The sequence below is a fragment of the Papio anubis genome, chromosome 1, assembly GCF_008728515.1.
Source record: "Papio anubis isolate 15944 chromosome 1, Panubis1.0, whole genome shotgun sequence".
Lineage (NCBI taxonomy): Eukaryota > Metazoa > Chordata > Mammalia > Primates > Cercopithecidae > Papio > Papio anubis.
In genome coordinates, this window is record NC_044976.1 from 84,815,506 (window position 1) to 84,923,304 (window position 107,799).

At 38.4% G+C, this 107,799-nt stretch overlaps 1 protein-coding gene, 3 long non-coding RNA genes and 2 pseudogenes across 6 annotated transcripts; 3 read left to right on the forward strand and 3 right to left on the reverse strand.

Moving 5' to 3' along the window:
* The first annotated feature begins 40,781 nt into the window (after nt 1-40,781).
* Nucleotides 40,782-75,518, forward strand: LOC101007719 (calcium-activated chloride channel regulator 4). Its single transcript, XM_031650465.1, has 14 exons — nt 40,782-41,040; nt 54,054-54,194; nt 54,333-54,480; nt 58,299-58,407; nt 59,901-60,078; nt 60,432-60,650; nt 62,059-62,286; nt 65,689-65,866; nt 67,225-67,331; nt 69,141-69,356; nt 69,942-70,209; nt 72,518-72,688; nt 73,983-74,222; nt 74,578-75,518. The coding sequence occupies exons 1-14, from the start codon at nt 40,882-40,884 to the stop codon at nt 75,105-75,107; spliced, it is 2,892 nt and encodes a 963-aa protein (XP_031506325.1). The 5' UTR covers nt 40,782-40,881; the 3' UTR covers nt 75,108-75,518.
* Nucleotides 45,457-47,091, reverse strand: LOC108580442 (annotated as a pseudogene).
* Nucleotides 65,861-104,777, reverse strand: LOC108580444. Of its 2 annotated transcripts, XR_004176066.1 has the most exons (4): nt 104,735-104,777; nt 80,998-81,164; nt 80,052-80,114; nt 65,861-66,020 (listed from the first exon to the last, which is right to left on the reverse strand). It is a non-coding gene; the product is annotated as an uncharacterized LOC108580444 (long non-coding RNA). The 2 variants fall into 2 exon arrangements; XR_001891507.3 differs by lacking the exon at nt 104,735-104,777 and having other exon boundaries at nt 80,998-81,612.
* On the reverse strand, nt 67,242-70,001 carry LOC108580446. Its single transcript, XR_001891511.2, has 2 exons — nt 69,919-70,001; nt 67,242-67,366 (listed from the first exon to the last, which is right to left on the reverse strand). It is a non-coding gene; the product is annotated as an uncharacterized LOC108580446 (long non-coding RNA).
* Nucleotides 85,178-88,757, forward strand: LOC103886455. The gene is made up of 4 exons (XR_650059.4): nt 85,178-85,762; nt 86,655-86,728; nt 86,823-86,987; nt 88,543-88,757. It is a non-coding gene; the product is annotated as an uncharacterized LOC103886455 (long non-coding RNA).
* A 261-nt stretch (nt 104,778-105,038) lies between the features above and the next one.
* LOC101008069 lies at nt 105,039-106,582 on the forward strand (annotated as a pseudogene). Its single transcript, XR_004176067.1, has 2 exons — nt 105,039-105,644; nt 105,957-106,582. The product of XR_004176067.1 is annotated as a transcription initiation factor TFIID subunit 9-like (transcript).
* Nucleotides 106,583-107,799: the final 1,217 nt, after the last annotated feature.

Below are 107,799 nucleotides of genomic sequence, written 5' to 3' on the forward strand. Positions count from 1 at the left end.
TGGACCAGCATCACCAGGAACATGTCTTATTTTCTCTAAATTTGAGCAATGATGGTGCATTTAAGGAAGTGATGGCATTGAAGAAAGAAAGAACAGCATAATGAAAGTTCTCTAGGCACAAAAATGAATGTTATGTGCATGAAATTACAAGAGTTAGCGATGCTTTAAGCCATGGCAGTGGGGATAAGGTGGGAAAGGTAGCTTCAGGCCAGGTGTGAAGGGAAAGTGATTGAGAGAAACAATATTTATTGTGTACTTTGTCCAAGGGCCCAACTAATGCCTTATATACATTACTTTATTTAATGTAATTCAGTTCTTTCAACAAATGTACACCAGCTGTTTATTATTTTCTGGGCCAATGCTAGGTTCTAAGGATAGAAAGATAAGTAAGCATTGGCCTTTTTTCTGTACACTAAAGAGAGCATTTGAGGATTTATTTTTGAAGTCAGGAGGCAGAAATGCTCAGAGAGATGCTTGAGAAGGGGGTCTTGGAGAACCACATGAAGGCCCTAATAAGCGTGAGAAAGGCCGGTAGCATGACAGATGAAAGGGGAAGGAGAAGAGGAAAAAGGGCTGCAAGTGTAGGCCTAGCAGTATGGCAGTCCTCGTGAAGGACTAGTCACAGATTCCAGTGCCTGCAGGAGTAGATATTCCTGTGAAAATTGTTTCGAGTTCTCAGTTATTAGCACAATGAGTTCAAGAAGTAGGTGGCTTTCTTTATGATTGAAAACAAAATATCTAGCATATCGTTTTTGTGTCACCCCAAATTCTTTATGTGTAGACCTTTCTTATTTCAAAACCAGATTTGAGGCATCTTAGTGATACATGCAATAAACATAAAAATAAAGAAATAAAATATATAATAAAAACTAGAAGAAGTGGTCAGCTATAAACCTATAAAGAATGCATGGGGGAAAAAAAATAAAGGAAAAATCACCACATCAAATGCCTAATACAATGTTCTGTACAATTGCTATAGCCAAATCACATATTTCACTTTGTGGCAAGTAGGTAGGACAAATGAGGAGTATATAGTAACAAGATTAACAGAGTCTATAGTGAAAAGCAAGCCAGAAGCAGCTCAGGAGAAGCATGGCTTTTCCTAGTCATGAGACCCAGGAGAAGTTTTATCTATGGATCCTCAGTTTATTAGGGCACTGTGATGTTAAGGGGCTGCAGCAGCATCCTTACAGTAATCATAACAACAAGTTTAATATAGTGCTAATTACATCCTTCACAGTAAGCCAAAGGAGCAACACCACAGCATCGTTCAGGAAAGGCAATTATACAGGGACCCCAAAAATGCGGGCCTAGCAATTAGCTCTTGAGCTTGCCCCAGAGGTAAAATTTGGAGTGAATGGGTTGCGTGTCCTTCAGGCTGTTTCCTAGGACCCATGTCTCTTACATACAAATTTGTTATAAAAACTGAACAGTAGAGAGTTCCAAGACTATGAAGAACCTGATGTTCCCAAAGTCAGTACTGTTTATTGAGGGCACAACCAGTTGCTTTGCCAGCCAAATGGTCACAGGGTTGTTGGAGGTGCATTGCAATATATTCAAGCTTGTGTACAAGGCATTTGAGGTTGGGGGCATGGAAAAATACTGAGGCACTGTGTGTATGATATTTGTGCATGGGAATGTAACTCCTTGACCCTCAAAACAGGACAAGGAATGGAGTGTGTCATAAGAAACGCTGAAAACAGCCTCCCGAGAATGCAGTTGGGGAGCTTTTACAAGGCCATAGATGCCTCACGACCCAACCTCAAAAGGCCATCTAGTGGATGTTTGTAGTTTAACAAGCCCTTTCAATAAATACTTGGCAGATAGATTCTGGGGTGACACTCTCTCTCAGAAGAGTGGTCCCCGCTCCGCTCAGCTGGAATCGTCTGATAACTCATTCTTGGTGTTCACTGCAAGCTATAGGCTCTGCAAGGGTCAGTTTGGAGTCCTCTTCTGAATGTTACAAAACCAAACCAAGCACATACCTGATGAGAAGGCCACTTACCTGCCCCATGTGACAAATGAGTCTGAGGCCCCACTTCATAGAACATGGTTGCCATGGGTTTCGCCTGGAAAATTTCCAATAAGTCACTCACTGAGATTTTAATTTCCCATTTAGGTTAACTTAGAGAAATGTAGCATGGGATATGGTAGTAACCTGCAGAGAGGCCTACCATGTGACTTCGGAGAAGAGATAAATGTCATCATGTAGATAAGATAGAAAATAGAGAACAACAAAGAAAAAGCATTCTTATGTACTCTGGGTTATAGGAAAGTTTATTGCAAAATGGATCTGCATTGTCAAAGGAGATAAAATAAGCCAAATTTTTGCCTTATGCCATCATTGACTCACAATGGCCTTAGTTTCTTTAGTTTCTGATAAGCCAATTGAGTGAGTGAGTAAATCTGGTAAATCTGTCCCAGACATTGGTACTTCGCTTGATATCCAAGTATCCAGCATCAAAAGAGGGTAGGGAGAAATATTCTCCAAGCTCCCCTTTGCAACTTCCAAGCTAGGCTGTTACCCCTATGATCTAATGTGGTTTGTTTAAAGCCTCCATCCTATGTCATTGATCTATGCTGTTTTTTATCCCTTCTCTTCACTGTTATCTACCATCCTCACCCAAGCTAGACACAACACTCTTCTCCCTTCACCTCTTAAAATCACTCTGAGTGGGATCAGAATCTATATGAATGAGTCAATTAATATCTCAGCCTCAAAAGTCCTTGATTGTCACCCCACCTCCACTAAAATTTTTGAATAATAAAACTGTCTCTTTATAAGTGAAAAATTCGAATATTGGCAATTCCATGTGGTTTGACCAAGTACAGCTAAGGCCACATTTTGACCTAGTAATGACCTGAAACAACTCCACCTGTGAAATCTTAAAATCCAGTATCCTATTCTGGCTACAACCTCCTAACCCTCCATGCTGTTCACTTCCTACTCCACTGAACTGATATTGTAATTTCATGATGACTGTCATCACTTGATTGCTTCTTTCCACCTGGTCCATTATCTTTTTCTTTATATGGCCCCTATATGCCTTAGGGTGTCACTTCAAGTCCTCCTTTGACAATTCCTTCAACTCCCACATCTACTTACCCTCTTAACACACCTGCCCTGAAATCCTCTAGCTTTGCATTTAGCATATTGTCTGTGTGCTTGAGACATTCATTTATCTGTTCAGCAAATATTTTTAAAGTACCCACATTGTATTCCAAGTTCCATGTTAGACATTAAGATTACAATGGGTAATAAGCTATATGGTTTCTGCCAACTAAAGTACAATGAAGACAACAGACACTTAACAATGCTCAGATCTATAAGGAACTTAAATTTACAAGAGAAAAACAAACAACCCCTTTAAAAAGTGGGCAAAGAACATAAACAGACACTTCTCAAAAGAAGACATACATGCAGCCAACAAGCATATGAAAAAATGCCCAACATCACTAATTATTAGAGAAACATAAATCAAAACCACAATGAGATACCACCTCACACCAATCAGAATGGCTATTTTTAAAAAGTCAAAAAATAACAGATGCTGGCAAGGTTGCAGAGAAAAGGGGGACACTTATACACTGTTGGTGGGAGTGTAAATTAGTTCAACCATTGTGGAAAGCAGTATGGTGATTCCTCAAAGAGCTGAAAGCAGAACTACATTTGACCCAGCAAACCCATTACTGGGTATATACCCAGAGAAACATAAATCATTCTACCATAAAGACACACACATGTGAATGTTAACTCCACCACTATTCATAATAGCAAAGACATGGAATCCATCTAAATTCCCATCAATGATAGACTGGATAAAGAAAATGTGGTGCATATACACCATGGAATACTATGGAGCCATTAAAAAAAGAACAATATCTTGTCTTTTGTGGGAACATGGAGGGAGCTGGAGGCTATTATCCTTAGCAAACTAATGCAGGAACAGAAAACCAAATACCACATGTTCTCAATCATAAGTGGGAGCTAAATGATGAGAACTCGTGAACATAAAGAAGAGAACTACAGACACTGGGGTCTACTTGAGGATGGAGGGTGAGAGGAGGGAGAGGAGAAGAAAAAATAACTATTGTCCTCTGGTCTTTATACCTGGGTGATGAAATAATCTGTACAACAAACCCTCATGACACAAGTTTACCTATGTAACAAACCTTGACATGTACCCCCAAACCTAAAATAAAAGTTAAAAACAAACAAACAAAGCAATGCACAGTATGTAGGGTCTATTTCAGGGGAAGCACATATTATAGGAACTCATGCTATATATACCTAATCCACATGTGGTATCTGCCAGAGAAAGTGATCCTTTTACTTTAATGGTGTCTGGGTATATGTATAAAATAAGAAGAGAAAAGCAAGAGAAAGAAATGAAGCAAAATAACCCTAATCAAACCTCTGTTTCTCCAAATATTACTACATCTTGGAATTAGTCATACGGGGCAAAATCTACTTCCAGGTATACTCTGGAATTCCTCTAGGGATCAAATTCTTTTCTAATTAACTTTTTGTTGGATATTGGCAAGTTATAATTATATATATTTTATGAGGTACAAAATGATTCTGATACACACACACACACACACACACAAAAAAAATATGGAATGATGGAACCCAATTAATTAAGAAATCCATCACCTTAAGAAATCCATCACCTTAAATTCTTATCATTTATTCCTTCTGTCTGGCTGAAACATTATATACTTTGACCAACATCTCCCCATTCCCCTAACTCTCCAGCCTCTGTTAATCCCCATTCTACTCTCTGTTTCTATGTGTTCAACTTTTTTGGCTTCCACATATAGATGAGAACATAAGGCATTTGTCTTTTGTGCCTGGCTTATTTCACTTAGAATAATGGCCTTCTGGTTCATCCATGTTGTCACAACATAACCTCTTTTTTTGAGGCTGAATAGTATTCCACTGTGTGAATATATAGATATGTGGTGTACATATATATATGTATATATATATATACAGCTGTACATGTATGCATATACAGATACACATACATTCATCCAAACAGATGAATGGATAAAGAAAATGTTCTATATATGGGCCGGGCGCGGTGGCTCAAGCTTGCAATCCCAGCACTTTGGGAGGCCGAGACGGGCGGATCACGAGGTCGGGAGATCGAGACCATCCTGGCTAACACGGTGAAACCCCGTCTCTACTAAAAAATACAAAAAACTAGCCGGGCGAGGTGGCGGGGGCCTGTAGTCCCAGCTACTCCGGAGGCTGAGGCAGGAGAATGGCGTAAACCCGGGAGGCGGAGCTTGCAGTGAGCTGAGATCCGGCCACAGCACTCCAACCTGGGCAACAGAGCCAGACTCCGTCTCAAAAAAAAAAAAAAAAAAAAAAAAGAAAATGTTCTATATATGGATGGACACTTAGATTGATTCCACAACTTGGCTATTGTGACTGATGCTGTAATGAACATGGAAGTACAAATATTTCTTCAACATAGTGATTTTAAAACTTTTGAATATGTACCCAGAAGAGGAATTGGTGGGTTATATGGCAATTTAGTCTTTTAAGAGACTTCGATACTGTTTTCCATAATTGCTGTCTTAGCTTACATTTCCATCAACGGTATACTAGGTTCCCCATTTTCTACATCCTTGCCAACAACTGGTTTTTGTCTTTATTATAATTGCCATTCTGATAGGTATTAAGTGATATCTCATTGTGGTTTTAATTTGCATTTCCCCAGTGATGTTGACCAGTTTTTTCACGTATTATTGACTATTTGTATGTCCTCTGCGTTACTTCTGCCCATTTATTGAGTGACCCGAAAGACTGCCAGTTTTTAGTGGGGTCCAGAACAGAAGGCTTTGCAACAGGTCCAGGCTGCTGTGCAAGCTGCTCTGCCACTTGGGCCATATGACCAGCAAATTCAATGGTGCTTGAGGTGTCAGTGGCAGATAGGGATGCTGTTTGGAGCCTTTTGCAGGCCCCCATAGGTGAATCACAGCAGAGGCTTCTAGGATTTTGGAGCAAGGCCCTGCCATCTTCTGCAGATAACTACTCCTACTCTCCTTTTGAGAGACAGCTCTTGGCCTGTTACTGGGCTTTGGTGGAAACTGAATATTTGACTATGGGTCATGAAGTCACCATGCTCTCTGAACTGCCTATCATGAACTGGGTGCTTTCTGATCCATCTAGTTATAAAGTGGATCATGCACAGCAGCATTCCATCATCAAATGGAAGTGGTATATAATGTGATCTGGCTTGAGTAGGTCCTGAAGGCACAGGTAAGTTACATGAGGAAGTGGTTCAAATGCCCATGGTCTCCACTTCTGCCACCTTGTCTTCTCTCCTCCAGTCTGCACCAACGGCCTCATGGGGAGTTCCCTATGGTCAACTGACAGAGGAAGAGAAGACTAGGGCCTGGTTCACAGATGATTCTGCACAATATGCAGGCACTACCTGAAAGTGGACAGCTGCAGCATTACAGCCCCTTTCTAGGACATCCCTGAAAGATGGTGAAGGAAAATCTTCCCAGTAGGCAGAACTTCCAGCAGTTCACCTGGTTGTGCACTTTGCTTGAAATTAGAGATGGCCAGATGTGCAATTATATACTGATTCATGGGCTGGAGCCAATGGTTTGGCTGGATGGTCAGGGACTTGGAAGAAGCATGATTGGAAAATTGATGACAAAGAAATCTGGGGAAGAGGTTTGTGGATAGACCTCTCTGAGTGGTCAAAAACTGAAGATATTTGTATCCCATGTGAGTGCTCACCAATGGGTGACCTCAGCAGAGGAGGATTTTAATAATCAAGTGGACCAGGTGACCCATTCTGTAGACACCACTCAGCCTCTTTCCCCAGTCACCCCTGTCATCATCCAGTGGACCCATGAACAAAGTGGCCATGGTGGCAAGGATGGAGGTTACTCATGGGCTCAGTAACATGGACTTCCATTCACCAAGAGTGACCTGCTATGGTCATTACTGAGTGCCCAATTTGCCAGCAGAAGACACCCACACTAAGCCCTCCATGTGTGAATGGCACCATTCTTTGGGGTGATCAGCCAGTTATCTGGTGGCAGATTGATTATATTGGACCTCTTCCATCATGGAAGGGGCAGAGGTTTGTCCTCACTGGATAGAATAAGTGTCTATCTGGAATAGACACTTACCCTGGATATGGGTTTGCCTATCCTACATGAACTGCTTCTGCCAAGACTACATCCATGGACTCACAGAATGCCTTATCCACCGTTGTTATATTCCACACAGCATTGCCTCTGACCAAGGTACTCATTTTATGGTCAAAGAAGTGTGGCAGTGGGCTCATGCTTATGGAATTCACTGGTCTTACCATGTTTCCCAACGTTCTGAAGCAGCTGGATTGAAAAAATGGTGGAAAGGCCTTTTGAAGTCAAAATTACAAAGCCAACTAGGTGATAATACTTTACAGGGCTGAGGCAAAGGTCTCCAGAAGGCCGTGTATGCTCTGAATCAGCGTCCAACATGTGGTACTGTTTCTCCCATAGCCAGGATTCACGGGTCCAGGAATCAAGGGGTGGAAGTGGAAGTCGCACCGCTCACCATCACCCCTAGTGATTTACTAGCAAAATTTTTGTTTCCTGTTCTCATGACATTACATTCTGCTGGCCTGGAGGTCTTAGTTCCAGAGGGAGGAATGCTGCCACCAGGAGACACAATGATTCAATTAAACTGGAAGTTAAGATTGCCACCTGGACACTTTGGGCTCCTCTACCTTTAAGTCAACAGGCTAAGAAGGGAGTTACAGTGTTGGCTGGGGTGATTGACCCAGACTATCAAGATGAAATCAGTCCACCACTCCACAACAGAGGTAAGGAAGAGTATGTATGGAATACAGGAGATCCATTAGGGCTTCTCTTAGTATTACCGTGCCCTGAGATTAAGGTCAATGGGAAAGTACAACAGCCCAATCCAGGCAGGACTACAAATGGCCCAGGCCCTTCAGGAATGAAGAGTTGGGTCACTCCACTAGGGAAAAAACCATGCCTGCTGAGGTGCTTGCTGAAAGCAAATGGGATACAAAATGGGTAGTAGAACAAGGTAGTCATCGATATCAGCTACCACAACAGGACCAGCTGTAGAAACAAGGACTGTAATTGTCATGAGTATTTCCTCCTTCTTTTGTTAAAAACATGTTTGTACATGTATACACTTACACCAAGAAAATATCTTCATTTTACTTCCTTTCTCCTTTATCATGTGACATAAGATTTATTGACTTCACATCAGCATTTAAGTATCATTAACTTTGTGTAACAGTATTTGGGTTGGGGATTGGTGCATTCCGGTTGTACGAAGGACAGTTGCATTATGTTAGGCATAATCATGACCTTATTATTATCTCTATTTGAAGATTATGTGTGATCTTAGGAGATGTGTATGGGTTCAAGTGGACAAGGGATGGTTAATACTGAGTGTCAACTTGATTCAATTGGAGGATACAAAGTATTGATCCTGGGTGTGTCCTTGAGGGTGTTGCCAAAGGAGATTAACATTTGAGTCAGTGGGCTGGGAAAGGCAGACCCACCCTCAGTCTGGGTGGGCACAATCTAATCAGCTGCCAGTGCAGCTAGAATACAAGCAGGCAGAAAAATGTGAAAAGTAAGACTGGCCTAGCCTCCCAGCCTATATCTTTCTCCCGTGCTGGATGCTTCCTGTCCTTGAACATCAAACTCAAAGTTCTTCAGTTTTGGAACTTGGACTGGCTCTCCTTGCTATTCAGCCTGGAGATGGCCTATTGTGGGACCTTGTGATTGTGTGAGTTAATACTTAATGAAATCCCCTTTATATATTCCATTAGCTCTGTCCCTCTAGAGAAACCTGACTAATACATCCTCTTTTGAGAAATGTCTATTTAGGCCCTTTGCTTGTCTTTTAATCAGGTCGTTTTCTTGTTATTGAGTTGTTTGAGTTCCTTCTACATTTTAGATATTCTCTCTTTATTAGATGTATGGCCTTGCAAATACTTCCTCCCATTTCACAGGTTGCCTATTCACTCTGTTATTTGTTTCCTTTGCTGTGCAGGAGCTTTTTCGTTTGATGTAATCCCATTTGTCTACTTTTGTTTTGTTGCCTGAGCTTTTGGAGTCGAATCCAAAAAAATCATTGCCCAGAACATAACAAATAAAAAGAAAATATAAGCACTATAATCTTTAAATTATACTTTAAAAATACACCTGACATATGGCCTCAATAGATTTTCATTGCCTCCAAGTAATTCTACACAGTTTCAGACTTTTAAAGAAATGCCAAAATCTTTCCCAAAAAAATGTGTTAGAGTAATTCATTAAACTAAGAAAGAGAAGACAAATCAACAAAGCAGTGTTCAAGGAGGCTTACAGTAAAATTTCACATAGACAGTAACATTTAACAACCCAGGTAAGAACTAAATAATGAGGACAAGAAAGTTATTCAATTAAAAAGCCCAAGCAATGCATAGTTATTGTATTTGAGAAAAATCTATTTAACTGAGTTCCTGAGCGCACATGCCAAAAGGAAAACATGTTAAATGGGTCTTCCTAACCTATTTTAGCTGTTTCTAGAGATAAACCTTTTCCTAAATTTCAAAGAAGTTCAGAATTCTTAAGGGGGAGGGGAGACTAAAAAAGAGTGATGACCTGTACAATGGACAGCACAATTCAAACTCCAGAAGGCACATTCAGTTCATGTGTGATTCAGGCAGGCACAGGAATTCACTACTCCTACTCATGGGGCATGGAAGTGGGACCCCAGGCAGCACTTTAACAATCCAGGCAACCAGTCTGTGAAGAGAAAGGTATCCCTCCTCAGATACAATCTGAGGGTTGGAAAGCAAAATACTACCACCATCATCACACCAACTGGAGGGGGGAAGTGCAGGGGGAGGGAGAGGTGAACAAAACTCAGAGCCTTGACTGAGAAGAAAATGGTGTGATATTATTATCATTATCATTAATTATTGTATCTGATAATGATAACAGCTACCATTTCCTGGTTTTTGTTTTGCTTTGTTTTGTTTTACTGAGTGCCAGACACTAAGTGCTTCCCATATTCACATCTAGGCCTTCCACTAATATTTGAGTGTCCTGAGGCAAGAGGACAAATGTAGATCCAAATACCATGTGTCTAAATATGCAAACATTATAAATCAGGCCTACAAGGTGTTACAATGTGTTATCTCCTATCTTGACAAATATACCTTCATAATGATTTGGAAGGCGAGGTTCAAATTTAAAATTCTTGGAAACCTCTTAGTGTGATGGTGGGACATGACAACTCAGGAACAGATGGGCCATGGTTCGCCCTCTTCCTATCTTTCTCCACCCCACAGTCCAAACCCCAACGGGCCTCATGCATATGGGTGTGGCCTCATCAGCTGATACACCACATCAATAGCCACCTTTTTCCATCTTTCCAACCTGAAAGTATACATACCTTTGTCACAATCTTCCCTAGGAAGAACCAGCCCTGGCACCCAAGTCAGTTGTGGCACACACAGACCATGGAAGGAGGATGAGTCATTTGTCAGGGAATTTCAGGTTGGGTATGTTATGCATGTTCCAGAAATGTGGGGCTCTGGGAGGACACACACTGGGTGTCACAACCCCTTGGTCCTGTGGACTCTCCACTCCATCGGAAGAGGACAGGACATATTACATAATTTTGGGGAGCCAGTACAAAATGAAAATGCAGGACCAAGGCCTTATTCAAACATCAGGAAAAAAAGTGTTATTAAAGTTAGTAAAATATAAAGCTTTTTTCTTTCTTCCACAGTGCATCTCAGCTTGTCATGGTATTTTTTTTTTTTTTTGTCATTTAATGTTCTACATAAAGAAAAATTATAACTCTAAAGTATTCATATGAATTTCACCATGCATCTACATTATGTGGTTCCAGTTTTAAACACAAATGTAAGAACTTTTAACTTGTATATCGAATACACAATTTGTATTTTGTAGCTTGTACATGCATACTTACTTTGTTTTGTCAAAACAATGAAAATACTGCATAAAACTGGCTCAAGTGTTTTTATTTCACTTAATATGTTCACATTCTACCAACACACTCTACCTTCAGCTGACTGATGAATAAGAAAAGACTGAAAGGAAAAGGAAATATGGGCTGCTTCATCTTCTTCCTTCTATGTCATCATTTTCAGCACAAGTAATTGGCAAATACAGGGAAGTAACACAAATAAGAAAGGATAGGTAGAATCGCATGGTCATTTATGTTTCTTAGAATGTCATTGCTTTCTTTCTGTGTTTGAAGAAAGTTCTGATTTGAACTGAAAGTGTGGTCTCAAGATGTCAGGGCACCCGCTTACTCAGTCCTAGAAATGGCATGCTTATCTGGTACTTTGAGTCTCACTGACTTTCCATGCATTCTAGGTCTACCCGAATTCTCTGTACATTAGCCATCAGGAACCTGTATGCAAATGGCACAGTACAGAATGGCAAATACGCATATTACACCTATCTCCACTAGTTACACACGTCCTCTATTGTCCCATCAGAGTTCCCTTATAAAACACAAATTCAAAGATAAAATTATTAAGAATTTTAAGACATCTGAAGCAGAGGAATAAACCAAGCACAGGACCCCTTGAGTGCAGGGCCATAAGTGACTACACAGGACTCTCATGCCCTTGAAACTGGCCCTGGGCCCACTAAGGGGAAGAAATGTCTTATCAAAAGGCTGTGTAGATGGACAACTAAGACTGAAAGTTAAATGATCTGCCTGCAAACTCATTTGGTAAGTGACTTAAGCAGTATGTAAATCAGAGTTAGTCTGACTCTGGAAGCCAATCTCTTTCACCAGTTTATTATATTTCCTCTTGAAGGAAGCTTAGTTGCATGAACTGAGCCAACACTGTACAAGCCTCAGATGTTCAACAGCTTTAGTCCCTATAGCCAAGAAGCATTTTCAGGTTAATTCATTGGCAGGCTCACTCCAGAAACACAGTCGCAATTATATGAATGCTATTCACAAGACATTATTTGCTGGATGAAGAAAGAAGTGGAAAACTACTTTCCTTATAGCAGTAACAGAATACTTAGAATAATAACAAAATACTTATTATTACTTAGTAATAATACTAAGAATTGCTACTATTTACTAAGCACTTTCCATGTGTCAAGCACTACTCTAAGAGCTTCCCCTGTATTATCTCATTTTTCTTCACAGAAACCCTAGGTCAATTATATTATTATCTGTATTTACAAATCAGGAAGCTGAGGCAAAGAGTGGTTCAACAAGTTGAGTAAGGTCATACGGCCAGTTAGTGACAAAGCACTGGGTTAGTTGAACCCAGACAGCTTTGCTACTTTGAACCGTCTCTATGCATGGATCCATCTCTGTGTTAGTGAACTCTATCTGTAGGCAGATAGAACTAAAGCAATTGACCCAGACAAGATAATCTGTAAATATTTCTAGAGCAATAGTACAAGTAACTTCAGGAACATTTTAGTTTATCTGATGAACATCTAACATTATTCATTTTTTTTCTTGCATTTTACTTTTCAGAAAATAATTTTTAATGCTTTCATTAAAGATCTAACATTTTGTTGTGTAGCCAAAGTCCCACATGCAGGAAATATTTTGTATTTAATTCAATGTCCTGTGTACCTTCCTTACCTATATTTCCAGGAACCAGGAAATCAGGGGAAATTTCTATGGATTCAGGGAGGAACTGTTTCAAGGGACTATTCTCAACATAACTATTGACTTTGGAATTTTTATGACTGTGCGTCCATCAAATTTACTAACTTAAAGTATGTAGTTAATGGCCTAGCTTGCTTGCCTGTTTTGTTTTTCTGTTTTAACACCAGATAAGGCGTGTCAATCAAATTTGCTAATTTAACATAGTTGACATAGTTGTCTAGTGAGTTGGAGTTTTTTGTTTTGTTGTTCTGTTTTACTGCTGAATAGATTCTTAAATCAGGAGAACTGGCATCTTACTAATCTTTGTCACTGTGGGTTAGACAGTTTGAGAATCTAGTGAGACTTTGAATCAGAATCCCAAAAGTGGTTTTAGATGCTTTAAATTCTTACCACTTTTCTATCTTTTTTTTTTTTTTTTTAAATAATAGAGACAGGGATCTTGCTATGTTGCCCCAGGCTGGTCTCGAACTCCTGGCCTCAAGTGATCCTCCCACCTCAGCTTCCCAAAATGCTGAGACTACAAGTGTAAGCCACCTTACCCAGCCCATTCTCTTAAAAGAAAAAAAAAATCACCACTTGAAATGATTTAAACCATTCACCAAAAAAAAACTACTATAGAAAAAACATCTATCATATTATAATTTAATTCATCAACAATAAGTGACATAAACAATTCTGTGTAAAAAGTCAATATTCTTTGGAACTGTCCTTTAATCCTTTGGGAATCTGTTGTAATCAACCTTCGTTTTGACTAATAGCAAAGACACAATCTGATTTTTTAAAGCTCTGATATGCAGAGAAGATAAAGAGAATAGTTGATTCTTAAAAATGTTTTTGCTCCGCTCAACCAAAGAACAAATTCTTTACCGTCAAAAAGCATTTTCTGGCCAGGCGCGGTGGCTCAAGCCTGTAATCCCAGCACTTTGGGAGGCCAAGACGGGCAGATGACGAGGTCAGGAGATCGAGACCATCCTGGCTAACATGGTGAAACCCCGTCTCTACTAAAAAAATACAAAAAAACTAGCCGGGCTTGGTGGCGGGTGCCTGTAGTCCCAGCTACTCAGGAGGCTGAGGCAGGAGAATGGCGTAAACCCGGGAGGTGGAGCTTGCAGTGAGCTGAGATCCGGCCACTGCACTCCAGCCTGGGCGACAGAGCAAGACTCCGTCTCAAAAAAAAAAAAAGCATTTTCTAGACTTTACCTGGAATAAGCTAGAAAAAAGGATTGGTAAATTTAAGAAACTCCTTCCCTCCCTCCCTCCCTCCCTCCCTCCCTCCCTTCCTCCCTTCCTCCCTCCCTTCCTCCCTCCCTTCCTCCCTTCCTTCCTTCCTCCCTTCCTCCCTGAGACGGAGTCTCAATATCATGTAGAGAAAACATAATTAGTGTGAGGCCCAAAGAGGAAATAAGTCACTGCTATAGAAATAGGTATTTCCAGGTGCCAGTATCTAGTCTCTGGGGTGAATTTGTTTAAAAAAAAAAATAGGTAATTTATTATAGAAATGATGAGAGAGTAAAGTAAGTCTGAATGTCTATTTCTTTGCATATATGGCAAACTATTCCAGAGAAAAATAGCGAATATTTCTCTGTAAAATTTCCTCCAAAAGAAAATTCCAAAACTTTTCAAGATACTGTTGTATTCTATGTTTTAAACACAAGATAATCTTACAAACATTTCCTTGCAATACCTCTTGCTACAATTTAAAATCAGTACTAATTTTCCCAGTCTCAGAAAAAATAGAGAACTGTTGTTCCTGGTTAATGTGTTCTATGCCTCTTAAACTTGAGTGTGTACATGAAACACTTGGGAGCTAGTTAAAATGTAGATTTTGGTTCAGTAAGTTCAGGACCCCAAGATTCTTTATGTCTAATAAGCTCCAGATGATGCTGGAGGACATCATTTTGCGTGAGACTGCCCCACTTCTCATACCTTTGGCTATCTGCCCCTTCCCTCCTTGCTATCACTGATTCACCCTAGGTGGGCACCTGACTCAGAAGGCTTATCAGAGCTCTTCTCCAGGACTTATTCAACAGGAGCCAGTGAAGGAGATCAATGTCTCTGACAGAAAAAGTACGTGTTGTAAGGCTCGAGGCTCCTCTCTGTCCATTTTTCCTGCTGAAAGAGGGAAGCTGGTATAAGAGGTGAGGCCAATAGACCAAGAGATGGTCAGAACGCTGGCTACATTCATATCCCCAGTTTTCCTGGTTCCCTTTGAACCTGAGCTCTAGGGGCAGCCTCACCTTTATGATGCTATTTGAGACATGCCCAATACTTTTTACATATACCGTACATTTAACTAACTTATTTGAGTTGGTTTTCTGTCACATGCAACCATCAGAGTGCTGCCTAAGTATAATACTCATACAGTACAATAAAATTTCAGAAAATAACTTGTTTATGTTAATTTCCTTTTTGAGCTAACTAAATCATTTAGTGTAACCTTTGTACACAGAACCTATTTCCTAAATTTTTGTTTCTTATCTCTTGGTCTGAGTCTAACACTGTCTAGCACCTGAGACATAGTATTTGTTGTCTGGGATACATCTACTCATGGAGAACAATCTGTACCACATGTCAGGCACTGTGCTGGAGGTGGGATCATGTGGTCCCTGTTTTCCAGTAGTTAACAATTTAGTAGGGGATATGGATAAAGCAACAAAGTAATGTAATGTGATGTAATATAATGTCATATAAATATAGGAGCATAAAGGAGACAGTATCATGGAGAGGGTGGTACCTCCTCAAAGTCTTGATGGATAAAGAAGGAAGAAAGAAATTCCAGCCAGAAAGATTCAAATAGGCAAAGGTACATAAATGAGAATTACAATGCTTTATGTAGAAAAGTGCAAATGTTTCATCCCAAAGCATGAAAAGGAGAGAATAAGAGGGTCAAAGGTACAGAGGCAATAGGGAAGTAGCCAACACAAATCAGGAAAGGCTTTGAATAACATGACAGCGATCTTGGACTTTTATCCTGTAGGCAATGGATAACGATTGTGAAAAGCAGCAACAGGTGTGGATCATATTTTTACTTAGACTGTGTTGCAGGACATATTGAGAGCAATCAAGTTAGAGACAAAGAGTTCTGTAAAACAGAGTTGGCAGTCTTTGAGCTAGTGAGCTATAGAGCAAAGTTATAATGAGGCAGAATAAAATATTTTAGAGTCAACTGTTTTTTTCTTTTTCATTACCTGTTACAAATATCCTAACTTTCATACATTTTCTTTTACACATAGGTAATTTTGGAATTGTTACATTATCGTTTAAAATATTTGTCTATGAACCTTATACTATTGCATCATTTAAAAATCTATACTGAGAGTCTCTGCCTTACTAGAAGTGAGTTTAACTAATTCACAAAGGTTTATTATTATTTATTTATTTCTTGCATTTATTTCTTCATTTTACATATTTCCTTTGTGTTTCTTCTGTTTCCCTCCTTTCCTAACATCTATTGGATAGGTTGAGTTTTACTCTGCTGGTTTGAAAATTACACATTATGATTTTTAGTCTTCTGGTATTTTTCTCAACTTAAGATGTGTTCTTATCTTTAGTATTCATTGATTTATTTCCTACAGTAATAGAATTCTAAAGCTTGTCAGTAGCTCTATTTTTCTTATCCCCTTCATTTTCAACAGATATGCCCTAGTAAGCTCTTTTGTCTCTCTGGACTCCAACACCAACCTGACTCATGTTGGTGTTTTCTAAAGTTTAAACACTGATATACTTTTGTTGTTGTTATTCTTTACTTTAGACAAGAAATTTTACTAAATTATTTACTGATATTTATTTCCTGTATCTTATTTGCTTCTAACTGGATTATTTCCTCCAACAGTGCTTTTAACATGTGTGTTACAATAGCAAAGACTTGGAATCAACCCAAATGTCCATCAGTGACAGACTGGATTAAGAAAATGTGGCACATATACACCATGGAATACTATGCAGCCATAAAAAAGGATGAGTTTGTGTCCTTTGTAGGGACATGGATGCAGCTGGAAACCATCATTCTTAGCAAACTATCACAAGAACAGAAAACCAAACACTGCATGTTCTCACTCATAGGTGGGAACTGAACAATGAGATCACTTGGACTCAGGAAGGGGAACATCACACACCGGGGCCTATCATGGGGAGGGGGGAGGGGGGAGGGATTGCATTGGGAGTTATACCTGATGTAAATGACGAGTTGATGGGTGCAGCACACCAACATGGCACAAGTATACATATGTAACAAACCTGCACGTTATGCACATGTACCCTACAACTTAAAGTATAATAATAATAAATAAATTTAAAAAAAAAAAAAAACATGTGTGTTAGGTGGTCTGAGTCTTAGTATCCACTTCATGCAAATATGTAAGTGATAATTAAAAATACTAGGTTTAATTTGTTTCTTTAAACACTTTGAAAATATATTCTACCACTTCTTGCACCTAGGGCTGCTGTTCAGAAGTCTGAGCTGGATGTGTAGTTGGTCATCATCAACATACAGAGGATAACTGAAGCCATGTGTGGGAGGGAGATCATCAACTGGAACACAAATGGGAGAATAGAAGGGAGCCAAGAATGAACTCTGAGAAAAGCTAACATTTAAGGAGGGGATACAAGAAGAGGCATTGTGAGCTAGACTGAGAAGGAATGGCCAGAGTTTTGCGAATGTAATCAGAAGTGCGTCATGAAAACCAAGAAAGGGGGCAGTTTCAACAAAGAGGGATGATCAGCAACAACCTCAAATATTACAGAAAGATCTAGCAATATAAGTATTTCAAATTGTTTTTCGCATGTAACGATATGTCCAAGTTACTGCATTTTCTTTAAGATGAGAAAGGTTTGTATCATTTTTCTATGTTGGTGGGGGTGGGCAGGGGGAGGAGTAGGAAACCAGTAGAGAAGAGGACATAAAAAAGAGAGGAGACAAATAGTACATCAAGAAAGTACTGAAAGAGAATGGAGGATAAAGAGCACAAGTGCACAGAGATTACCCTTTACAAAGGTAATGATCAGTGTTCTCTGATGATTAAGGAAAGAAATAGTCATGAAGGCAAGCATTTGAGGGAGTTCATGTCTAGGAGCTTCTATATTCTTTGTGAAGTAGGAATCAAGGCCTTTTGCTGATAGATAGGGAGTGAGGTGAGTTAATAGTGCCAGTAGTATTGGAACTACTAATGATACCAGTAAATAGCACCAGTAGCACTGGTCTACTCGTACTTGTCGTATGAGATATCGCTTCTAATTAGACCAAAGAACAAAAACATTTGCCTAGAGTAAATAATTAGATTTCCCCCATTGATTCTCCAGAATCAAAAACCAAAAATAAACCTAAGAGAAAGTGTTGCTTCTACGTCCTTAAAAAGTTGTGAAAAGGAACCATAGTGCTTTAATTGCATGTTTAAGAATCTATTACATTTTCCTTTTAATGTTATGAGGTGGAAGTTGTCTGACGAGTCTCTGGTTCTTTGGGGAAAATTTTGGTTCCAACCAAGATTTTTGTAATTCTAAGCTCTATAATTAAGGCAAAGACTCAGTTAACAAAATTTTACAAAGTTAAAGAATGATCAGGGAGCAAAATTTTGGTCTCTGTATAGTTTCCTACGGTTGCTATAACGAAGGCCACAAACATGGCAGAATTTTATTGTCTCATAGTTCTGGAAACTAGGAGTTCAAGATTAAGGTGTTGGCAGGTTGAATCCTTCTGAGTTTTTGAGGGCTGTGAGACAGAATTCGTTCCATTCCTTTCTCCCCCTAGCTTCTGGTAGTTTGCTGGCAATCTGTGGCATTCTTTGACTTATAGACACATCACCTGATCCCTTGCCTTCATGTCTACATGGTGTTGTCCCTATTTGAGGGTCTGTGTCTAAATTTCTCCATTTTATAAGTACACTAGTTATATTGAAATAGGAGCTTCACCAGTATAATCTCTTAATTAATTACATCCTTAATGGCCTTATTTTCAAATAAAGTTATATTCTGAAGTACTAGGGGTCCAGACTTCAACATAGGAATTTTTGGGGTAACAAGATTTAACCCATAATAGCCCTTTTCCAAACTTCCAAAACTCTTTCCAAAGAGCCCCTTTCAAAACTTTTCAGGTCATGAAAGTGACTCAGGGTATTTCAAACTCTCAGTCTATGATTATTACTTTTGTTTCTGTTTTTATTTTTATTTTTTCCCAGGTTTTCTGCTTATGAGAAGAAAAGCAAAAGTGAAAAGGAGGAAGCCATTTATGTAACAACCTAGGAGGAAGGTGCTGGCGCCTAAAGAAACAGATGTGAGAGGAATTCTGGTCTATATAAGAAGTCTGACTGCCATTTAAAAATTCAGGATTTTAAAAAATAATTTTGTTTAAACAAGAGTGTTAAAAATACCAGCTAATCAATAATTGAAAAGAATTAAGAATTAGTGAATGCCATAAACTATGCATCTGACAAAGGTCTAATACCCAGAATTTATAAGGAACTTAAACAATTCAACAAGCAAAAAACAACCCCATTAAAAAGTGGGCAATCACGCCTGTAATCCCAGCACTTTGGGAGGACAAGGCAAGTAGATCACGAGGTCAGGAGTTCAAGACCAGCTGACCAACATGGTGAAACCCATCTCTAGTAGAAATACAAAAATCAGTTGGGCATGGTGGCACACACCTGGAATCCCAGCTACTCAGGAGACTGAGGCAAGAGAATCGCTTGAACCCGGGAGGCAGAGGTTGCAGTGAGCCGAGATCGTGCCACTGCACTCCAGCCTGGAGTCAACAGAATGAGACACCATCTCAAAAAAAAGAAAAAAAAAAGTGGGCAAAAGACATGAACAGATGCTTCTCAAAAGAAAACATATAAGTAGCCAACAAACATATGAAAAAAATGCTCAGCATCACCAGTAGTCAGAAAAACGCAAATCAAAACCACAATGAGATACCATCACACACCAGTCTGAATGACTATTATTAAAAAGTCAAAAAACAATAGATGTTGGCAAGGCTGCAGAGAAAACGGAACACTTATATATTGTCAGTAGAAAAGTAGATTTGTTCAGCCACTGCAGAAAGCAATTTGGAAATTCCTCAAGGAACTAAAAATAGAATTATCATTCAATCCAGCAACCCCATTAGTGGGTATATACCAAAAGGAAAGAAATGGTTCTACCAAAAGGACACATGCACTCGTAAGTTCATCATCACGCTATTCACAATAGCAAAGACATGGAATCAACCCAGGTGACCATCAATGGTAGATCAAATAAAGAAAATTTGGAATAGCCATAAAAAGGAACAAAATCACGTCCTTTGCAGAAATATGGATGGGTCTGGAGGCCATAATCGTAAGCAAATTAATGCAGGAACAGAAAACCAAACACCATATATTCTCCCTTGTAAGTGTGAGCTGAACATTGAGCACACATGGATATAAACATGGGAACAACAGACACTAGGGAGGAAGAGAGGGGTGCATGAGTTTAAAACTACCTATTGTGTACTATGCCCACGACCTGGGTGATGGGATCATTCCTACCCCAAAACTCAGCATCATGCAATATACCCATGTAGCAAATGTGCACATGTATCCCTGAATCTAAAGTAAAAGTCAAAATTATTTTTTTAAAATTAGTGAATGTAATCCTGATAAAATTAATAGAATTTTAGAGTTGAAAAGAATCTTAGGAATTACCTATTCTAATATCTTAATTTGCTACATCATATTATAGAAAGTCAGAGAGATGGCAAAGTTAGACCCAGAAACCATTTCTCCAGATTTCTAATACAGTGGTTCTTCCTCTGTCTCTTATGATACCCAGTGTGTTCTACATGACAATAAATCAATCAGTAAATACCTGCTAAAAATCCTTAATTATGAAAGAAGGCAAAATATAAGGCATGATTGGTACTTCAAAGAAGCTTACAATTTTGTTAGAGAAATAAGACATATACACTATATAAAGATGATAGTAGGTAATTTTAGGTTATTGTCTTTCTGGATGAGAACTGCCTCCTGCATCCAGATCTCTATGACTTTAGAACTTTTTCGCCATAAGACCCCCATATTCTGGCCACAGGTGATTGGTTTAGAGACTGGTATGTGACCCATGATGGGCCAATTATAGTATCTCATCCCCCTCCCACTCTGGTAATTGACCAAGGGATGGGTACCTAATCCAAGTCAGGCCAATCAAAGTATTCGCCTAAGAAACTGAATGAATCCATTCTTTTCCAGTGAGAGAAGCTTTAACGCATAAAACTCAGTTTCTGTTCTTGGCTCTGTTTCTTGTCATATGGACAAGGTCAGCCTTCATAAGAGAGAATGGAAGTGACTAAAGAAAGTAGAAACAAAGGAGAGAGAGAAATGGGTAAGTTCCTGGTTTCAACTGCTCTTGAAATTAGCTGTACCTTGACCTTCCCACACTTCCTTGTTCAATCTTTACTGGGATCTAATAAGTATTTACCACATGTTAAGCACTATTCTAAGCATTTCACAATAAGAATCCATTTAATCCTCACAACAATCCTATGAGCTAAGAATCATTACTACCCCCATTTTACAGAAACTAAAGCACAGATTTAGTAACTTGCTTAAGATCACACTTCTGGTAAAAGTAATCAAGCCAGGATTCAAATTCAGGCAATGTGTTCCAGAAACTGCTTTTTCAACCAGAATTTCATATATATTTCTGTTATACATTGCATTACACTAAGTTGCAGTCATTTGTCTCCATGTCTGTCTTCTGTGACCTCATTTGTCTCCATGCTAATCTGTGACCTCACTAAAGTCAAGGGCTATATTTAACTTCTTTTTGTATCTTTAAGGCCTGCTACAGTGCCTGGTTAATAGTCAGCAGGGCACTGAGCAAATGCTTGTTGGACTATTGGTAACCCTGGAAAACTGAGGTTACCAATACCTGACACCAACCTACCTAATAAAGCTACCTAATAAAGACAATAACACGGTGGTAAGTGTTTAACTCATTAACTTAAATGTGAGATAATAGAAAATGTTAAACCTTCATCCTCTTAAGTTTCTAAATTTTTCCTTATGGCAAAATATATGTAAAATAAAATTTACCTTTTTAACCATTTTAAGTACACAACTTAGTGGCACTAAATACATTCACGCTTTTGTGCAACCATCACTCTCATCCATCTGTAGAACATTTTCATCTTCCCAAACTGAAACTCTACCCATTAAAAATAATTTCCCATTCCTGCCTCTCCCCAGTTCCTGGCAACCACCATTCTACTTTGTGTCTCTATGAATCTGACTCCTATGGGTTCCTCATAAAAATTGACTCATACAGTATTTGTGTCCTTTTGTGACTGGCTTGTTCCACATAGCATAATGTCTTCAGGGTTCATCCATGTTGTAGCATGTGTGAAAATTTCCTTCCTTTTTAAGGCTGAATAATATTCAATTGTGTCGAGACCAGCTCAGTCAGGGAAACCCTAACCCAGTGGTGCCAGAGGAATTAAAGACACACACACAGAAATACAGAGGTGTGAAGTGGGAAATCAGGGGTCTCAGCCTTCAGAGCTGAGAGCCCCGAACAGAGATTTACCCACATACTTATTAACAGCAAGTCAGTCATTAGCATTGTTTCTATAGACATTAAATTAACTAAAAGTATCCCTTATGGGAAACGAAGGGATGGGCCAAATTACAGGAATAGGTTGGGCTAGCTAACTGTAGCAGGAGCATGTCCTTAAGGCCCCGATCGCTCATGCTCTTTTTGTGGCTTAAGAATGCCTTTAAGCGGTTTTCCGCCCTGGGTGGGCCAGGTGTTCCTTGCCTTCACTGCGGTAAACCCACAACCTTCCAGCGTGGGCGTTATGGCCATCATGAACATGTCACAGTGCTGCAGAGATTTTGTTTATGGCCGGTTTTGGGGCCAGCTTATGGTCACATTTTGGGGAGTTTGTTCCCAACACAATTGCACATGGATATCACATTTTTTTTAGTTCATTCACCCATCAATGAACAATTTGGTTGTCAACTGTAAATAATGCTGCTATGAACATGGGTGTACAAATATATGTTCAAGTTCCTGTTTTCAATTCTTTTGGGTATACACCCAGAAGTGAAATCGCTGAATTATATGGTTATTCTGTGTTTAAATTTTTGAAGAATCACCATACTATTTTTCAAGATTGCTGCATCATTTTACATTCCCACCAGCAATGCAAGAGGGTCCCAATTTCTCCACATCCTTGCCAACACTCGTTATTTTATGTTTTTTGTTTTGTTGGTTTGATGATGATAGCTTCCTAGCAAGTGTGAAGCAGTGTCTCATTGTGAAGTTTCTCGCATTTTTGACCAGTGTTTATCTTTCTGGCAACTCTGAATATTCTAAATTTCATACTACTCTTGAATCTTACACTGAAAGAAAACTTATTTGAAATCATAGAAATAAAGAACACTTCCCAAAGGATAGTATTCTTTCTATTTTATGCATACTGGTATGGAGGTGCTGAAATATTCTACGTTTTGTGCTTAATATACAAAATTCACACTTTTTTCCTAGTTAACCCTATGTTAGTCTTTGTCCTGTCTTTAATTGAGCAGTTCATTTAGACCCTATTTATCTTTATTCTGTTTAGATCAGCTTTACAATTTTTCAGTCATTCAAACTTTTTATCTAGTTATTCAGGTAAGAGTCATCAACAAGTGAATGAAGAAGCGCGTTATTTATCAACTGCATTTTCTAAAATCTAGGGGCAAATTTTAAAACATTTTATGCTCTTTATATTATATATTATTTATCTAAACATTATATATTATTACTTTATATTATTTATATTATTTTATATTATTACTTTATGAAGTATATTATTACTTTATGAAGTTTTCTCCCTTAAAAACATATTGTCTTAAATAACCGTCAAAAGAATTTACTTACAAAAAAAAACCACAGCAAACTTTTTATTGACAGGCACTTTGTCTAAAAGAAAATTAAAATTGATTTGCTCTGTGACAATCTTCTGAATAAAATATCTCAAAGTATACAGAAACATTAAATTTCTATCTAGAGGGAAAACCCATTACATAAACACTGTATTTCACTAAATAAGGAGTTCAATAATAATTTTCAACTTGCTTACTTTGAAGCACACATATGTAGAAAGAAGAAAAACAAGTAGCCCAACCAATAATTAGTTGGGCAAGTATTCAACTGAAAGAGGGACCTTTCCTTCCTATCATCCCTCCCCCAAGTGGCAAGAGAATTGTCTGAGCAGGTTTTACAAGAATAATTCAAAAGCTAAAATAGGATATGAATGGCACAGCTAACTGTACCAAGAATGAAGGGCATGCCTGGTAAAGAAATGCAAAGATGTGAATGCCTAGCAAAGAAAGTAGATCAGGCATGAAGGATTATGTGGGTGGCAGTGCTGCCACCATAAGCCTGTTTGACTGCAGCAGATAAATGATTTATAATAATGCATTTATATCCAAGTCAAACAAACAAAGGCATAGTCTGGCCATTACAGTCAATATGGTGAACATCAGTGCTTCTCAAAATTTATGGTGCATATGAATCATTGGAGAACCTGTTAAAATGCAGATTCTGATTCAGTAGGTCTGGGATAATGCCTGAAACTGCATTTCTAACAAGCTCCCAGCTGATGACAATGTAGCAAGTGCAGCTGGTGCAATATCTTGGCTCATTGCAACCTATTTCTCCCAGGCTTAAGCTATTCTCTTGCCTTAGCCTCCCAAGTAGCCTGGGATTACAGGCATGAGCAACTGTGCCCAGACCATAGACCACACTTTTAATAGCATGACATACAGAATCAGGAGATACAGTGAATCAGATGGAAATTGAAATTTTCTGAGGCTCTTGGTGGTGTGTGCCTGTAATCCCAGCTATTCAGGAGCCTGAGGCAGGAGAATCGCTTGAACCTGGGAGGCAGAGGTTGCAGTGAGCCGAGATCGTGCCACTGCAATCCAGCCTGGGCAACAGAGCAAGACTCCTCTCAAAAAAAAAAAAAAAATGCATTCTGATAAAAGAGCAGGCATTGTTGGGGCCACCACAGTCCTCTATAGCTGCAGCAGCCATCTTATGATGAGTAAAAAGCCACCAATCCAAGGCTGGTGAAGAAATATAAAAGGAACCTGTGTCCTTATTGCCATCATTAAGCTACTATACTAACCCTAGGCTGCCTTATAAAGAAAATCAATCCATATTTGGTTCAGCCACTATTAATCAGGTGTTACAACTGAAAACACTCCTAATAAATAGATATAGGCTAGAAGTACTAATGTGTCAAGTGTGGACAAACAAGCTAGCAGTACAGGGAGAGAAAGAAGCAGTGAAAGACCTGGGTAATCTGGCTGGGCGCGGAGGCTCACGCCTGTAATCCCAGCATTTTGGGAAGCCAAGGCAGGTAGATCATGAGGTCAAGAGATCAAGACCATCCTGGCCAACGTGGTGAAACTCCGCCTCTACTAAAAATACAAAAATTATTCAGGTGTGGTGGACAGGCCTGTAGTGCCAGCTACTCATGAGCCTGAGGCAGGGGAATTGCTTGAACCCGGGAGGCAGAGGTGGCAGTGAGCTGAGATCGTGCCACTGCACTCCAGCCTGGGCAACACAGCAAGACTCCGTCTCAAAAAAAAAAAAAAAAGACCTGGGTAATCCAAACTGAGATAAGCTACTGTGAATAAGCAAGAATCCACCATGGACTAGAAATCCCCAGCTTTTTATAGACTTCATTTTTTTTTTTGAAGCAATTTTAGGTTCACAGCAAAATTGAGAAAAAGGTACAGAGATTTCCCATATATCCCAGTTTCCTACACATGCATAGCCTCCCCTGTTATCAACATCCCTACCAAATATAGTGATATATTTGTTATAATTGATAAACCTATATTGACACTACATATAGTTTACATTAGGGTTCACTCTTGGTGTTGTACATTCTATGTGTTTTCACAAATGTATAATGACGTGTCCACCATTATAGTATCATACAAAGTATAAATCTGTGCTTTGACTTTTTATCCTCACCCTCCCCCATTCAATCTCTAGCAATCACTCACCTTTTTACTATCTCCAAATTTTTGCCTCCAAATTATGCCAGGATGTCAAATAGTTGGAATTCTACAGTATGCAGCCTTTTCAAATTGGTTTCTTTCATTTAGTAATATTTATTTAAGATTCCTCCATGTCTTTTCATGGCTTTGTAACTCATTTCTTTTCAGTGGTAAATAATATTTCATTGTCTGGATGTACCACAGTTTAATTATCCACTCATCTACTGAAGGATATCTTGACTGCTTCCAAGTTTTGGCAATTATGAATAAAGCTGCTATAATAATCCATGTGCAGGTTTTTGTGTAGACATGTCTTCAACTTTTTGGATAGATACCAAGGAATAGAATTGCTGAATCATATAGTAAGAGTATGTTTAGCTTTGTAAGAAACTGTCTCCCAAAGTGGCTACGCCATTTTGTATTCCTGCCAATGAGAGTTCTTGTCGCTCCGGTATTGCTATCATTTGATCTTGTCGGTATTCAGAATTTTGGCCATTCAAATTGGTGAGCAGTGGTATTTCATTGTGGTTTTAATTTGCATTTCCCTGATGACCTATGATGTGGAGCATGTTTTCATATGCTTATTTTCCATCTGCATATCTTCTTTGGTGAGGAGTCTGTTAAGGTCCTTGGCCCATTTTTTAATTAGGTTGGTTTTCTTATTGTTGAATTTTCAGAATCCTTTGTATGTTTTGAGTAACTGTCCTTTCTCAGATGTGTCTTCTGCAAATATTTTCTCCCAATCTCTGGCTTATCCTCTTATTCACTTGACATTGTATTTTGCAGAGCAGAAGTATTAAATGTTGATAAAATCCAGCCTATCAATGATTTCCTTCATGAATTGTGCCTTTGTACTGTATTTAATAAGTCATCACCACATACAGGTCATTTAAGTTTTCTCCTATGTTATCTTCAAGGACTTTTATAGTTTTGCATTTCACATTTAGGTCTATGATCCATTTTGGGTTAACTTTTTGTGAAGGGTGTAAGGTTTGTGACTAAATTCTTTTTTGTTTTGCATGTGGATGTCCAGTTGTTCTACCACCAAACTATCTTTACTTCATTGTATTTCCTTTGCTCCCTTGTTGTAAGTTATGATCAGTTGAGCATATTTGTTGGTCTATTTCTGGGCTGTCTATTCTGTGTCCTTGATCTATTTACCTATTCTTTTGCCAGTACCACACTGTCTGAATTACTATAGCTTTGTAGTAAGTCCTGAAGTTAGGTAGTGTCAATCATCCAATTCTGTTCTTCTCCTTCAATATTATATTAACTATTCTGGGTATTGGCTCTCCATATAAACATGAAAATTAGTTTGTTGATATCCACAGAATAACTTGCTTGGATTTAGATTGGGGTTGTATTGAATCTATAGATCAAGTTGGGAAGAACTGACATCTTGACAATATTGAATCTTCTTATCCATGAACATGAAATATCTTTCCATTGTAGTTCTTTGATATCTTTCATCAGAGTTTTGTAGCTTTCCATATACAGATCATAAAAATATTTTGTTAGACTATATTTCTTCTTTTCAGTTCTAATGTAAATGATATTGTGTTTTTCATTTCAAATTCTTTTTGATCATTTGGTGTATAGGAAAGTGACTAACCTTTGTATATTAACTTTGGATCCTGCAACTTTACTATAATTATTTATTAGTTCCAGGACTTTTTTTGTCAACTTTTGCAAATTTTCTACATAGACACTCAAGTCATCTGTGAACAATGGCAATTTTATTTCTTGGTTCCCAATCTGTATATCTTTTATTTCTCCCTCCCGCACCCTTCCCCCACCCCCACATTTTTTTCTTATTGCATTAACTAGAATTATCAGTATGTTGTTGAGGAGTGGTGGGAGGGACACTTTTGCCTTGGTCTGATCTTGGAGGAAAAGCTCTGATTTCTCACTATTAAGGAAAATGTTAGCTGTAGGTTTTTTTGTAGATATTCTTCGTCAAGTTTAGGAAATGCTTCTCTATCCCTGGTTTACTGAGAATTTTTATCATGAATGGGTGTTTGGTTTGTCAAATGCTTTTTTTGAATCTATCGATATGATCATATGATTTTCCCATTTTACCCTATTGATGTGATGAATTAGATTAATTCATTTTCCAAAGTTGAATCAACCTTGAATAAAGGGATAAAAACCTAGGGTATATCCTATTTGGTCATGGTAGTAATTCTTTTTATACATTTTTTGATCCACTTTACTAATATTTTATTGAGGACTTTTGCATGAGAGATATTGGTCTGTAGTTGTCTTATAATGTCTTTGTCTGGTATTGGTTTTAGAATAACATTTGCCTTATAGAATGAGTTGGAAAATAACCCCTCTGCTTCTAGCCTCTGAAAGAGATTGTCAAGAATTGGTTTAATTTATTTCTTAAATGTTGGGTATAAATCACCAGTGAACCCATTTGGACTTGTTGCTTTCTGTAGGAAGTTATTATTATTGAGTCAATGTCTTTAACAGATACAGGCCTATTCCAATGGTCTATTTGTGCCTGTGTGAGTCTTGGCCGATTGTGACTTTCAAGGTCCATTTCATCTAGTTATCAAATTGTGGGCATAAAGCTCTTCCTAGTATTTCCTTATTAACCTTCTAATGTCCATGGGATTTGTAGTAATATCCTTTATTTCATTTCTTCTATCAACAATTTATGTCCTCTCTCTTTTTTCTTAGCCTGGCTAGAGACTTATCAGTTTTACTGTTCTTTTCAAAGAACCGGATTTTGGTTTCATTGATTTTCTCTATTAATGTCCTGTTTTAAATGTTATTGTTTTTTGTTCACTTATTTCTTTTCTTCTGCACAGTTTAAATTTTCCCTTTTTTATTTTATTTTATTTTTTTTTAGTTTCCTAAGGTTTTTTCTATCCTTTTACTTTTAATCTTATGTGTCTTTATATTTAGAGTGAGTTTCTTATAAACAAGAAGATGGATCTTGTTTTTGTAGATGGATCTTGTTTTTTGATTCACTCTGACAATCTGTGACTTTTAATTGGTTCATTTAGACTATTGATGTTCAAAGTGATTATTGATGAGTTGGATTACTGTCTACCATATTTGTTACTATTTTTCCATTTGTTTTCCTTGCTATTTTTTTATTTGTTTTCCTTTGTTACTATTTTTGTCTTCCTCTCTTTTCCTGCCTTTGGTGGTTTTAACTGAGGATTTTATATCATCTATTTTCTCTTCTTTCTTAGCATTATTCATTATTATTCTTTTTACTTTTTTTAGTGGTTGCCCTAGAATTTGCAATATACACTTACAACTAACCCAACTCCATTTTCAAATAACACTACATCACTTCACAGGTAGTGTGAGTACCTTATAATACGAAATAATTCTAATTCATCTGCCCCATTTTTTGTATCATTGCTGTCATTCATTTCACCAAAATATAAGCACATATATATAAAAGAAAGACAGATGTTATATCTACATATGTAGATATATATAGCATACATCTATCTATAAATGAGATATATAATATATACCCATAGGCATACATAATCTAATATATTGTTACTATTACTTTTGAACAATTGAAAATAAGATAAATAGAAGCTTTTATCTGCACTTATTCCTCCTTCAGTGCTTTTCTTTTCTTTATGAAGATCTGAGTTTCTGACCTATATTATTTTCCTCTTCTCTAAAGAACTTTTTAAAACATATTTTGCAAGGCAGGACTGCTGGCAATAAATTTCCTTAATTTTTGTTTGAGAAACTCTTTATTACTCCCTCAATTTTGGGAGGTACAGAACTCTGGGTTGATGGTTTTCTTTTTTTTCCTCTCAACACTTTAAATATTTTATTTCACTCTCTTCTTGATTACGTGGCTTCTGAGGAAAATCAAATGTAATTCATTGTTTCTCTACAGGTGAAATCCTCGTTGAGAATTTTTTTTAATCTTTAATTTTTTGTAGTTTAAAAATGATAAGCCTAAGTGTAATTTTTTGGCATTCATCCCACTTGGTGTTCTCTGAGCTTCCTGGATCGGTACATTAATTTGGTAAAATTCTCAGTCTTTATTATGTTAAATATGACTTCTATTCCTTTCTCTCTTTCTTTTCCTTCTGGTATTCCCATCATGCCCATATTACACCTATTGCAGTTGTCCTACAATTCTTGGACATTCTTTTCTATTTTTTTTTTCAGTGTTTGTTCTCTTTGCTTTTCAGTTTTGGAGGTTGGTGTTGATATACCCACAACCTTAGAGATTGCTTCGTAAGTTGTGTCCAGTCTACTAGTAGGCACACCAAAGTATTCTTCATTTCTATTACAATATTTTTTTATCTCTAGCATTTTTTTTCATTCTTTCTTAGGATTTCCATCTCTCTGCTTACATTGCCCATCTGGTTTTGCATGCTAGTTCCTTTATCCATTAGTATATTAATCACTCTTGTTTAAAATTTCTGGTCTGATTCCAATATCCTTGCCACGTCTGGTGATTCCAATATCCCTGCCATGTCTGGTTCTGATCTCTCCTGTCTCTCTTCACATTGTTGTTATTTTGCTTTTTAGTATGCCTTGTATTTTTTTCTTGGTAGTTGAACATGATGTACTGAGTGAAAGGAACTGCCACAAGTAGACCTGTAAAAATGTGGTGGTAAGGTTGGGGGTGGAGGAAGAGGGAAAATGTCCTATCATCCTATGATTAGTCTTTCAGTGAGCCTATATACCTCTGGACTGGAAAGTGTTACAAATGTGTCTCAGGTTTTTCTCCCTCCTTAGATGGAACAGGATGGCTACAGTTGGCTGGAGCTGGGTAGTTCCCTTCCTTCAAGTCAGTTAGGCTCTGAAGAAACCCCAGCAGGTTAGGCTCTGGTTAAATAGTTTTTCCTGAGAGCAGGCCTTGTTAAGAACAGAGTGCTCTGACATATCTTTAAATAGTTTTTCCCTCTCCTGCTACTGGAACCATCAAGTTTTTGTTTGTTTTGTTTTTTTTCTAGTATTTACTATGAGAATCTGGTCAGGCTTCTGGAGGTAAAACTTACATAAATGTTGCACCTGATCTGCCCTGCACCTGTGGCTGGCTCACCCTGGAGTTTTTAACTCTCAGACTTGTCCACACTGAGCTTCCAGCAAGTAGTCAATTACAGTTCAGATTTCCTACCTTGGCACTGGTTCTCATGGTGGTTTCCACTCCTAAGTCTATACACCAGTAAGCTAAGACTTCCTGTATTTACCTGTGTGCTCCTATTTTGGGGGCAGCAGTTTGCCCTGTGTCTTCACCTCTCTTAGATATCCAAGAAGAGTTGTTGATTTTTTAGTGTGTTCAACATTTTACTTGTTAGAATGGAGTAGAAACTTCAAAGCTCCTTACCTGTGAAATGGGAAATAAGAAGTTGATCCCCAGCTTTTTCATAAATAATGTAGTATTTTTTTAATGTCAAAAGAATGTCAGGAATCTACTTCCCCAATTCACATATATAATAATAACAGCCTCTATTTGTTGAGCACTTACTATGTGTCACGCAGTGTTCTAAGTGTCATATGTATATATGTATATGTATATATCTATATAAAAATACATATTTTTAAATTCTTCGTGTTAGAATTTTAATTAGAAGTAGAAATATAGGCCACTTTCTATCTCTGTGATTTTGACCTCTCTTTCAAACACAATTCTGGTATGTGTTCTTTCTTAATAAAATATAGAATAGAATAGTAAAATAAAATAAAAATAATAGAGTAAAATAAAATATTAAAATTCTACCAATTCTTTAAGACCTAGTTGAAATATCATTTTCTAACTCCATCACTAGCCCTGACTCACCCAGGGAATCTCCAGGGTCATGATTCCTTGTTCTTTCCTCCTACTATCATATAATTTTATTATGGCACTTATGAGATTGTATCATAGGTCTTCACTGGGACATTGCCTTCACGAGATTATGGATTCCTTAAGGGCAACAACTTTTTATTTTCTCAGCTTATAACAAAGGAAATATACCATAAACATTTAAGGAATTAGTCTCATCACTATATGACCTGCTAAATTTGTTTCTCCCAGACAAGATTTCTATTGCTTCCCAGTAACAAAAATTAAAGGCTTCTGCATTAGAAAAAAGAAAATTGTAAAATTTGTCAGAATCTGGTTTTTGCACTGGCATTTTAATCATTTGCTTTTAATATTCTTCCTCAAATAGAGGGGTTGACTGACCATAAGTTGGTCTCCTTACCAGGGAAAATGGTGTATCTTCAAGGAATGCGGCATAAGGATTATGAGTGTGACTTGGAGATGGACCAGAGTTTCGGTTTAGTTCTAACACCCATTGGCTGTGTGACTTTCAGCAAGTTATAAAAGCTGAGTTTTCTCATTTGTAAAATGAGAAATAGTGTCTGCTCGTGGGGTTGTTGTGAGGATTAAATAAGTTAATACATATAAACAATGTAACATAGTGCTTAGCATACATACAATAAGTGCTTAATAAATATTATTTGTTAAGACATGACACCCTATCTTAGGCTGGTTTTCCTGAAGCAGGTCCTGGGACAAGGATTTATGTACAAGTAATTCATCAAATAAGTTCTCAAGAAAGAAAGAAAAAAAAGTTACGGGAGGAAGGTGGACAACAGAAGAATCTAAGCAGGGATATGAGTACAGGCAAAGTCCCATGGGCAGCATCAAGTTGGTCCACAGGGGTCTCCAGTGTGTACATTACACCTCAGAACTGGTCCCAACCCAAAGTGAAGGAATTCAAATTTCATATTGCTGCACTGTCAGTCATCGGCTATGTACCACTTCAGAGGATGTAAAGTACCTTCTGGCTCTCTGTGTAAGTGGGTAAAATAGCTCTAGTAGTCTGAAGACTGTCCTCCAAAGAAAAGTTGCAGGTATGGGCCTTTGCAAGCAAAGGCACGTTATACAGAAAGAAGGAATACACAGGAACACTCAAAGAGATATGAGGGGATTTGGGCAGTGCACCATACTCCAAGGTATAATCAACCAGGCAAAACATAACTACCCATTGCATGGCATAATGACAAATACACACAGGTTCAAATCCCATCTCCTCCCTTTTCCTAGCTATACAAACTTTGACAATTTACTTAATATCTCTGGGTATCTATTTCACCTTTTGTAGAAAGGGGATAATAATACCTATCTCAAAGAGTGATTATGAAAATTAAATAAGTTCATGTAAAGTAACTATCAAAATATCTGAGAGTTATCAGGCAACTCTCAGAATATAGTTATCAGAATATCAGACATAGTTATATAGTTATCAGAATATTAGACATACTCAAATATGCTCTGTAAATATTAATTCCCTCCAATCTTTATAGGATTTCTTATATATAAAAAAGAATGGATTGTAGACTACGAATTGAGGAATCTGTAAGTACTTTCTCCTGGCATAACATTATTTGGACAAACTCTCTTCAAAGCAATTTTGTTCAAAGGCTATTTCTCCTTGTGACTTTTTCAATTCTTCTGATTATACAAAGATAAATATTTAAATTTAAGAACCATATGTTAGAATATTTCTGAGGCATCCGCTAAACTTACAGCTTCTAAGAAGAAAGAGGTGCCTTAAGCTCAGGGTATAGCTGGTGTACAAATAGCAGCAACAGAAGCAGCGGCTAGAGAGAGTAAGGAGAGGTTGGTGCAGTGCTGGTGAGCAGAAAGCCATGAGAAGAGATCACATGAGGCTAAAAGTCAAATGTCTCCAGTTTAAGTTTTGCCAGTAAGTCAGTTACCTTCCTTGGACATCAGTATTCTCATCTGTAACATCAGTGGTTGAATTAGATGGTCTCTAAGGTATTTTCCAGCATGAAAATTCTCTCATATGGATATTCGAAATCTCAGCTCTTAAATCCTGGATCTAGAAGATTTCCTGTTATGGTAAAAAGGGTATAAAAGTTCAGAGACGGGAAACAACAAGCTAGATTGCTCAGGGGAGTCTTCATAAAGAAGTAGAATGTAAGCTGGATAGAATTAGAAAAATGAGTATGGTCAAGGGGACAGTAGTGGAAAGTAAAAGTAATTTTCCACAAATTTTGACTAGAGAAAAAGATTTATCATAGGTAATATTGGGAGATAAAACTGGAAATGATAATTTGGAACTACATTATGATGAATTCTGAATAGCAAGTAAAGGATTGTGCCAACCTAAAGGTAATGATGAACTCTTGAAGAACTTGAGAAAGAAAAGTTAGTATTATACATTAGGTAATTTGATGTTGTGCAAGACTGGACTGGAAGATAGTGCTAAGAAATCTTTAAGAAGGCTGCCAAATTGTCCAGTTATGAGATGAAATGAGGGTTTTTACCATTTTGTTAATCTGTAGAGAGGTTAAACAGAGCACAGTCCTCTGTGGACTGGAATAATCTCCAACAGTTTATCTATACATAGAGAATCTGTAAATTTCCCTTTGTTCATGTAAGACTGTATTGCCCTTTATACATATCATCACCTTCCCCTGATAGGTTTGAATGTGCAAATTTAGGAGTAGGAGCAGGAAAGAGCTGAAGCACTACTTTGTAGAACAGACAGAAAGTACTTGGAGTTCCAGAAATTTAATAATCCTAGAAGGAAGGGGTAAAAAGCAGAGAATGAGGAAAGGTGAGAGGAAAACTGGACACTAAGTAGGAAGAAAGGCAAGCCAGTGAGAAATTCTTAATGGTGGGATTCCCAAGAATGTACAAAAATAGGTGACTTCACATTGTTTCCTGTTTAGTGTACTTAGTATATTAAAATGGCAAAAACAGGGCCAGGCATAGTCGCTCATCCCTGTAATCCCGGCACTTTGGAAGGCCGAGGCAGGTGGATCACTTGAGGTCAGGAGTTTGAGATCAGCCAGGCCAACATGGTGAAATCATATCTTTACTAAAAATACAAAAATTAGCCAGGTGTGGTGGCACACTCTTGTAATTCCAGCTACTTGGGAGGCTGGGGTAGGAGGATCGCTTGAACCCAGGAGGCAGAGGTTGCTGTGAGCTGAGATCTTGCCAGTGCACTACAGCCTAGACAACAGAGCAAGACTCTGTCTCTAAATAAATAAATAAATGAATAAATAAAATGGCAAAAACAAAACTGAAACACATCAAACCCTGCCATTTTCCTTTTCAGAGTTTGGAACTGATTTGGAAATAGACATAGGAGTCAGACAGATTATAAAAATATTCAGCACCATATATGCTGAAGCTAAATTAATAAGTATGGCTTGACCTCAAGTCACAAATGGGATTTCTAATGCTTCTTACCAAGTGTAGAGCTCATAGAGACACTCCCTGTTTCACAGATACCTGCATCTCACTAGGTACAAAGGGAATCCCAGCCTCACATAAGTTGGCACTAGGAATAGGGAAGAGAGACTGGTTTCTGGATCTGCCTCTAGAAGGCAAGACATGATCCTGAACCACATGTGCTTAGCACAAGGAATCCAGAGCACAAGGAATACACACACTACAGATAGAGAGATCCGAAAGGAAAGAGGAAGAAACTAAGCCTCACATAATAAATTCCAACTTATTTATATCTCAGGTTCTGTGTTAACAGTGAATAGTTTATAATAATTAAAATCCAATGTTGCCTTCCGAAAATTGTATAAGGATAAGTAACTCAGTTTTTGAGTTCAAAAAGAGGCTGTTTTCATTTTTTTAAATAAAACGTTTACAAATATTATTTATTCTGGAAATAAAAAATGAAATCATAGACCACATGTCTACCTCAGTAAGAATTCAAATTTTCTCATAAAGAAAATGACTATTACTCTCTTAGCATGTAACTGACTCATGATTTAAAAGTCCAGTGACAGGAGACCTCTCTGTTACCATGGCAATCAGAAGTCCTGACTCTCTTGGGAGAATTCAGTGTTAATGGAGCTAGAGAGTAGAATGATGATTACCAGAGGGTGGGAACATGGGAGGATGAAGAGAGGTTGGTTAATGGGTACAAACACACAGTTAGGTAGAAGGAATAAGTTCTAATGTTCAGTAGCAGCATAGTAGGATTACTACAGTTAACAGTAATTTATTGTATATTTCAAAAGAGCTAGAGGCCGGGCACAATGGCTCACACTTGTAATCCCAGCACTGTGGGAAGCCAAGGCAGATGGATCATCTGAGGTCAGGAGTTCGAACCAGCATGGCCAACACAGTGAAACCCTGTCTTTACTAAATACAAAATTAGCTGGCATGGTGCATACCTGTAATCCCAGCTACTTGGGAGGCTGAGGCTACAAAAAAAAAAAAAAAAAAGATTTAAAATGTTTCCAACACACACACAAAAAAAATGATAAATATTTGAGGTGATGGATATTCTAATTACCCTGATGTGATCATCGTTATGCATGTACCAGAATATCACATGAAGCTCATAAATATGTACAATTACTATTTCACAATAAAAAAGAGAGAAAAACAAATATGGTGTTATTCTGACAGTAGTATCGTGCAAACACAAGTTTGTTATGTTGGATACATTTTTCTATTACACACTAAACAAATACGTAACAACTGATTTTTTTATAGTTCTTTTTTGACCCGGTAACAGACAAGGAAACTCATTCCTTTTGAGTGACTCAAGTGAGCCTGTTTGCCTGAGTTGAATTAAATCTAGGTTTGACTCACTTAGCACAGTCTTTTCTGATTTGTGACAAGCCTGCTTCTGCTGGAATGTCTACCTGAGGTTGATGGAGGCAGTGGCCCTTGTAGCTGGACCAGCTGACCTGGAAACTGTAATATGTAGACTAGTTATGGAAGGGGGTGTCTTTGAGGCCACCAGAGCAGCTTCTCACTTTCCTCTTTTAGAAGAGTATTAGAAACTCAACCAGGGGGATAGATGGAAAACAAGACAAGGATATACATTTATCTCCAATTTTGAGGTTCCTGCGACACCAGGAAAAATTAGGGAGAGACCGTTATAAATATTCACCTTTTTTCACCAGGCCACATGTGCCCATTGCCTGAAGGGAGTTTTTTCTAACTGCTTTGGCAAAGAGGAATTCTCTCCCTTCCAAATGTATAACTGAGAGTTTCCTGAGTTTTTTAAGGTTATAATAGCACCTCCTCAAAATAAACACTTCCCCAAACAATACAGGGGATCTAAGTCCACCAGGCTTCTTCAACATTTCAAAGGCCTTGGACAAGCTTCTGTTTAGGCATTGTGAAAAGCTGTTATTTTGGTTAAAATGATAATCATTCTCTATTCGTTTAGTCAACCAGTCAAAAACAATTTCCTGAGCCCAAGTTCTGTGGGATGGGAGCATACTTGGTTTTCTTGGAGCCACCAAAGCTGGAGTTCAGGGAGAAGCAGGGAGCAAGAGGAAGGGAGGGTCAGTGAGGGCAAGACTGCATAGGATGTATTTGTTAATACCCAGTCTATTCACTCCAGATAATCACAGCTTCCCAGAGCTGCCAGTGTGTAAGAGCTCCTTTCCTAATTCTATCAATGTACAATTATCCTGTAATATTCCTGAGAAAATGGAAGGAAGGTGTGGTGCGCTGTCCAAGAGAACAGTGTCTGAGCACATATGATAAAGCCTCTATCTTGAGGATGTTGCCAAGAATTCAACATCATATCCTTTTGTCTGAACTCTTAAAGACATTTTCTGCTATTGTTCAGTCCTTTTTGAGGGTTTCTGATGAGTCCTGGCATCTTTTGCTTTAAGATAAGACATTCTTAATTCAATAACATCTCCTAACCTAATCTTCTTTCTCCTTTTTATAGAAACTTATTACATTACTTGCCTAGTAAAACAGCATTGCCTTGTGATGGAGTGATTACATCCATGGGCTCTGGGATAAGAATGCTGGGTTCAGATCCTGACTTTACCAGTTACTAGCCGTGTGATATTCGCAAGTTACTTAAATCTGTGTGCCTCAGTTCCTCCACACATAAAATGAAGGTAATATGCATACTGGCCTTACAGAGTTGCAGTGAGGGTTAAGTGAGCCAATCTGTGCTCTGGTAAGAACTGAATAAATGCAAACTATTAACGTGATTCACTCTGCCTCAATAATAACCAGCAAACTACCAGATAAAGTTTTTGATATGCTTGTATGGAAAGAAATTTTATTATTTCTTTACTGGACAGTATTTTTTTAGGTAAATAATTTGATTTCTAAATTTATCAAAGTCTTTAAAATCTTTTATTTGGACCTCCAACCTATCTTAACTAATTTGCTGTTATTTACATTTAACTATCTTATCATCTCTTGCATTATTTATACCATTGTAATGATGATACATTGCTTTGTAAAAATAAAAGACATTAGTATTACTGTATCTGTTCATTTTATTATGGATTTTTATTAATTTTCACATTCTACTCTACAGAAAATATAAAGTATATGTCTATGTTTAGGAAATTCATCAAAATTAGAAAGTATAGAAAATGTGTCCCCAACATACTTAAGGTAATAAAAGCCATCTGTGACAAACCCACAGCCAACATTATACTGAACAGGGAAATGTTGAAAGCATTCCCCTTGAGAATTAGAACAAGACAAGGATGCCCACTTTCACCACTTCTATTCAACACAATACTGGAAGTCCTAGCCAGAGCAACAAGACGAGAAAAATAAAGGGCATCCAAATTGGTAAAGAGGAAGTCAAACTGTTACTGTTTGCTGATGACATGATCGTATATCTAGAAAACCCTAAAGACTCATCTAAAAAGCTAGAACTGGTCAAAGAATTCATCAGAGTTTTGGGACACAAAATTAATGTACACAAATCAGTAGCTCTCCCATATAACGACAGTGACCAAGCTGAGAATCAAATCAAGAACTCAACCCATTTTACAATAGTGCAAAAAAATTAAAATAGTTAGGAATATACTTAACCAAGGAGGTGACAGACTTCTGCAAGGAAAACTACAAAACACTGCTGAATAAATCATACATGACACAAACAAATGAAAACACATCCTATGCTCATGGATGGGTAGAATCAATATTATGAAAATGATCATACTGCCAAACACAATCTACAAATCCAATGCAATTCCCATCAAAATACTACCATCAGTCTTCACAGAACTAGGAAAGCAATCCTAAAATTCATATGGAACCCAAAAGAAGCCTGCATAGCCAAAGCAAGACTAGGCAAAAAGAAAAAACCGAGAGGCATTACATTACCTGACTTCAAACTATACTATAAGGCCATAGTTACCACCACAGCATGGTACTAGTATAAAAGCAGGCATATAGACCAATGGAACAGAATATAGAACTTAGAAATAAACCAAAATACTTAAAGTCAACTGATGATCAACAAAGCAAACAAAAAAAGTGGAGAAAGGACACCCTATTCAACAAATGGTGCTGGCATAATTGGCAAGCCACATGTTGAAGAATGAAACTGGGTTCTCATCTTTTACCTTATACAAAAATCAATTCAAGATAGATCAAAGACTTAAATCTTTGAACCTGAAACCATAAAAATTCTAGAAGATAACTGCAGAAGAACCCTTCTAGACATTGACTTAGGCAAAGACTTCATGACCAAAAACCCAAAAGCAAATGCAACAAATACAAAAATAAATTGTTGGGACTTAATTAAACTAAAAAGCTTCTGTGCAGCAAAGAAATAATCAGCAGAGTAAACAGACAACCCACAGAGTGGGAGAAAATCTTTGCAATCTATACATCTGACAACGGACTAATATCCAGAATCTACAACAAACTCAAACAAATCAGCAAGAAAAAAAACAGTCCCATCAAAAAGTGGGCTAAGGAAATGAACAGACAATTCTCAAAAGAAGATATGCAAATGGCCAACAAACATATGAAAAAATGCTCAACATCACTAATGATCAGAAAAATGCACATCAAAACTACAATGCAATACCTCCCTACTCTTGCAAGAATGGCCATAATCAAAAAAAAAAAAAAATAGATGTTGGCATGGATGTGGTGAAAAGGGAACACTTTTACACTGCTGCTGGGAATGTAAACTAGTACAACCACTATGGAAAACAGTGTGGAGATTTCTTAAAGAACTAAAAGTGGGCCGGGTGCGGTGGCTCACACCTGTAATCCCAGCACTTTGGGAGGCTGAGGTTGGCAGATCACGAGGTTGGAGTTCAAGACCAGCCTGATCAACATGGTGAAACCCTATCTCTACTAAAAAACAAAAAAAAAAAATACAAAAATTAGCCGGGCATGGTGGCATGCACCTGTAATCCCGGCTGCTCAGGAGGCTGAGGCAGAAGAATTGCTTGAACCCTAGAGGCAGAGGTTGCAGTGAGCTGAGATCGCACCACTGCACTCCAGTCTGAACGACAGAGTGAGACTCCATCTTAAAAAAAAAAAAAAAAAAAAAAAAAAGAACTAAAAGTGGAGCTACCATTTGACCCAGCAATCCCAGCAATACCACTCCTGGATATCTATCCAGAGGAAAATAAGTCATTATATGAAAAAGATACTTACACATACATGTTTATAGCAGCACAATTTGCAATTGCAAAATATGAAACTAGCCCAAATGCCCATCAATCAACCAGTGGATAAAGAAAATGTGAGATATATATATATATACACACACACACACATACCTACGTACATACACACACACCATGGAATACTACTTAGCCATAAAAAGAAATGAAATAATGACATTTGCAGCAGCCTGGATGGAATTGGAGACCACTATTCTAAGTGAAGTAACTCATGAATGGAAAACCAAACATCGTATGTTCTCACTCATGAATGGGAGCTAAGCTATGAGGATGTAAAGGCATAAGAATGACACAATGGACTTTGGGGGCTTGGGGTAAAGAGTGGGGGCTGAGGGATAAAAGACTACACATTGGGTACAGTGTACACTGCTCAGGTGGTTGGGTGCGCTAAAATCTCAGAAATTATAATTAAAGAACTTATTCAGGTAAACAAACCCCACCTGTTACCCAAAAACCTATTGAAAAAAAAAAAAATCCCTGCTGTCAAGGAGCCCGTAGAATATCAACAATGACAGCAACAAAGACAATGTGTTCCAAGAGGAAAACGTGCAATGCATTTTATAAAATGATCTGATTTGACTCTTAGTCACTTTTATGATAACATATAATTAAACAATTATGTGAATTAGTCATGTATTTCCTCACGTAATATACCTTTATACAGTCAACATCCCATAGTCAGCCAATATTGATAAGTTTTAGAAACATATATAAAGAGAAAGAGAAGAAAAGCCTCTTGAACAAACCAACATTTGGGCCGGGAATAACTAAAGAAGAACAATGTGGTTATTCAGAAGTTTTGTTTTCCTCTTAGTTCTGTGCCTGCTGCACCAGTCAAATAGTTCCTTCATTAGGCTGAATAATAATGGTTTTGAAGATATTATCATTGTAATAGATCCTAGTGTGCCAGAAGATGAAAAAATAATTGAACAAATACAGGTAAGAACAAAATGGAATATCTTTCATTAATTTTTAGGTTTTTACTATTATTTTTAATTGACATATACTTGTACATATTTATGGCACAAAGTAATATTTCCATACATGTATACAATTTGTAAAGATCAAATCAGGGTAATCAGCATATTCAGCAACTCAAACATTTATCTTTGCATTGTGTTGGGAACATTATAATATTTCTCTTCCAGCTATTTTGAAATACGCAACAGATTATCAGTAACTTTAATTTTCCTATTCTACTATCAAATACTAGAACTTATTCCGTCTATATAACTGTGCTTTTGTACACATTAACCAACTTCCCTTTATTTCCCCTCCCTCCCCTATCCTTTGCAGCCTCTGATAAGTATCATTCTACTCTCTATCTCTGGAAGATACCCTGGTTTAGTTCCTACATATGCATAAGAACATGTGGTATTTACCTCTCTGTGCCTGGCTTATTTCACTTAACATAATGTCCTTCATACTCATCCATGCTACCACAAATGAAGCAATTTCATTTTTTTTCAGTGACTAAATAGTATTCATTTGTGTTTATATACCACACTTTATCCATTCATCTGTTGATGGACACTTGAGTTGACTTCACATCTTGGCCATCATGAATAGTGCTACAATAAACATGGAAGTGCAGATTGATGTCTTTTCCCTTGGATATATACCCACTAGTGGAATTGCTGAATCATGTGGTCATTCTATTTTTAGATTTTTGAAGAACCTCCATACTGTTTTCCATAATGACTGTATTAATTTACATTTCCACCAACGGTATATGATAGGTCTCTTTCTCCACATCCTTGCCAGCACTTTTTTTTGTCTTTTTGATAATAATCATTCCAACTGGGCTGAGATGGTGTCTCATTCTGGTTTTGATTCGCATTTCCCTGACGATTAGTAATGCTGAGCACTTTTTCATATACTTGTTGAACATTTGTTTGTCTTCTTTTGAGAAATGCCTATTCAGATCATTTGCCCATTTTAAAATATTATTATTATCACTTTGTCTTTGAGGTTTTTGAGTTTCTTGTGTATTCTGGATAATAATCCATTGTTGGATGAATAATTAGCAAATATTTTTCCCAAGAATTGGAATGTCGGCCAGGCACGGTGGCTCTCACACCTATAATCCTAACACTTTGGGAGACCGAGGCAGGCAGATCATGAGGATAGGATTTTGAGACCAGGCTGGCCAACATGGTGAAACTCCATCTTTACTAAAAATACAAAAAATTAGCTGGATATGGTGGCACATGCCTGTAATCCCAGCTACTCGGGAGGCTGAGGCAGGAGAATTGCTTGAACCCGGGAGGCAGAGTTTGCAGTGAGCTGAGATCACACCATTGCACTCCAGCCTGGGCAACAGAGCAAGACTCAGTCTCTGGAAGAAAAAAAAAAAAAAAAGAATTGGGATGTCTTCTGTTTGAATTATGGAGAAGAAAACAAAGTTAATAGTTAATAATTACTATGGAAACTTCTGAGTCCTTCAGGAAGTTAAAAGCAGTGTGGTGCAGTGAGGACAATACGGTAATGGGCAGAGGGAGGTGAAGGTTTTAGACAGGGTTCTACACTGTCTCACCCCACAAGACAGAAGACAAAGCACAGGGCTCCCTGACGCTGAGTTTCTTGATCTGTAAGTTCGCAGGTGGACTCATTTGTTCTTTAAAATACTCTTTATTGAATGTTTATGACATGCTGAAGAGCACTAAAATTTTTTAAAAGCCTCTGGAACCATGCAGTGTATCTTCTTTTCAGAGACATAGTTCATAAGTAAATGGATCACAGGTCAGAAGGTAGTAGGTTGCTGTGGAGCAAAACAAATCGGGAAGTGGGATATGGAGTGTTAGGTGGGGCTGGGTTGGGGAAGAATGTGGGTTGCTGTTTCATGTAGGGAAGTCAGGGAAGGCCTCACTGATGATGTGTCAGCAGAGACCTGAGATGAGTGAGAGAAGAGCCCATTGAGAACTAGGGGAGAAAAACAGCATGGAGGTGAGAATTCGTTTGATATAACCAAGGAAACAGCTATGAATGAGCAGGAGGAAGCATAGGGTGAGCTGAAGTTAGAGAGGTGGCAGGGCCTAGACCACTGGAAAGACTTTGACTTTGACTCTGTGATGAAAATCCATAGGAGGATGCTGAGCAGAGAAGGGTGTATTCTCATGCATATTCTAGAATCACTCTGACTGCAATATTGAGGAATGTAAAGAATTTCCACTTGTCACCTATCCTCTATAAACTCTGTGGCATCTTACTGGTATAGAAGGACCCCAGGTAGGAAACTCTTGCAGGTGGGCAGTGATGGTGACTAGGAATAGGCAGGTTGTGGTAAAGATTGTTAAAGTGATATGATGGTTAAGATGTATAGGGGATAGGTGAGGGTAGGAAGGAAATATAATAAGAGTCAAGGAAGAATTCAAGAGTTTTACTTGAACACTTGGAAGGATGAAATTGTCATCAGTTGAGAAGGGGAAGACTGCAAGTGGAGAAAATTTGGCATTTGGAAAATCAAGAGTTAATTGGTTGGGGCTTTTGGAATTTATATTACTTCTGAAACATCCATGTAGATCTGAATTCATGATGAAGGAATGAAAATTTGGGTGTAGATAACCAGGTTATCTACAGATGGAGAAGAGAAAGTCTCCAGGACTAAACCAAGGACACTGATTTCTGTTTCTTTCAAATATAACATTCTATGTAATAAAGAGTTTGGTGGTGCAGCCACGTAAATTATTTTTCCCTGTCCCTGATATCAGCATATATTAATTCCTTATATTTAATTTCTCCACTATTGTGTTCTGCTGCTCGTGGTTGGATCCTTCTGCATGTTTTAATTACCCAGCAGAAGGTGATAGGCATGACCTAAGTTTTAATCAAGTGATTTTGTGGCTGTCATTTGTCACTCACTCTCTATAAACTCTGTTACATCACGGAGATATTTGCTTAAAGGTACCTTTTAAATTTCATGAGAAGATAAAAATTCATTTTACTAAAGATGTTTCAAGAGTAATTAATGCAGCTGATTCTGAATGATAGGTTTTCAGTGTCCAGAGGACAGTAAATCAGTATCAAACTTTTCTTTACTCAGAAATCACTATTTGAAAGAATTACTTGGATGGGCAAAAATTTTGTACACATGGTCCTCTATAAGTACAAGCAGAAATTCAGTTGTTTACAGACGTGCCCAGAGTTTACAATGTTTCCTGACATTTCTCCCAGCCCTCCACAAAATCTTCGCATTTAATATCTTGAAGAAACGCTGTGAAATACTATAATCCACATTTTACAGAAAAGAAAACCAGGGATCCGAAAAAATAAATGATTTTTCTAAGATCATATTAAGTATCACAGTCAGGAGTAAGAATCGCTTCAACCCAGGAGGCAGAAGTTGCAGTGAGCCGAGATTACACAACTGTATTCCAGCCTGGGTGACAGAGCAAGACTCTGTCTCAAAAAAAAAAAAAAAAAAAGTGCCTTTCATCTTTGTACTTCCTCATGAGATAATAAGGTCTAGGGAGGGACTATTTCTTTTTCTTTTTTTCTTTAGAGACAGAGTCTCGCTCTCTTCCCCAGGCTGGAGTGCAGTGGTGCGATCTTGGCTCACTGCAACCTCTGCCTCCTGGGTTCATGCCATTCTCCTGCCTCAGCCTCCTGAGTAGCTGGGATTACAGGCGCCCGCCACCACGCCCGGCTAATTTTTTGTATTTTTAGTAGAGACGGGGTTTCACCGTGTGAGCCAGGACGGTCTTGATCTCCTGACCTCATGATCCACCCGCCTCAGCCTCCGGAAGTGCTTAGATTACAGGTGTGAGCCACCGCACCCAGCCTCTTTTATTAATGTTTAAGAAAATTCAGTTTTTATCCAAAATGAGTTCGTGTACCAAATATTAATAGTTTAGCTAATCATTGTTATATTCATTCATTATGTTATTTTTATTTCAATTCTTGCTTTTGAAAAACCCAAAACTTTAAAAATCCTTATGCCTTGTCTCTTTTCTTTACCTTTTGTTTTGTTTTGTTTTGCTGGATAATTTTTTAATAAAGTGAGGTTTACATCACTGATATTTAAGAATGGCTATATCCACAAAAGAAAACAAACCTTTTTGGCTAAGGGGTGAGGAAGTTAGAAAAAGCATGAGAAAGTGGAAACACAAGTGGGGTGAGGTGGGGCAGGAGAGGAAGTTTGCAGGCACCCCCAGCTCACTCCCTGCGGCAGCACCTATGACCCTACAGATCAAAGGGCCATGAATGACAGGGATTCAGATTTCTTTCCTTCTAGACTTCAGCCTAACCTTGACCTTTTGTTCCAGCACCAAACTAACAGAGCAGCACAGGCATTTCTAATCCAGTAGCAGTGTTATTTCCTCACCCAGGGCAGGTGTCTGGGCTGATGGGAGACCTTCAGGAATACCGCCTATCAGAAGGCACCACCGAGGGTCTCTGAGGTCCCTGAAGACCAACTGGTGCCCGTGATCTCCAGACAGACAGATATTTGACCTTTGTCTTCAATGACATTTGCATGTAAATAGACGTAAATAAAATCTCCATAATTTATGCTCAAGTCTAGGAAGGTGTGGCTCTCACCGTAGATTTTCTAATGACAAAAAAAGTGTAGTAGCTGTGTGTGGTTCTTGATTTTCACCCGGGTCTCACGGTAGTACAGAACATAATGGAGAAGTATTGCACACACGTTTAAAGTAAAACATGATACATTCACACTGTTTACAAGTACCGTAGTGATGCTCACTGCAAAAAAAAATCTCTTATTTAAACCTGAAAAAAATGAAACACATCAACTACAATTATTTAGGCTATAAAAGTTCTAATGTCGCAGCAAAGGATATCTATAGAAAAAATAAACTAAGAAAATAGCTGAAACAATCTAAAGACATAAGGTGTGAAACGTTTAAAAATATATATCTTAAAACAAAATATTGCTCCAAACACTTGAAACTGAATTGTAAAAAACTCACCTGTCTAAATATAAAGGAGGTTGATGCAGCTGTGGCTCGCCGTCCTCTACAGTGGGGGATACAAAGAGAGACGAGGGGCCCAGGGCTGTAAGGACGTCAGGACCAGCCCAGAGATGAGAAGTCTTTCAGCAGAACTGCTGTCTCCGCCTGGCCCTCCGCAGCGGGGAAAGTGAGTGGGACGGGCCTGGGGTTGCAGACCCCGCTGATGATGGTCTGTTCTGGGATTTCTCAGAATCAGCAGACAAGGCATTAAGGCTGGGCCGCTGGCTGCAGGCGCACCCTCTGCAGGAGCCAGTGCTCACCTGTCCACGCGTCAGACACAGCTGCGAGCGCTTAGGGCTCCGGCTCAGGTTCTCCACCAGGATCTCCACCACGTGGTCCAGCTCGCCCAGATCGGACTTGCAGCTGGAGCTGGGGCCCGGGGTGGCCAGAGCCAAACCCTCGAGCCCTTCACAGGGGCCCGGCCCGGCCCGGCGCCCCGCAACATGCCTGTCAGTAACGTGTCCAGGTCGTAGTAGGGGCTGTCCACGCCTGAAAACAGCTCTTCCATGCAGCCGGGGTTTTTAGTCTCCAGTGTTTCAAATACCTGATCCGAGTGATTTGTGAAAGCTTCCTCTGTTTTCTTGAGGGCCATCCATCTCCCAGACGCTCCTCTACGGGGGCCTCAGCATCTGTGCTGAGCTGACTGGGCAAAGGTCAGAAACTGGGCCCTGTGCGTGCCGTCTCCCAAGCTAGAGGCAGGACGTGCCCCCTCCTGCTCCCACGCCGCGCGGCACAGGACCTCCATGAAGCCCAAGCGGTCGAGCGGCGCCCGCCCTGCAGCCTGGGGTGCCACTGAGCGCCACGTCCCATCTCCTCTTGGATCTGCCGGACCATGCTGGCAGTGAAGATTGAGCGGCACAGGTTGGGCTCCATGTGGCAAAGCTGCAGCTTCACCAGGGACATGTCCAGGAGGGACTGCCGCTGCAGGCTGTATTGAGGACACTGTCTTCAAGCCGGCCAGGGCTCCCTCCACGTCTTCCTCGTGGCCAACACATTTCCCCTTCAGTCCTCGTGCAAACATTGTGTCTTTGAGAGAACGGTTATCTGGGTCCTGCCGTCTCGTGCAGCCCACAAGAAAGCCACAGAAGAGGAGAGGCAGCAGAGATCCTCTATTCCAGCAAGCTGTCGAAGCCTTTGTCACGACGATCCTGTCTGACCCGCGAGGCCGCTCTCTGGGTTCTCTGCTCAGCCACCGCCGCTGCCGCCCACTTCCCGCCGCGGAGGGAGGAGCGCCCGCCAGCGCGGGGCCTTCTTTACCCTTTTAAAACAATCAACTCTGCTTAGGAAACTCGCCATAGTTTTACTTCCCATAAAAAGTTGGTGTGTCGGCCGGGCGTGGTGACTCATGTCTGTAATCCCAGCACTTTGGGAGGCTAAGGCGGGTGGATCACCTGAGGTCAGGAGTTCGAGACCAGCCTGGCTAATATGGCGAAACCCTGTCTTCACTAAAAAATACAAAAATTAGCTGGGCCCAGTGGCGGGCGCCTGTAATTCCAGATACTCGAGAGGCTGAGGCAGGAGAATCGCTTGAACCCGGAAGGCGGGGGTTGCAGTAAGCCTAGATTGAGCCATTGAACTCCAGCCTGGGAAACAGAGCAAGACTCCGTCAAAAAAAAAAAAAAAAAAAAAAAAAAGAAGTTTGTGTGTCTATATATGACCCACAGTGTCTTCTTTTGTTTTCTTTTTTTAATTTTTATTTTGGGTTCAGGGTCACATGTGAAGGTTTGCTGCATAGGTAAACTCGTGTCATGGGGGTTTGTTGTACAGATTACTTCATCTGTACAACAATACCCAGGTATTAAGCCTAGCACCCAATATTATCTTTCTGTTCCTCTCTTTCCTCCCAACCTCCACCCCAACTCTCAAGTAGACTCCAGTGTCTGTTGTTCTCTTCTTTGTGTTCATGAGTTCCCATCATTTACCTCCCATTTATAAGTGAGAACATGTGGTATTTGGGTTTCTATTCCTGTGTTAGTTCGCTAAGGATAATAGCCTGCAGCTCCACCCGTGTTCTGGCAAAATACATGATCTCATTCTTTTTTATGACTGTGTAGTATTCCATGGTGTATATGTACCACAGTTTTTTGTTGTTGTTGTTTGGTTTTTGTTTTTGTTTGTTTGTTTTTGAGACAGAGTCTCCATCTGTCACCATGCCCAGCTAATTTTTGTATTTTTAGTAGAGATGGGGTTTCACCATGTTGCACAGGCTGGTCTCAAACTCCTGACCCAAAGTGATCTGCCCACCTCGGCTTCCCTAGGTGCTGGAATTACAGGTATGAGCCACCATGCCTGGCCCTGGACCACACTTTTTAATCCAATCTGTTATTGATGGGCATTTAGGTTGATTCCATGTCTTTGCTATTGTGAATAGTGCTGCAACAAACATTCACATGCATGTGTGTCTTTCTGGTAGAATGATTTACATTCCTCTGAGTATATATCCAGCAATGGAATTGCTGGGTTGAATGGCAGTTCTGCTTTTAGCTCTTTGAGGAATCACCATACTGCTTTCCACAGTGGTTGAACTAATTTACACTCCCACCAACAATGTGTAAGTGTTCCCTTTTCTCCTCAACCTCGCAAGCATCTTTTTTTTTTTTTTTTTTTTTTTTACCTTTTTAATAATACCCATTCTAACAGGTATGATATGATATCTCATGGTGGGTTTTTTTGGCGTTTCTTTAATGATCATTGATACTGAGCTTTTCTTCACATGCTTGTTGGCCACATGTCTATCTTCTTTTGAAATGCATCTGTTCCTGTTCTTTGCCCACTTTTTAATACATTGTTTTTCTCTTGAAAATTTGTTTACATTCCTTATAAATGCTGGATATTAGACCTGTGTCAGATGCATTATTTGCAAATATTTTCTTCTATTCTGTAGGTTGTCTGTTTACTCTGTTGATAGTTTCTTTTGCTGTGCACAAGCTCTTAAGTTTAATTAGATTCCACTTGTCAATTTTTGCTTTTGTTGCAATTGTTTTAGGCATCTTTGTCATAAAATCTTTGCCTATGTCTAGGATGGTATTGCCTAGGCTGTCTTCTAGGGTTTTTATAGTTTTCAGTTTTACATTTAAGTCTTTAAATCTATCTTGAGTTGATTTTTCTATATAGTGTAAGGAAGGGATCCAGCTTCAATCTTCTGCATATGGCTAGCCAGTTATCCCAGCACCATTGATTTAATAGGGAATCTTTTCCCCGTTGCTTGTTTTTGTCAGTTTTGTTGAAGATTAGATGGTAGTGGATGTGCAGCCTTATTTCTGGGTTCTCTATTCTGTTCTGTTGGTCTAGGCCTGTTTTTATACCAGTACCATGCTCTTTGGGTTACTGCATCCCTGTGGTATAGTTTGAAGTCAGATAACATGATGCCTCCAGTTTTGTCCTTTTTGCTTAAGATTGCCTTAGCTGTTCAGGCTCTTTTTTGTTCCATGTGAATTTTAAAATAGTTTTTTTCTAGTGCTGTGAAAGATGTTGTTGGTAGTTTGATAGGAATAGCATTGAATCTATAAATTGCTTTGGGCAATAGGACCATTTTAGTGATATTGATTCTTCCTATCCATGAGCATGGGATGTTTTCCATTAGTTTGTGTCTTCTCTGACACAATTTGAGCAGTGTTTTGTAATTCTCATTGTAGAAAAGTTTCACCACCCTGGTTAGCTGTATTCCTAGGTATTTTATTCTTTTTGTGGCAATTGTGAATGGCATTTGATTGCCTATTTGATTCAGCTCTGGATTTGGCTGTTGTTGGTGTATAGGAAGACTAGTGATTTTTGTACATTGAGGTTGTAGCCTGAAACTTTGCTGAAGCTATTTATCAGCTGAGGGAGCTTTTGAGCCAAGACTATGGGGTTTTCTAGATACAGAATTATGTCATAATCAAACCGGCATACTTTGACTCCCTCTCTTCCTATTTGGATGCCCTTTATGTATTTCTCTTGCCTGATTGCTCTGGTCAGGACTTCCAACATTAAGTTGAATAGGAATGGTAAGAGACAGTATCCTTGTCTTGTGCCAGTTTTCAAAGAGAATGCTTCCAGCTTTTGCCCATTCAGTATAATGTTGGCTGTGGGTTTGTCATAGATGGCTCTCATTATTTTGAGGTATTTTCCTTCAATACCTACTTTATTGTGGTGTTGAATTATGTTGAAAAGCTTTTCTCCATCTCCTGAGATAATCATGTAGTTTTTGTCTTTAGTCCTGTTTATGTGATAAATCACATTTATTGATTTGTGTATGTTGAACCAATCTTGCGTCCTGGGGATGATGCTTACTTGATCACAGTGGATTTGCTTTTTGATGTGCTGCTGGATTTGGTTTACCAGTATTTTGTTGAGAATTTTTGCATCAATGTTCATAAAGGATATTTGCCTGAAATTTTTTTGTTGTTGTTGAGTTTCTGTCAGGTTTTCATATCAGGATGATGCTGGCCTCAGAATGAGTTGGAGAAGATCCCTTCTCCTCAAATTTTTGGAATAGTTTCAGTAGGAATGGTACCAGCAATTCTTTGTACATCTGGTAGAATTTGGTTGTGAATCCATAAGATCCTGGGCTTTGTTTGTTTGTTGTCCGTAGGCTGTTTATTACTAATTCAATTTAGAAACTTGTTATTGGTCTGTTCAGGAAATCAATTTCTTTCTCATTCAGTCTTGGGAGATGTATGTGTCCAGTAATTTATCCATCTCTTCTAGGTTTTATAGTTTGTGTGCATAGAGATGTTCATAGTAGTTTCTGATGGTTATTTTTATTTCTGAGGGGTTAGCATTAACATTCCCTTCTTTATTTCCAATTCTGTTTATCTGGACCTTCTCTCTTATTTATTAGTTTAGCTGGTAGCTGGTGGCATATATAGCTTATAAATTTTTTCAAAAAATTAGATCCTGGATCTGTTGATCTTTTGAATGGTTTCTTGTGTCTCAATTTCCTTCAGTTCAGCTCTAATTTTGATTATTTCTTTTCTTCTGCTAGCTTTGGGGTTGATTTGTTCTTGCTCCTCTAATTCCTTCAGTTGTGATGTTAGGTTGTTAATTTCAGATCTTTCTAACTTTTTGATTTGGGTATTTAATGCTATAAATTTCCCTCTTAAACCTGCCTTAGCTGTGTCCCAGGGATTCTGGTATGTTGTATGTTTGTTCTCATTAGTTTTGAAGAACATCTTGATTTCTGCTTTAATTTTATTATTATGATTATTATTATTATTATTATTATTATTTTTTGAGACAGAGTCTCGCTCTGTCGCCCAGGCTGGAGTGCAGTGGCCGGATCTCAGCTCACTGCAAGCTCCGCCTCCCGGGTTTACGCCATTCTCCTGCCTCAGCCTCCTGAGTAGCTGGGACTACAGGAGCCCGCCACCTTGCCCGGCTAGTTTTTTGTATTTTTTAGTAGAGACGGGGTTTCACCGTGTTAGCCAGGATGGTCTCGATCTCCTGACCTCGTGATCCGCCCGTCTCGGCCTCCCAAAGTGCTGGGATTACAGGCTTGAGCCATTATTTACCAAAAAAAAAAAAAAAAAAGTCATTCGGGAGCATGTTGTTTAATTTCCATGTAATTGCATGGTTTTTAGTGATGTTCTTACTCTTGAATTCTATTTTTATTGTGCTGTGGTTTGTGAATGTGTTTAGTATGATTTTGGTTCTTTTGCATTTGCTGAGGATTGTTTTATGTCCAATTACGTGGTTGAGTTTAGAGTATGTGCCATGTGGTGATGAGAAGAATGTATATTCTGTTGTTATGGGGTGGGGAGTTCTGTATAGGTCTATCGGATCCATTTGATCCAATGTTGAGTTCAGGTCCTGAATATCTTTGTTAATTTTCTGCCTCAATGAAGTTTCCCACTATTATTGAGTGGGAGTCTATGTCTCTTTGTAGGTCTCTAAGAACTTGCTTTATGAATTTGGGTGTTCCTGTGTTGGGCATACATAATATGTAGAATAGTTAGATCTTCTTGTTAAAATGAACCCATTACCATTGTGCAATGCCCTTCTTTGTCTTTTTTTATCTTTGTTGGTTTGAAATCTGTTTTGTCTGAAATTAGGATTACAACCTCTGCTTTTTTCTGTTTTGCATTTGCTTGGTAGGTTTTCTCCATTTTTTAATTTTGAGCCTATGGGTGTCATTATGCCTTTATGAGATGATTCTCTTGAAGATAACATATCATTGGGTCTTGCTTTTTTATTCAGCTTGCCACTCTGTGCCTTTTAAGTGGGGCATTTATCCCATTTACATTGAAAGTTAGTATTGATATGTGTGGATTTGATTTTATCATTGTTTTGTTGGCTAGTTATTATGTTGACTTGTTTGAGTGACACTGGTCTGTGTGTCTGGCTTTATAGTGACACTGGTCTGTGTGTCTAAGTCTGTTTTTGTATTAGCTGGTAACAGTCTTTCATTTCTATATTTAGTGCTTCTTTCAAGATCTCTTGTAAGGCAGGTCTGGTGGTAATGAATTCCTTTGACATTTGCTTATCTGAAAAGGAACTTAATTCTCCTTCACTTAGGAAACTTAGTTTGACTGGATATGAAATTCTTGGTTGAAGATTATTTTACTTAAGAATGCTGAATGAAGGCCCCAGTATTAGTCCATTCTTATGCTGCTAATAAAGACATGCCTGAGACTGGGTAATTTATAAAGGAAAAGATTTAATTAACAGTTCAGTATGGTGAGGAGGCCTCAGGAAACTTACAATCATGGTAGAAGAGGAAGCAAACATGTCCTTCTTCACATGGCAGCAGGAAGGAGATGTATAAGAGCTGAGGGAAGGGGGAAGCCCCTTATGAAACCATCAGATTGCGTGAGAACTTACATCACAAGAACAGGATGGGGAAAACCACCCTACGATTCAATTATCTTCACCTGGTCCCTTCCACAACACGTGGGGATTATGGGAACTACAATTCAAGATGAGATCTGGATGGGGACACAGCAAAACCATATCAGCTCCCAATCTCTTCTGGCTTGTAGGGTTTCAGCTGAGAGGTCCACTGTTAGCCTGATGGAGTTCCCTTTGTAGGTGATCTGCCCTTTCCTCTCTAGCTGCCTTTTAACACTCTTTTTTTCATTTCAACCTTGGAAAATCTGATGATTGTGTCTTGGGGATGATCTTCTTGTGTAAAGTCTTGCAGGAGTTCTCTGTATTTTCTAAATTTGACTGTTGGCCTCCTAGCAAGGTTGGGGAAGTTTTCACAGATGATATGCTGAAATATGTTTTCCAAGTAGTTTGCTTTCTCCTGTGAGGGACTATTTTTCTTATTTGTCCTTGTATGTGAGTTCATAGTTCTGAATATAAGATGATATTATTTTCAGATTGGTGGTAGAGCAACAGTTCTGTAATCAAAGTTTTGCCTCTACTATGGGTTTTTCTTTTTCATCACACCTCCCACCCACACAGGCTCCCAACCCAGCTGCTTCTCCTAAGGTTGGGATGGGAAACCTCTTCAATGACCCATTTTTATAGAGTGTCCTCCTCAGTTTGCATCAACCAAGGCTGTTTTCTACTAAGATTTCTTATAAATAGTAATGATATCAAACAGTTTTAAGTTTGCCTATTTGTAGAGTTCCATTTCTATGCCAACCATACTGATAGATAGTAATAGTCCATTGAAGGATGAGGAAACTGAGATTCGGAGTATTGCATAAATCAACCAAGATCTGTCACCCAGAAGATACTAATATTAGTATTGGAATCACATAAATGACTCCAAAGTTCATGTACATATTCATATTAATCAATTTCTCTTAATGCCAAATACAAGCATTTGCCTTTTAAGGCAGGATTACAGAAGACTGAGGAGGCTTTCAATGTGCAGGATTAAGTGATGGTTTTTGGTTGACAGGTGGCAGAGTTAGAATAATGAAGCAGAGACCCTGCTCATCAGTCTGTTGCTTTTCTGTCCACTCTTAAGTTCGGAAATGCCTGTCACAAAACCCTGCTAATTTAGTTCACTCTAACTTCACCATCCTCACATGTTTTTTCCTCTAATGACAGGATATGGTCACTACAGCTTCTACTTACCTGTTTGAAGCCACAGAAAGAAGATTTTTTTTCAAAAATGTATCTATATTAATTCCTGAGAATTGGAAGGAAAATCATCGGTACAAAAGGCCAAAACATGAAAACTATGAACACGTAAGTGTCAAAATCTTCTCTTAAAAAATTATATTTTCTGATATTACCCATTTTTGCCACAAATTATTTAAGAGTCTTTCTAACTGAATATTATCTTTTTTATTGTTCATGTTTAACAATCTTTTTCAACACTCTCAGGCTGATGTTATAGTTGCACCACCTACGCTCCCAGGTAGAGATGAACCATACACCAAGCAGTTCACAGAATGTGGAGAGAAAGGCGAACACATTCACTTCACCCCTGACTTTCTACTTGGAAAAAACCAGAATGAATACGGACCACCAGGTAGAAATTTTGGTTAAAAAATAATTTTGCAATGATTGCAGCATACAACTTTCTATGCAGGTTAAGTGTGCAGGCCATGGGGCCAAAGTCCATAGAATCAAATCCTGGCTCCCCTACTTACTAGCTGTGTGTGACCTTAAACAAGTGACCTACTGTCTCTGTGCTTATTCCCTATAAAATGGCAAAGAGAGGAGTTTCTACCTTGTAAAATATTTGTTCTACATTAAACTAAAGAATCCAGATAAATGTACTCAGTACAGTGTCTACAAAAATATAAACAGAGAAAAGCAATAATAAATGTTTTTCCTAAGGCATGCTTTTTACATTTTAATTTTTCCAGTTCTCTCATAGCTGGTTATTAACAAATCACAGGTAAGCTACATGAAAGCCAGATGTATAGTAAGCTGGAAAGAGTCATGTTGCCAGTTACTGGTCAAGAGAAAACACTCCTAGGCTATCAGTTGCTGATAATATCAATCTATTTCATTGAAACAGATGACATTGTCTGTAATTGATCATTTTGACCTATAAAAATGGCTATGTCATCTAGTTCAATCTAAATGTTAAAATAATTTGTCAAAACAACAAAAGTGCATTTTACAGACAAAAATGCAAATCATTATTAAAGGAGGGCTCTACACATGTATCACTATTAAATGGGAACCTTCCTGAATCCCCATACCCCAGAATTACCCTCTTCTATTCCTGTTCATTGAACACTCATTAAGTCTCTGGTCTCTGCCAAACATTCAGCTAGATCTGGTCCTATTCATTACCTGGACCAGTTCCCCTCTCCAGTCTTGAAAGTTTCATCATCTCCTTATGTCCCAATCTTACCTCTTCCCTATACATTATCCTGACCATGTTTGTTTTCCTTGACATCTCTAATCCTTTGTGCCCTTTTAGTTATACTTTCTTACCACCTGGCATGTACAGCAAAGTCAGTCATTTTGACTACAAGTATAAATAGCTCAATTCTCTCACCACTCTTATCCTTATGTTTCATTCAATTTACTAAATCTTCTGAATTATCCATCTACTTTATTCTTGGATCCTGTCATGTTTTCAAGAATGTTGAAGAAAACTATAAAACTATGACATGATTATAAAAATGCACTTTCCAAGCTCAGTGAAGCACTCAAAACTACTCAACAATATTTTTATGCAGCTCTTCTCAATTCTCTTTCTCAATTCTTATAGCAGCTGTTCTAAAACTTCTACCATTTTTCTCAAGATCTCTAGGTACTCTTCTCAATCCCAACAATTAATGTCCTGATTGATAAAACAGAGGTCTCTACATTCTTCCTCTCTATTTCCAAACTTATTACCACCTACATCTTCTCTACCTGCACCTTTCTTAGAACAGAAAGGCTCCTCCAATTTGTAAGTTCAGTGTCCCCATATCAGTTATTGATTTTTCCCATATCCCACACCTAAACCCTATTCTATTACTGACGGGTCTACCCTTCTTCTTAGACAGATCTTTCTTCCTTTTCACAAATGCATACTATGATATGTGCATTTATGTGAAAAACTCACATTCCTTAATGTCCTAAAAAGCAATAAGGTTTTTGGACAAATAAGATTAGTAAGAGAGCTCTCAAAATCTATGCAATTTTGTAATAAATATGATAACAACACCAACAATCACAATAGATCATTTAGATCACCCAGGCAAGCAATGCAGTATGGCTAAAGGCTGCCCTAGCGCATATTAAAAGTACACACACACACACACACACACACACACACACACACACACGCGCGCGCGTGACACACACACACACACACACAGTGTGAGGAGGGGGAGAGAGAAATGTTACCAGAAACAGGAACAGAGATAGCTGGAAATGAGACAATGATGTAGACAGGAATGGAATTCTAAGTCAAAAGGGTTGCTTTTAAGGTGGGCATGGGAGGCAGGGAAACCTGAGAAGGAATCGCGTCTGAGTGAACTCTCTGAGAAGACAGCCAGGTATAGGGAGTTTTAAATTTTTCTTAACATGCACCAGATTCCTATTACAGTAGCTGATATGAGGGCTTTTTCCTTTCCTACTGAAAGTTCTAATTCTGCTCCCACGAACCTGGTTCCACTTGCCTAGGAAACCTGAAACCAGTGTTTTTAAAGTGCATTATGTAGAAGAGTAACTTAGGGACCTTGTTAATATGCAGCTTCTGATTCTGTAAGCAAAGGGTGGGCTGAAGATTCTGCATTTCTAAAAAGCTCCCAGGTGATGCTGATGGATGTGGTCCAGAACCACAGTTTGAATAGTAAAGACTTAAAAAAGAAACATGACGGCTGGGCACGGTGACTCACGCCTGTAATCCCAGCACTTGCGGGAGACCGAAGTGGGTGGATCACGAGGTCAGGAGTTCAAGACCAGCCTGGCCAATGTGGTGAAACCCCATCTCTACTAAAAATACAAAAAATCAGCTGAGCGTGGTGGCGGGTGCTTGTAATCTCAGCTACTCGGGAGGCTGAGGCAAGAGAATCACTTGAACCCAGGAGGCAGAGGTTGCAGTGAGCCGAGATGGCACCATTGCACTCCAGTCCAGGCGACAGTGCAAGACTCCATCTCATAAAAAGAAGAGAGAGAGAGAGAGAGAGAGAGAGAGAGAGAGAGAGAGAGAGAAAGAGAAAGAAAGAAGAGAAAGAAAGAAAGGAAGAAAGAAGAAAAAGAAAGAAGGAAGGGAGGGAGGGAGAGAGGGAGGGAGGAAGGAAAGAAAGAAAGAAAGAGAGAGAAAGAAAGAAAGAGAAAGAGAAAGGAAAGAAAGGAAGAAGGAAGAAAGAAAGAAAAGAAAGAAAGAGAAAGAAAGAAGAAAGAAAGAAAGAAAGAAAGAAAGAAAGAAAGAAAGAAAGAAAGAAAGAAAGAAAGAAAGAAAGAAAGAAAGAGAAAGAAAGAAAGAAAGAAAGAAAATCCCCTTCATAATTATGAATTATATTTCCCATTTTAGATTCATATGAGAGCCTGTTTGACCACAGAAACACACATTGTAGCAGAAGAGACTTTACTTCCAATCTCTCCTTCTCCATCTCTGTTTCCTCTGAAGTTTTTTTCTCAACATTGCTAAAATGAAAGTTTCACTTTCCTTCTTTCAGCATCTCAAGCTGTGAATTTACTTTTATTCCTTCATTTATTGCAAATTTCTTATTTAAAAAATTTTTATTTGAACTCCCTCTCTCAAAACTTCCCCAAGTGAAGGACTAAATCTCACACATCTTTATTTTTTTTAATACCTAGTATTGCATTGAATGTATATATAATTGGTAATTGTTTCATATAATTAATGCTAACATGTCTTAAGTACCATAAGTGAATTCCTTCATTTTAACATCCCCAGAATTGTATTTGGCCCATAATAGTGTTTCCCAATTTTTTTTTTTTAAATCATGATAGGGAGCATTTTTAGACTTTTTTTTCTCATTGTATTCACATGGTATTCTGGTGCAAGAGATGTACTGTATATCTGATTATGTTGGTTATAATTTGGAGAACCATAAACCATTGTACTAAGACTTTTTACCCCCAAGAACCAAAACACAAATCCCAGTCCACTCGGTCCATAGCATATCCTCCCTTATTGTTTCATTGATTTAACATGTTGTGGAATAAGAACATAATATATTACATAATATAGCATAATATAATGTGATTTAATGCAATAGGCTTTTTTATACACTGAAATATAAATGTTGATAGTGGTTGAAAACTGAAATCTAAATATATTTTATAATTGAAACAGAAGTTTCTTAAAATATTTTGATACAAAATGTGTCACTTGAATTATGATCATGTATTTGAAATGCTTTCCCACAGGCAGACTGTTTGTCCATGAGTGGGCTCACCTCCGGTGGGGAGTGTTTGATGAGTACAATGAAGATCAGCCTTTCTACCGTGCTAAGTCAAAAAAAATCGAAGCAACAAGGCATGGATACTTAAATTTTCTAAACTGACTTCAGACTTTTATCCGTTCTTATTTTCCTCACTTTGATATCTTTCAAAATCATTCTTAATGCCGACAAGATGTCACGAAACAATGCTTTTGTTTTGTTTTTTTAGAAAGTGTATCTTTAAGTAGTCAATTGCTATTTAAAACATACATAATTTCAATGGCAAGCATTCGGTTGACAATTTGACATATTTTATACTTCTCTACCATAGCTTCCAGAACTCACTTGCATTGAAGTTGGGCATGTAAATGGATTTACAATATGCTGGGATAAGATCAAAGTTATTCACATTACACGAGAATGCACAAACATGGTTAAGTAGTGCTAAATGTGGACTGAGTAAGAAATGAGGCAGCTTCAAGGAGCCAAGCAGGAACTTCTTGGAGATTTATAAAGGTTATTTTATAATACCATCTAGCATCACAGTTAATAATAGAATCTCCTTTTGATTCTATGATCAAATGGTTGGGAAGAATCGGTTTAAAATTAAAATTGGTGCTATGGCCTCATCAGTGTAGATGTCCTGCTGGGGCTCGGGACTTGACACTAATGTGAGAACTGAAAGGTATATGAGTTCAGTCAAGATCCTTCCTCTGCCCCATTGCACCAATTTTCAGGCACACCTTTTAGAGAGTATTACATTTATTGTATTTTTTTATGTCATATTCCCCTTAGATGTATAACAGCTGCTGCAGAATATTCATCATGATTTTCCACATAGATAGTTTCATCATGTTGACCTAGTTTGGGAGTAATAGAAGCATTGACATATTTATGAGACTCCCTAAATAACAGAATAAAAACTATTCATCATTTCCTGAATTTGAACTGAAAGCCTATTGAAAAGGCAAAATATGTTCACATCTCAGCGTATTTGTTGTAATCACTGCCACCTGTGGTCAATTACATGCCACAAAACATATGTCTAAAATGTCTCCAACATTTTTTATTCTATCATGGGATTCTTGGCAGTACCTCATCTTTGCTTCCAATCACATTTCCCTTTGGATAAAAATGCTCTTTGAGTAATAAGACTTGTGTCTATCCCATGTACCTTTCTTTTGGGAATATCTTCTTTGGGAAGAAATCTACAAAGAACTTCAAGCTAAAGTGGTACTCAGAGTAAATTGTCTCAAAAGTTCTCTTATCCAGGTCCCTATAGCATATTTACCACCAAAAGACCAGCAGGAGAGATGTCTGAGCAAGAGATCAGCAGCTTTAATACAAGGAGAGAACTCAACCATTATGTTTATCTGGAGGCCCCACTTAAAATTTCCCTCTAGAATTTCTTAAAAAATAGATAATTACTTTGATTGGAACCCTTAAACTCTACAGCCAGGATAGGAAGTACATGGTACACATAGAATAAACATCTTGATATAAAGGTCATCATGAATACAACCACTTAAGATTTCTGTAAGTGTTAATGATTCGGTTGCCTCAGAGATTAACTGTCATGTATTTTCAGGTGTTCCACAGGTATCTCTGGTATAAATAGAGTTTATAAGTGTCAAGGAGGCAGCTGTATTACTAGAACATGCAGAATTGATTCTAAAACAAAACTGTATGAAAAAGATTGTCAATTCTTTCCTGATAAGGTGCAAACAGAGAAAGCATCCATAATGTTTACGCAAAGTATTGATTCTGTAAGTATGCTGATAATTGCTTCCAGAATTTATAATCAAATGACATATTGTCACGTTTTTAAAGTATCTGTTCAGGTGACCTGAGGATTACATATATTGATATAGAGTTCTTTGAACATTGGCCGACACATAGTATGTGCTGAACTAGTGCTATCTAGTGTTATCTATTATTACTGTTACCATTATTCTTATTATGGTAAATCTACCTTATTGTAATATTGATGCTCAGTAAATGATATTTCATTCAACAAACAACATATCTGCAGAAGGCATTTAAAATTTTTTCAGGTTTGTAGTTTGATTTTTAAATGCACGGTATATTAAAATTATTTTTTATTTTATTAACCGTTTAGGTTGTTGAATTCTGTAATGAAAAAACCCATAATCAAGAAGCTCCAAGCCTACAAAACAAAAAGTGCAATTTTAGAAGTACATGGGAGGTGATTAGCAGTTCTGAGGATTTTAATAACACCATACCCATGGTGACACCACCTCCTCCACCTGTCTTCTCATTGCTGAAGATCAATCAAAGAATTGTGTGCTTAGTTCTTGATAAGTCTGAAAGCATGGCGGTAGGTTCACTCTTTCTGGATATAGGGATGTGGGATATTTGAAGATCTGAGAACACACTGAACTCTGTCTGCACCTAGATTGTTCTAAATTGCATGGTGGCATAAAGTACCATCATTGCCCATGATCATGACTTCAAGATACTGCAGCAAAATACCATAGTAAAAGAAAGATGCAAATATAATTAAAAATACCTAATCCAAGGGTCACTTCCTCCTTGGATTCCTCCAGAAAATGGGCTGGACTTCTAGGCTGGTTAAAGCCCTTTTACTGTTTCCCAACAATGCTCTGTGCATACCTCTATTACTGCATATTATATTTACGTTACACATTTCTCTTCCACTAGCCTAGGAGATCCTCTAGGACTTAGAACCATGTCGTATTCATCTTTATCCCCATTTCCTAGAATAAAGTTAATCACATAGGGGTAATCAATAAATAATTGTTGAAATGAATGGACAGCAAACAAGTGGGTGCAATGTGATAAGAAACCAGAAGAATGGCACATTTAAGGCAGAGCAAAGCCTGCTGAAGAACAGGAATAAGGTCTTCAGCAAATGAGGGAGGTATTAAAAAGGGCAGATAATGATAGAGTGGAAGGAACTGAGCCACAACAATGCAGGTAGTGGAGAGAGCACATAAAATGAAGATGTAGAAGTTTCTCATTGTGATTTGGTTCAGGGAGTTCAGAAGGAAATTTGGGCATAAGTTGACGGGGAGTAATACAGATCAGTATAGTGATAAGGACTGGAGAAGACAAATGCATGAAGAAGCTTATATCCTAGACAATCACCTCGGAAAAATGGCCAGGTCCTGAGGGTTACCAAAGAGCCAATTCAATTAACCCATTGGTGGAAAGGCGGCAGCGAGAGGTTAGGAACAGAAGGAGAAAATGGGAAGATAGGGCCTTGGCCTCTCCAAACTTAAAATGAAGCTTGAGTAAGTATTACCTTTTGGGCAGTCTAGTTTCCAGTGGATGGAGTGATTCCAGTCTCTGGTTGGAGTCTACAATAGTCTGGTTTGATTTATAGGCTTGGGGGTATGGTTTTATCTGAAGACAACAAGCACAGGAGCTCCCAAGAGTAATTAGACAGTCTCTCAGATGTGTATCCTCACCCCAATTTCAACTCAATCCCCACCCTACCTTCCACCCCTCACTTGGATACTTAGCAGTCAAGAATCAACTGAAAATAAAAACCTGTGCTCCTTACTACACAATATGTGTTCCATAATACATACTACCATTTTTTAAATTTTATCAATTAAAAATTTGATAATTGCTTCTTTTAACAACATTGATTACTATTCATAGAAAGTGTTACCAATAAATTCTGTCCATTCATTTTATGTGATTGTCTATTATTTTCCAGTCAAAATCACTTGTTTGTTTTTCTTGTCTTTTTGATCTAGAGTTATGACCGCCTAAATCAAATGAATCAAGCAGCAAAATATTTCCTGCTGCAGATTGTTGAAAATGGATCCTGGGTGGGGATGGTTCACTTTGATAGTACTGCCACTATTGTAAATAAGCCAATCCAAATAATAAGCAGTGATGAAAGAAACACACTCTTGGCAACGTTACCTACATACGCTTGGGGAGGAACTTCCATCTGCTCTGGAATTAAATCCGCATTTCAGGTGAAAATTGTACTGCAAATATATTTTGGTTTTTGTTTCTTTTCAGGACATTTTCATGTTAAGTGCTATGCACATACTTGCTGTCTTATTTTAACATAATTAATCCTAAGAAGCACAGGACTAAACAAATAGAAAAAAGTTCTCTTGATGTTTTAATGGATCAGTGAATGAACAACCCATGGGTGAATAAATGACTATCAATTTGCCACTCACTTACAAGCCCAAGGAAGTCATGGACTTTGCTGTCTTGTTACCATGCAGTAGTCAGTGCTCAGTAAATGTTAGTTAAATAAGTGTGCTTGGATGCAAAAGTCATCAACTTTTGGGGCAATGACACAGGTGGTATAGTATTATTCCACTTTAAGCTAGTTCTCATTTGAGTTTCTGTAACATTCAGCTAGGGCAAACTATTTATTATACCTCTTACAGCAGATGTAGCAAGACTGAGAGTCATATTTAGGGTAAGCCATATGAGTTAGAGCATGAACTTTGACATCAGAGTACTGTATGTGCTACTTACTAACCACATAATTTTAGGCTAACCTTTCAGTCCCTTTGGACTCTCAGTGTCTTATCTATACAATATGGGAAATAGGAATGCCTACCTCATAGAGTAATTATAAGGATTACATGAAATGATACATTTACATACTTAGAACAATATTTACTATATTATGTAGCAAATATCTACTTCATATATTATATATACTAAATACATAATTTATTATAAGTATATATTTATAATGATTAGTAAATATATGTATAATTATTATGAACATTATTTTTAGCCAAATGGTCATCTTGAGCTCACAATTAATATAAATTATGTCATTTTACTGTTTAGAAATCTTCACTGTCTCTTCACAGTCTACAAAATTGTTTCAATTTCTCAGTCTGATATTACTAAAAAGTCTCCCCCACCCAGTAAAATTGCCATCATTTATCTTTCCTGCCTTATTTACTCCATTCTCCCCTCTCAATGCTCTATCCTCCAACCAACTTACTACACACATTGTTCTCCAAGTCGCCTGTATACTAACAGCCTCAAAACCTTTGCACCATGCAAGTTCCTCTACTTAAAATGCTTCCTGTTCTCCCATCTCTGCATGTTAAAATTCTACCAATCCTCCAAAATCCTTTCTCCTTCATGTAACTTCCCTTTTACTCCCAACCCAACTGAATGTGTCTCTTCCATGGATTGCATGACATTTTAGTTTAGGTTTGTAACATGAAGTCCTACATTCAAATCACAATTGTCACTTATCAGCTTTGTGACCCTAAACATGATTCTTATCCTCTCTAGTCCTCAATTACCTCATCAGTAAAATAGGATACATAGGGTTGCTCATGTTTTAATTTATTCAAAATATAAAATGCTTTAATTTATTCACCAAGCAAAGCTTTTCACTCTTGTGGTACGTATATATAAGTGGGGAACAGATAATAAATAGATAAAAACAAGAATTGCAGATTATGTAGACAGTGTTGTGAATAAATGAAACAGGGCAATGGGACAGAGTAACAGGGAAAGGAGAATTACTTTGGGTGGGAGGCCAATGAGCCTTCTCTAAAAAGTAACATTTAAGCTCTGATTTGAAGGATGAGAAGAAGCCAGTGGTTCAGATAGAAAAGAAAGTGCAAAAGTTCCTTAGAAAAAGGTGAGAAAAGACTAGATTATTCTAAGAAATTATAGAAGCTAGTGGCACTGGAGTTTGGCAAATGAGGGGGTATGAAATGTGGTTGGAGAGGTAGACAATGACAGATCTTAGAAAACTTCAAAAAATATGAGGCTTGTATTTTGTTTTAAGCACAACAAAAAGCTCTTGAAGAGTTTAAAGTATCAGAATTTGATAATCAATTTAGGTTCCAGGAAGATGATTACAATTGCCCTGAATAAAATAAATTGTAGGCAGTAAAAGTGGTAATAGGAAGACATTTTGGGAGCCTGGAGTTGGGTCAAATTATACAATGTATAAAACATGGTTAATACATAGCAAATGTTCAGCAAACTGTAACAGTACATTGTTATTTCTCTTGAACTATAGAATATTCTGTGGTAAATACATATTAGTTTTGTCTTTGTTGTTCATCTCTAGATCTCCTCAGTCTCTGACACAGAGCTTCATAAACATTGTTACATTGAACCCAATTATTTATTAATATATGAATGTAGGAATATAGTTGCTACTGAATCCCCCGCACAGTGACTGGCACATTGTAAATACTTGGTAAATAATCTCATGCAAGAAAAGAAGAGGTGAAAGAGAGAACTCTGTTTCAATCTTTGGATCTTCATTTTATACTTAAATGCATGGGAGAAGTGTGATAGAGATGCTACCAATGCCATAAATGTATAAAAGCATTTTCCTATCTTTCCATTTGGTTTCAATGCATGTCAGAGAATATTTCCCATATATTGCAATATGTGTATTAGTCACTCTTTGCTTCAAAACATGCAAAATTGAAATAAGGGTGGTCAATTTGTTCCCTGATACCAACTTTCAAGGGATTTCTACATTCCGAACCCTCTTCTGCAAATCTGCACACACACCTCCACTCCCTGCCAAAGAAAACCACTCATAATCTGTTATTTTTCACCTCTTGGCCTGGACTCAAGGTCTCAAGATGATGCTCCAAGATGCCACCACCAATTAAAACTGTCAAAGAAAATGAAATATAGTTGTCATCCTGGGCTAAGTTCTCTTTATCCTCTTTTACAGGCATCTAGTTTCAAAACTTTGAGTTTCAAACTGGCATTTAGGAAAAAGATTCAAGCTACAAATTAAACGTAATAAATATAATATATTATTTGAGCATCACCAATATGCTTAGTTCTGTGCCAGTTATTATCAGAAGTAAATGAAAGTTGCATAACAAGGCCGCATGCTTAGAACTTTCTACATTTTTTCTTTATAAGCATACTGAGGGTTTACTAATTTGTAATCACTGACTTTTTAAAATGTTGAAGTGGATTCTTAATGCATCTAGCTTTAAGTGCAAGAGACTTCATAAACTGAAGGCTTGTCTGTCAGAAGGTAGTCCAGTCAAAGAAACCAGAACACTATTTAATGTCATATACTGTGATTATACCTTTGGTATCTGGTTGACCTGAGTTTCCCAGGTTGAGATATTATTGTCATTTAGTCTAGATGATTTTCCAAAGCCTGGTCCCACTGAATTCATTTGAATAAATACTCCCTGCAGCTGGGAGTTTAAAAAAATTTTCATGTTTAACATCCCCCAAGGATTGTTGATTGAAAATTCTTTATTTTAAAATAGAGGCTATCTCTTCTATTCTGCATAACTTGCGTTTATTCTCTCTGTAATTTTTTTCTGATTTCCCATTTGTCTATTTGATCTAGGAACGCCTGTTGGTAACTGTGCTCTGAATTATGTTTTCAGGTCATTGGAGAGCTAAGCCCCCACCTCGATGGATCTGAAGTAGTGCTGCTGACTGATGGGGAGGACTACACTGCAAGTTCTTGTATTGATGAAGTGAAACGAAGTGGGGCCATTGTTCATTTTATTGCTTTGGGAACAGCTGCTGATAAAGCAGTAATAGAGATGAGCAAGATAACAGGTAAAACATGTTCCATTTATTCCAGGCCTTCAATAGCAATGCATACATGTAAAGGCTGACAGTTCAACAACTTCTCTTGAGTTTCTGCCCTGAAGGTACTGAAGCTGGGGACCAGACCCAATCTCTGTTCTCATGGCACTTGGAGTTCAGTTGGCTGGAGAGACAAATAAAACTGTTAATGAAATAACATAATCAGATAACATTCCTTCATAACAGGAGGAATATAGAAAAATAAAAAGTTCTATGTGAGCAGAGGAAGCCATTAGCTTTATTAGAATTGTATAGAGCCAGGGAAAGGAAGCATGAGAAACTAGCTGAATTCTGAGCTGGGCTTTGAACAAGGTGTTGAATTTCTCTGGGAAGAAAAAGGGGCTAAGAAAAGTTGATCAAGTCGTGAGCAAAAAACATCATGTTGGGGTGACAGTGCAAGGCACATGGAGGGAATGGTGAAAACTCCGTGAGACCAGAGCATAAGCTGTGGGGTGGGTGTATGTGATTAACAGAAACTCAGGCTGAAAAGATCTAAATAACAAAGTTTTTATGTAAACATTAACTATGGTAGCTGTTATTTCAGACACACAGACGTGATGAAAATGGATTACGTGTTTCCAATACCTTCTTAAACTTAGTAGAGAATATATGATTTATGACATGAGTATAAATTCTGTTGAATTGGCTTCTAACGGTACTAAATATATGCTTGCTTTTTAATGCTTAGTTATGCAAAATCACATCATTTCAAAGTCCTTTCATGGCCATTGTAAAATTTATTTCTATTCCAAGTAGCTCCTTAAAAGTAGTACTTTTTTGGATTTATCACTCTTGCTTTCCATTTTTCCATCTGCTCATTGCCAATTATTGTGAGGATACCTAAATATAGCAGCTCTTTCATCTTTCTAATTTTCTGATTTTGGTCTACGCTGGCTGAAATATCTGAAAGTTAACTTTGTTAGAACTAAAATAAAAGATTAACAATCTTTTAACAAAAGATTTCACAAACCTACACTGGCTGAAATATCTGAAAGTCAATTTTGTTAGAAATAAAAGATTCTCTAAAAGGGCTGTGTAAAGTTTGTGAGCTTTAATACATGGAATTGTAACATCTTTCATATTCTATAATTATCATGCATTTTAGCTAGCTAAGATTTTGATAATGAGGTATTATGGTAGCTTTCATTCCCTATTATGACATTTTAAAATGAGCATTTCAGAATTAATCTGTACAACTATGTGCTTTTGGTTTATTTTAATAACACATACTGAAACTATGATTTTGTTTTAACTATTACCTTAATAATCACTAAAACATACATATTTATTTTCTAGAAAGCAGTCTAATTAATGTATTTATATTTTAGGAGGACATCATTTTTATGCTTCAGATAAAGCCCAGAACAATGGCCTCATTGATGCTTTTGGGGACCTTACATCAGGAAATACTGAACTCTCCCAGAAGTCCCTTCAGGTCAGAGTTCTCATTCCTTGGGTTTTCATGTTCACCTTTGCCATAACAAAGAAAAAACAATTTGGTGGTTATAAGTTTTGAGTTCCATATTTTTCTCAAAGTAAATTTTTAATTAAAATCTAAACTTTAATCTTAAATAGAAATTACCCTTTAGCTATAGCCAAATTAATTGGTAAAACAAAAGTAAAATAAATGGTGAAATAGCAGACATACTGTTTCTTTTCCTATTGCCACAGTTCTGGTTAAGAAATGACATTACAATGTAATAATGTCAAATATTTCACCAAAAATGGACCTTTTCCAAAATAAAGCACCCATTTTTCAATGAATGCATTTTAAAAGCTCATGCTTGAAGCTTTCCCCATACTAAACTTCTATGAAATAGATTTAGACACATGAACTCAAGAACCTGGTTGGGAAATGGAAGGAGTGTATCTTGGAAATAAATTAAGCAGGAGAAAGAAGGCGTGAATAGTCATTGTCTAGCTACAAACATAGGGCTTCTGTCACCTCTTCAACCACTTTTTTCAGTGGCTTTTTGTTTTATTCACCTGTCTTCTGAACTTAACACTTTTGCTCATCTGGGTCTTAATAGCACCACCATTTTCTGTTACTTAGATTCAAAAACTGTGAGTAAACTTTGATTCTTCTTTCTTCATGTCCCATGTGAACATAGCCAGTTTCTCTCAAAATACATTTTACAAAAATTTTTGTCTTCATTCCTACATGTCTATGTCACGCCACTTTATATCAAGATTTCTGTCTTGTGTTTTCCAGCTCATCAACTCTATATTAAAACTTGCCATGATCCCTAAACAAACCTATTTTCCTCTACTTCTCAACAATGAAAGGAACAGAAGTTATAGGATGTGAGCTTAGAGTATGTGCAGATTGGTTTGCACATCTGGTCTACAGATATATCCTGCAAACAAGTTAAAAATTGGTGTGAGATATAGCCTGCTACTGTGTAGAGAATAAGCTGAAGGATAATAAAGGTCATTTCTGAGGTTGCCATGGTCGTTGACTGAGAAAATGATGATTACAGTGACTGAAATTGACAAGGAGAGAGAACTGATTCTGAAGATACTATTTTGTGTTCTGTTTATTTTAAATGGATGGTAGGAACACCAAGAAACCCGCTATACAGTATAGCAACTGTAGTTAACGACAATATATTGTATATTTGAAAATCACTAAGTGCATTTTCTGCATTCTCACCACAAAAAAAGAAATGAGTATGTGAGGTAATGCATATGTTAATCCACTTGATTTAGCCATTCCACAATATATGTATATTTCTTTGTCACTTTAAAAAATAAGTAACTAAATAAAAATGGTTGGCTCTCCTGGACTAAGAGCTATCAACAAAAAGTTGAAAAGCTTTCTTTAAAGCTCCTCTCAAAAAAAGGTTCTATCTTCAATTTCCTCTCTTCTCAGGATTCCAACCTTTTTGTATCAGTTTGCACTCTGTTGAATATATTTACTGCCCAGTGCTACTCCCTCTATCTGTGTGAAAAAATTATTTCAAAATTCCATATCAGGAAAATATCCATGAATGCTTGCCAAGACAACCGGGAAAAAAACAGTAAGGTCATATTCATGACTGTAAAACCCATGCTTCTGCTCTAAGTCTCTTACTTCCTCACTTTTTAATTGATAACTGTCATATCATCACCAGCTTGCAGAGAGATCACAAGTCTAAGGTGGTTTGCCATTTATAAGCTTGTTCTCAGGCCAGAAATTAAAAACCGTCTTTAAAAAGCATAAAATTACTGTCTTTTCAATTAATTTTGAAATCTATTTAAACAGCTTGAAAGTAAGGGATTAACACTGAACAGTAATCCCTGGATGAACGACACTGTCATCATTGACAGTACAGTGGGAAAGGACACATTCTTTCTCATCACATGGAACAGACTGCCTCCCAGTATTTCTCTCTGGGATCCCAGTGGAACAATCATGGAAAATTTCACAGTGGATGAAACTTCCAAAATGGCCTATCTCAGTATTCCAGGAACTGCAAAGGTAAGCAATCAGCTTTTAGACTTCCTGTCAATATTTTTAAAAAACTGAACATAAATTGTTTAATGTCATAAATGTGAGTACCAAAGGTTGTATCAACTTTAAAATTAAGATAAAATAGTATGTAATTTCTATGCCTGTGTCCTTAAAATTATGATGGTAGGAAAAAGGAAAAAAGAACTTACGTATCAAGAAGAAGGAAGAAAAGGTAGTCAAGACAGTCTGAGAAGAATTTTAAGAAGGAAATGTAGGAAGAGTCTATGCAAATTGGTGGGTAGAGAGCTACAGGGTCCTTCCTTTTTCACCCTACCAGGATTGATGAATCTGTGGACTCTAAGGTCAAAACCAAGGCAAACCCTCTAAAATTTATTTTTTTCCAGTTGAGATGTAGCAAGGTGTACACATCATCAATGATACCACTTGGCATGCCCTGTCTGAACTGCCTCAGCCCTTGCCCGTTTATCCTCAACATCCTTAAAAACCTCTTTATTCTACTCCCCATTATATAATTTATTTAGAATTACATAATGGAAATATAGAAAGCAGCTTGACTTTGGATACTTACTATATTTCGGTTGAAATTTTTAGGTGGGCACTTGGGCATACAGTCTTCAAGCCAAAGCAAACCCAGAAACATTAACTATTACAGTAACCTCTCGAGCAGCAAATTCTTCTGTGCCTCCAATCACATTGAATGCTAAAATGAATAAGGACATAAACAGTTTCCCCAGCCCAATGATTGTTTATGCAGAAATTCTACAAGGGTTTTTACCTGTTCTTGGAGCCAATGTGACTGCTATCATTGAATCACAGAGTGGACATACAGAAGTTTTGGAACTTTTGGATAATGGTGCAGGTAATTCACAGGTTTTTATGAATAAGCCAATATTTTCCTAATTCAGCATGTTGTGAGTCCCTGTGGCATTGTGGGGCAGTACGACAGACAACAGAATTGATGCAGATTAAGGAGGAACAGCAGGACCAGCAGGAAATTTTATATAGGTAAAACCTACAGAGTGCCTAGCAAATGTCTTGCATGTGGTAAACACTCAATCAATGTTTTGGGGCTGAGCACAGTGGCTCAGGTATGTAATCCTAGCACTTTGGGAGGCCAAAGTTGGCAGATCACTTGAGGTCAGAAGTTCGAGACCAGTCTGGCAAACATGGTGAAACCTCTTTTCTACTAAAAGTACAAAAAATTAGCCAGGTGTGGTGGCACACACTTGTAAACCCAGCTACTTGGGAGGCTGAGGCCGGAGGATCACTTGAACCTGTGAGGTGGAGGTTGCAGTGAACCAAGATCATAACACTGCATTCTAGCCTGGGCAACAGAGAGAGACTCTGTCTCAGTAACAACAAAAATACCCGATAAATAAATAAAAATAAAAAAGTTTTTGCTTGTTGAATTTTTTTGTTTGTTTTTTGTTTTTTTTGAGATGAGGTCTCACTGTCACATAGGCTGGATGGAGTTCAGTAGCACCATTTCAGCTCACTGAAGCCTCTGCCTCCTAGGCTCCAGCAGTCCTCCCATCTCAGCATCCCAAGTAGCTGGGATATAGGTGTGTGCCACCATGCTCAGCTAATCTTTACATTTTTTTTGTAAAGAAAAGGTCTGCAAAAGAGAAAAGGTCTCACTATCTTGCCTCAGCTGGTCTCAAACTCCTAGGCTTAAGGTATCCTCCCACCCCAGCCTCCCAAAGTGCTGGGATTACAGAAGCGAGCCACCATGCCTGGTCATACATGTAATTTTTTGTCATCATTATTGTTTATCATCCAGGCAACCAATGTCTGTCACCAATTAGAAAGGTCTCATTCAGGAGACTGAGGATAGCATCAAGAAAGTCTGGCTAGAGAGGATGAAGCACAAGCAAACTAGATGCGATTAAGTGGTAGAACTTGGGTCTCTGGCAGGAAAATAAAGTAGGAGTAATCCTCAACAGCTGGAACACAGTATAAATATAGTCCTGAGAACTGGGACCCAGGGGCAGCTAGCACTGCCACGAGAGAGGAAGATTCATCACTGGGGCATCAGATACCAGGTCTGGCTGGTAGGAATCAAGATGCAATGTTGGCCATTCTCTATCTCCATGGTCTGCACAGATGGGTGATACCTAAAGACCCTTTCCCTAGATTCTGGATTGTTCTAGGAACAGAAGCTTCTGTTAAGAGGTTAATAAGCAAGGAAATAACTATATTGATAGGCACTCGAATTAACAAAATTTTCCATCAGTGTATTTTGCAATGTAACTTATTCAATCATTTTATAATCATATCTTCAACTAGAGTTGCCCCTGAGAAAAACTGAGAAGGTGAAATTGTTCTTTTGTGTACCTCAATGTCTTCTTCAGATATATCAATATTTCCACAACTATTCCTTGCCTCTTTTTCCCCTTTCTACAAATCTATACTACATTAAAACTTATATGCACCATGTTTCCCTTCTCAACATTTTGCTAGATGACCATTTAGGTAATTGGAGAAATTTGCTAATTTGGAGTGCCTTTACCTGAGATGGTATTGGTGATTAACAATGACATAGAGCAGACATTCTTTAGTCTGCAAATGTCTTTAGTTTGCAGACAAACTTTAGTGTGCAAAGGAGTTATCTCGAGGGCTTGTAAGAACACAGAATGCTGGGACCTTTTCCCTAGGAAATCTGGGAAATGTGTATCTCTAAAAATCACCAAATTTAGTAATTTTAGTTGACTCTTGTGAGAATTAAATCCTACACAAAGATAGGTTTTTTCCTTAGTAGCGACCCTTTTGATTTAAAAAGAGAAATGACATAATTAATGTGTTTAGAGTTAGAGAAAGCAAGCTGAAACCAAACAGTGGTGGAGAAATTGTAAGAGTACTATGTGTAATACTCTGTATATGAATTAATAAGGATGGGAAGGTGAAGTATTTAGGCATTTATTATGCATACATAAATATCAATGTGTGCGTATGTATGTTATATAGACCTAGTAGATGTCAAAATAACTCAAAGGTATCAATTCTACAATATATTGTTTTGGCAGAATATAATGGAAATATTCTCCAAAGGGTCAATCTCAAAATATTAAGCCTAATCTAGAGGATATCCTTGTAGAAGCCAATTGCTTGTCTTTGAAAATGCATACGTTTCTCTTTACAATACTTTATTCCTTCATTTCTATAACAAGGCGCTGATTCTTTCAAGAATGATGGGGTCTACTCCAGGTATTTTACAGCATACACAGAAAATGGCAGCTACAGCTTAAAAGTATGGGCTCATGGAGGAGCAAACACTGCCAGGCTAAGCTTACAGCCTCCACTGAATAGAGCCGCGTATATACCAGGCTGGGTAGTGAACGGTGAGTAACTCATGATATTTATAATCCAGTGATAGTTTGAATAATATTGGTGATTTTATATAATTGAGGCTTCAAACAGGTTGATCACAACTCAAAATATAGCTTTTCCCATTTATGGAATAAAGTTCTCAGTCATACTAGGATTTGCCTCTAAATTAATCTAAGCTTTGGTACAATGTCTGGCACCTAGTAAGCACTCAAGCACTCAAAAAAGGTCAGTTATTATTGTTTTCTAAACTTTCAATTTAGGTTTGGGGGTACATGTGCAGGTTTGTTATATAGGTAAATTCGTGTCATGGGGGTTTGTTGTACAGATTATTTTGTCACCCAGGTACTAAACCTAGTATCCAATAGTTATTTTTTCTGCTCCTCTCCCTCCTCCCAACCTACACCCTCAAGTAGGACTCAGTGTCTGTTGTTACCCTCTTTGTGTCCATGAATTCTCATCATTTAGCTCCCACTTATAAGTGAGAACACACAGTATTTTGGTTTTCTGTTCCTGCATTAGTTTACTGAGGATAATGGCCTCCAGCTCCATCCATGTTCCTGCAAAAGACATGATCTCACTCAAAAACATCAGTTATTATTGTGTTAGTTTGGAACATCTTATGTATATCCGCAATAATATGCCCAACTTTCAGCTCAAGATGAAGGAAACAGGTCAGTTTATGAACCTAAGCACAAGCCAGTGCAGAATTTATCCTTCAGATTACATATGCTGTAAGAGTAAACATTCATTTGGAATTTTAATAAGTCAAAAAGAAAAAAAAAAACAACGTGTATAGTCAAGTGATGTAAGAATTAAGAATGCATTCTTTGCTAGCTTTCTTTTATCTGGTCCCTTGTGACTTTTAGGGGCTTTCTGCTAGCAATTGGGATACAACAGAAGAATTATTCCTTAGCACTTGCAGCATGGAGGGAGGGACCTAGCACAAGTGGGTGGAGGAGAACTGGCAATGATTTCCCCAGATATATTCCCAGAGCGCTGATAATTCAAGAGGTAAAGCAATTCCTTTTTTTAAAAGGCACATATTGAATTATATAATATTTCTCTCATCCAGTGTAGGCTTCATTCTAAAGCAATGTGTTATCTGACTCTGTCCTACAATATCCTACCAAAGAAAGAATTCTGTCACCAATTGGATGCTTATGATTGTCACAAAACTTAGTAAAAATGTGACTGTATATATATTTATTAAAAGGAAAAGACAAATGAGGTGAAGAAGTTGATTCCCTGAATTATAAAAAATACCAGCAGTTTTGCCCATTATAAACCAGGAAATGTTTAATGCAGGGGAAATTGAAGCAAACCCACCAAGACCTGAAACTGATGAGGATACTCAGACCACCTTGGAGGATTTCAGCCGAACAGTGTCTGGAGGTGCATTTGTGGTGTCACAAGTCCCACATCCAGAATATCTCTTGGATGACCTACATCCACCAAGTCAAATCACAGACCTTGATGCCACACTTCAGGAGGATGAGATTATTCTTACATGGACAGCACCAGGAGATAATTTTGATGTTGGGAAAGGTAAAGACGAAGTGTCACATGATTTTGGCTTAAGTGAAAGGTGCTAATTGCAAAAACAAGGGTGTAAGGGCGGGCGAGGGGAGAATGGTTTTATATTGACAGCCTAGCAAAGTATTAATTTCATAATCTGATATTTTTTAACCAATCAAATGACACATTTTAACGTGGTCCTACTTTTCATACAAAGAAGGTAGCAGTTTGCAGAGCTTAAGATCAGAATTCAGCTTGTATTAAAAAATGAGTAAGGTTTTTGATCTGAGTATCTGCTTTGTATAACTAGACATTTTTGAGAATTAAAAAAAGGAATGAATATGCTATGCTCCGTCTCTAAACTACATGTAACTTTTTTTCTCAGCTCAACATTATATCATAAAAATAAGTGGAAGTATTCTTGATCTAAGAGACAGTTTTGATGATGCTCTTCAAGTAAATACTACTGATCTGTCACCAAAGGAGGCCAATTCCAAGGAAATCTTTGCATTTAAACCAGAGAATATCTCAGAAGAAAATGCAACTCACATATTTATTGCCATTAAAAGCATAGATAAAAGCAATTTGACATCAAAAGTATCCAACATTGCACAAGTAGCTTTGTTTATCCCTCAAGAAAATCCTGATGACATCTCTCCTACTCCTACTCCTACCCCTACTCCTACTCCTACTCCTACCCCTACCCCTACCCCTACCCCTACCCCTACCCCTACTCCTACTCCTACTCCTACTCCTACTCCTACTCCTACCCCTACCCCTACTCCTACTCCTATTCCTACTCCTACTCCTACTACTGATAAAAGTCATAATTCTGGAGTTAATATTTCTACTCTGGTATTGTCTGTGATTGGGTCTGTTGTAATTGTTAACATTATTTTAAGTACCACCATTTGAACCTTAACGAAGAAAACAATCTTCAAGTAGACCTAGAAGAGAGTTTTAGAAAACAAAACAATGTAAGTAAAGGATATTTCTGGATCTTAAAATTCATCCTATGTGTGATCATAAACTCATAAAAATAATTTTAAGATGTCTGAAAAGGATACTTTGATTAAATAAAAACACTCATGAAGATGTAAAAACTGTCAAGATTAAAATTTACTAGTTTTATTTTTTGTTATTTTATTTGTAAGACATAGTGATGAACAGAGATCCTTTTTCATATTGTTACCTGGTTGTTTATTATTTGATACAACATTTTTCTGAAATGATATTTCAAATTTCATCAAGAAATTAAAATTATCTATTTGAGTAGTCAAAATACAAGTAAAGGAGAGCAAATAAACAACATTTGAAAAAAATGAATTTGGTGTTGGTACTATTAAGTATAAATTGATGATGTCGTATTCCTCCAAAGCCTCCAACTATACCCTACAATTGCCAAGGTTATGTTTACTACAATTCATGGATATGGAGGATACCAGAAAAAAAAAATCAATTACCACCTGTCAAACTATAATTTTTCCTGATTTTATTTTGATATAAACATATATCTATCTCTTTTCATTTAAAAAGCCATACCCATCTGCGTACTTTTTGTTTTATCATAGGAATGAATTACTGAAGCTACTATCTATTGCCCTTGTTTTCAGATAAAGAAAACTAAATATTTTTTAAACATAATATTTTCATTCATCTCTCAGGGTCACAACCATATTGACTAATGAGATCACTTAAGGAGAAAATGTAGGTTGAAAGGAACAGTTTTATATGGCAGACCATAGCCAGGTCAGCCAGAGACCCTAATGATGGAAACAAAATGGAACACAGAGCATGTAACAATGGTGTAAGATGGTGCAGAAAGAACTTCCCCTCATAGGAGTAGGTAGACTTGGAGTCCAAGTTTACAAGCATACAGTTTCCTTGTTCTACCAACGGGTGGTTTTCTCATTTTGCACAGGAATTTTTATTACTATAACTCAGCATCCTGAGGAACTAAAGAGGACCTGCAGAACAGCATCCACTCATTTGCATTCTTATCTCATGTAGCATTGGCGGGAATTCTTTGCTCTTTGGAAGTAAATGAAAACAAAAGCCATATAAGCTGAGTCCAGGGGTCACTTTTAACAATCTTCAAACATAGATCTTGACCTGGCATAAAGAATTTGGTGTGATTAGAAGGGCTGACAAAAAGGGCCTTGTAGTTTAAGTTGGAAGTAGTAAAGGAGCAAAGGAAGAGGAAGTAAGTGGGAGACTCCTGACTCAAGAATGGTTTGACTTCCTCTCAAAGCATGCAGAAGAAAATGTGCAGAGGAAAATGAGCGGCACACTAGGGCATTTGGAGACTAAGTTGTTGAGGTAAAAGGTCTATTGGCACTGTTAGCTCCTCTAGCAGACTGGCATCTGTTTGGCCAGTGCTAATGGCTAGGGATGTACAGGAGCATATGCACGAAAAGCATTAAGGGTAGAGCACCTGCCCTTTACCAAGAGGGGAATGAAGGCCTGAAATTCTATGTTGGCACCAGAAATATCATGTAACAGTCAGATTTTCTGTATATCCCTTCCACCCATTCACCCCATTACTCTGGAGGCAAAGCCTACCAGTCTGGTTACTTCCCTCTCTGAGGTTCTAGTGCAACAACTAGGCTCAGGTGGATCCCAGTGGTGGGCTGTCCCCTCCCAGGTCAACCCCTAATTTCATTCTATTCCCAGCTCTGCATCAAGTAGTTATTTGTGAATTCTTAAGAATCAGAAAGATAACTAAATCGTTACCATTGTTGTAGTCAGTACAGGCTACATAATTTATGCTGCTCACTGCAAAATGAAAATAAGATGCCTTTGCCTTAAAATTAGTAAGAATTTCAAGACACCAACAGCTAAATGTTAAACCAAGTTCAGGGCCCTTCTAAGCAGAGCTCCAAGCAACAGCATAGATGGTATGTCCACAAAACCAGCCCTGACTGCACTCCAGGGTAAACTAGCGATGGTACCTACAGTATGAAGCCTCTGTGTGCGCTGTCCATTACAACTACCTAGCAGCATTCACGGTCTAGTAGTTGATTTAGTTAATCATGAAAAAGTACCACATTTGGGAAGCTAAGTTTAGGCTCATCTCCTCTTGCAGGGAATCTGGCAACAGAAAATACATCTAAGATATTCCATTAAAGAAGAGAGGGAGCCCTGTATGGGAGAGGATGAACCCTCTATGGACCTCAGAGACTCGAATGTCTACAGGGTTCCTGAATAGAAAAAAACCTGGCCGGGCGCGGTGGCTCAAGCCTGTAATCCCAGCACTTTGGGAGGCCGAGACGGGCGGATCACGAGGTCAGGAGATCGAGACCATCCTGGCGAACACGGTGAAACCCCGTCTCTACTAAAAAATACAAAAAACTAGCCGGGCGAGGCGGCGGGCGCCTGTAGTCCCAGCTACTCGGGAGGCTGAGGCAAGAGAATAGCGTAAACCCGGGGGGCGGAGCTTGCAGTGAGCTGAGATCCGGCCACTGCACTCCAGCCCGGGCAACAGAGCCAGACTCCGTCTCAAAAAAAAAAAAAAAAAAAAAAAGAAAAAAACCTGTATCACTAGCTATCCAAGTCAGTGTTACTCCTTGGGGTGGGAAGTCTACAGTGTCACAAGCTAAACACCTACCCCAGGGGCTGCCCAAGCTCTAGCACAGAGAGATGGTATGCATTCATAGTCGCAGCTGCTCAGCTAGGACTGAGAGAACTACCTTTCCATGCTTCCATTCATGCCACTGAGATGGCTGCTGTCACAGGCCAGAGTGCCCCAGTAGAGCATGTGTAAGTGTAGGGGCCCAAACCACAGTGCCTGATGAACATTCACACCAGCATAAAATAGGACTAAGAGGAGTTCAACTCAATGCAACACTGAAGTGATCCAGGCCCATTGAAGCCAAACAGAAAAGTATGGTAGCTAATCCCCAGAAAAGTTTCCAATGATCCACAATTCCAATTATTTGTAGCCTTATGTAGTTCTTTCTCACATTGCATCTGAGCTGGGTGAATGATGTGCCTTAATTAACATAATATAGCAAAAATGATAGATGTTTCCATTTTAGTGTTCTTGGGAACCCTGACCTACCATGTTAAAATACAGCTATGCTAATGGAGAGACCACTGGAGAGGTTCCAAGAATACATGGAGAATAAAAAGAGGACTAATTAACTCTCCCTGTTTCCCAGCCTCTAGATGATTCCACTTACAGTCACCAGACTCTAAGCCTAACCAGCAAAAGAACCTCACATTTAAGCCCAGACAACCAATAGAATCATGGAAAAAAGAAAATGATTGATGTTTTGAGCCACTAAGTTTTGGGATGGTTTGGTCCACAGTGCTAGATTACCTAGATAACCAATAACTGTATTGGTCAGTGTTCCGTCAGGGAAACAGACCACCATGAGTATTACAGAGTAGAGAAATTATTTATTATAAGAATTAGGATGAGGAAGTAAAGTACTAAAGAAAGGAAATGGGAGATCAGAAAAAAATGTAACAAGCCTATCTGAAGTGCTGAAGTTTGTGTTGGGTGTTTCATGTTGGTATCCAGGCATGTCCAGGAACTGGAATGGGATCGTGAAGGGGGCTACTGTGGAAGTCTGTGGAAGACTGTTACCTGTGCATAAATAAACCTCTGTGGGTTTGTTGCCAAGAGTCTTGTGGTGGACCTAGGATCACTGTCAGTCAGCAATGTCAGCATTCAGAAAGAAGAGTCAGAAATGGAGTAGAGAGGAGCAAGGATGCCAGCCCATCTGCACCTGTTTCCCACCACTTCTTATCACTTCTCCTGCAGGCAGTTATGGCTGCTGTTTTACTTCTGCCTTCCACATTTCATGCAAATTATTTTTGACCAACTTTAACCCAGAATCATATGGTTTCTGAGAGATGTAGTTCCAATTTGTCCAACTTGCCTCAGCAAAGCCACTATTATATTAAGTGAAATAAGCCAGACACAAAAAGACAAATACCATATGTTCTCATTTGTATGTGAAATCTAAAAACATTGTACACATAGAAGCAGAGAGTAGAATGGTGGTTACCAGAGGCTGGGGTGGGAGGAAAAAAATAAGTTTAAGAGATCTACTGTACATCATGGTGATTATAGTTAATAACAATATACTCCATAATTGAAACTCACAACAAGAATAGATTTTAACTGATCTAACCAAAAAAAATTGTATGAGCTAATGCATTAATTAAATAGCTTGATTTATCCATTCCACAGTGTATACATATACAGACATACCATGTTTTACTGGATTTCACTTTATTGTGTTTCACAGATACTGTGATTTTTACAAATTGACAATGACAATACTGATAGAATTGGGCTCTGATATTAGTAATTGCTACCCAGTGAAATAGAGGAATTCAATAGAACACAGTTTGTTACAGCGTCTCAAAAATTGTTTTTTCATGTTTATATCCTAGTGAATTGAGACTGTTCAATAAGCTGCTTTCACAGCAATTATACTCAATGTCATCACTGCCAAAACTTCGTAAGTTTTGAAAAATAACAAACAATGACAAATCCACTGCTATACAGATCTACTCTCTAGGCACCAAATTCCTAATTTGTCTTTCCACTTCCTTCCCTCTTACAGAGAACACTTTTGCTCACCATACCATCATTCTTTCTCCCTCCTTCCAGCAAATGTCTAGTCATTTCCTATGCTGAACTTTTTGGCAAGTCCTTGTCTTTCTCTCCAATCCTGTTCCTCTTACCATCACCTTCTACTTTTCTGGTGCCCAGCATTACTTGATCACTGATGCCTTAGATAAGCCTGATTTCCCTATAGTTCTGTCTTTTTCCTTCACATAACCATGAATATTTTCTAGGGCTACCATATTACAGAACTTTAAAGGGATCCGTGCAAATCATACCTTCTATGAGTGGTGCCCCTGGAGTTTCACAAAGCACAGCGTCTGCATCCTCATGTGGTAGTTCTACTCTTAGAGTTGACACATGAAAAAATAAGTATTTTTCATAAATGATTCTATATTGTTCCATTAAACAGGAAGTTATTTTAAAGCCTTAGCATCCGTAATAGCATTTTAGTAAATATACCTGTTCAGATCATATTTGTTGCTAATTAATTATTTGATTTATGACCCCAATACCCAGTTTTCTTTAATAATCTATGTGATGATCAGCAAATTAGTTCCTGATGCATTTGACCCTGTGAGAAATGTAAGCAAAGCGCTACATATTTTATGTCCTGCTGTCTGTCATCATGTGGTGTTTAGGAAATAGGAAGTTGTTTTAGAGGCAAATGGAAAAGACTGAACAGTAGGAGTTTGGTGACATGAAAGTAGAACCATCACTTACTTAATCATTTGAAGTTCTGTCTGGGCTTGGAACTAAAAACAATCAAAACCTTTTGCTTTTCTGCAAACATGCATCTATGTACAACCTCTCAAATGTGTTTAGAACCTTAATTAGGCTTCCTTCATTGAGCAAACCAGAACTCTCCAGATCCCAGAGAGCTCAGTGTCAGGAGACAATGCTATTTGAGGAGAGGAAGAAAGCCCGCTATTATCTGTTGCTCCTTCAACCTGGGCTCCACCACCATGAACCTTCTCTTTCTCTCTCTTTCTCTCTCTCTCTCTCTCTCTCTCTCACACACACACACACACACACACACACACACACACACACACACACACAGTTTGAGCCAAGTAGGGAAATGTAGGTGGTTCATAGCACTGTTTGGGTATAGGTTCGTCAATTTGGGTCGGGAAATAGTATAATTCTATAAAACTAAATTCATTCTCTTCACCTATACCTTCTTCCAAAATGTCCTATCTCAGTGAAAGAAAAGTATCTCACCATCCAGTTATTCAAACCAGAGACCAGGAGGCCATCTCTTGACTCTCCAATTTCTCCACCGTTTATGTCAAATCAGTGAATGAGTCTTGTCTGTGAAATCTCCTTAACCCTTATCTCTTCTCCATTCCTCTTCAGTGACTGCCTCAGTCAGCCTCCATCATCTTCTTCTGAAAAAGATGGTCCCAACAGGTCTTTCTTTTCCGTCAATCCTTCCCAATCCATGTTCCCCACAGATTAACTTGAACAAAATCACAATAGTTCCCACACTGCTTTCAAGATAAGGTATAAATGTCACAAAGGCAGAGACTTTGCCTGCTTTATTCATCACTGCTTGCCAGGCACCTTGCATGATGGCAAATATTTGTCAAATGAATGACTGCAAGGCTCATCATCATTTGGCCCTAGCTTCGACTTCCACATCTCTTATTACACCATCCCCACTGATCTCCCAGCTGTAATCAGTCAAAGACTTTCAGTTTCCCCAGAAGTGCACACAGTTTTATATTTCTGGGCCTTTGTCAGAAATGCCATACTTTACCATTCCTTCTTTACTTCTAACCCCACCTTCTTCAGCCTCCCTTTCTGCCCCCAATCACATTCCCCTTTTTCAAAATCCCATTTCTACTGCCTCTCCTGCTTCCCTCCCTCACACTCAGACAGAATAGAACACTCCCCCATTTGTGTCCCTTTCTTCATACAGAATTCTGACACCCAAATGCAGTTATTTGTTCACTATCTGACACGAGCCCTAACTCCTAATCCCTCTCAATTTTACAGTGAACACTTTGGAAAATGGGACTACATTCTGGGGACACAGAGTAAAAAAGAGAGAAGAGGAAGGATGGAGTGCTGCATATTCTAATACACACACACAAATACAAGACATCCCTATTCTTGCTTCTTTACTGTCTATATCCAGTCAGTCACCAAGTCTTGTCAATTCTTAATGTCTCAAAAAGTGTTCCACCTGTCTCTATCCCTAGTTCATGCCCCCAGCATCTCTAACCTATATTCCCTACAAAACCCTCTTCCAAACAGTCATTGTGAACCATCGTGAAGGTTGAGCCCTGCCTGAAGACACTCAGTCATGCAGGGCAGGAGTGAGTGAGGCCTGAAACATAGTCCAGCCTCAGCTCCCAGAATCAGGGCTGCAGGGGGCACTACTGGATCATTAGTCTGCCCAGAGGTGGCATGTTTTTCTAATTTATAAGTTGTTTTTCTAATTCACACAAGACATATATGCTAGTAATGCAAGCCTGTTTCCAACCAGTATTCACTTTGCAGCCGAAGTCTTTCTAAAGTACAAATATGATCCTCTCGCACTCCTATTTAAAACCTTGTAATGACTTTCCTTTGCACTCAAGGTGATGTAACCACAGACCCCAATTCGGTGTGGTTTAACTTTGTTAGTAACAAAAGGACGAGTTGCTTTGCAGTGCAATGGACCCGCAGGTTGCATATCATGTAACGTGAACAGGTCCAGATGAACCAAGTATGTCTGATTCGAGACCCCAGAGCCAGTGGAATAAAAAAGCCAACCACAGGTGGAACCTAAGTACTTGAATCAAGGAACAGGGATGTAATTAAGAAGTGATTAGTACCCTCTTTTGTTGCATTGCAGACTTAAAAGCCAAAAGTCCATCACTACCCTTTGCATGACCCAGCCAGCTCACTCCTCGGTGCATTTTCCTACCCTTCCCATTGTTAGTCTCAGGCTATAAAACCTGCCCCCAGACCCCGACTTAGGGAGATGGATTTGAACTTGCCTCTTGTCTCCTTACCAGTTGATTCTCAATAAGGCTTTTTTCTTTACTTTTCTCAAAAGCCAGTGCCACAGTATTAGCTTCTGTGAGCATCAGGCAACAAAACCATTGCTTGATTCCAGTGAGGTCCAACCCCTGTGGTATGATTAATGATGCTTTTCGTCTTCCACATCCAGCTTACTTCTCCAGTTTCATGTCTCACAACTTCTCACATTACATACTGGGCTCCATCCACCGTGGACCGCTTCTAGTTCTTTGAATACATTATAGGATCTCTCATTCCAAGGCTATGAGGTGCTTTTCATTCTCTATAAATGCCCTCTTCTCCACTATCCCTCCACTTCCACATCCAGCAGTCACTGAATAACTCATACTCATTCTCAGGTCTTTGGAGTCATTCCTTCTGTGAAGCATCCCCTAATTCCTCCAACCTCTTGCCCCAGAGGGTTAAGCTCCTCTTCCCTTCCCTAATTCTCACCCCTGAGTTTCACGTTAACTCTGTGTCACGTAACTGCCCACTTACTTGTCATTATTTCCCTCCAGAGGGTGAGATGCTTGAGGGCAGGAGACAAGCTCTTACTCATCATCATCTCGCCAGTGCCCATCACCAAGGTCAATAAATGCTTGTCAAATTAAAACATGGAATCTGTGTTTTCCCAAGCATCAGTTTTAATGAATCAATCACAGAACTGACAAAAGGACCACAAAAAGGAACCACTAACAACTTTACTGTATGAGCTTAAGCAGGAAAACATTATACCTATAGACAGGAATGCTGGGTCGTTCCACTTAAATTAAGGCAAAAGTATCCTGAACTATATCCTCATTGTTACTGCAATAACAAACTTTGCTTTCACATTTCCTCTTAATCTCCCAATCAGCTTTCAGCCCCTATTTAGGTCAATTCAAATTTTACATGAATTTTCTTCTGCCTAATAGGTTCCTTCAACACCAATTCCTCCAATGACTTTGATTATATCTGCCAAGGACATTAGCCTTTCAAATCAGTTTCAAAGATATCATGGCCAGACTCATTCAAATGCACTTAAAAACTTAGTTCACACTTGAGAAATGCAGCCTTTTCCTATTGGGCTACATCAGCCAGTCACTCTTCCTATACTGCTACCTAAACATCAGCACTGATCTACCAGGTGCCTGCATTCAAACCCAGAAGTCATTTTTTCTTTGAAATTGATGTTCCCTCCACTTGATTATTAATTGCTGGTACTCTTTTGTCAGATATTCATTTATTTCTTCAGAGAGACCTTCTCTGTCAACCTAATCTTAAGCAACAACTCAGTCACCACCATATTTTTAAAAATCAAATTCTCTGTAGAGCATTTAACGCTAGCTGATATTTTTAAGTTTTAATGGAATGTTAGAATGTGTATTGTTTATCTTTCCCACTGGAATATGGGTTCCATAAGAGCAGTGACCTGTTAGTTTTGCTCACTTCATGAACTAGAACTAGATCAGGCTATAATAAATTTGCAGTTAATAACTGTTGAATGAATGAAAAGATAATGGAAGAATAAACTAAATATTTTATCCATGCTGTCTTATATGGAGGCATAGAATCAGGCCAAGGAGAGTTATTTAAACTATTTGTTATATACTAACTTGTTTATATCACTTTCTACCTTTTCTCTAGAGCTTCATACATGCAAACCTTGGCTTCTGTCATTTGCTAGGTGAATTTTCAGAAACCAAACACAATCATGTAACCAAAGTTGATCTCAAGAAAAGAACATTACCAGAATCCCAGATGCTCCCTTTCTACTCTCTTCCAATTATCATCTCCCATAAGAGATAATGGCAAGTTAAAAGTCAAGTTATCTTGGTTCTTAACAGCAGAGATTGTTTTTGCCTGTTTACACACTTCAGAGAGGTGGAATCATGTAGCATATATTCATTGGTGATTGGCTTCGTTTACTCAAATATGTATATGAGATTCATCCACATTGCTGTGTGTAGTGGCATTTTGTTGATTCTCATTACAGTAGTGTACAACTTTTAAAGTTCAATACTCATTAACATATTAAAACTAAAACATAAATTCATTTTTAATACACATATATATAACAAAATTTATATAAGGAAATTTAGATTCACATCAATTCTTTACTCTTTTAAAATAGTGTTCTCTATGATGAACATTCTTATAGCAAAAAACTTTATTCAAGTTTTTAAATTCATATTGACAGCTTATTAACAAGAAAGTTTTAACAATTCATTTTATTATCAACTGTATGTGCCAGTATTTGCCTCCTAAATTTCTTCAGCAAATGTGGATACTACTGTCCTTTTAAAATTTGTGTCACTCAATAATTTAAAATACGATATTTCATTGCTCTTTTTATTTTAACTTCTTTACTTACTAATGAATGTGTGGTTTTCCATATGTTTATTGGCTGTTTTTGTTTATATGAATGACCATTTATGTTTGATTCATCTTTTAAGTGAAGTATTCATCTTTTTTATTGATCGGTTGAGCAAAAGTTAATCCTCAATCTATTCAGGTTTCCAATGACTGGTTCCATTTTGATAATTTGTATTTGCCTAGAGAATTGTCCATTTTACTGAGGTTTCTTAATGAATGTGTAGCGGCATCTTGTGATTCTAATTTGCATTCTGCTAATGACTAATTCATTCAGACTTTAAAATGGATCAGCAACATTTTAAAATTCTGTTCTGAATCTGACATTAATTCTTGAGATTAAATTAGATCTTGTGTACATAATTATTAGAAAAGCTTCAAGTGTTTACATATACACAGAATACATTCTGTGATCAAAAATGTAATTATTCATTTTCTTTAACTTAGAATATAAAGTACGGATTAGAGAGCAATCTGACTCAAATGTGTCACTTTGCCCTTTTGATTTAGCTCATCCAAAGGACTATGCAAGCATTTTTGTGCCCACACTTTCTAACACCGTGAACTCCATTGAAAAGGAAGACCTTCTAACAGAGAACTGTGAAAAGAAAGACCTCGAACAGAGGTAGGAAAAGGAACGAGGTGTCAGTAAATGTCAGTGAAGTGACAGACTGGTGTGACAAATAAAAAATGAGGAAGGCTTTGGAGCTTGGGACCAGGAAATGAGAATATGGAATTATTAGAATGTTTTCCTAAGAGCATGAAACAAACAAAATTTACAAATAGTATTGTTGCTATTAAAATAAGTTTTTTAAAGTTCAGTTTTATTTACAAATGGCATTGAACATAGAGGTAAGATTATATTCTGCAAAATAAAGAATAAGATTTTTAAAATTTATTATCATTGCATTTATTCTCAATTAAGAGAGAAAATGGGTTTTAATGAGGATGTATATATGAGAATGAAGCCTCTTAAATACCAGAATGTATTACTTAGAGATCATATGAAAAATTTTCTGAGATTGTGATTGAAAAATTAAATCTGATATGATTTAAATGTGAATCAAGTTATAAGTGGAAGCTAAAATGAGGGTGTTTTTAATTTTTCAAGTATAAATTTTAATTTTTCAGGTGAAGATTTAAAGTTGTTTGGATAAGTGCTACTGGCAAAGTTGCTTTTTGTAATAGTTTTATAGAAAAATAAATATGTATCAATAAATGAATTGATAATCATTGATCCATGAATTCATTCAGTGAAAATTTCATTATTTGCATTCAATATGTAATCAGAAGGCATGTATTTAAATCTTACAAGCAATGCTTATTAACTGTATGCCAGCTTTTTCTTTAAATTTGTAAAGTAAGGAAAAAAACACTCATTTCATGGTATTTCAAGGGTCAACATATAGACAACATATATAATTTCCTAGCATAGGACTGAGCAAATAGTAAATAAAAGCATAAGTTATCCTTCCCAGTCTTCCTAACTGTAAAATTATGATAATACTTTTTTTCAGAGTTGCCATGCAGAATAATGTGAAGTAGCTACTGTAATGTACAAGCATCTATCAAAATACCTGGCAGCTCAATAGTAAGAATTCAATCATTCCTTCATTCTTTCCTGACTTCCTATCGTTTAATTTCTATATCAACAACATTTGCTGAGTATCTACTATGTGCACTAGGTCCTGAGCCATGAGGGTACATGAGGCAAATGTGATTCCTGCCCTCAAAGAATGTATAATCTTGAATTGAGGAGAAGAAAGATTAATTAATTGCAATTGATTGTAAGAGGAAGGAAGAAGGCTTCACTACGAATTGAGCTGACTTTTAACTCTGTCAATGCAGTGGTAGGTACAGGGAATGCAAAAGTTAGGTGTATTTGCTTTAATTTGTTTTGGGAAATTGGCCCATTTACACATCTCAGTGACATCCTAATCCTGCCTCAGCCCCATCTGTCATTTGTGTTCTATTGTTCATATGTAGTTTTTATCCTTCTTGGTTTTCAGAAAGGGGTGAATGTCTGTTGATGACTATTTTGTTATAGCAATATTCACATTTCCAAAGTCTGAATGGTAAATGGTTCATTACTGTAGTTCACTATATGGTTGCATTCTTGGCAAATAGAATGTAACCCAATAAAAAGGAAATTATAATGTGTTAGGCCATTCTTGCATTGCTATAAAGAAATAGCTGGGACTGAGTAATTTGTAAGAAAAGAGGTTCAATTGGCTCACAGTTCTGTAGGCTGTACAGGAAGCATAACACCAACGTCTACTTCTCGGGAGACCTCAGGAAGCTTACAATCATGAGAGAAGGCAGTGGGGGAGTAGGCATATCACATGGCAGGAGTGGGAGCAAGAAGGCAGGGAAGTGCCACACACTTTCACCAGATCTCATGAGAACTCACTCACTACCATGAACACAGCACCAAGCCATGCAGGATCTGCCCCCATGACTCAATCAGCTCCCACCAGGCTCCACCTCCAACTCTGGGGATTACATTTCAACATGAGATTTGGCAGGGACGTATATCCAAACTATATCATTTCACTCCTGTCTCCCCAAAGCTCATGTCCTTCTCACACTGCAAACTACAATCATGCTTTCCCAATAGTCCCCCAAAGACCTAACTCATTCCAGAATTAATTCAAAAGTTCCAAGTCCAAGTCCAAAGTCTCGTCTGGAAATGAATTCCTTCCACCTATGAGCCTGTAAAATCAAAACAAGTTATTTACTTCCATGATACAATGGGGATACAAGTATTGGAGAAACATTCCTGTTCCTAAAGGGACTAACTGGCCAAACAAAAGGGGCTACAAGCCTCACACAAGTGTGAAACCCAGCAGGGCAGTCATTAAATCTTAAAGTTCCAAAATAATCTCCTTTGACTCCATGTCCCTTATGCAAGACACACTGCTGGTAGAGGTGGGCTACCAAGGCTTTGGGCAGCTTTGCTTTGTGGCTTTTCCAGGCTCAGGATGTAAGTTGCTGGTGGCTCTACCATTCTAGGGTCTACAAGGTAGTGGCCCCCTTTCCACGGCTCCACTAGGCAATGCTTTGATTGAAACTGCCTTTGCAAAATTATGACTGAGACACTGAAAGAGATCTAATTTAATCAACTCCATCATGCTTCTAACCTCCAAGCTGTTCTTGTTCATTCTTGGGTGTAGGCTGAACTAACTTTGGGAGAAAATTAGTTTACAGTTTATAGGTTAAAACAAACACGATAACAGTCCTTTCACAAAGCAGACCTCCATCCTGCCTGGGGACTAGATTGCCTTTGTAGGACCAACATTAGCCACAAGATTAGAAATTACGGTTTAGTAGTCATGCAGCTGGAGGATACAAGATTCTGACCTACCTAAACTGCCCCTGAGACCATGTACTTGACCTATTTTGCAGACCCTGCATTTGATGGATCAGCTGGTACCACCCGGATTGATATGGGCTCATCTAATCTCGTGGACCCCACCCAGGAACTGATTCAGTGCAAGAAGATAGCTTAAACTCCATATTATTTCTTCTGTGACCAATCAGCATTGCTGGCTCACTGGCTTTCACCCATCCACCAAGTTGTCCTAAAAAGCTCTGCCCCCCAAATGCTTGGGGAGACTGACTTGAGTAATAATAAAACTCCAGACTGCTACACAGCCAGCTTTGCCTGAATTACTCTTTCTTGATTGCAATTCACTTGCCTTGATGAATTGGTTCTGTCCAGGCAGCAGTCAAGGTGAAGCCATTGGGCAGTTACAGAGTGGGGACACTATGTGGAGCCTTCGAGCCCACATTTCCCCTCTGTACTGCCCTAGTATAGCTTCTCTGTGAGGACCTCTCAGAGAAAATTGTCATAGAAAACTTTCTATGACCTCTTATAGAAAATGACAGGTCATAGAAAATGTCTCTCAGGCTTATGCAGCAGATTTCTGGCTGAGCACCCAGGCTTTCTCATACATTCTTTGAATTCTAGGTGGAAGCCTCCAAGCTTCCTTCACTCTTGCATTCTGTGCACCTACAGCCTTAAAACCACATGGAAGCTGTGAAGGATTATGGTTTGCACTCTTTGTAGTGGTAGCCGAAGCTGTACCTGGGTGCCTTTGAGCCATGGCCTCAGTTGGAACAGCCATGATGTGAGGTACAGCCTCCTGGAGTGGCACAGGGTAGTGGTATCCCTGGTCTGTCCCCTGAAACCATTCAGTTCTTTTGGACCCCTGGGCCTGTGATGGGAGGGGCTCCCTCAGATATCTCTGAAATGTCTTCCAGGCCTTTTTCCCATTGTCTTGGCTATTAGCACTTGGCTCCTTTTTAGTTATGCAAATTTCTCTAGCAAGTGGATGCTTCACAGCCTGCTTGAATTCCTCCCCTGAAAATGGGCTTCTCTTTTCTAGCACATGGCTAGGCTGCAAATTTTCCAAACTTACATGCTCTGCTTCCCTCTTAAATATAAGTTTTGGCCAGGCGCGGTGTCTCACACCTGTGATTCTAGCACTTTGGGAGGCTGAGGCATGCAGATTGCCTGACCTCAGGAGTTTGAGACCAGCCTGGGCAACATGGTGAAACCCTGTCTCTACTAAAATACAGAAAAAAAAAAATTAGCCAGGCATGTTGGTTGGCACCTGTAGTCCCAGCTACTTGGGAGGCTAAGGCAGGAGAATTGCTTGAACCCGGGAGGCAGAAGTTGCAGTGAGCCCAGATTAAGCCACTGCACTCCAGCCTGGGCAACACAGCAAGACTGTCTCAAAAAAAAAAAAAAAAAAAAAACTTTAGGTTTCAACTTTAAGCCCTTTCTTTGCTCTCCCATCTAACCATAGGCTGTTAGAAGCAGCCAGGCCACAGCCTGAATGTTTTGCTGGTTAGAAATTTCTCCCACTAGGACACCCTAAGTCACAACAGTTAAGCTTAAACTTCCACACATCCCCAGGGCATAAACACAATGCAACCAAGTTCTTTGCTAAGGCTTCATATGGGTGACCTTTGCTCCAGTTCCCAGTAAGTTTCTCATTTTCATCTGAGACTTCATCAGCCTGGACTTCCCTGACTCTGTTACCATCAGCATTTTGGTCAACCACCATTTAACTAGTCTCTAAGAAGTTCCAAAGTTTCCCTTGTCTTCCTGTCTTCATCTGAGCACTCCAAACTCTTCCACCCTCTGCCCGGTATCCCATTCCAAAATCCCTTTAACATTTTCAGGTATCTTTATAGCAAGACCCACCTCCTTGGGACCAACTTGCTATATTAAGCCATTCTTATGTTGCTACAAAGAAATATCTGAGACTAGGTAATTTATGAGAAGAGAGGTTTAATTGGCTCTCAGTTCTGCAGGCCTTACAGGATGCATAGCACTGACATCTGCTTCTACGGAAGCCTCAGGAAGGTTACAATCATGGCAGAAAGTGAAGTGGGAGCAGGCATGTCACATGGCAGGAGTGGAAGCAAGGGGGCAAGGAGGTGCCACATATGTTTAATAACCAGATCTCATGAGAACTCAGTATTGTGAGGACAGCATCAAGCCATGGGGGATCCACCCACATGACCCAGTCACCTCCCACCAGGCACCCCCCACAACAACGTTGGGGATGACAATCATGGCCTATGAGATTTAGCAGGGCCATATATCCAAACTATACCCATTAGTAAACCCTTCCTTTGGCTATGGTCATAGAAAATTTCTCTCAGGCTTATGCAGGTGTAAATCAGCCATTTACTTGCAGGCATTTTTGAAACACTGTTTTCAGGCTTACCTGCTTGTATAAACTTCCTTCTGGCTTACCTTAGACTTCCTCTTTCCTTCTACCATGTGTACTTCCCATCAGTAAATTCATTTCTTCAGATTTAATTCAATAAGGCAAATATGTATTGAGTGCCTATCATATGCATGTCCTCAGAAATAATGTTTTAAATGTTCCTTGCATGGAAACAAAGTTCTTAGCCATCTCATATTTGTCTATGAGAACAAACTTAATGTAACGTATCGAAGTATTCTCCTTGGATGAGCTATATCTATTTGGTAAAAACTCAGGACCCCAATTCACTCTACCAAAACAAAAAAAAAAATTAAGCTGAAAGCTGAGTCATGCAAGAAACTGCCTTTCCATTTGTTCCTAAGCAGATAGCTACAGATAAAATGTTAAATATCTCCATGGGGAGCTGCTCTTATCTGATGTTAAGTGCTGTTTTCTTATGTTAGGTAAACTGCTGATTTACAGCCTGTGAGATGAATACATAATTGACTATTCCAGTACCTGCCTGTTTTCCCTTGTATCATGTAGGTTACCAGACCCTCCCTCTTTCCCCTTCAGTCAGCTTTTTCCTTCTGAATATTGAAGCCCTCAAAATTATCTCTGGAGAAAGGCACAGACCACAGATTGTTGCCTTGATTCTGTGCTTTGTTCTTCCAGCCATGCCCTTAAGCTTGGCCAGATAAACCTTTAAATTGATTGAGATCTGTCTTAGATACTTTTTGGTTTACCACAAGCTTCAATGACTAAGGAAAGAAAATTATCACTTCACATCTGTGTGATGTGGTGGGCTGGGAAGGGCAGGGAGACAGCAGTCATGGGAGGGTTTTCCCTGAAGTAATGGAAACGTATACAAGATGCTAAAAGCAGGAACCTCAGTAGAGGCCTTGCAGAATCACTGCACTAGGGCAATGAGTGTGGGTTAAGGAAATGAGAAAGGCTCTGTGAAGAGGTGGGCGTGGCTGAGCCCCAAGAAATATGGCAGTGCTTAGCAGAATAATGCTTCTTCTGATCTTCACTTCATATCTTTAAATCAAGAGCTAGAAACATATCATGAAAAAGTCCCTGAATAAGAGAACAGGACCAACTGTTAGGCTAGGCTGGAAAGCAGTAAGTTCTTGTGTGGCTGTAAAGCTGTAGAAGACACAACCCAGGGCAATTCCTGAGCTCCCAGCAATTCACCCCTTTGCCACAACCCAGGGCAATTCCTGAGCTCCCAGCAATTCACCCCTTTGCCACCTCCCACCTTTCTTGTGGGTCACAATTGCTTCCCTTGCTTCATTTCCAACTCTAACTGCAGCTTTTTGTTGTTATTGTTTTTCTGAGATAGAGTCTAACTCTGTCGCCCAGGCTGGAGTGCAGTGGCATGATTCAGCTTACTTAAATTGAGGGGAGAGAGAGACCCTCTCATATTGTTTTATATTGTTTTATACTCGGTACCTGTTTTAAGAAAAAAAACAAGGAAGTAAAACCAAAGACAGGCAGGCAGCCCAGTGCCAGGCCCAAAACCAGGCCTGGGCCTGCCTGGCCTAAACCCAGTAGTTAAAATCAACTCGTAACTTAGAAACTGATATTATTCATAGATTCCAGACACTGTATAAAACAACGTAGTGAAACTCCCAGTCCTGTTTTGTTTCTCTCTGACCACTGGTGCATGCAACCCCTGTCACGTATTCCTTGCTTGCTCAAATCAATCACGACCCTTTCATGTGAAATCTTTAGTGTTGTGAGCCCTTAAAAGGGACAGAAATTGTGCACTTGGAGAGCTCGGATTTTAAGGCAGTAGCTTGCCGATGCTCCCAGCTGAATAAAGCCCTTCCTTCTACAACTCGATGTCTGAGAGGTTTTGTCTGTGGCTCGTCCTGCTACAAAACCTCCACACCTGTGTTCAAGCAATTCTCATGCCTCAGCCTCCTGAATAGCTGGGACTACAGGCACACACCACCATGCCTGGCTAATTTGTATTTTTAGTAGGGACAGGTTTTGCCATGTTGGCCAGGTTGATCTTGAATTCCTAGCCTCAGGAAATACACCCACCTTGGTCTCCAACACTGCTGGGATTACAGGTGGGAGTCACCAGCCCCAACACGCAGCCTTGGTTGGTGCTTTAGGACCTTGACTCCCTTGCTAGAGGAAACAACTATCTCTGGACATGCTAGTCATAGAACTCTAACACCTTGACCATAGAGATTAGTTCAGAGGGCAAGCACGTGGCCTAAGCCAATGCAACCACAGACCCTCACCAGATGTTTTTAAACTGAAATGGGAGACATATGCTCTTTTCCTCAGACTGGGAATATGTGAGTCTGGAAACATCAGTAGTCAAGGTTCCTGCCTTATGGAGAAAGTCAGTCTGAGAGATCAACACCGACATGATGAGAAAAACAAAAGCAGAAACGGAGAGTGATTCCTGCTCATCTGTGGTTCCCCAAGTCAAACATTACCCTTCTTTCTAAAATGGTTATAAGTGTGGTGTATTCAAGGAACTAAAGCCAAGTGTGTAAGAAGAGAGTGAAAGTAGATGAGTTGGACATCTCAGAAATAATCAAATTTTTTGTAAGTTAATAGATCTCAATAATGGCTGAAGATGAAAATCACCTGGAAGATTTCTAAAAACATCAGTATAGACTTTCATTTATAGTAATGGTAGATTCTGTAATTCAAAACAAACTTCGCCCTTTATTCAGCATTCTACTGGAGATTCTAGCAGTGTAATAAGATAAAAAATAAAAAATAAAAGAGCCATCCAGATTGGAAAGAAGTGTTAAACTGTCTTTGTTTGCAGATTACATGATAACCTATGTAAAAAAAAAAAAAAAAAAAATTCCAACTGATTCCAAAAAAAACTACTAAAACTAATATGTGAGTTTACTGAGGTTGAATATATAACAGCAATCTCCAGAAAAGTTACTCCATTTTATTTCTATATCCAAGCATACAACTGGAAACTGATTTCTTTTTAAAAATAACATTTATAATAACCTCAAAAATATGAAATGTTTTGGGATAATATGACAAGTGTTTAAAAATTACACACTAAAGAAGACAAAACACTGCTGAGATTAATTAAATATGTAAATTAATGGAAAAATATATCATGTCTATGAATCAGAAGACTTAATGATTTTTTTTCTGGACAATTCTACCACAGAATCAATAATGTTAAGACAGTAATTGTGCCAAAATTAATCCGTAAATTTGACAAAATCCCACTCAAAACTCTAGCAGGTTTTTTGATAGAATGTCAGAGGACAATTCTGATTTATACAGAAATTCAAAAGACTAGAATGACAACAACAACAAATCTGAAAAAGAAGAACAGAGTTGAAGGATTTACACTAGCTGACTTCAAGGCTTCCTATAAAACTACAGTAGTCAAGATAATATGGTATTTGCAAGAGAATAGACACATAGATCGGTGAAAGAGAATAAAGCCCAGAAATAGATCCACAGAAGTAGATTTAACTGATTTTTGATGAAAGTTCAAAGGGAATTCAAAAGAAAAAGTATCACTTCATCAAACAGTGCTGGAAAAATTGCACATTCTTATCCAAAAAAAGAAATAATAATATTCCTGACACATATATAACACCTCATACAAAAATTAACTCAAAATAAGGAAAGATCTAAATATAAAATATAGACCTAAATACAAAATATTAAACTATGTTTCTAGGAGAAAAAAGTATAAGAAAATCTCTATATGTTTTCCATTTAAATATGAGTTTTGAGAAATGACACCAAAAGCATGATCCGTGAAAGAAAAATCTGAAACTTAACTTTATCAAAAATTTAAAACTTTGTTCTGTGAAAGACATTGTTAAAAAAAAACATGAAAAGACAAGCTTTGAAGAAAATATTTGCAAATCATATATCCAATTAAAAACTTGTAACTCTGGCCAGGTGAGGTGGCTCATGCCCGTAATCCCAGCACTTTTGGAGGCTGAGGAGGGCGGATCACAAGGTCAAGAGATCGAGACCATCCCGGCCAACATGGTGAAATCCCATCTCAACTAAAAAAATACAAAAATTAGCTGGGTGTGGTGGTGCGCTCCTGTAGTCCTAGTTGCTCGGGATACTGAGGCAGGAGAATTGCTTGAACTCAGGAGGTGGAAGTTGCAGTGAGCTGAGATCGTGCCACTGCACTCCAGCCTGGCAACAGAGCGAGACTCCATCTCAGAAAGAAAAAAAAAAAAAAAAAAAAAAAACACCTTGTAACTCTAATAAAAATATGAACAATCCAGTTGGGGGGAAAAAAAACCAAGCAAAAAGTCTGAACAGATCTTCAGCAAAGATACACAGTTAACAAAAATAAGCATATGAAAAGATGGGCTTCACGTGCAACAGTTATTATTATGGTGGGTTTTTTCTTTGTATATTGTTGTTGTTTGAGACAAAGTCTCACTCTGTCACCCAGACTGGAGTGCAGTGGTGCCATCATGGCTCACTGCAACCTCAGCCTCCCAGACTCAAGCGATCCTCCCACCTCAGCCTCCTGGGTAGCTGAGACTAAAGGTATGCACCACCACGGATGGCAAATTTTTTGCCTTTTTTTTAGAGATGGGGTTTCGTCATGTTGCAGAGCCTGGTCTCAAACTCCTGGGCTCAAGAAATTCACCCGCCTCAGCCTCCCAAAGTGCTGGGATTACAGGTGTAAGTCATCACGCATAGCCTACTATGGTGATTTCTATGTTCTCATTTCTCCTTCATTTATGAATTGCAATGCTTTTAGTAGGATTTCTCCTATATAGACCCAGAGATATTTATTTTATCCTTTTAGTTATAATCCAATATTATCATTATTTATTTTACTGAACAAGGTAAAATTCACATAACACAAAATGTACCATTTTAATCATTTTAAAGTACAAGCCCTTAACTTTATATGGGAAAGGCAGCCATGTGGTAAGAATTGAGATTAGAAAAACCCTGTTGCTAGAGTTAATTCAAAGTAATACAGTGTCTTAAAAAGCTACCATGAAAGATATATTATTTTCTGCTTTTAAAAATAATATTCTTGCTGGGCGCAATGGCTCAAGCCTATAATCCCAGCACTTTGGAAGGCCATAGTGGGTGGATCACATTCACAATGTTGTACAATCATCACTGCTATCTAATTCTAGAACATTTTCATCACTCCAGAAAAAAATATCATACCCTTTATGCAGTTGCTTTCCATTTCCTCTCCCCTCACCCCAGGCCCTGATAAGTACTGTCTGATTTCTGTCACCATGTATTTGCCTATCTTGATATTTCATATAAATGTAATTATACAATATGTGGGACTTTTCATCTAGTATATTTCATTTGGCATAATGTTTTCAAAGTTCATCTTCATTGTAGCATGTTATCAGTACTTCATTCCTTTTTATGGCTGAATAATGTTCCACTGTATGGATATACCTCATTTGTTAAATCCATTCATCAGTTTACGGACACTGGGCTCTTTCTACTTCTTCCATTTCTTCAGGATTATAGAATTTTTGGTTGACAGTTTTTTTCTTTCATAACTTTGAATATGTCATTCCACTGCCTTTGGGTCACCATGGTTTCTGATAAGAAATTAGCCATTAATCTTATTGAGAATCCCTTTGCATGACAAGTCACTTCTCTCTTGCTCCTTTTTTTTCTTGCTTTGTATTTAGCTTTCAACACCTTCACTATAATGTGTCTCCACAAAGATATCTTTGAAGTTACCCTACTTGTGGTATGTTGAAGTTGTTTCTTCTTTAATTTTTTTTATTGTTAATTTTTGTGAGTACAGAGTAGGTGTATGTAATTATAGGCTAAATGTGATGTTTTGATACAGGAATGAATGTGAAATAATCACATCATGGAGAATGGGGTATCCATCCCCTGAAGCATTAGTCCTTTGTGTTACAAACAATCCAACTATACTAATTTAGTTATTTTAAAATGCACAATTAAATTATTATTGACTATGGACACACTGGTGTGCAACCAAATAGTACGTCTTATTTACTTTTGTAATTATTTTTTGTACTCATTAACCATCCCCACTCCCCCGTGCCCAACTACCCTTCCCAGCCTCTGGTAACCATTATTTTACTCTGCATCTCCATGAGTTCAACAGTTTTTATTTTGAGATCTCTCAAATTAGTGATACATGAGATGTTTGTCTTTCTGTGCCTGGTTATTTCACATAACACAATAATCTCCAGTTCATCCATGTTGTTGCAAGTGACAGAATCTCATTTTTTATGGCTTGTGTACTTTTTATGACTCCATTGTGTATATATATATCACATTTTCTTTAACCATTCATCTGTTGATGAACAGTTAACTTGCTTCCAAATCTTAGCTATTGTGAACACTGCTACAATAAACATGGGAGTACAGATATCATTTTGAAATACTGATTTCCTTTCTTTGGGGTCTATACCCAGTAGTGGGACTGCTGGATCATATGATAGCCCTATTTTTAATTTTCTTGAGGAATCTCCAAATTGTTCTCTGTAATGGCTGTACTAATTTACATTCCCACCAACAGTATATGAGGGTTCTTCATCCTCACCAGCATTGGTATTGCTTGTCTTTTGGATATAAACAATTTTAATTGGAGTGAAAAGATAACTTATTGTAGTTTTGATTTGCATTTCTCTGATGATCAGTGATGTTGAGCACCTATTCATGTGCCTATTTGCCATTTGTATGTCTTCTTTTGAGAAAAGTCTATTTAAATTTTTTGCCCATTTTTTGATTAGATTATTAGATTTTTTTCCCATAGACTTGAGTTCCTTATACATTCTGGTTAGTCGTTCCTTGCCAAATGGGTAGTTTGCAAATATTTTCTTCCATTTTGTGGGCTGTCTCTTCACTTTGCTCATTGTTTCCTTCCCTAGGCAGTAGCTTTTTATTGTGAGTAAACCTATTTGTTTATTTTTACTTTGGTTGCCTGTGCTCATGTGGTATTACTCAATAAATTTTTGCCCAGACCAATGTCCTGGAGAATTTCACCAAGTTTTTTTGTAGCAGTTTCATAGTTTGAAGTCTTAGATTTAAGTCTTTAATTCATCTTGATTTGATTTTTGTAGATGGCAAGAGACAGGGGTCTGTTTTCATTATTCTGCATATGGATATCCAGTTTCCACAGTAACATTCATTGAAGAGACTGTCTTTTTCCAAGTGTATGTTCTTGGCACCTATGTCCAAAATGAGTTAGTGAACTCATCTCCCTAAGTGTAAGTGTATGGATTTGTTTCTGGGTTCTCTATTTTATTCTATTGGTCTAGGTATCTGTTTTTATGTCAGTACAATGCTGTTTTGGTTATTATAGCTCTTTAGTATAATCTGAAGTCATGTAATGTGATTCCTCCCATTTTGTGCTTTTTGCTTAGGATAGCTTTGGCTATTCTGGGTCTTTTGTGGTTCCATATAAATTTTAGGATTGTTTTTTCTGTTTCTGTGAGGAATGTTGTATTAGTCCATTCTCATGCTGCTAATAATGACATACCTGAGACTGGGTAACTTATAAAAGAAAGGGGTTTAACTGACTCATAGTTCAGTATGACCTCAAAAAACTTACAATGATAGTGGAAGGGGAAGCAAACATGTCTTTCTTCATGAGGCCTCAGGAAACTTACTATCACAGTGGAAGGGGAAGCAAACATGTCCTTCTTCACATGGTGGCAGGAAGAAGTGCTGAGCAAAAGGGGTGAAAAGCCATTTATAAAACAATCAGATCTTGTGAGAAATCACTCACTATCACAAGAACGCAGCATAAGGGCAAGTGCCCCCATGATTCAATTACCTCCCACTGGGTCCTTCCCATGACATGGGGATTATGGAAATTACAAATCAAGATGTGATTTGGTTAGGGACACAGCCAAGCCATATCAAATGTCATTTTGATAGGGATTGCATTGAATTTGTAGATTGCTTTGATTAGTATGGACATTTTAGCAATATTGATTCTTCCAATTCATAAACATAGAATATCTTTCCATTTTTTGATGTCCTCTTCAATTTCTTTCATCAGTGTTTTATAGTTTTCACTACAGAGGTCTTTCACTTTGGTTAAGTTGATTCCTAGGTGTTTAATTTTATTTGTGGCTATTGTAAATGGAATTACTTTCTCAATTTCTTTTTCAGATTGTTTGCTGTTGGTAGATAGAAATGCTACTAATTTTCATATGTTGATTTTGTATTCTGCAACTTTACTGAATTTGTTTATCACTTCTAATAGTTTTCTGGTGGAGTCTTTAGGTTTTCCCAAATATAAGACCATATCATCTGCAAACAAGGATAATTTGAATTCTTCCTTTCTAAATTGGAAGTTCTTAATTTCTTTCTCTTGTCTCATTGCTCTAACTAGGACTTCTAGTACTATATTGAATAACAGTGGTGAAAGTGGGCACCTTATTATGCTCCAGATCTTAGGGGAAAGGCTTTTAGTTTATCCCCATTCAGTATGATATTAACTGTGGGTCTCTCATTTATGGTTTTTTTATGCTGAGGTATGTTCCTTCTATACTCAGTTTTTTGAGAGTTTTTATCATGAAAGAATGTTGAATTTTATCAAGATTTTTTAGCATCAATTGAAATGATCATATAGTTTTTATCCTTCATTTGTTGATATTGCGTATCACATGGATTGATTTGCACATGTGGAAACATGCTTGCCTTCAAGGATAAATTTCATTTAGTCATGATAAACGATCTTTCTAATGTATTGTTGAATCTGGCTTGCTAATATTTTCTTGACATTTTTTGCATCAATATTTACCAGGGATATTGGCCTGTGCTTTTCTTTTTTGGATGCGCCTTTGTCTGGCTTTGGTTCAGAGCCATAGAATGAGTTTGAAAGCATTCCCTCCTCCTCTATTTTTTTGGAATAGTTTGAGTAGGATTGGTATTAGTTCCTCTTTAAATTTTTGGTAGAATTCAGTCATGAAGCCATTGGGCCCCAGGCTTTACTTTCCTGGGAAACTTTTGATTGCAGCTTCAATGTCATTACTTGGTATTGGTCTGTTCAAGTTTTGGATTTCTTTCTGGTTCAATTTTGGCAGGTTGTATGTGTCTAGGAATTTGTCCATGTCATCTACATTTTCTAATTTATTAGCATATAGTTGTTCAGAGTATTCACTAATGATGCTTTGAATTTCTGCAGTATCAGTTGTGATGGCTCCTTTTTCATTTATGATTTTATTTATTTGGATCTTTTTTTCTTAGTGTGGCCTAAGGTTTGTCAATTTTGTTCAACTTCTCAAAAAACCAGCTTTTGTTTCATTGATCTTTCGTATTGTTTTAGTCATTTCAAATTCATTTATTTCTGCTCTGATCTTTATACTTTTTTCTTCTACTAATTTTAGATTTAGTTTGTTCTTGCTTTTCTAGTTCTTTAGGATGTATCATTAGATTGTTTATTTGAAGTTTTTTCTCTTTTTTTGATGTCGGCACTTATAGCTATAATCTTCCCTCTTAGTACTATATTTGCTATATCCAATAGGTTTTGGTATGTTGTGTTTTCATTATCATTTATTTCAGGACATTTTTAAATTTTCTTCTTAATTTCTTCCTTGATTCACTGGTCATTCAGGAGCATATTGTTTAATTTTCTTGTATTTGTATAGTTTTCAAAATTCCTCTTGATATCAATTTGTAGTTTTATTCCATTGTGGTCAAAGAAGATGCTTGATATTATTTCAATTTTTTAAAATGTTTTAAGTCTTGTTTTGTGAACTAACACATGATCTATTCTTGAGAACAATCCATGTGTTGACGAGAAGAATGTGTATTCTGCAGCCATTGGATGAAGTATTCTGTAACTATCTATTAGATATATTTGGCTTATAATGCAGATTATGTTTGATGTTTCTTTGCTGATTTGCTATCTGGAAGATCTGTCCAATGTTGAAAGTGGGGTGTTGAAATCTCTAGCTGTTATTGTATCAGGGTCTGCCTCTCTACAACTCTAATATTTGCCTTATGTATCTGGGTGCTCCAGTGTTGAGTGTTTATATATTTAAATTTTTATATTCTTTTGCTGAATTGATTCCTTTATTATTATATAGTTACCTTCTTTGTCTCTTGTTATGGTTTTTGTCTTGAAATCTATTTTGTCTGATACAAGTATAGCTACTCCTGCTATTTTTTGGTTTCCATTGGCATAGAATATCTTTTTCCATCCCTTTATTTTTAGTCCATGCATTTGCCACTAAACGTAATGGCAAAAACCGCAATTACTTTTGCACCAATCTAAATATTTTCATTAATTCAACCACTCTGTCTTTCGATTGAAGTGTTTAGACCATTTACATTTAGTGCTACATTGATAAGTAAAGACTTACTTCTGTCATTTTGTTATTGTTTTTGGTTGTTTTGTGGTCTCTTCCTTCTCTCTTTTCTTCCTGTCTTTTTTTAGTAAAGGCAATCTTCTCTGGTGATATGATTTAGTTTTGTGCTTTTTTTGTGTGTGTATTCATTGTATGTTTTTTTGTTTGTTTGAGGTTACCATGAGGCTTGCAAATACTACATTTTAATCTATTATTTTAAGCTAATAACAACTTAATATTTTGCATAAACAAGCAAGCTAAAAGAAAACTAATAAAAATTCTGCACACTAACTTCATCCCCACAGTTTTTAATTTTTTGTTGTTTCTATTGATATGTTATTGTACTGTCTATATCTTAAAAAGTTGTTTAGTTATTATTTTTGAGTGATTCATTGTTTAGTCTTTCCACTTAGGATAAAGCAGTTCACACACCACAGTTATGGTGTTATAATATTCTGTATTTTTCTGTGTACTTACTACTACCAGTGAGTTCTGAACCTTCAGTTGATTACTTATTACTCATTAATGTCCTTTTCTGGCTGATTGAAGTATTCCCTTTAGTTTTTCTTATGGGACAGGTCTGGTGTTGATCAAACCCCTCAGCTTTTGTCTGGGAAAATCTTTATTTCTCCTTCATGTTTGAAGGATATTTTCACTGGATTTACTATTCTAGGATAAAAGTTTTTTCCCTCAGCACTTCAAGTACATCATGCCTCTCTCTCCTGGCCTGTAATGTTTCCAATGAAAAGTCTGATGCCAGATGTATTGGAGCTCCTTTGTACGTTACTTGTTTCTTTTCTCTTCTTCTTCTTAGAATCCTTTCTCTTTGATCATTGGGAGTTTAATTATTAAATGTCTTGAGGTAGTCTTCTTTGGTTTAAATCTGCTTGGTGTTCTATAATCTTCTTGTTATATTTTTGTTTGGATATTGATATCTTTCTCTAGGTTTGGTAAGTTCTCTGTTATCTCTTTGAATAAACTTTCTACCCCTATATCTTTCTCTACCTCCTCTTTAAGGTCAATAATTCTTAGGTTTGCCCTTTTGAGGCTATTTCTTATAACCCATAGGCATGCTTCCTTGCTTTTTATTCTTTTTTTCTTTTGTCTCTTCTAACTGTGTATTTTCAAATAGTCTGTCTTCAAGTTCACTAATTCTTTCTTCTGATTGTTCAATTCTGCTATTAAGGATCTTATACATTCTTTAGTATGCCAACTGCAGCTTTCAACTCCAAAATTTTTTCTTGATTCTTTTTAATTATTTCAATCTCTTTGTTAAATTTATCTAATAGAATTCTGAATTTCTTCTCTGTGTTGTCTTGAACTTCTTTGAACTTCCTCAGCTATATTGAATTCCCTGTCTGAAAGATCACATATTTCTGTTTCTCCAGGATTGGTCCTTGGTGTTTTATTTAATTCATTTGATGAGGTCATGTTTTCCTGGATGGCCTTGATGTCTATGGATTTTCTTCAGTTTCTGGTCATTGAATAATTTGTTATTTATTGTACTGTCCTCTATCTGGACTTGTTTGTACCCATCCTTCTTGGAAAGGCTTTCCATATATTCTAAAGGACTTGGGTGTTGTGATCTAAGCTGTATCACTTTAGAGGCACCCCAAGCCCAGTTATGTTGTGATTCTTGCAGACTCGTAGTGGTACTACCTTAATGATCCTGGACAAGATCCAGGAGAATTCTCTGGATTATAAGGTGGAGACTCTTGTTCTCTTCTCTTTCTCCCAAACAAGCAAAGTCTCTCTCTCTGTTCTGAGCCACCTAAAACTTGGAGTGAGTGACAAGCACTCCTGTGGTCACCACCACTGTGACTGCACTGGGTCAGACCTGAAGCCAGCACAGCACTGAATTTCACCCAAGACCTGCTATAACCACTCCCTGGCAATTGTCTGTGTTTGCTCAAGGCCCTGGGACTCTGCAATCAGCAGATGGCAAAGCCACCCAGGTCTGTGTCTCTCCCTTCAAGGTGGTGAGCTCACCCAGCCCCTGGGTGGATCCAGAGGTGCCATCCGGATGTCAGGGACTAGAGTCAAAAACCTTAAACGTCTACCTGGTGTTCTATTGTACTGAAGCTGAGCTGGCGCTCAAACCAAAAGATGCACTTACTTCCCCTTTCCAAAGGCCGAGGGGCCTCACTCCCATAGCTATCACCACAGGCCACAGGGAGTTCTGTCAGACTACCACTAATGTTCCCTTAAGACCCAAAGGCTCTTAAGTCAGCTTGTGGTGAATTCTGCCTGGCTTGGGACTCATCCTTCAGGGAAATGGGCTCTCCTCTGGCCCAGGGCAGGTCCAGATATGCTGGCCAAGAGTCATGTACTAGAATTGGGGACTGCAAGAGCCCACTGATGCTGTACCCCACTGTGGCCATGCTGGTACCTAAGTGGCAGGATAAAGTCCCCTTTACTTCTTTCTCTGCTTTTCTCAAGCAGAAGGAGTTTTGTCCCATAGCCACCACAGCTGAAAATGTGCTGAATTTCACCTGAAGCCACAAGTCTCAGAGTTTCATCCAAGGCCCACAGCATACTACCTCACTACTGGTTATTCAGGGCCCAAGGACTCTTAGCAGGTGATGGGTCCTGCCAGAACCAGATCCTTCCCTTCAAGGCAGCAAGTTTCCTTCTGTCCCAGGATGTGTCTAGAAATATCTGGGAACTAGGGTCTGGAACAGGGTATGACCAGTGCCTTATCTGCTGTGGCTGAGCTGGTATCCAAGATGCAAGATAAAGTGCTCCCCACCCTTCCCTGTCCTCTCCTCAAGGAAGGAAGCAAAGTGCTCCCCCCTATTCCCTGTCCTCTCCTCAAGCAGGGATCTCATTTGGAGCTATGAGTGGAGCAGCCTGGAGTTAGGGGAGGGGTGATGCCAGCACTCCCTTAGCTGCCCAAGCTGGTGTCTCAGTATATCACATGCCCCTCACCAGTCCACTGTCTCTGGGTCCAGTTCAGCACTAGAACTCACCTAAGAGTTGCAATTCTTATGACTTAGGCTGCCTTTCAAGTTTAATCAGAGACCCAGAGCACTCCAGCCCTCAGTGGTGAGGTGTGTGGGAACTTAAGCTCTGATCTCTGGGATCTACAATTCCCCTCTGGCAAGGGCTGATTTTAATGCTCCCTTCATGGGTGGGTGTCATCTGAGTTTGGTCCAGTTTTCCTTTATGCTCTATCAGGACAGAACTAAGTTTAACTCCTCACAATTGCTGTGCTCTCCCTCCTTCAGTGCCCAGAGACACTCTCTGCACCAAGCCACCACGGCTAGGGTTGGGATGGGGGTGGCATCAGTGATTCAAGATTGCTTTTTCTATCTCTTCAGTGCCTTTTTCAGGGATATATAGTTAAAGCCAGGTACTATAAGGGTTCACCTTAATTTTTGTTCTTATGAAGGTGTTTTTCTGTGTACATAATTGTTCAATTTGTCTGGGCATGATGGCTCATGCCTATAATCCCAGCACTTTGGAAGGCCAAGGCAGGCAGATCACCTGAGGTCAGGAGTTCGAGACCAGCATGGCCAACGTGGCAAAACCCTGTCTTTACTAAAAATACAAAACATAGCCCACCTGTAGTCACAGCTATTCAAGAGGCTGAGGCAGGAGAAACACTTGAACCTGGAAGACAGAGATTTCAGTGAGCCGAGATCAGGCCACTGCACTCCAGCCTGGGCAACAAAGTGAGACTCTATCCCAAATTTTAAAAAAAGAAAAAATTGGGGGCTGGGCGGGGGCAGGCGAGGGGCGCGGAGTGCTCTGGGCATCGGGCCCCCAGGTAGGAGCTTCTCAGTGCCCCCTTCGGAGGCCGGTAGAGGGCCACGAGGCGGTTGTCAGAGCCCGGGAGCCGACCCTCACGGGCGTTGCGGCAGGCGGGGGAGGGGACGCGGAACGTTAATTCCGTTGGCCCGAGGCTCCCAGGGGAGGTAAAGAGAGGTCGGCAGATCCAGCTCTCCTGCTTGGCAACCTGCTTAGTCTTTCTGAATCTGGTACACCAGGGGTTGGAAAAACCACACTAGGCAAAGAACTTGCGTCAAAATCGGGACTGAAATACATTAATGTTGGTGATTTCGCTCGAGAAGTCTGATCATCGGATATCATGGAATCTGGCAAGATGGCTTCTCCCAAGAGCATGCCGAATGATGCACAGAAGATGGCGCAAATCCTGAAGGATATGGGGATTACAGAATATGAACCAAGAGGTATAAATCAGATGATGGAGTTTGCCTTCCGATATGTGACCACAATTCCAGATGATGTAAACATTTATTCAAGCCATGCTAAGAAAGCTACCGTTGATGCAGATGATGTGCAGTTGGCAATCCAGTGCCGCGCTGACCAGTCTTTTACCTCTCCTCCCCCAAGAGATTTTTTATTAGATATCACCGAACCGTCGAAATCAAGCCCCTTTGCACAGATCAAGGGCATATTCAGGTCTAGATTTGCCACCTGATAGATGTTGCTTAACAGCTCCAAACTATAGGCTGAAGTCTTTTTTTTTTTTTTTTTTTTTTGAGGCGGAGTCTGGCTCTGTGCCGGGCTGGAGTGCAGTGGCGGATCTCAGCCGCTGCAAGCTCCGCCCCCGGGTTTCGCCATTCTCTTCACCTCCCGGCCTCGAGTAGCTGGGACTACAGGCGCCCGCCGCCTTCTCGCCCGGCTAGTTTTTGTATTTTTAGTAGAGACGGGGTTTCACCGTGTTCGCCAGGATGGTCTCGATCTCCTGACCTCGTGATCCGCCCGTCTCGGCCTCCCAAAGTGCTGGGATTACAGGCTTGAGCCACCGCGCCCGGCCTAGGCTGAAGTCTTTACAGAAAAGGGCATCAACTTCTGCGGGAAGAATAACAGTCCTGCGGTTAAGTGTTGGTTCAGTTACTAGCAGACCAAGTACTCCCACACTAGGCACACCAACCCCACAGACCATGTCTGTTTCAACTAAAGGAGGGACTCCCATGTCCCTCACAGGTCAAAGGTTTACAGTACAGATGCCTACTTCGCAGTCTCCAGCTGTAAAACCTTCAATTCCTGCAACCTCAGCAGTTCAGAATGTTCTGATTAATCCATCATTAATTGGGTCCAAAAACATTCTTATTACCACTAATATGGTGTCATCACAAAATACTGCCAATGAATCATCAAATGCATTGAAAGAAAACGTGAAGATGATGATGATGACGATGATGATGATCATGACTATGATACTTTGTAATCTAGCCTTGCTGCATATAACATGTATACTTGGTCTTGAATTCATTGTACTGATATTCAACATGCATGCTGGATGTTTTCAAGTTGTGTTTTAGAAAACTTTAATAATATTTAATGAGTAAATACAGTTACCATACTTTTCAAATGAAACGAAGGTTTTTCATCAGCCTTAAAAGTGTAAGAAAAATAAAGTTGTCATTCATTTGAAAAAAAAAATTGTTAAATTGGTGTCCTTGTGGCAGGGATGATGGGTGAAGTCTTCTCTTCCATCAGCTTACTCCTGTTGAGTTTGCTGAGTGTGTAAACTCATGTCTTTCATCAAATTTGGGAACCAAACTTTGGAAAATCAGGATTATCTACTCTAGCTGAACATATGCATATTCAACAATCCAGTAATTTTACTCTTAACAATATATCCAAAAATAATGTTTGCACATGTGCACCAAAATACTTGTTTTAAAATGTGCATAGCTGTGTTACTCATAAGAGCCAAAAACTAAATAGTTCTAATATCATAAACAACAGAATGGATAAATTATGGTATAGCAATAACATTTACAATAGCTTCAAAAACATGAAATACTTAGAAATAAATAAGTCAAAAACATATGTGCAAGACCTGTGCATTGAACATTACAAAGCATTGCCAAAAGTAATTAAAGAATAAATGAAAATATATACCATGTTCATAGATTAAAAACTCAATTCATTTTCCCAAATTGATCTATCTATTCAGTGCAAAGCCAAATTGCAGTAGGCTTTTTTTATAGAAAAAAAGTTTATTCTAAAATGTATATGAAAGGAAATTTAGCTAGAATGGTTGAAATAACTTTGAGGAAAATCAAATTTAGAGGAGTTAGACTACCAGATTTTAGAATCTACTGTAAAGTTACAGTAATCAATATTATATATAGTAGTATATGTGAATATGCAAGAATAAACATATAAATCAATGGAACAAGTTGAAAGTCCAGAATCAATCCAGACATACTGATTTTTGACAAACATGCCAAGGTAAATCAATCAGAAAAGATCGTATTTACAACAAATGGTATTCAGGGCCCAAGGACTCTTAGCAGGTGATGGGTCCTGCCAGAACTGGATCCTTCCCTCCAACGCACCAAGTTTCCTTCTGTCCCAGGATGTGTCTAGAAATGTCTGGGAACTAGGGTCTGGAACAGGGTATGACCAGTGCCTTACCTGCTGTGGCTGAGCTGGTGTCCAAGATTCAAGACAAAGTGCTCCCCACACTTCCCTGTCCTCTCCTCAAGCAGAAGGAAGGGGTCTCATTTGGAGCTATGAGTGGTGCAGCCTGAAGTCAAGGGAGGGGTGATGCCAGCACTCCCTTAGCTGCCCAACTGGGTATTCATATCGAAATAAAATGACACTTTCCTTTACCACATCCCATATGGAAAAAGAATTAACTCCAAATT

What these genes read in the sequence shown, in the direction of transcription:
- LOC101007719 (XM_031650465.1), top strand. Translation starts at nt 40,882, where the DNA reads ATGTGGTTATTCAGAAGTTTTGTTTTCCTCTTAGTTCTGTGCCTGCTG. An exon ending in TTACGCAAAGTATTGATTCT is followed by an intron (nt 60,079 to 60,431) that starts GTAAGTATGCTG and finishes TTAACCGTTTAG; the next exon opens with GTTGTTGAATTCTGTAATGA. An exon ending in ACCAGGCTGGGTAGTGAACG is followed by an intron (nt 72,689 to 73,982) that starts GTGAGTAACTCA and finishes TGTTTAATGCAG; the next exon opens with GGGAAATTGAAGCAAACCCA.